Genomic DNA, 144,179 nt, shown 5'->3' on the forward strand with positions numbered 1-144,179 from the left:
AAAAATCACCACGACATTCAGAGCTATACAGATGATTTCTGGAAACAAAATTCCCCTCGTTCTTCCCGAACTTGTTCCACAAACTCTTCAGGAGAAAGTGACACCTGACAGAGATGATAGGAAAGTGCAAAGAATGATGGATTTAATGATTTGCTCTTTTTGGCTTAACATTTACATTTACCTCTTTCCTGAGCAATTTTTTTGATTCTTTGACCAAAGTTAAGTTCTGTTGAATAAGAAGTTCAGGAGTAGTTCCTGGTCTGATGTTCAATCAAAAACGCAACCAGCTGTTACAGCGGGGTTTGTGGGAGTACCCAGGCGCAAAGAGGAGGAGGGCAGGAGTTCAATGGGGTAAGGAGCTTTAATAACTAAACAAACTATAAAAAAAAAAAAAAAAAAAAAAAAAAAAAAAAAAAACACTGCCATGCAGGAAGTCCAAAACTTGAAACACTGGAAACAGGGGAAGAGCAGAATATGGACCAGCACAGGAGGATGGGAAAGACAAGACTTAAATACATACAAGGCAACAAGACACAGGTGGAAACACTCAGGACTGATGGGGAAAGGTAAAACTCGAAACCAACAACAAAACAGGAAACACTACAAAATAAAAGAGGAAGTAACTCAAACCTATACAGGAAATAAAGGAACCAAACACAAAGAAACTGAAACCGTTACAGCAGCTGCTTTTTTTTAAGATTTAGTAAAGAAATTTGACAGACTTGAGTCATATTTGCCTCTGATCCCAATGCAAGAGTAGAATAGATACATGAAAAAATGTCAGGTTTTAGTTAGTCTGCCTATAAGACAAACAATAATTAATTACGTTTCATTTTGACAGCAACCTGTTGAAGACTTAGGCCAACCCTGGTCCTCAAGAGCCACAATCCTGGCTGGTTTCCGGCTCTCCTTGACCCTCTTTCTGCTGATTGGCTAAGTCAAGCGATTCCACATCCTGATTGACTGAACATACCTGGTTTTGGTTGTCAGTATCAAGCGATCCAGGGAGAGCTGGAAAACAGGAAGGGTTGAGGCCCCTGAGGACCAGGGTCTTAGGTCTTAGTCACAACTGCCCTTTCGGCTAACTACGGGTCATCACACTAAACATCGAGGTCGCAGATAGCTTGATGAGCCCGTGGAGCAAAATTATTCATGCACATCTTTCTTCCTCTTGCACGCTGCATGCGACAGGTTGCAGCAAACACTTACCTAAGGGCAAATTAGGTTAGATGACGGCGTGTCATACAGATTTCTTAAATTTCAACCTTCCCAAATCCTTCCGACTGTGCAAGGAGCCTGTAAGTTACATTACCCTTACGAATACTTTATGACGCAGTCACTCCACACACGACAATGGTACGCTCCATTTTCAAAGATCCTCAAAGGAACTGCAAGACACACCTGTGCCTTGAACCAGCCGCTCGCGTCTACGACCATCCTCAGGAAAATCCAAAAACCTGCAGCACCCGTCCTGGTGCACGTGACTAAAATTTCAAGCTTCTGACCCAAAAGGTTGGCAAAAATATTTACAGAGAAGTGTGGGACTGTCTTGTTAGGGTTCTGGTGATGAATAAAACCAAAAAGTTGACAGCAAGTTGCATTTAAACAAAAAAATCTTAGCATAAACAAACGCCAAACTTTTTGCTCCAACTTGAGTATTTTTGTGATGGTGAATTGGACTATTTTGGCTCAAGTACTTATATTGCACAATAATAAAAGCCTAATGTTTGCAAAAAAGACTTTAAACTATTAAGATTTTCATCGAATGTCTTTAAATTTTCAATGACATTTGGAAATAAAAAAAAACTTAAATTCCTTCATTTTATTTTCTAGAATGAAAACAAGGCGTTCCCAGGCAAGTGTCTTTGATTGACAGTTGGGTGGATATGGGTCCTGTATCTCCTGTTGACTTGAGTAGAGAGAACTAAAATTAAAAACTTGACTTTCTTCCCTAAAATTAAAGCTTTCAGTATTTTCTTTCCTCTAACATTAACATTAAGGGTATTCTTTTTTCTTTCACTTTTTCTTAAATGTGGAGAAATAATAAGGGTAATATATGTAAACTTTGATTGTAACTGAGTGATTTCAAACCAAAGGTTTAGTCTTGATGATTCTTCAAATTGTAACATAAAAGTTCTTGAAAATGATCTCCGGATTTTGTTGGTATGCAACGCTGCAATTATGATCAGATTAGAGTGCGGTGTGAACGCTGCGGTGCAGTCTGGTCCTGCCCAGGTGGGAATAACAGGAGAAGCAGTTCATCTTTTGGCTGTCAGGACTGAGATCTGAGCTGGGAAGAGGAATTTCCTGGAGGATTCTTTCTGGAATCAGGTATTTGACTTCCAGCTAAAAATCTTCGTAAACGTCTGTTTGCTTTACTGTTAGTGGAAAGTTAAAGCTTCATCTCTCTTTTAACCCTTGTGCTGTCCTAGGCACTTTGACATTGGGAGTTGGGTCATATAGACCCACTAGATGGTGCGCTGAACTTCTTCAATGATTTGTGATCTTCACTGGTTTCCATGGATTACATGAAATCCTCTCCACCTTTATCCACCTTTGTCATGGTAGGGAGAACATGTCAGGGGTCATCTTGACCCCATAGGATAGCACAAGGGTTAATGTAAATGTTTGATATCTGTGTTTTTTCAACGAGGGTCTACACTGTTTTGAGGCATTTTATCCCAAATCCTTAATTGTTCCATCACCAGTACGGCGTCTGTTCAAAAAGGGTATAAATACCACAACCAATCATGTTATCATTTCTTTTATTCTTTTTTTATGAGCAGTTCTGGGGGATTTTGTTCCCAGATTCATATCTAATATCACAACCAAACTTTGTAATAAATCATGGCTGTTCTTTTCCTCAATGTACAGGAACTCGGATAGGCGGCAGGGGGAGATTTGTAAACCAACAAAAAACGTCCCTTTGAGATCCCTACAAGCATGTGTACAGAAGAGTTCGTCCAGCATGGCGATTAAAGAACATCGAAATGCTGTAAAGCTTTTTCTTTTTTTTTTCTTATTCATATAAATAGTCATAGTTTTCACTGAGGAGGAATTTCACTTGATAAAACGACTTTTGTGAAAATAAAGAGAAGAATGGACTTTGTTTAGAAAAAATTAGGCTTCCATGAGACATCACTGTAAACATTTTCATTGGTCAAGTCTTTTTCATCAGGGTTTTGAGGTTTTGCATTGATATTGGTGTTTGCCCTGCAGGTCAATTTGGAGCCCAAGGGGGCTGTCTAGTCATCTGGACATCTTGAAGGCTGGGATGCGTTCAACCACACGCCATTTGGTTCCCTTCTTTTCAATTTATATTGCATTTGATCTATTCAGCTTTTCCACTTATCAGTCCCTCTACAAATCTGTATTTTTTATAATTCAGTTTATTCATTTTTTTTAAAGCTAATGATAATCTGTTTCTCCATGAAATAATCTATGGAATGTACTGGATGTATGTAGCTGATGTGTTTGCCTCCGTGCTGTGACTTTGTTGTGCTGGAAATTTTGTTTTTGTTAATTTTTGTGTGTGTGTTACTATTTGTTTATGTCAAAATAACAATAAAAAATGTTAAAACCTAAAAGAAGGCCTTTTTCAAAGTTTATGGAGTCAAACTTCAGTGAATCCTACCTTGACTATTAGAAACTGTGAGTGCAGGAGTGAGAAGTCATTTAAAAATAGCTGTCCCTCCAGGCTAAATCTATACTCTTATTTCAACATTTTGTTGTTCTCTCTTTCTGCTCCTTTGATATCTGATCCACGATCAAACGGCTTTTTTTTTTTTTGCTCACCTGAAGTAGTATGACATGTACAGTCATCCGTGCGCGTGCAAGGAGAGCGTGCGCACGGAGGGTGGAGTCGCTGCTCTTGTGAGGAGATTATGCGCTTGAACGATTCGAGGAGTGGTGGAACCCAGCAGCATCTGGTTCCTTTTTTGTTGTCGTTTTTGCAGCTGTTGGGATTTAAAAACGGTTGGAAGAGAGTTGTGACTCCAGACACCCATGGAGCGCACCGCGCTGGCCGCTGCGCGCATCCACACCGCACCCAGACCTGCGCGTAAAAGCGAGTGGCTCCGGAGCGCGCTGGCCCACCATCACTGCCCCAACAAAGGCGTAGACAATGAAATAGTGGTCCTGGCCACCGGGATAGACCAGTACCTGCAGGAGGTCTTCCACCACCTGGCCTTTCCCAGACAGGAGGACTCGGTATCGGCAGAGGACTTCGCTGCTCTCTGCGCGGTGCTGGGACTCCGCGGCACGGAGGACGCAACAAGAACACTCAAAGATGAAGAGTTCAGGGACGTTTGCGCTGCGCTGCCAGAACAGATACCCTTCAAGGAGTTTCACTCGCGACTCTGCGGCTTTTTCCGTGCGCGCTCTTCCGCGCACAGTGCGTGGCGCTTGCCGGTCTCTGAGGACACGGAGCTGGTGGAGAGGCAGATCCGGCTCCGCTGGCCCCGATACAGACGGAGAAAGTGCGTCAGCTTCGATCTGACGACGAGGGACCAGAGGGGAGCCGTAAACAGATCCACGAAGCCTCGAACCCACGAGCAAGTCCACGAAGCAGGTACTGCGCAGCTCCCTGAACCTACTATCCTAGAAGAAGGAGAGGGGAGGTTTAGCCACTATTTAAAGCAGGTCAAAAACAGTTCAAATAAACTAAAACACAGATTACAAAATATATTTTGTTATATTAAAAACGTGTTTATTAAACATCAACGGTAAATATTTGTATATGCTGTAACACAAAAGACCCACTCTGATTACAATTATGGTTTTAACTTGTTCTTGTGGCGTTTTTTTTAATGATGGAGGACATGTACCAAGAAAACTAATCTTAACTGCAGTTCTGAGCATTTCTGCATTAAAATCATCGTGAATCAGGAGCAGACAAAGAAATGCAGTGTGGACCACAATCTACTTGCTGTGCTTCATTCTGAAGCATCCACTTGCACACAAATAAATCCATGTACGTCTTTGTTTTCCTCTCTGAGCTGACATCTGGCCCAGAGCTGTACGGCTGGATAGCTCCAATAGTGCCCGCCATTTTTGGTTCAGCGGTAATGTCAGGTTGGGTGTGTGAGAAAACGTGTAAGCTAGGAGAGCATGTAAACAGAGAGCTCTCAGCAGCTGGACGGGAAGGGGGGGTCAGCTTGAAGTCTCGCCTACAGCTAAGAGGCAAATTTCTAAAGGAACTTCTGCTGATGTGTGGATTTAGCCTTAAAACGGTACAATCCTAATTAAAAGAGCAATGGGCTTTTACAGTTGATTAAAAGATCCTCGGAGTGATTCTTTAAAGAGTTTTAATCCAAATTTGCTTGTTTAAAATTTTTTGTTTTACTTAAAAACTCGCCTCTTTGCAGATGATCCCCTCATTATGAAAGCCCTCCAGCTCCTTCAATAAATGTCTTTGTGGTTAGACACTCATTACGTAATCCCAGCAATTATAGCTTTTCATCCACTGATGTTTTCCTTCCTTTCAAGTCTCACTTTCATCATTGTTTGCCATTAATTAAATAAGACTTGAGTATTTAAATTGCTTTACTTTGAGCATGGTGGTGAGAGGTTGGCACTCCTGTCGACAGTGAGAACGTTCAATTGGGACTTTTCTGCGTGAAGTTCGTATGTTCTCCCCATGCTTCTTCAGTTTCCTCCCACATTCTCAAAATATGCATTGTAGGTCAGTCGCTCACTCTAAATTTGTCCTTAGGTGTAAATGTGATTGATTGTGTGATGGACTGGCAACCCGCCTGACAGTGGGTGGGATAGGGTCCAGCAACCCCCTGACCCCAAAAGGGATTACATTTGTTTACTTGGAAATTCCAAAAACAAAACCAGAGTAAAAGCATAAGAGACTTTGATCTGCACGTCTTTAAAAGTCACAAAGGACCAGTGATGGTACAACGCAAGTTTGGTGACTTCAACATTCATAAAAACAAGTTTGTAAACTTTGCTGCAAATGTCAGGAACTCACAAACTCCATGAGATTTGGCTTGGTGGCAAGAACTTAAACATTTAAGAAATAAACCCAAACATGACCGCAAAAAAAAACCCTAAGAAGCAACAACAAACAAACAAATAAAAGTGACAAAGCAGATGACCTGACAGTGAAGAACTCTGAGCCAGAGACTTAAATAGACTGAGGGCAATTAACTTAAATAAGTTAGCTGTGTGGCATGATAAACCTGAAACTGGTGTGACAGACAAAGGAACAAACAGAACCCGACCAATACCATGACATAACTGACAGAAACCAAACCACAGTTCTCAATCCTCATTCATTTACACACAACTTCCCTTCCCTCCAGTCGCTCCTTGCACACCAGTTAGCCATAAATCGGAACATTAGCTAATTTTGAAGGGACAAATAAACCAGATTTTTGGAGGGATATTTGACATATTAGTTAAAAAATAGACGGTTAAATGTTGAGTTTGTGCATATTTGAATGAAGTCACAGGCGTCATCGATGAGTCACTCATGCAGCCTGTAACGTCTTTTTGTTGTTTTATTGTGATGTGTACATTTCACCACTTGTTTTCTCCTTCAGTTAGGTCTTTACGATTTTAACAGAATTTAATTAAACATTTGTAAATCCTCAAAGAGCATTTCCTTGATCAGAGAACATAAGATAAAGATACTTTAATGATCCCAGCCTGGGAAAATTGATTATTGATTGACATTTGATTGATGTTAAAAAATGTGGCTCATCACAAAGTTAGGCGTCTGTCACTCAGCTGATCCCTGGGACATTAGACTGCAACTTTTTGGTTAGTTTGGTTCTCCAATTGGAAGCAGGTTATGTAAGAACAGATTTCGTTTTAATTTCTTTAAATATGAACTGCTGTTTCAGCCTATTTTTTCACGACGCCTTTGTGAAACCTGCAGTAGTTTTACATTTGTTTATTGATGTTTGTTTTGGAAGCAAAATAGTCAATTAATGTTTTTTTTTCTTCATTTCAACTGTTGACTGTATATGAAAACTGGACTAAATGACCCCTCCCCTTGGATTTCAAACAAGAAGTACCTGTTGGCTCCAAGAAGTCAAAATCACACAGACTTCTATAGAGAAATAAACAGTTATTACTATCTCATTCTATGTCAGACTAACCATTCCTGATCTGATACATATGTTTAACATGTTCTTAATCATTTTAATAGTAATTTAAAGTTAATCAAGTTATAAACTGGCCAATCGGATGCAGGAATAAAAGTAGGTTGAGCCTACTGGCCTTCACGTCTAACGTTTAAAACATTTGATTGACAGACAGTGGACCAATCACTGTTTACTGACGTCGTCTGGATCTGTATCGTGAAAAAAATGACCAAAAAACATGACCTTTCAAGTGTTCTTCAGGTGTGGAGTGGCCAATCATATTATAGAGTGCAGGCTTGGGAGATGGTGGCCACCATCCTGAGACAACCATTTAGTAAATAATACAACGACATAAAGCAAAACAGTCCATTTTAAGACCAGTTTTGGGTCCAATCAGTAAATTCAAGCGAACAAATCAGATTAAAAATAATCCTCACCTATAATATTGATGTTACAATGAGTCACTCGTGAAGAGAGATTAAAAAAATTTCAATATTTTCCCAGAAGAGGTTGCAGCTCTCAGGGAGCTGGTGGAGGACCTCCGCTCTGCTCTTCAAGGGAGTGACGCTCGCTGCCTGGCTCTGGAGGTGGCCCTCAGGCGGGAGAGGAGCAGCAGGACGACTTTTCCATCGGGCTGCAAAGCCGTTGCTCTTGAATCGTCTGACGCCTCGGAAAAACTGAACCCAGCTCCTGATGGGGCTCAAAGGGATGGAGCAAAAGAAGTGGAACGCAGATGGGACGTCAGGGACCCCAGAGACCCTGTTCTTCGAGAGCTGAAGCTAATTCGATCCTCCCGCGATGGGCAGCTGGAGGAGGCCATCAAATTCAACCAGCGTTTGGAGGAGGAGCTTCACTGGGCGTATCAAGAGGTGCGCAAGCTGCAGAGAATGGAGTCTTCATTGAGGAAGGAAAACATTCAGATCAGGTTCCTTTATTTTAAAAGTCTGAACGGAAAGTTTTAAAAGTTGATCTAAATAGAATTGTGAGATAATCTGTCTGCTTTTAGGAGGCGCGCAGAGGAGGCCAGGGAGGCGCTGAGGGTCGGCCTGCAGAGGGTTCGGCTGATCCAGGAACAGGCCAAATCTGTGCCGCAGCTGCAGTCCAGGATCAGCCAGCTGGAGACAGAGCTGCAGCAATATAGGTGCTTGTGCCGCGTGCATGTATGGTTTTCCACGGTACCGTGCTTTAAACATCATTTGACTGAACGCTGATGTGACTCACAGTCTTCATTCTCTGCAGATGAGCCAATTCAGTCTAAAGCATGTGGAGATCTTCATCACAAACCTGAAACAGGAGTTTTTAACACTCCTCTGTCGCTCAAAATCTCAAAGTGTGACAGCTTGAGCAGCTCTCTTCAGCTCTGTGACAACTGCTATTTTCACTTTCCTTCATCCAAAAACGTCTTGAAGAAATCAGATAACCACAGGAAATAACTTTTTTTTTTAAAAATGATAGCAACAGCTGCCAAAACATAAATAGGTTGTGTGAAGAAAGTGAAAACAGATACAAATGTCAGTTTTGGAAAATGACACAAATTCTTTTGATTTTTGGTTAAAAAGGAAATAATCAGAAAGAAAGACGACTGACTGAGAACGATTTGAAAATAGGTCAAAACATGATTTGAGTAGGACATCAAGCATCAGCATGACACCCTTATGACCAGGAAAACAATAAGATTTAATCACAGAAAGAACAGCATCATCAGCATACATCTGCAATTCAGCAAAAAAGTCAGAATCTCTGCTGGATGGAGTCCTTTCACCAGCCAGGAAGTGAGACCTGATGGAGGAAATGCAACACTTTACATTAATTACTAAACCAGTGATAAAGTCAACAATCATTCTCTATAAGGCTTCTCTAAGAGGCAAATACATCCACGTAAGATCCTCCACCACAGCAGAATCACCCCATTTTTACTCTTTTCTTGGTTTTCTAAGATTTTCTCTTGTATAATATGCATTTCGCTTTTTTTGTTGTTGCTTATTTTCTGCTGCCTGAGCAAAATATCAAGCAAAAAAAAAAGAAGTTTTGTATGTAAATTGTTGTTGTGACCAACAGAGGGCACAACACCTGCGACGCCCCGGTTCACTCTGAAGACTCCTGCAGCCAGACAGGTGAGTACTTTGCGATGAAGCTTTGGGAAACATCAAATTAAAGTCTGCCTCTCACTTGTTGCAAATCTGTATTTGTTTTTTGCAGTGAAGCATCCATCAGTCCTGCCCCCAGAAGCCGAGTGTCTGCAGCGCGCCGTGGAAGGACGAGCTGCGTCTGATGAAGAGGAGGACGACAGGGGCGTGAAGGAGGTGAAGAGGCATGCCTGCCGCCTGCTTGGCTGTGGAAAAGGGTCAGCTAACATCTCACACCCAGGCCTCGTTGTCAAAATTCATGTTGTCTGCTGTTAAGATCCACCTTCTACCTTGTAGATCGAGCAGTGATTGATTGGCGTGTACTCATTTAGTGCTTTTCAGTCATGGTCCCAGACACACACACATTCACACACTGATGACGGCTCCACTACAAACACTATAACCACCAAGTGGGGTTCACAATCTCACCCCAAGGAAACTCCAAAACTTGGCAGGAACCGGACCTATAAAGTTCCGATCAGAGGTTAACCGGATCTACCTCTGCGTCATTTTGTAAACATTTTTTGTGAACTCCTCACTACTTCAAGAATTAATGTGCATTAAGACACATTTGGTTCGCTCAAAATGAACCAGAGTTCATTTCCAGAACAAACTTTCAAGCTGTTCCTGGTCCGAGACCACCTCCATAGATTGGGTCAGAGAGCTGTTCCTGGTCCGAGACCACCTCCAAAGATGGGTCAAAGGGCGGTTCAGGCGGTCAAACAGCTCTCTGACCCAACTTTGGAGGTGAACTTGGTTCGTTTCCAATCGGACTGAGCTTCGGTTCGCTCTAAGATTCCTCAGCCTGAATACAATCCATCCTTAGAGCAGAGCAACTGAACCAAAACGGCCACCGTAGCCGGGCATTATGGGATGTAAAGAATGGTGGAAGGAAACAACTGTGACCATGAGACACGGCAACTCATTGAAATTTGGTCGGATGATGTACCTGACGTTGATACAGACATTCAAACTTGGAAATATAAAGTTTGAATACGTGAACTATCCCAACAAGGATTACAAAGCTAAGGACTTCCAATTTTCTTTCTCTCGTTGCTTTGCCCCGCCCTCGTAATTCCTGGCCAATCACAAATGACAAGCTGGGCTCATGTGAAGACTAAAACTTGACTTGGACATGTCTCTACAAACCTGAAACTTGATGAGAGCGTTTGGACCGTTTACCATCAACCATGTGCAAGAATATCAGAGTTCTCTTCTGAAGCCTTAGTCACAACTGGGTGGATATGGAATATCTGTGAGTGAAAAATGGGCGTGGCACCCACAAAATATCAAGATCGTAGATCGCTCGGTGAACTCACCCTGACCCACCGGTCAATCAAAAAAAAAAGAAACACCTAAAAATGGATCAATTTCGTATTACAGAAGTGTTTTGTTTTTTTCTTTTCAATGTATTCATGTGTCCAACAACAGTTGTCATGAAAAAGATGTAAAACAACTTAAATCTAATAGGGTTTTCTTGAAACCAGAATCATGAAATTGTTTCTTTGTGCTGTAAATTAGACTTTTTAAAAATGAGAATCCATGGGAAAAGAAACTGCTCCCTTCTTCACTTCTCATTTGTTTTCTCCTGATCTGCACCAAACCTGTGAACAGAAGGCGGGGGGGTTAGGTTGTCATCAGCCCCCAGCCTACGATGATGGTGAGGAGATTATGTTCAGTGAAGATGTTGGGCTTAAATAGACCCTCACTCTATAAGTTCAGAACTAGGTTGGACATGAAGTAAAATGGAAAATTGAAATCCTACATTGACCTTTATGGGAACACGTGTTGTAGTTTTCTGGGCGAGGTCATGGGACGGCGTTTTCCAAGATCTTCATGTCTTCTCTATCGGAACATAATGCAGTTCAAAGGTCTGTGAAACCCCTCGGTGTGTTTGTTTGTCAGGTGTTCTCAGCCGTCTTCAGACGGCAGAACGGTGTTCTTGGGATCTTTCAGCTGCTTCCCTTTGATCCGGTTGAGGATGAATCCCATCTGGGATGAGTTTCCCAGAATCTTGATAAGGTTAAGACACGCTGCGCTGTCTGACACTGCAGATCTCAGATATCGGCCCACATGCAGCAACAATAGCAGCATTGTTTTGCACGTTTAGGACGAAGCTAACAGAAGATGAGCTGTTGAATAAGACTTTGATCGTCTGTGCTGAGCAACTCTTTAAGTTCTGGGTCTAAGTTTCATGCTGCATTTTTTCCTTTTTATTTTTTTAGATGTCAGAACAGCGCTGCTCATCAAAGTCATCTTCAGGAGGAAAACAGTGACCATCCTCAAAAGGACAGCACAAGCTGCTGCAGGCAGATAGAGCTACTCAAGAAGAAACCTGACGTCAGCTTTGACAAAGAAAAGGTGAGAAAAAAACAAGTTTGACACCTTAGCCAATGAGTGTGTAGCGACTTTAATGTAATTGCTTAATTTATCTTTTTCACACGCCTCCATAGCAGACCTCTCACTCATCCTTCTTTTATAAGCCACGTTGCGCGTGATCCTCTATCCACAGATCTAACTGCGCTGCTTACGGAGCACGACAGACTCAGCATGACAGACTTAGCATGACAGAGCCATGTTTAATTCACTACCAGTCAAACTTTTTAATCATCCAAACCTCACAGTCACCGTTTCGTCTTTCATCAAACAGGAAATCAGACTTTTGCTGAGTCGGGTTTTGTCCGTGGCTTCTGAGTGCTTACCTCGGCTTGTTTAGTGGTGGTACCTGTGACTTGTTTGCCGTTTTATCTCTTGTGGCGTTTAGATTACTTGATGGTTTTTTTGTTGTTGACAAAATTGTAGCTTTTAATGCTTCACCAGACGCAGGTTCATTGTTAGTAACATGCAAAAGTAACCAAAATAACCCCTGCCTGACAAAGTTCTTGAATTTATTCTAGAGCATGAAAAATACATTAAAAATGGAGAATTTTCAAGGTTTTTAAAAAAGAAAATAAATGTAATCTGTCATATGATGGGTTTCCCTAAAATAGCAGTACCTGCCCACCCTCTCCATGCACAAACAACCACAAAAGACCCAACACGCAGGTGAACAGGCGCACTATATCCAGATTCACTATGTTGTGACGTAGTGACAACAAATGGCGGTTATAGAGTGTTTAACCCACACTTTTTCCACATGAAAGTCTGGAGCAGGAGAGCTGCTTTGAAGATTTAGGCGTGTAACTACTGCCCTCTAGTGGATTAAGAGTGCAGCACACAGCAAGTTCTGGTTTTTACGCTATCATAATGAGACTGTTAGTGTTGGAAATGCGTACAATATATAGGCCCATGTATGCTTCAAGGCTGTATTAACAAAATGTGTTAATAAATAATGACACAGCATGAGACTCCACTCTGCTGGTGTACTTTTTTTTGCTTTTATCCATTATATTATTTTACTGTGTCACTTATTTTATAATTTTTCACTATTTTACATTCTGTTCAAAACTTTTTTGTTGTTGCTGTTTTTAATGTTTTTACTTGTAAGGTACCTTGTGCACCTTGTTTGACTGCGGTCATGCTAAGAAGCCATAAAGTTAAAATTAATTTGATTTGAAATTTAATCTTAACTAAGTTAAAAAAAATTAATTTGAAAATTGCTGAACTAAACAATGCTAAAAAAGGAGAATAAATTGCCACAAATAAAATGGCAGATGTGGAAAATTACTATCATATGAAAATATTTGAATTACCATTACATTTTAAAAATATAAGATTAAACAATTTAACATAAAAAATGTTATGTTATTATTTTATGTTTGATATTCAAAAAGTAGCTAAATAAAAGAAAAAATTCTTAATTTGCTGTACAAAAATGTAAAAAATAAAGTTATTCAAATAAACTGTACTAAAATAATACCAGTGTTACTATTTCCTTAACCCTGTTTACTGCCTTTTGCTCACAACATTGTTAGTTTAATATGCAAAAATATTGACACGAATGTTCAGTAAAAAAGCATCTTGGTCCACACATTTTCAACAATGTGCAACTGTACTGTAAAGAATTAATCCTCAAAAACTTTTATAGTCTTTTAATACAGCAATAATCATCAAAAAAGAATAATGGATGAACTACTCTTACCATAACACTAAGCAAAACACTTCTCGCCAAAAGTGTTTTTGAGATTTCATGGAGGTAGCCATTTTGACACGGGCAAAGAAAAGCCCTTGTACTGCCCCCAGTGGAATGATGATAAACTACAGGGCAGAGATCATGGACTAAGTTATTTATAATGGGTTCACAAGGAAAGTTTGGATCATTAATGAGATAGTGGTCTCAGAAATGTGTATTAAATATGATATGAATGGTTACAAAGGGTTAAGCCAACTTTTTCTTTCCTCAGAGGTCTGACAGGCTGCAGGAGAAAGAGAAAACACGACTGGAGGACAAATTCAGGGATTCACTGTCTCTGCTGCTGCAGCTTCACAACAAGGCAAGCACAAACATTTAACTTAAAGATATGTTCTTAAAACATCCGCTTTGTGTTGCTTTCCTTCTATTTCAAAGCTTTCTTTGTGTTTGCCTCCAGAAAGCGTCCTGCAGAGTCCTGGAGAAGCTTGTGACGGACAGCCTGGAGGTGTGCAGCAGAAGTGCAGGTGCACGCTCTGATGCCTGTCCCTGTTTGCGCCAATTTATCCGTATTTGTCTTAATCCTTGTTCCCCCTCCTCCACGACTGCGTGTAGGACCCTGACAGCTCACGCAGGCAGCCGACGGCCTCTACACCCACCTGACCTGCAGCAACTGGACACAGGAGGGGGCAAAGACAGGAGAACATAACCTACATTTAAACCTCCAACCTTCAACTCTGCTTAAATCTGCTAACTAACACATTTTTAAGATTCTGTCCAATTTCTTTTACTACTCTCTACTTAATGCACTATATATGGCGTTTGCCATTTTTTCGGGGTGTCGGAATCCGCAGTTCAAGTCTGTGCCAAAATCTCTCTCTCTCTCTCTTTATATATATAAAATATGTATTTTTTCCTTTATATTATTTGAAATCTATTAATGTGATGTTATTTATTGCACTTCGACTTTATGAGAACTGGACTGAGTGCGTGCGACGTCACCCATAAAAAACGTATACTTCCGGTTCCAACAAAACAATTTTTTTTATGTGGACTTCGCCATGTTGGAACCAGAAATCCTCATATCGGTCTGACTCAGTATTTTCATGGCAACCACTCTCTCCGATCAGGATGGAGCTTTCTGGAAGGCCATACACCTACCACTAGAAAGTGAGCGACACGAAATCTGTCAAACGTGTCGAACATTTAAGATTTTCCATGGAGGAGCTGGTAGACACCGCATCATTATACTGAAGTATCTGATTAGCTAGTTAAAAACTTGCAATAAAGAAAAAAATAGCAAGAACATGTTAAAAAAAGGTATCAGAGCAAGAATGGTTATTCTGAGTATTAGATGTTTATTACTCTATAGAAGTCTATGGGATTTTGGCTTCTTGGAGCCAACGGATACTTCCTGTTTGGAACACCAGGGGGAAGGGGGTCCCAATATACAGTCAGTGAATGTACTTTAGATTTTTCAAGTATGTCTGGGCTCCTACTTGGTTTGAACCGGAATCTGAGACATGACTACCACTAGCATAAACCAGCTTGGGAGAATGTTTTATGCCAATTTAATTGAACAGAAACATCGTTGCAAAGACTTTTGTTACAGGATGAAAGAGCAACAATTTCAACAAAAGCTAGACTAAAACAGAGGAACTGTATGAAATAATATAGTCATTTATTTCCAGCAAATTACAGATACAGAAAGTGCCCCCCCCCGAACAATTCCTCTTCCTCTGAGAGGTTATACAGAGCGACATCTCCAGAGCCGGAACATTTGACATCAGCTTTCTTCAAAGGAATTAGAGCTGACAAGCAAACAATAGAGGTTTGATCTTGATGTTAGCAAACTGAAGTTGAGCGCGGCTCCCCGTGAGGGTTCCAAGGTTAACAAGGCAGCGGCAGCTGGGAACAAGCTCAGAAGGCTGGGAATGGGGGCGGAGCTTCAGCCCTCACATGGTCAAAAACATTGACAAAAACCAGCACACTTTTCCACTGCCAAAGTATTATCGCATCACAAGTAATCAACAGACTGTACATCCTTTATTAAACGAATTAAAGAGGCAAACCTAACTCCTGATGGGTTACTCTGAGTCGAACTTGGCTCTGTTATTGTTAAGGCCGTTTTGTGTTTCTGCAAAAGAGTAGTGGCTCGAAATGAAGAAGAAAAAAAAGTCTGACATGGTGCCAAACTGAGCCAAAATGGCAACATAAAACAACCTTATATATAGAATAAATACCATATGTACAATTTGCCTTATGTGCTTTTCAAATAAATAGACATAGCATCACATGCCCCATTGAAGAAGTATTCACACCTTTCTGCTGATGTGGAGACAGTAAGCCGGCACATGGATGGTAAAAAATGAAAATAATGTCGAGCCAAAATGGAAAGATGCCACTTTTCTGCATCAAATACATCCAGAAGACACTAAACAGCCTGCAGTGCCCTCTGCTGGTAGTGTGCAGACTACAGTACTCTGTCTCTTGCATTAGTTGAAGTGGTTGATGAACTTTATGACACACACACACACAAAAAGATGTTTTACAGTTAATTCAAAGATTAGAAAGAAAGACAAAACATTTCAACATATTTAAAATAAACTCTTTAAGACCAAGATTTTTTTTAAACAAACAAAAGGATCAAGTTCTGCACATTAGCACTATGTGTCCCGCACATGCATTCTGCTGGCCCCTATTTTAAAAGAGACAAGGGTGGATGAATTGTGGGTAATTTTTACATTAGCAGAAAGAGATGAACAGCCTTATATTTACAGAGTTTTGCTAAACTTTCCTCAAAACTTCCTGTGACAAAAAAGTCAGATTTCTGAATATGAAGCCAAATATGAATAAAAAATGAACAAAAACCTCAAGAAATGAGCACTGGAAGCTTTGGAGCAGTTAAAATGAACAAATTATTTTATCTCCTCTTCTTCTACCTGTTTTACTTGCCCTACTTGTTTGTTTAATTGGCACATTTCAAATGTTCTGGTGTAAATAAGATAAAAACAAAACGTGCATTAAATTTTTTTTTTTTTTTAAAGCATAGAAAGAAATCCCAAAGTTTTTGTTTTCTAGTTAAAAGTTTCTCCATTTTTATGTTTTTTTAATTACTTCGCTTTTCATTCCATAAATTATTAAACTTCATTTTAATAAGACTTATACCAGAATTACAAAAAAAAAAAAAACGTAACCTGGCGGACTCACCCAACTTTCTACAGCTGTTGGCTAACTGCTAAGCTAAAAGGTTAGCAGACTCAACCACCCGCTGCATTGCTAGATAGCTAACCGATTAGAGTTGTCAGCTAGCTGATGAGCTACATGATTAGCGGTCAATAATTATTTAGTAAGCTGAAAGGTAAGAAATAAATCATTTTTTAGCATTTGATTAGTGAGCTAATTGTACTTTTCATTCTGCTGATTAGCTTTTTGGTTAACTAGCATTGGCATGTATTAGCATCCTAATTAGCCACAACTAAATTTGTTACTCATTTTCATTCTTTTTTTTTATTCCCACAAAGGTTTGATAGTCGCAGTTAATATTATGTTTATTATGGAATATTTAATCAGTTTAAAGCACATAAGGCCGCTTTACAAACAGCTTGAATTAGGGTGACGTGGATCTAAAATTGATAAACTGAAAATCTCACATTTTAGAGGTGAAAATTTAGCTTTACTTAACAACTTTTAGTTGAGTTTAATCTTTTATCCTATTTTATAGAACAAAATAAATAGTTGACTCAAATTATTAACTTTTAAATGGATTTAAAAGAAGTGTCTTTCGTTTTTGGGAGGATCTTAAAATGGTTAAAAACAATTCTGCTCTGTTTGGCTGGTGATTTCAAACAAAAGGACTGGCAATGTTTCCTCCTGGAGCAATCTCCAACAATAAATTATATTCGTATTCTTGATTCTTTAAATATTTTGTTTGATTTGTTTTTCTCACAACATCCTAATTTGTAAATCTGGTAGCCAAGCTATCTTTGAATTTTAATCAATCAGCAGAAACTAATGAGTTAATCATTTACAAAAAACAGGCGCCCTAGAGTGCTGTGCTGCATCGACCTCAATTTGATGCTTCTTTTCTTCAATTCTAAAAGACAGAAGCATTAAAAAATAAAAATCACAGCCCATATTTGTGCTCAAATGAAGCTACGAGAAAAGGCTACAAAAGAATTTAGGTCCAGTCCCCTGTGGTGAGACCACAGCCTTCTCTCATACCATAACAAGGCCAAAAGAATTAATTTTGATATTTACTAAAGCGCTAAATTACACCAGACTTTGTGTAATATTCATTCTGTACATAGCACTTTGTGATAAAACATTCTTGTTTTGAGACATACACAAATATATATGTATATATATATTCTCTTTCATCACTGTGGCTTCAAGTGTTAAAAGCTTTAAAAAAAAAAGAGGGCTAACATCCCCATTGAAAATAATGAGGACTCGCTGTGCATGTTGAACAAGGAGCAATTCAGATTCATAATCAACCAACAGTAAAAATCACGGTCAACAAAAATAAAAAAAATGGATGGGTATTAATTCAAATACAGAAGGGGTAGTAGAGTCTGGGGGTTTGCTGGGTGGTTAGCAAGAGATATCCTTGTTTCCATAGTGACGGAAAGGCAATGTCTAGATTTTCTGGGCCCTAAAGTGAGAAGGTAAGCCACATCCTGATATCCACTGTGGGATATCATGGCTCAGGGATCATCCTGAGCCATGACGACAATTAGCCCTTAAGTTTGTCCACTCAGACAGATTGCTCAGACACACAGACCAAGTCGTCCATCCATGCACGCTTACAGTACGTCCGAGGGGTTTTCTTTGAATGTTTCTGCAGCTCAATCGCCCACATTCATGTCTCTGTCCCCAATGAACCAGCGCATGTGAAAGCAGAGGGCGAGGAAGCCCGTCCCCAGGAGGTCGCCCAGGGCGGTCAGGTACGGGATGGAGAAGTTGTCTGGATCCATGCCCCTCCCCCACATCCAGTTAACCATCCAGTCTGCCAGGTAGAGGAGGATCATAACCTTTGGTGGGTCGAAAAGAAATAAGTTAATGTTCGAGTGGTCATGCGTTCACCATTTACAGGCACAACAGTTCTGTCTTCAGTAATACACCTGGTGCATTCTTGTTCTGCTGGAACATAATTTCTCCAATATGTCACGGGTCTGCTATGGCACCGCCTACCAGGTGGATGTAACCTTAAAATCCGACCCCTGCTTTAGGACTCTAGAGGACGTAAAGGCCCGTTGTAGTGGAATACAACCCCAAACCCTCAACCAGGCAGCTTTGCCTTGATGACTTTCTATACTTGAGTGTGCTTACCTGCAGTAGTGCAGCTGCCAGATAAAAGGTGATGAAGATGGGTGTCAGGGTGGTGTGCCCTCCCCTCAGAGAGTTGATGGTATAGAGGAAGACGAGGTGACCAGGAGCAACCAAGAGGAAGAGCACACGGGCCGAACGAGAGTTAACCGCTGAAACCAAGGAGAAGAGAAAAAAAATAAAAATAAATCTGCACTTCTTCAATTTGCTCGTGGCTCCAGTTCACAGGAACTTACTGGAGCTGAAGAAAGCCATGCAGGGTGTTGGGCACTTCCTGGGGGAGGGGCTAGGTTCTCCCATGGGAAGACCACTCATGTGGAGATAGGTGGAAATTCGACTGGCCTGAACTGCCACCAGATTACCCCCAACACCTTCAGTGAAAACACAACAATTATAAAACGCCAAATGAGCCAAACAACAACAACAAAAACTCAAAGGAGATAGTTTAAAACGACTTCTGTTTAAAAACTGTTTTTGCATGTGGTCTCTGATCGAAATGCCATTATGGTAACCACTTCCTACTGGAGTCTATTTCTGCTGGAAAATCACAATACAACTACAATTATACCTTGTTAATCGCTGGAGTTACGTTGTACAAATAACCCGCAATAGGTGAAATCCACAAGGTAGTTAGCTTTATTTTTTACGATTATTCTAAATGTTTCAGCACTCAAACTCCTCACTACACACTTGATACACTTTTTCTCAGACTGACGTGATCACACTTTCTCCCTTGTTCAGATTCAGCAGGATCAAAAGAAAGGCTTAAAAATACTAAGTCTATCAAAGAGTTTTATTATCGTTACTGTTATTAAAATGAAAACAGCAGTTCTTTTAGCTGAGGTGCATTTCCTAATGCTTAAATGAGTTTGTATTAAACAATTTCTTAATCTTTGTCAAAAATGACACTAATATTGACTCAAAAATTGTCTTATAGCCCCCTATAGCTCAGCCCATGGCCCCAATACTGTTGTGAAAATGACAGCAGCTACTTCTGTGTTGCAGATCCAGTTCTCAGCTGCTCACCGTTGATGACTGGTGTGAAGACGGCAATTCCAGCAAAGTTGGGGTTGGTGACAGTTTTGTCGAGGATCAAACCTCCCACACTGAAAAAAGAGAAGCACCCTTCATGAAACAGCTCTTCGTCTACTCTTTTATCATCATCACTTACACAGTTCCAGCCATGAACGCACCACCACTTATACAAAAACGATTTACTTTTGTTTTTAATTGCTTGTTGCCCATTTTCCATCACCCGTTGGGCCCACTTTAATGAAACGTACCTACTGATCGCCATTGCGATAATGACCGGCTCCCAGCCAGAATAGAGGACCTCCCTGGTGGAGGGGGTCTTCCTGGCGATCAGCACCCACAGAGGGCACATTGCCACGAACGCTGCACACACCAGCGGGTTGGCGTAGTCGTTGTACTCTGAGTCGGAAGACAAGGAAAGCATAGAAAAGTCACATTAATTTGAAAAAAAAAACCAAAAATTTAAAAAGGGAGCAATTGTAATTCTAAAAAATCTGATAAAATCAGAATGGAACTAAAAAGGATTAGAAAATCTGAGCAAACATGCTCTCCTCCTGCAGGAGGCAGTGTTGCAGCTCGGCTCACACTGCGGGAGATGGATCACTTTCAAGCCCCAGACACCAGCTGTGTTTTCGCAGCCAAAATATCCCAAATATTCTGAATTTAGCAGCCCAGCGTGACGTTCAAAGAAGCACCGTAAAGGCTCGGTCCGACTGAGGCAGGACTCACATGATGGCTGCTTTCCTATGTCTGTCTGCGGCTGGAGATGACGGAGCTGCGGGGAGCTCGGGTGTGTCGCCGGTGAAGACACCGACAAAGACCTAACAATAGAGCCAAAATAACTGGAGGCTGGGCCCTGAAGCACAGCGAGAAGAGGCGTGGGAGGCTTTTTATCCTTATTTATCGCACACAGCCAGAAGCAGCGCAGCGTTTCACACATTTTACGTTTCCTACTCCCCTTTTGATACTTCAAAGGCTTTTTGAAGCAGAGTCAAAAATATAGCAACCTGAGTGATTCCATCACTGAGATTATCGTTGCAACTTTAAACAAAAAAAAGTTTCTTTGATTGTCATCTGGGAGCTGTCAGCAATCTCCATCTTCTCAAGAAGCTTTAGGGACTTTTGCCCCCAAAAACACCGCATTCAGGACAAGTTTATACTAAAATCTCTAGTCAGATATGATGAAAGTTAGAGAAAGTTTTGATGTCACACAGAGATTGAACATCAGGAAGATGTAAACCAGTACAATCCTTTTAGAAGACAAGATCATTTTCTGAGCTAAAAAGTTATAAGAAGCTTTTTTCATCTTCTTTTTTAATCTTAGAGTTGTTCCACCCACAACTCTAGTAAACTCCTGCCGCTCAGCAGAAACTATGTCCTAGAGAGTGACACTGATTTTTTAATTGTGGCAAAAACCACCATAATCATAATTAAAAGACCACTGGAAATGCTTTGAAAACAGATCAATAGATGATCGTAGTGAGACTTTAAAGACATAAAATAACAGCCCACTGAACGCAGCAACCAAACACAACAATTGCTGAATTGTTGTCCTCAGCAAAGTCAATTCAATGCTTGCTTTTTGGTGTCCCTAAAATGACTGTACTATCATCACAAATAGATGTTTTAGGTGCCTCTAGAACAATAGATTTAATCCACAACTCGTTCCTTCGGTTTCCCCGAGAAGACCAAACTAATATATATCTGAGCTAAGATGACCAAAACTGGACCCAAGATGTTTTTTAGAAAGTCCGAGGTCATTAAAGTAGCTTTCATGTCTTGATGACTTTAGAACTAAATCATGGTTTCTATTGTATAACTGTGCAAGGGGTAGAAGCACTAAAGAGTAATTCTCAACTGGTCTGAGATGTGTGTGTAAATCTGTCAAGTTTCTAGTACCAAATAAACTTCCAAATGATCTAAACTTGAAAAACCAATGTGTGAAAAACTTGATCCTGTTCTGCCAACTTTAAAAAGTCTTAAAACTTCAATAAATGTTTTTAGCAATAAGTTATCTATTATGACTGTGTTAAATTTTTAAATTATTTCTGCAAAGAATCTTCCAAAGCAATTTAAAATCCTGAAAAGTCCTTTGTTTGAGTAGCAGCTCTCCAATACGACGTTTCTGAAATTGAAATATATTCAACAACATCCTTGAGAAAAAATCTTAAAGAAGATGGTGTCACAAATTTCTCTAGTAGAAACAGTCTTATAACAGTCGTAAATAATCTTAGAATAATATCAAAACTATCCCAAATCTGTCTAAGAACTGTCACAACATTGTCTCAAATTGTTCTTAGTTTAGTTTCTGTAAATCAAACCGTTTGAGAGGGGTTGGCAACGTATGAAAAATAATCTGCAACTGATGGGAGACAGAAATTAGAATCTGACTTTTAAGACGTGTCACTCGACTAATTTTAACCCACATTGCGTGGATGTTACGTCGTATTCATGCAATATTTATTCAGTTTGACATAACGTGAAACTCTTCAATTTTACAAATGTCACAAATTATTTGCGGCCCGGCTAAAAAGAAAAAAACTAATTTATGCTTGATTCACAGAGCTGTCATTTGACCTCACCATTAAACCTCTTGCTTGACTTCTAGTAAAAGGTCTCTTTGGCCCAAATTGCCATTGTACAGACCCAATAGCCGCGGTTACATGGGCAGAATATCTTGATCGGATCAATTGTCGGGTTACAATTCCCCCGTGCACATGGGCACAGAAAACCTTTTTCCGATTAGAAGAAACGTTCACATGGGTCAAACTTTCGGTCAGAATAAATCATTTGGGCATGCACAGTAGTGTCGAAAAACCGGAAGGGAAATGTGTCCCGTTGTAAACAAACCTTTGCTGTCACATATATTTATGCAGCAGCTCGGTTATATATGAGGGGCGATCTTCTTCCAAACGGGCTTTCATTAATGTTATGAATATTATGAAGCACCTGTTCGCTCATCATTTTATATTTAATCCGCGTGGTCAGTGCTTTTTTTGTGGAAGAAGTACGGAGCTGGAAGAACCCGGTGTTACAACACGGGCTAACAACATTAGGATGGACACAAAATCCAGGACTAACCATGCGGGAAACGCTGCAATCTGCAGCTTGGCTGCACGTAAATGTGTGGGAATGACATCAGCCTTTATTTTGTCGGGGCACAACTGGAAACACAATTCCATGTGATATTTTGAAAAGTTTCTAAGGATTGAGACGGCTGTGTAAGCTGGCGGCTCGAGCTCTGCTCTGTTCTCGTTAGTCCGGCAGCCGCTAACCCAGAGCGGCGGTTCGGCTCGCAGTCCGAATTCTCACACATGACAAAACAACAAAACGGACATTTAACAAAGCACCCTCCCCTCAAACACATTAATAAATCCAGCTGCTTTGCTCAGAGAGGTTCACTCGGTCCACTGGCACTGGAGCCCGAATGCAGAGCTCTGGTGCCGGGTCCAGACGTCAGTGAGCACGCATCCCCCCCGCATCTCCCTCGTGAGGGGTGAAAGAAATGGGAGAGCCAGCGGGGCGAGAGCGGAGCAGCGCTTTACGCGGGGCTGACGCTTGTAATTTTTTATGCTCCAAAAATGGGCCCCTTACGACTTTAGAGCCCCTGACCTAAATCCGCCTCTCGGTATTAGGTCAACTAACACTTGTTTGCTCCATGAAATTGCATTTCTTTTGTCAAACTCTTCATCTAATAGAGCTCCTCATAATGGACCCTGGGGTAAAATTCAAGTACAGGTCACTTTCTAAGAGAAAAGCAGAATAAAATGTTGTTAGTACTGGACCATTGTGTGGGGCAATTAAGGAAACTTGTGTTACCTAGCTCCTTGTAGAGCCCAGTGGAGATGCCTGCCAGTAGGGAAAGGGTGATTAGGTCCCCGAGGCTTGCAGCGATGGGTGTGGCCACATTGTCAGGGTTGATGCCAACTTTCCTGGATGCGATGATAACGCCAATCATGATGAGACCTACAAGGGTTGGAATAGAGTTTTTTTTTGTCACTTGATTTTCCCTAAAATATTTACCATTCTGCTATAAGGCAAGGAGAAACAAAAGGTCACATGTTACAGACAGTGCAATGAGAGTACCGAGGATGAGGGAAGCAATGAAGGCGGTGGCAACGCTGGAGGCGCACAGCAGCACGGCGTGACCCAGCCTGATGTGTCCCTCTGGGATCCAGCCAAAGATCACAGCAGCTATGGAAGCCAGGAACCCCACCACTGTCGCCTGGACCTACACAAACACACACGCTTTAAAATGCTTCATCTTCCAGTGCAGCCAACGTGTGCTTATAGGACACAGAGAGCCTCCCAATATCTCAGCCTGCACACACTTAATGGTCTTCTTAAATACACACTACACAAAGAAGTACAACACTAATGTTTGTTGTTGTCACAATTCCATATTTATCTCTTCAAGTAATAAAGAGAGTCATTAGTTCTGAGTAAACCACAGCACATGTCTGTCCCCGTGAGAGTTACCCTTACCTAAAATAGGAGAAGGTTATATGTTACATGTATTCTAGGAAGTACAGTCCTCTTGGTTATATGATACACTCACACTAAATCAGAACTGTCTCACAACAGGTAACATAAGTATGTAGAATACATATATAACATTTTTTGGATAAAACTTAAAAAGGTTATGTTAAGCACAGCGGTTATAGACAAACCATAATCTTGTTCTAGCTCACTATATCTTTACTCTAGAGACAAAAAATTTGAGACCACCTGAGTTGCAGCTGAAGCTTGCTTCAGCTTAGATTAGGAAAAAGGGTTGGTGATGCCCATGTTTCATTATTTTACCTAGGATTCATCTCTGTTAACTAAGAACTGGTACAGAAAGTGAAGTATAAAAGTTGGTATTTTTGATGGGTACCTCTGTCTTTGCTGATGACATTATCATAAGCATGCCAAAGAAGTTGTATTGTCAAGTCATAAACAAACTGTATTTGTTTGACCATTTTACAATGCAGAAAACTTCCAAGAAGCTGTAAAACACTAGCTATGCTAATACTATTTTATGTTCTTACAATGGGAAAATAAATATTAAATACTAATAATTTATAAAAGTTAGCACTGGGATATAAATCCAGCTATACAATGTTGGATATTAAGTGGGAAAAACCTAACTAGAACCATACCTCAAGAGGTAAAAATATATTTTTTAAAATGGATGTCCCATCATTTTATCCCAAAGTGCAGAATCTGTACCCAGGTTTTGTCTATTTTAATTTAAAATCATCCACCAGTGATCTGAATATTTGATTTGAGTCAAAACAAACCATTTATCCAGCTTTGGTATGTAAGGTGGATTTGAGATCAGTCAGTTTCCCACAAAAAAGAGATATAAACAATTTACTTGTATTTTTTTTGCATTGGTGTACCTGGATTAGGGCCAAGTTTCCCATAACCATTTTCCACATGTCCTTGGCTGTATCCATTTGACCAATATTAGCCTGAAAAACAAAGCAAAGCACATCATCATTTCCCCTGTTTGCGTGTTGTTCAGTGCAAACACATGCTTTGGTATCTTGATCCCTTCAGAACAATTGGATTTCAGTTCTCTGGACAAAGACACTCTGATCTGACCCTCCAGCCTGCGGCCGACTCCACTTATGTCATCTCTCCTCTTCTGACACACACACTAATGGTCTACAGAGTCAAGAGGCTATGGTCGCAGTGGCTTACTGTGTGTCCAAAGCCATTATCCAATCCCCCATCCTTTTCTGATGGGTGATTTATTCACAGTTGCAGAGTAAATGTGAATTCTGACATATTTTAATTTGAAACTTATTATATCCATTTCTCCAGATAGGAATTTTTCATTTTTTCCAGATAGTTATAATTATTTAATAAAACATATAATAAAAAAGTAACTTGGGGGGTTAAAAAGAAATGTTATAATGCTGTCTCTTGTGGTGGCACATCCACTGTATGAAGGACATACTGAACATGAAACTTGCTCTGTGTGCATTCACTAATACAACAAATTGATCCATAACACTATTAAAAAGCCAAAAATGAATAACAATCATAGTTACTCCATGTAAATGTGAGGAAAAGAGCAAAGTGGTGGCTGGGTAGCATCAGCACCACAACCAACCCGATATCAGAACTGACTTAGTTTGTCATGACCGTTGTCATTCAGATACTTTCCACCAAACATAAGACTTGTTAAGACACTTAACTTGTAGTTACTTTTTCTTATTTACTTATTTGCTGATTTTCTGAAACCTTTCATACAGTTATAACAACTTTACAACTCAAGACTTGACTTAGACTCATGACTAGATTTGACTTGAAAAAAATGAGCTGATAATGAGCATCTCTACTAACATATTCCAGCACAGCTTATGATGCAACATCCAGGTGATTGTTACAGGACATTTTTAACCAAACCGACCATTTAATTGAGTGTTTAATGACTCATAATAACTATATAAAGGGAATTTAGGATTATCGAGTTATGAGCGAGGAACTGAAAAAAAAAAGCCTTTGCAACATAAAAAACATCCTACTCAACATGGCTTTTAGTTTATTTTTTTAAATTAATAAAGTACATATGAATGTTGTTAAACGTTAATGCAACCACCAGGGGGTGCGATACAGTGCTTTGGTGTGCAGGTCCCATGTTCGGCTAAAATGCAGACGATTGTGTCCGGCATCAGAAGTAAAGCTAAATCTGTTGTGAATGACGAACATACTTAACACTTTTATACTACAGATGTTGCCAGAGACATGAAATAAAATGCTCTCTTCTGTAACTTCGCGTCTTTACGTTATTAGCCTAAATTTCAACAGATTCTGAAGCTCAGAACAGCAGTTTTCTGCCAATGCGGTAATAAAGTGTTGCATTTCTGTGAAAAGTGGCTTTTCTCTGCGTAGAGACAGTTGGGTTGGTTTACGTCAATTGTCTTAACATTATATATATATATATATATATATATATATATATATATATATATATATTTAATATAATTGCGTAAACAGTGGATGTGTTGCAGTAATTCAATGAACAGCAGTACATAGACTAAAGCTCCGGTGTTAAAAGGGTCAAACATACTTAACAACCACCAGTTTCGGTGCTGTAACAAGACTACTGTTGGTCAAAGATGGAGAAGAAGATGTGTTTTTCAGCAGAAAGGGAAGAGGAAAGGCAGAAGTGCAGGATATGGGGGGGGGGGGGGGGATGCTATGAATATGCAAGTGAGGAGGATGCAGAGAAGAAGGTTAGGTGGGGGTAGATGATTCGCTGGGGTGAGCCAGAGAAGGAGCAGCCGAAAGACAAAGATGGAGAAGATACCAAGAGGGAAGGTTGAACATTAGAGACTTTTGAAGCACAGCTGAGGGGTGTTTGTTAATTCTAACACCTTCACATCCTCTCAGATGATCACTTGTTTCTTTGACTGCAGGGTTCTAAACTGATGTGGTTGGGGAAGACAAATGCTTTCAAAATAATTGTTCCCTATTGAAAAGTAGGTTAGTCCTTAACCCTTTAAAGACATTCTCGGGTTTAGTCACAAATGGAGGGAAAATAAATCTGTATCAGAGCAATCAGGATGATTTGAAACAACCAGTCCTGACTCCTAACTCCTATAAAACCTGCTCTGGTTCCTCCACTGGATATCTGAGCAATAATGAGTGAAGACTTTTTCCTCCCCTCACATTTCAAACCACATGCCACCATCCAGTCCATGGAGTGGCACAAAATACCAGACTTACGAGGAGAGAACCAGACGTGTGAATCTACCAGATGAACCCGGAACCACCACCAAGAATGTGCTCCTTGTCAGATCCTGTTATGTAACCTTATACCTACTGCTTCTACTATCACCTAACAAAAAAAGACCCAAGCAAACATCCGTTGCCAGACCATGAAAAATATGTCTTAGGTGGGTGGAAACCATTGACTGTATATGAGAACTGGACAGAATGAGAAGAAAATGGTTTTCTTCCAGCTCCGGCAAAAAGAGGTCAATTCTGTCGCAATGAGGACACTGCCATGTTTGAGCCAGAAGACGTCAATAAGCAGCAATTAGTCCAAATCGGTCCGAGTCAATGCTTCTATGGCACTCTTGGAAGTGCACACCTGTACCACTTAAAAGCGCTCCATGGCTATGTCCCAATTCCCTCCCTAGTCCCTAACTACTAAAAAAAATTATCCACTGCTGGACTTTCTAGTTCCCCGGATTTTAAAAGCAATTCGGACACCATGCTCACTCCTTTTTAATTTTTTTTTAAACAGCAAATATGAAGTCACCAATTTCACAAAGTGAAAATCTAATCAATACGAGTATTTATGCCAACTATTTATGAATCCACTGTGTTCTGAAAATGAAAATGTTGATGGTTTATTTAAAAAAATACATTTAAATACATTTTTTTCTCAAAAATTGTTCAAATGCAATGGATTGTGGTCTATAGTTGTCATTCTAGTGAGCATCAATGCACATTGGTTTTTCTGCAGAGTTCTGGGAAATTTCTAGGGCACTTGATTTTGAGATTTTAGATTCGGACACTATGTAGTGAGTAGTGAAGGAATTCGGATATAGCGAAAGATGTTGACTGAGTAATAGCTGTTTATTTCTTAATAGAAGTTTATGGGAGTTTAGCGTCTCGGAGCCAGCGGGTACTTCCTGTTTGGAATGCCAGGGGGGAGGGGTCACTCAGTTAAGTTCTCATATAGTCAATGGTGTAAACTCATAGAAAACGTGCAGTTTTGTGAAAAAGTTCAAAGAAAGCAGAAAATATAGAAACATTGGGGTCACACAACCGTGACCTGGTGTTCTGTGAAGATCACGGATGACAACAGTGAGTTTCATCAGGTTTACAGTAGACACTCAGAAACCTGACAAGTCCTCCATTTTTCGGGGGAGCCTGCCAACAGTGATTACATTTCGAGCTGTTCAAACAGGGATTACAATTTTTTTTCTTTTGCAATCATATAAGCGCATTAGGAAACTTGCAGTGGACTTAATCTGCTCATTATTACTAACAGCGTGGAGGGAAACGTGGTCCTGCTGGGGTCAGCCCAGCAGCAATGTACCAGGACGGCCGCTGGATTGCGGCCAGCTGGAGATGGATGCGAGTTGGCCTGCGCAGGAATATATATCTCTTATTGGTAGCTCTATAAAAGGTCCTCGGCTGGTCCTCTGTGAAAGTCAACCTTACCTCTTGATGTGTTTCTTGACAGGAACTCCGGCTCAGGTTACAAACCTCAACTCCTTTCCACACAGACAAGTTTTCAGAAACAAAAATTGTTCATAACTTGATTATTAGTTAAAACAATGAATGTCTTTCAGGTTTAGACTCAGCGGTTAAGGTGTGCTACGTCAGAGTGATATTTCTCCCAGCAGCCCTCTGTTACCCAGCAACGGTTTCCAAGTATTCACCTGTTGTTTACTGTCCACTGATACAGAGTCCCGACTTTAACATTTACTAATGTGGAAAAAGCTCTTCAGGCGCTGACTTCCTTTATGACTTCATTACTGTGTGATTAATGCTGGTCTAAACCCCATAGGTGCTAGGATATGCTCTCTTTTGACTGATGTTTAAAACATAAATACACAAAGTAATTTAGTGCACATATTTTTTTAAAAAATTTATGTCATTTCACTTTTTCCTTCAGCTGATCAACTTTTACAGATTTTAAAGGCAATTACACAGTGGGCCTCCTATTGGCGTTCTTCAGCATTTAACCTTTTATTTCTGGTTTAAGCTAATTTTCTGAATTGCTGTGACACTTCTGTCAGCTACTCATATAATTTTAAATTTTCAACCAAACTATCAATCAACAAACATAATTTTTTAGCATCATTACCATTTTTGTGCATGTTTGGTTGGTAATTTAGGATGCAACATAGATTTTTTGTTATTAATCTGCCTACTTTTACACTTAGTTTTTCTCTCTCTTTTTATAGTAAAGCATGTTGGTACCCTGAGGGAGTTGGAAAGTGCTTTATAAATAAAGCTTCATTCGTTTTTTTAACTCTTTGACGCCCATTGAATTACCGTAACTCATCGACCTTTTACGTAATCAACGCGATTCCAACAGATTCTGAGGCGGGGAAAAGCAGCTTTGGGTTGATTTACAAAAGTGATAATGGCCGGCGAAGTGAGCATTATCGAAGTTAACGCACCGTGGAAGCCTGAACTGTCTGACGCATTGCTTCCGCAAAGTCTCTACTTAAGCTAACAGCTACCAGATTCACACCTGACTAGGAAATACATAATATTGCAAATCCTCAAATGACCACTAGAGGCTGGTTGCAAAAGGGAACAATTGCCCGTTGATCTCCATGTTCAAAATATAAAATATATCGTTTTATTAGGGCTAACATTTGTAAATTATTACAGCTGTCGTTTCTGCTTGGCAGTTGGATTACCAAATTGGTTCACTGCTGCACTTAGTCCCGCCTATTTGCCCATTTTTGGAATATTATTGAGGTGGGCAGAGTCACTTTCTGTCAATGTGCCTGTCCCCCTTCAGTTTTGATTTTTTAATTTAAAGAGATGAATTCTCAATTATATATGTGTCTACGGTGGTCAGTTTCCTTTTAAAAAAATGAACCGTTTCTGTTTAAATCCTTTGATGTAAGGATTTGACCACCAACCTGATATGAACCACCTATAAATGATTTATCAAAATAGGCGATCAAGTTATTTCTCAGTCTTTGAATTGAGTGGTGTAACATAGAATCTGATTATAAAAGCGGAGAACAGTTTCTATTGTTTTTTGTTTTTTTTTGTCTGTCTGTAAGAAGTGATGATGGTGCGATTCCCAAACAGGAAACATGGTGTGTCTTACCGCTGTGGAAAGCCTGGAGGCCAGTGTCATCTCCAAGTTGCCTTTGAGCCCCAACAATGCAGGAACCAGAATGAACACCTCCGACACCTCAATAAACACCGTCCAGTGCTGTAATGACACAATCGGATGGAAATCATTAGATATGTTCACACCGTGTTCAAATGAGAACAGAACAGTTAATGAACTTTTGAAGGAGGGTGCATGAAGGATTTAGCCCAAAACTGTGAATGGTAGACCTAAATTTAACAGATTCTAATTTATTTTTTTTTATAATTGCACAACATTTTGAAATCTTTAAAACCCAAGCTCGTACCTTACGCAGATCTTATCCATACGTTCCTTGACTTGGTAGTTGAAGAACATTTATAGACATCATGAGACTGAATCGCCTTACTTCCGGGTAGGAAAATCAACTCGCGAAAACAACTCATATTTAATTTTTAAAAAATCGCTGTTTAGTGTGCCAAAGTTAATATATCATCATATATATGGATATAGTTTACTCTGAAAGGCTGAGGAGAAGAATGAACACCAATACTTGAGCCCTTTAAATTCATAACACTAGTGTGAGACAACGGCTCCTTTTTGAAGACTTTAATGAATCTTCTGTCTGACATTATTGGACGTGACCCACGATAACCTTGAGTGTGGCAGCTGGCCAGCTCCCGGAGAGCTGTTTTTATGACGACTCCCTCTGTGCCTGCAGTTATAGCAAAGAGCTTCCTCTATTAGGCATCCTGCAGTGAAAGCAGGTTCCTGCAATCAAGAGGGGAGCGATTGCTGAGGCAATTGATCTATCTCCAGCAAAAGTGCTTATCTTTGAGTTGCTCCCTTTAGGCCTTCCACAGAAAAACAACAAAAAAAGTTCCCTCTTGCCTGAGCTGAATCAATATTCTGCAAGCTCACACAGAGGAAAGACCCGCTGGAGAAACTAAAGTGTGTGTGAGGGGGGGGGGTAGTGATACTGTGGATACTGCTTTAGCGTCTTCTCTTAGTGTCACTGGGTTGTTCTCACCAGATGTTCAAGAGCGATAAGAAATGTTGTCCACACATCAGTATGCTCTGAAGGTGTGGCGCAGAATCTTCAATCTTCCTTTTGCCTGCCTCTTACGCTGCCTTAGAGTCTTTATCCAATAACCAGTCCTCTGGCCTTGGCTCCCTGCCTCCTGCCAACCCAGCGGCCCTGTGAGCACCTCTGTGAGCACTCCTCTTTCACAGCCACATGCTTTCAAGCTTTCTCCCTTCTTACTTCTTCCTCAACTGTCTATCTCCCTCTTTGACTCCCCCGCCGTGATATATGTTGTTGTGTCCATGGAACCCTGGCTCGCAGCCAAAAGCCCGCCTCCTCGCTTCCAGGAAATCTACTGGACAACTCTGAGTGCAGACCTATAGGAGCTCTGGTATGCAAGCCTCACGACGGTCGAGCTGCCCAATTGAGTAACCTGGCCCCATTTTTATTTGTGATCGCTGTACTGGCTGTACTAAAGCTGCACTGGGGCTTGGAGCGCAATGTCACGGCGACGTCCAGCGGCGTCACAGAAATGACGGCCAGTGGGGTCGACGTCGTCTTCCTGATCCTACGGCATTGGATGGTGAAGTCTGGCTTCATGCGTGAACACATGAGGATCCCAGATGCCAATAGCAAATACGAGGCAACTTGCAGCAGCAAAGAAAGGCCAAACTGACAAAAATATTAGGTCTATAGTAAAACAAATCTGAAAGACCTACTCAGATAAATTCTTATTGGTGTTTTAACATGTTCTTGTGGCATTTTTCTGATGATGGAGGACAAATAAAGAAAAATTAGGCGGAAAAAAAATGCATTTCTGAGGAATTATTCAAATCAGTGTGACTCGGGAGGAAAAACAGCAGTTTGAAAAAGATCATATTTGTTGGATAGAAAATAGGCTGGGCGGGCCACAAGCTCCTTGCTCTGCTCCATTCTGATGCGCTCACTTATAGACAACTGACCATCTTAGTTTTCCTCTAAGTTGGCATCTGGCTCAAAACTGTGCAGCTGGATAGCTCTGATATTGCTCGCCATTTTTGTTGCACCGCTAATGTTAGGTTGGGGGTGTGAGGGGCTGTAAGCTAGCAGGAGAACAGTTACTTATAACAAAGAGCTCTCAGCAATGGGGAGGGGCTTGCTCCATGCCAACGGTTCCGTCCACAACGCAGAGGTAAATTTCTGATAAAATACTGCCAATCTGGAGAAAATATGTCCTAGAAAAAGTTATAGGTTTTACATTTTTTGTCTAAAAACGACATAAGCTTAACTAAAAGACCACTTAGAAGGCTAATAAAATAGTTTAAAAGATAATAGAAATAAATCTTTTCTAGGTACACTTGTGCAACATAAGGGCATGAGTTATTAAAATTCTAGAAAATGTGGCTCAAATTTCCTTGTAGGTTTGAATGAAATGAATTATCTGCTCGCGGCTCAAGTGCAATTAATGTTTTAAAATATTTTTAAAATATTAATAAAATAGGCAAGGTACATGGGTTGGGAGGCGCAACACAACGTGAAGTGGACCATTTTAAGGTAATTACGCAGGAAGAATGAAAGAATTCACCAAAAAAACCCAAACTGAATGAAACACAGGAGAGAAAGCAAACAATCGGCACAACCTTAGCAAAATATGTATTTGTGAAGCTACTGGCTCTTCTTGGCCTGACAGCCTCATGCTGTGACTCAAGCATTTCCACACATGATTCAGTTTGGTGGAATCAAGCCCACAATGTTGTTTCCCAGTGGCTTCGGTGTGAAAACCAAGCGGGTGGATGTGGCTGGAGCAAAATACCATGTGGCGGGCAGAAAGGAACTGTCTGTGGTCAAACCTTTGTCTCAACTTGAACTTCCTGCTAACCGTGGTCTGTATTTTTAGATGTTTTGTTTTTGAGGCCGAAATGGTGTCGGAACCTAAAAAAAACCGCTAGACGGCTAGACTCTGAGACAGGCACACACGCAATTATTTGTTAGATTTAGAGTTGTGACACAAACTATGGGAAGGAAAAGTGACATTTTGGGCTTCGGTGACCTTTACAGACAATATGGAGCAAAAACGAACAAACTTTTAACACTTAAACCATTAACTTATCAGTTTATATATTAGCAGATTATTTTCTGCCCCAATATTTTCAGAGCAAAAAAAAGGAATTTATAAAAGCAACTTATGCAAACTTAGTTAACCCTTTAACACTGGAGATGTCGCCGGCAACACTTAAATAACACACGCTCTTTAACCTACCGTTATTCTCTGACACGATTAATGGACTCTGCTGATTCTCACACGGAGAAAAGCGGCTTTTCAGATAGGCAACACAATACTAACGTAGAGTGATAAATATCAGCGCAAGATTGCTTTTCTCCGCTTCAGAATCCGCTGGAATGACATCAGTTGAGTGAACAGGTTCAATGAATCACAGTAGTCCAAAACATGTCAACACTGGAGCTAAAGCTCCAGTCTTAAAGGGTTAAAGACCGTCTAGCTTAACCATATTTCTTTGGTAGTTGCCCTAATTGGTTCACTACAAACCTACAACTAAATCTGAGCAACATTTTTCTTTAAATGATGTTCAAATGTTGCTCAAGTCCGCCCCCTTTCATTTCAAATTCTCTCTTTTTTTTGCCCATCAGTCTCAATTTTCTCACCAACTCTTCTCAAAGTTGTCTCACATTTGTTCCACTTTCTTACTAGATGGTACAAGACAGATTTTTGAAAGTTGAACTTTTTTGCAAACTTTTAAAATTGTTTAAAATGTCAATGATAAGAGATGCAAAATGCAAAAAATAAAAAAGGGACAGGAGACATTTTGAGACATTTTGGAGACTTCTCTGCAAACGCGAATATTTTGTTACAGTCACCAGTTATAAACGAGTTCGGCAAAAAGCAGCATCAATCAGCCGTTGCATCCAACCGTTTGAGCCAGCTAGCCTCTGTTAGCTGATTTATGAGGAACAAACAGGATTAGCTATTATCTGGTATCCTGTTGTTCCCCCTCACACCACCAGTTTATCTTCTTCTGATAATCAATCTCATCCTCATCTCGTCTCACATTCATCAACCTCCCGCTTAAAAAAATTACTGTAAAAAAAACCTTCATAGGTTATTTACATCCAGCCTGCTTTTCTTCTCTTGGGTTGTTAACATTTAAGTCCAGCTGAGCTTGTCACCCTTGGTGTGCAAAAATATCTGAGTTTCAAGTGATTCTCCTGCCAAGCCTCAGAGCACAACTATGCAGATGACTCTCTGCTCTATATCAGCCTGGACAGTCCTGTTTCAAGCCAACTCTGTGTGGGAATAAGGCCAAACAGAGGCTTTTTGTGCATGTCACAGTGTTTTTTTAAGTGACCAAAAGTTCAGGACCCACATTTCAAAGAAACTCCATTGGAGCATCCAGGTCAAAGCTGGGACTCTTGAACTGCCATGCTGCAGCTCTCAGGTTCCCTTTTAGCAGAGAACCTGCAACGTTTTGACCAAACTAATGAGAGAGACAGAGAGACTGAGTCGAACGATTACCCTCCTGCAAGGACGGGGCAGGGGGATTAGCTGAGTTGGCTTTCCACTGTCAAGGAGGGGGGAGATTTAGGCAGCGAGGCGCCGTCTTAGATGTTCAGCCGAACTGTCCGAGACAGTCCTTTTCGGTAGAGTCTCACCTGGCCTCCCACCATCTTTTTTATTTTATTTATTCAGCTGCCGAAAGGCGACAAAGTCCTCTACCTTGGTGGAGTTGTGAGCGTTTAGTTCTCCCTCTGAGTATCACTCTCACTCGGCTGCAGTGTGCTGCCGTTTCAGGTGCTCAAAGAAAGAAAACTAACCCCCACCCCCAACCCTCCTCTCTGTGCCCAGTTTGTGAGGGTCCACCATGTTGGCATCAGTATGCATGAACACAATGTACCAGTCCACTAAAAGTCTCACACATCCAGTTTGATCTGCATTACCAGCTGACTTCGTCAAAATATGACACAGAAACTTCATCTACAGGCAATTTTAACATCAAACACACGGAGTCACCGGTAAAAAAGAAAAAAAGAAAGGAAGAACTAAATCAAGACATGTTTGTTGTTGTTCGGAGGCTCCGGGGGAATCCAGTTGCTTCTTGTTGTAACAATAAATATCATCATCCAAGTGTGTCACGTTTTAAATTGGGCTAGTGCGCAATGGGTCATTGCAAGTCAGACGCAATGGGGGGTCGGGTTGTGCCAACACTGCAAGCAGACAGGCATGTTGTGCAGCAGGAAAAACAGATCACATGGATCTGCCGCGCTGCCCTTCAGCTCCAAAAGCAGAGTAACAGACGCATGCCAAGGTGGTTGGGGGGGGGGGGGGGGGGGGGGGGGGGGTCCCACAGAACCCATTCATTCACACCTTACAGGGGGTTTCCGACGGTACGATTCCCCGCACTCAGGATTAGCAGTATTCATCAAACATTAAATTTGGTTGTTTTCCATCATGGCAACAGAAATGATATCAAATGTATGAAGCAAGAGAGGAATAAACCCTTATTTGCTCAACGTTTGGAATAACAAATATTCAGACATTGGTTTCTATTTTTTCCATTCACTGAGTTTGTTTTCTCTTGAGGGTTCTAAAAAACAGAATAAAATTCCTCCTTCTTTAAAATCTTCTGGATTCTGTAAGAATTTGATTGATTCTGCAGTTAGTTTAAATCTGTCAAACAATGTTTTTGATTGACCATGAGTTGTTTATCACTAAAGCTGATGGGCATGTTTTAGGGTTGTTCTGGCCCGTGGAGGGTCGTAGAGAGGAGCGACCACACTTTAAGGGGACTGCAGGTGTACTGTATCTTAGAGTTCATTTAAGGCTTGTTGAAAATTGTGTGTTCCATTGTTGTGCCAGTGGTAAGAATATCGTGAAGTATTCCTAAAGTTAATGTAAGTTTCATGCACTTATGACATGCGAGTGACGCTGCTGTACGGTGCCCTTACGCCATACTAGTCGTTAATAAATCTTTAGGCACGACTGCTCCTATGGCTAGATATTAACTGTCTTCGGGCGAAAAATGGGCAAATCTGTACGCAAAGAGCACGCACCTACCGCTTAAACAGCACTTGGAAGCTGTCTATGGCTAATAAGTATTTGTCTGGATTTTTGTGTCTCTACCTCAAAATGAGTTTCCTCTTCTGCTTAGCAACCGACTCTATGCTACCGACATCCGCATGGTAGCACACTAACATTCAAATACAACTCTTTGTAATATTTTCTACCTTTTCGACTTCCATCTTAGGGAGTTTTTCACTGAGGTCAGTTTGTTTCCAAATAAATTCTAAACGACTCATGTAAGAGTTTTCCAGATGTTGTCAAATGGTAAACAGGCTTCGACATGTCTCAAACTGTTCTCACTTCAGTTGCTGCAAAACCTTTGAAACTCAAATTGGGTATAAAACGAAGAATTCAATATTCCAATAAAATGTTTCACAAATTTAGCTGAAATTGTGACAGAATTTCAGCAGGATCATGCAAGACTAAAGGTTTTGTTACTTTAAGTAAAACAGTGATAATTTGCTACCTTTTTCTTTATAAATCAAGATCACCTACCTGGACGATGTCCAACACCATTCCCGCAGCTACTGTCCCGAACCCGGCCAGCAGGAAGGGAAAAACCACTTGCAGACCGATGGAGAAGGAGCTCTCCTTGAAGGGTGCCGGTGGTTCAGGGCTCCGATTGGTGCTGGTGTCGTCACTCTCATTGCTCTGACTCGCATTCTCCAGGAGCGCATCCTCCTCTCGCTGACCTTTGACGTTGTCTAGACAGTCTATTGCTACTACACTCTCCGACCTCTCCTCGTCCACCGTCTCGCAGGCTCTCTCCGTTAACGAGGAGACCTCCGTGAGCTCAAACTCGCCCCCCGTTCCTGGGCTCACTTCTTCCGGGCCGTTGGAGAGGATGAGTGGGTGGACAGTGCAGTTGGAGTTGAGAAAGGCCGGGGTGAGGGGGCCTCCCTCTTTCTTTATCTCAATGGCCCCCGAGGACATGTCGATGTCGGGGACTTTTTCTTGTTCTTTCGACCAAAGCACCATGCGGAGGCCTTTGAAAGACAGTAGACTTGACAAGAAAAGGTCAGCTCACCTTGGCCCAATGGTTCTGGGGCAGTCAGAAGGGAAACGGTCACCTGCTCTGGTCTTGAACCTGCTCAGCCCAGGTTTTATTTATCCCATTAAAGAAGCAGGCAGGTAGTTAGAACCCACGCTAAAGGGGAGAAAAGCACTTTGCGGGAATAGACGTCCAGAAAGGCGGCGGCAGTGCGTCTGCAGAGCCCGTGTTCCTGTCGGTGCTTTGGCAGCAGAACCAGTAGGTCCTCCATTCAATGCAAGGTGCTCAGAGTGGGCCGGCAAAAAAAAGACATACTAGTCAAAACGTTAAAAAGAATATGTTCTTCAGGGCAATGGCAACCTTTCCCCGCGGTCGGTCCTAAATAGTCGCTTAAAGGGTGTAGAAGGAGGCAGACTCAAGTACGGACTGGTCCGTTCACTGGCTAGTGAGGGAGGGGGGGTTTCGCCTTACACTGTGTGGCCACAGGGAGGTTTCCAACGAAGATATTTAAAGATCTGCTGGGGATTGAATTACCTGCTGCCCAAAAGGACAGGCAGACACCTGAAAAGAGAGGACATTCACAAGGGATTTAGTTTTGAAAGAGAACAAGACGACTTCCAGGATAACATGAGACACTTTCCTGAATGAATGCAACAAAAAAATCAGAAATGCTCAGAAAGTTCTAATGAGTGTCAAAGACTTTACCCCCTTCCTACATGACATAGTGGAGCAAACAAAAGTTTCTAACATTCGACACATCGAAACATTTAAAAATAAGTCCTTAGGGACTGGAAATGACAATGCCTTAAAACTTTTGAAAACGCGTGCCAACTTGGAGACAATAACAGATATAATGGTAAAGAAAGAAAAGAGAAGTTTTTATTTTATGAGCCACATATGGAGAAATGCTCAGTTGTATGCTAACTAACGGGTCATATCAGAAAGGCAACTTTGACTAATGGGGAAAAAATTGACATTTTTACTATCACCTGGAGACATGAAAAAAATCAATAGAATTTTTATTTATTTATCAAAATCATAAATTCTAAATACTACAGTTGCTATGGACCAATTGCCTTCAGAAAAATCAAGATTATGAAGAATGGACACAATCTATCAGGCATACCCAACCTACCATGTTGTCAGTATATTATAGACGCATAAAGATTTTTAATGATTCGGGTTGTGGGCTCGCCAAGACGCTAGCTTTACCGTAAGAAAATCTTTAAATTGCAGATACTTAACGTTTGTTCAACTTGTTGTGAACTCAACCTAAATCATTTAATCCAAATACATGTGGCTTTTCACAAAGCTAAAGACTAGTTGCTATAAAGACTTTCAATTTAACTTTAACGTATGACATTTAAAAAATGATGACCCGGTTAAAGAGAAAAAATTATAACTTTTTGGGCACTTTGGATTTTTTAATCTAAAGATGTAAGAAATTAAAACTCAAATAGTGGCATAGTATTTGAAACTTTCTAAACTTTGAACTGATTGGCACAAAAACGTGTTTGAAGGCTTCAGCAAGCCAAATTCAACTATATGAGGGTGATCCAGTGTTTTCAAATTAACAGCATCCTGTAAGCAGAAGGTTCGCTATGGCGACCCCTTAAGCTGGAAGGCAAAAGCAAAGAAGAACATCTTTTTTGCAAATGAACAAGTTGGTTGCTAGGCAGGTTTTAAACATTGGCTTTGGTAAATGTACCTTTATTCATCAGCGCCAGACATCGGCCCTGTTGCATTATAAAACTCCAGACCCCTTTTTCATAAAAAGAAAATGGTGTGATCCAATCAACCAAGTGGTCCTCAGAACACATAAATGTTGCTCTTCTAATACACTGATGTCACCAAGGGTTCTTATGGGTTAACAAGAGCTCTTATTTTGAATTAAAGTGTCCCTTTACCCCAGGGGTCCCCAAACTTAAGGCCGGACCAGGTCCGCCCACCCATTTGACCCGGCCCCCCTGAACGATACCAGAGAGAGAGAGAGAGAGACCCTTTTTTTTGCATTATTATTTTATTTTTAGCCTGGCCACGTGATCGAGATTCATGAAAGCATAGAAAACGGAATCCCTGGTATTGTTTACTCACATCAATAAAGCTTTTTTGAATTGAAACGTCATCTAAGCTAAAAATGTTGCTACTGCAACCTAACTTTGCCCCAGTCATAGAACTTGAACGTGACACCCCCATCAAAACAAAAAATGATAAAAAGGTTAGGTAGGAAAAACACTGATCCAGAATGCAGGGTATTTAACCTAGGGAGTTGATCAGAGAGAGCAAAGAGTGGTGTCTACTATAGGCTAGCCTCCTGAAAACCTCCAAAACTATTAGCAAAGAACACAAAAACCTTATGCGACCACTCATATAAGTCGTTTAAGAGATTCTGCTCTAACAAGTGAAGTTGAGCATTTACCTAAGATTGTGCATGGACAACAGAAACTTTATTTCTGTTAACAACCCACAAATATTTATTTGGTTATTGATTTTCTGAAATCTAAAATACTGTTACTAAATATTTCCTGACTTTTTATGTAAAGACCCCAAAGATGGTTTTTTGTTTTAATTTCATAAATAGTATTATTATATGTTTGCTGATTATTGTAACTTTTTTTTTTGGTGAAGAACCCAAAGAGGAGTATTTAATATCAGATTGGGTTATTAATATTTGGTTATGTGTGGCTTTCAGTTTACATTTTGGCACCCATGCGACTGTCACACTTTCTCTGTTTCAAACTGACCCTGGCCCCTGATCAGAGAATGGAAACGTCAAGTGGCCCTTGCTGGAAAATATTTGGGGACCCCTGCTTTACCCTTTAAAAGTCCTGTACATAATTTCCTTCCTGTTGTTCAGGTTTCCCAGAGTGACTTTAATAAGAACTTTTACAGCTTCCACCTTTACCTGGACTTCCTCATGTAGTCTGATTTCTACCAAAACCTCCAAAGCATCACTTTAAACCTGTTAACAGCAGTATTCATGCCATTATTGTAAGAGGTAAGTTTGTCCCTCCTCAGCAGATAAACACCAATAAAATGATAAAACATCTTTAGAAAGTGTAAATAATTACTTAACCAATGTTTCAGCATAGGGAAAGTATTATTATTATAATCATTTGTCAGACCCCCACCTGAGGGATGATCAGTGGTATCAACCTGATCAGAGTCCACATCTGAACACCTGATGGGTCCGTGAAAGTTCTGCTTTTATTCTGAAGGCCAGTGTTCGGGCCCGCGCGCCTCGCTTCTGCTCCGGCTGGATGTTACGACATCCGCGCTCAGACTTTCTCCGGCTGAAACAATCCTCTGCTTAGTAGTCAGGACCAACACCACCCGAACCCAACATGGCCAAGGCGTAAATTAGTGCTCCCCTGCTCAGGGCTGAATAGACGAGCCCTCCTGTTCTGTTCTGCTGCTCATTTAAACAAGTGCGGGGTCTGGAGCGTCAGGGAGTCGCCGGGATGAACGCAGAAATCTCCTTCATCGTCGCGGGAGCGTGCGGGGCAGACTGCAACCTTTTATCGTATGATGAAGAAAAGTAAAAAAAAAAAAGAAAAGACAGTGGATGAAGTTTTTGAAAAGTTACCTAAGTGTGGAGAGATGGTCGTGGCGCGCTGTCCTCACGTCTCCTGGCGTGGACGCAGATGCGCACGCGATGTGACCGGCACGAGCTCTGCGCAGCCCGTCTTAATGCGTGCTCGTGGCTAATGGTTAAACCCTTCCTCCCGCCTGTCCCAGGCTCTCGCGACCTCGTCACATTTGCACCGTGGCCCCCACCGCGCGCGTTCCGCTCGGACTCGCATCTCTCTAAGCCCGTGCGACTCTAGGGGGGCGGGGGGCGGGGTCAACTCTTCTCCGCACGCGCGCCTACGGCTGGAGGATCGCTTGCGCACGAGCGCGTGCCCTCTGAACCGACGTGCGATTTTTTTTTTTTAAAAAGAAAAAAGTATTTTGCTTATTTACAAACTAGCCGCTGGGAGGGAGGTTTTAATTTAACAACAGATTTATGAATGAACTCCAGCCGCACGTTTCTAGTCATTTATCCACGAACAAGCGGAAGAAATGAGTTCAAGGCGTTTAAATAACACCTGAACGTCCCGAAAACGAGGCCACTGCACACTGTTTAAATAAAGTTTTAGTCTTTAAATAAAGTACACTCAAACTCAATTTAAAAATAACAAATTCATTAAAAAAGGACACATACATTCTAATGAAAAAGGTACAAATGTGCAAATAAATGTCAGGAACTGGTCGTGGAGGACCCAAAATGCAGGAGACCAGGCTTGGTGACAGGAAATAAAACATTTAATAAACTGAAACATGACAAAATTATGGGGCAAAGCAAAAATATGATACAACAGAGCAGATGACCTGACAAGGATGACCAGAAACCAAGACCCTTAAATAGGTTGAGGGGAATTAACTGAACTGACGACAGCTGTGGATCATGAACCTGAAAACTGGACTGACTGACAAAATGAAAATCAAAAACATCACCAAGAACAAAACCACAGAATCCTTACAATAAACACATTAGATTTGGTTATTAAAAATATTATTACTTCCTATCGGCTGATTTTTGTGTTGAAAAATCTTCATTGGCTTATACCAGAGGTGTTTCAAGGTTCCAATAGTATAGCCCAAAACCTAACAATTTTTCAAGTATGAATTGCATTATTTTTTTGCACTAAAGCTACGTACATTTGACGTGCTTTTAAAAACGTGTTAAACGCTTTTGAACGTGCGTTTAGCCCTTGGTGTTCACACTGGAGGAGCAGAGAGGGGCTTCTTCTTTTTCTACTGTTTACCAGAGTATGTCCACCATACTCACCATAATCTAACGAATCTTGCTCCAGGCTTTTTCTTTTACAGCTCTATTCCTCTATGTGAAAGACTTGGTGTCATAGAATCCCAGCCGGCACAAACCACAATTATCAATTTCTCTTACACGATCCAATTTCAAACAGTTGGAACTTCTGTGAGTCCCTGATTAGTCAAAGTTCGACCTGGTTTAATTTTATCGCGCATTCAATGGTCCCGCATTTTGTACATAGATTCCAAAAACTGAAACTTGTTTCTGTATGTAAGTATGACAATAAACACCTTTGAATCTTTGGAATCCCCTGACAACACAGAAGAAGCACCACTCAGTCTTATGATTGACTTTGAGGAGTTGCTCTAAAGCAACATGGATAAAGAATTCAGTGGATTTGGAATAATTCCTCATATTCCTAATATATTAGAGTCCTCCTATGATTCATAAAGGCTAAATAAGCATCAATGTGTTACGGTAATGAAGCTTGCAGATATTAAGTCTTTTATTGTTATCTTTTTTGTTGTTATAAATTGCGTTTCAAGATGAAATGTTTATTCTAATTCCCATATTTTGTTAAATACATTTCTCCCAAAAGCGCGGCTCATACATGATTTTTTTCTTCTTTTTTATGCTGCTGCAACTTTTACTCGATTGCACCTATTGGAATTTATACCATGGTCTGTCTGGGTGAATACTCGATTCTGATTGGCTGCTGGATGTGCATTAAAAAGTGATATACCACAGGATAACCGAATCTTGACTGAAGCGGTGGTGTGGCGCGTCGCATGCCGCACCACGTAACAAATAGTCCACTTTTTGTAAGAAAAGCGATCCAAATAGGAAAAAAAAAAACAAGAATTAAGGACTAGAAAACTGGTTAATATTCATTGCTTTTGTAAGTGACCATGGTATAAGTGGGTTAATGGCCTTCGAAGTGTACATTATCTTCGCGTCAGACGGTTCAGGCTTCCACGGCTTGCGTTAAAAAATGATAATGCACACTTTGTCAGCCATTAACCCTTACTTAAAAAATATTAGGAATTTTTTGGCTGCTACGACTTCTAGTCCAAAAACTACAGGTAAAGAGTTTTTAACCTTTAATTTTAGACTGAATATACAAAATATAATTGTAGAAAACAACAATAAAAAAATACATAGAAAACGCCTTCAACTCACTTCTAACCTGTAAAACCATACGTTAGCTGAGTACTATCGTGCAGTGTTTTTCAACCTTTTTTGAGCCACGGCACACTTTACCCTTGACAAAAATCCCGCGGCACGCTGGCATCCAAAAAAAAAAAAAAAAAAAAAGGAGAAACTCATAGTCTATTGATCTACAGCCCCTCCGCAATCTCACATGCATTTTTGTGATAATTGTGGAAGAAAAAGCTGGAAGACGCAACTGTTTTTTCTAAAAGATGTAATAAAAGTCATGTGAAAAGGTTTAAAAACTGTTTGATGTGTGTTCATTGTGGTTTCAAGACGTTTAACAAAGAAAGGCTCATTGTGCACTGAGATGCTTTCACTTTTACCCAATGCATCATGGGAGATGCATTCATTGTTTTGTTCACGTGTTCCACGGTCTGACACAGGATTCTGTGGAAAGCTGCACCGCTAAAGACGAGCTTTAGCTGGTATTTTTGTTGGAACTGAGCGACTTTATGAGCAGAATCAGAATAAGGAAATGAAGACTTTAACCACTTCTGATTGGTCAGACTGATGACGTATGATTAAGCCTCCAAGAATGATTGGTGGAGACAGTTAAAGGGGCGGGACTTTTCAGAAAACACTTATAGCTGCAGCTAAATCGCAGTACTGTAATTCTTGTCAAAATGTCTTTTATAGAATTAAATAAACACAAAGAAAAAGTATTTTATGATCTTTCATATCCCTAACTACTCAGTGTTTTATCAGGGCCTGTTTGGATGAACAAAGAGCTAATATCCTGGAGATGGTAAATGTTTTTAGATCAGTTAATGAGGGCAATTTCCCACGGCACACTGGTTGAAAAACACTACTAGAGTGAACAACTGCACAGAATAAAGTATTTAGGACAAACTCATTTTGAAACTAAAGACTTTGAACCTCATTTAACTGTATTCCTGTTTATTCCATTTTTTTGTTTTAATTGCTATTTTTAGACAAATAAAATATGTAAAAAGAAAAAAAATTCGGGAAAGGTTTACTCAGTTTCCGGTTTCGAAATTTGTAAAAAAAAAAAAAAAACACAAGTTCTACGCTGTTATTTATAGAATAAAACACAATAGCTTATATTTCTCTGTCTGTCAGATCTGTACTCTCTTTGGATTTGTTTAGTGTCAGCATCCTCGAGCTGTTCTCAGGCGATCAGCAGCACTTTCTTATTTTTTGTGGGACCTGCAGCATGAGCAGCAAAGGCTGTGACAATTAGCAAATCCTAGAGCCTATCATAGCAAAGATGGATGTGCTTGAATGAGTCTTCTTCTGTCACTTTTGGCTTCTCCCATCAGGGGTTGCCACAGCGAAACAACCCTCCCACGAGGATGAGTCGCACGGCACCCTTGGCAATGTTTTTACGCTGGATGCCCTTCCTGACGCAACCCTTTCAATCCAACCGGGCTTGGGACCGGCACAGCAACAGAGAAGGGACTAGGGAGCAGCCTGGATTCGAACCCTGGTGTCACGGACGTAAGGCGCCACGAACCAGTACGAGCTAAACCGGCCCCCGATGTGCTTGAATGAGTAAGGGATGGAAATCCTTCTCCATTAATTATCCGTGTCATTCATAGATGAACTCACTGTGTAAAATGTGTGATTTGTTAAAGATCTCCTGCAGAACATTCCAAAGTAATAAATACTGCATTTTTCGCTCATTAGGGCTTACCGGATTATATGAATGAAGGGTATATTTTTGGGTATTTCTTTGAACGTAGGCGCATAGAACTGTAACGCCCATAGAGGGAGACAAAAGAGCAGAAAGTGCTGACTGAGAGTGCATCAGTCAGACTTTGTGTTCACAGTAACTCTGGAACTTGTTTGTAAAACGCTAGCTACACGTTAGCCGAGTTAGCAAATTCACAATACCTGTAACTCCCAACCTTATTTGCAACACGTAAAAAACTGATATCGTTAAAACGAATGTCACTGTGACGATCTAAGTCCCAACCTTTTTAGTAACACATAAAAGGACACAGTCCTGTGCTGCTACACGTTAGCAGAGTTAGCCACGTTAGGGTATTTACAGTAACACCCAACCGTTGATGCAATTCGCAAAAAAAACAGACTGACATTTGGACAGAGTGCTGTGTACCTCTCAGACATCGCTTTGACATCAGTAAACGCAACCAGAATAAATCCATGTATAAGGCGCAGAGGATTATACGGCACACTGTCATTTTTGAGAAAAATTATGCCTTATAGTGTGAAAAATGCGGTAATTTGAAGCCAAAAAAACATTTGTCTGATTTTATTTCAAAGATTACAAGTATGTGTCCTTTTCTACAGGTTGTAAGATTCAATCTTGTTATCCTCGACTTTCAATGACCACCAACTACTATCATGTTATTTTTCTCTATGACCCACTTTTTCACACCAGTGACCACATACGCACGGAAGACTGTGAGTTTCGGAGGGTTTGTTTTCCCCAGAAAAATGTTGACAAGCTCTTCCAAGAAGTGAAACCTCTATTGAGATAAGAAACTTGGCAAGCGGTTTCAGATAACAGTGCAACACTGCTGGGAAAAAAACCCTGCTGTTAATGACTTGCTTTTCTTGTTGCTTTTAATAACAGTTGACTAGTCCTAATGTGTTTTTTTTTTCCTTAGTAAATGTTGCTTAAGGCAACTGCATCGAATTATTAGAAAAGAAGAGGATTTAGAACAGATCCTGGTGGGACTCCAGATGTAATTACAAATCGTTTTTATTATTCAGTGCTTTTACACTTTAATAGTTTTACAGACTTGGTTGAAACAAGCTGGGAAATATTGACAAAGTTTTATTTGGTTTAGTTTGCGTTCACACTTAGGAGAGAACCCAAAGACTTAAAGGAACCGAACCATGAAAATCGTGACGCAGTTCCAACAGCTGCTTATCTGTTGGCAATATTTTGTGAAAAAATCTCTGACCAGGATAGAAAAAAATCAGGGGCAATTGACCGCTTTGTCCTCTGGCGATCACTTCTTAAGTTCATATAACTGCGTAATACATCACTTTCACATTTTAGAACTTTTCTAAGACTTGAGCGTCGACAGGTTCAGGGGGGTATTCCAGAAAGCATGTTTAAACTACCCTGACTTTAAGCCTGAACTCTGGCTGAAATCCGCCTGAACTTGCTTACTCTGGGTATGTCAGTTCCAAAAGACTGGATATGAGTTAGTGTAATCATGCTCGACTTGGTAACCCTGGGTTAATGCACGTGCACAGCAAGTACATAAAGACATTCTCAATGGATCGCCGATTTCCAGAGTCACCATAGAAACGCTTGGAGAAAAAAGAGAGCGCTACACTTCAGTGAGATGGAGTCGGAGATTTTAATGACGCCGTATGAAGATTATACGTCCATCAAAAAAGTAACACGGCTGCATCAGCAAAAGAAAGAGTTTCTGCTTGGAGAGAAAGAACGGATAAAGTAAACGCAAGAGTTTCTGATCTTACTTACATTGTGACGCATATATATATATATATATAACTTATCCAACTTAAATTAATTCAATTGGTAAGAAGTTATTGAGTTAAATTTATTCAACCTAATTTCTTACGTCTATTCAACTCAATATTTTTTTACAACTCAAATTTACATATTTATCTAACTAAATGTCATATTACTCCAATTCAATTAAAGTTTTTCCATCTTAATTTATTGTAATTCTTGAACTCACATATATGTCTAAATTTGAGCCTGCAGATATTCTCATTTTATAACAAAAAAATGAACAAAACAGATTTGAATCATGTAACCATGTACCACATCTCTGAATTTATCATTACACATTTACACAGTAGTGGTACAAAATAAACTCATCATCCTCTCCCTCTCTCTCACTCATGGTACAGAAAGAATTAAATATGACAGTACAAATAACTCGGCAAAACACAGAAAAACAGCTAAACAACTAAACACATTTGTTCAAAAACCCACACTTAAATCCAAATCCGTCCAGACAGGCAAAGGGAACGGTATCCCACAATTCCTTGCGGTGCCGATCTAACAGCAGCACCGAAGTTACACCTACCTTACGTAATTGAATTAATTTAAATGAAATTAAAATAACTGTCTGAAAACTACGTGTTTCTTTAAGCTGACTTAACTAAAAATAATTGATTACTTTTAACTAAAGCAAATAATTAAGTTGGATCAAAGTAAAAAGGTTTATCTTTCCAACATCCATACGTGGTCTTATCACCCTCTCACGGTGGAAAAAAGTATTATCTGAGCTTCTTCATCCACTAAATCATCTTCAAATGGACACGCCATGCTGCTTCACCTCTCTGAAAACAAACTAACCTTCAACTAAACCTGCTCCAGACCAGGTTATGTTCAGAGCATGAGTTGCCAGGGGAACTAAGCATACCCTGAAACATACCTCTATTTTTGGAACCGAAAGCGGTGGTTGTACACTTATTTAGCCTGTGTGCATTCACACTGACACATACCAGACCAGAGATCTTTAGCAAGTTAAGCAAAATTATGCTAAAGGAGGAAGCCATCAAAGGAAACAAACTCTTGTTGAGACCAATGTATAAATGCACTTCTATTATTTGTTATAAAAGTTCAACAACATCAATGCAATTCATTTAGTTCCTTTTTATTTGTAATTGCTTGTGATTGTTAATTGCTGAAATCATTAAGTGCTAAAGAATAACAACAAAAATAAAAGTGTAATTTCTTGAGAGTTTTGGGAAACTTATATGATTTACATTGAAATAAATGTGAAAAACTGGCAGGAGAAAAAAACAACAAAATAGACTATTAATTGACACAAAAAATATTTTAAAAACAAAAAATGTATTTAAAAAAAAAGAGTATCTAGATTCGACCCCTGCAGAACCTCCAATGTAGTTTACATAATAAGCATTTTAAAATTCTGTTAATTTAACAAACTGGCTAATGCCTTGTTGTAACATAATTCAAATTGAGAACATAAATGTCCTTGTTCCGCGCTCAATTAAGTTAAGTTTAGGCTTTTGTATCATTCCCAGAGGGCAGTCTGATCCTGCATCCAACGGGTCACTGACACCTTGTAAATTTGTCATGCAACACCGCTCTGATGAAAATCATTGAGGCCTCTATAAGAGCTATGTCAAAGTCCAGGCTTTAAAAGAAGCGAGAGACTTATTTCCTCCCTTTTTTCTCAGAAAAGCTGAATGAACGTGTACTTTGGAAAATGTCCAGAGGGAGGAGAGCAGTTCTGTTTCTGCTCTGACTGGATTCATTCAAAAAGTATCTTCACTCCATTGTTGACTGGGTGTCAAAATGGTAGGAATGTCAAAGTGAGTCAACAATTCCTGTTGAAAGATTAGATAAAGTATGAAGAATATTAATTATGTTTAACCTCATCCTGGGAGATTATCTAAAATGATGTTGTTCTTATCTTTAGAGTTTGATCTGTAAATAGGGCCTCAAACCTTTCCGCCCATGAATGAGAAGCTACTGTGGTGAAAAATTAATCAGAAGTCATCTGATTTGAGAAAAAGCTAAACAAATAATACACTATTAATGAGATTTAGCAACAACTGCTACACTTAGTAAGACTTTACTTATTTACCACTTCCTGTTGAGTACTGCAGAGTCCTCCATCATAGCATTTTCTGATGCCAATAATGATTCAGATTTGCCTCATGAATGACTCACACATTTCCGCTTTAGACCTCATCCTGTGCAAAATAAAAAAAAAACTTGATTGCCATCATGAGTGGGCAGCTACTTGTTTGTGACTGCTCTCTGTGGCCGCTCCATTGCTCTCTGTGCTTTTTCCACATTAAGGCAGTGAAAGTAACTGCCTCTGCAAAGCAGTGCAGAGACACAAGTGGGGCACTTCATTAGGCTGGACTAGTGACACTCTTAAATATTCAGGTAGGATTAACAGTACATGACTTTTCAAGAAAATAAATGAAAACCATGCACACTCACTTCCAAAGCCTATTTTAAATCACCCATTAACTTAACATGCTCTTTTCTGGACTGTAGGAGAGCTGAAGCGCCGGGGTCAATCCTACACAGGTATGTTTTAAATCAGGAAGAGAAGAGTCTGTCAAAGTAAGCAAAAATTTAAAGGCGGAAAAAAAGGGTGCAAGAATGATGTAGAGAATTTTTAAATATTATTCTTCGAGTAAAACAGTTAATTAAAATATCAATTAAAAATAATTTTACTACTGGAAATGCAAAAAAAAGAAGCAACTAACATACTAGAGTAGAAAAATGTTAAGTCGGCAAACTTTATTTAATTTTAGCATTTTTCTTCTAAAGTAAAAGAAATAAATATTAGTGATTAATTGTTGATTAGTTTTGGAAAAGTAAGACTTTAAAATTACAAATATTGAAAATACTTTTAAGGGTGTTACACATATTTCACCAAAATTTAATAATTTCAACATTAAAAATGTTGACATGATGCCAATTCTGATCAATATTCTACATTTTTTAAATTCTTTAAAACGCATTCCAAATTTAAAATGAGTTTAGAGTTAGGTGAGAATGCTACAAAATGTTATTTCTAATATTTAATTATAAGGTTACATTAAAGAGCAGTGGATATGATTGTTTCAAAAACTGTTCCAACAAATCCTGTTATGTTTATTTTAGGTATATCCGTCAAATCCCAAGTTTACTAAAAGCGAACAAATTGTGATTGACAGATGTTTTTTTACAAGCAAAAGAATCATTGCAATGTTTTGGAAGAAAACCTGTAGGCCCAAGTTAAGTCAATGGGTGAAACAGATGCTCATAGTTTTCCCATTAGAAAGGATGACATGTATTTTACGATTTATTTGTATTTGAAAAATGTATCAAAGGATGGCTTTCCTTTAATTTCCTGACTAGTAGAGGTTGATCTGTTTTTTTCTTGTTTTTTCTCAGCATTTTTTTGTTTTTTTCATGTAAAAATTGGGTGCAAAGCTTGTAATTATATTTGATAAAGTACCAAAAAAATTTAAATAAAAACATTACAAAAAAATAAAAAATAAAAAACGTTACATTAGCCATAAAAAAGGCTAAAAAAATAAAAGAAGTTTAAAGATGATAAACCTAAAGAAGTGTTTAGTAGAAATGTTAGTTTTTAAGGCAAAATGTTGGATTAGCCAAGAAAGTATTGAATGAATAGGACAATAACAAAGCCTAACAATGCTAATACTACATAAGATTTTACGCTAAATTAAAACCTAAAAAAAGGAATTGAAACAAGAATAATAAATAGTCATGACAAGCAAAATGAAATATTCAAAATGCTAAATGATAATATAAATGTTTTATAGAAAACTCATCCGTCAGATGGCTGAAAATACTAAATTTGCTTAAGGAAAAATACAAGCTTTAATGCAAATTTAGCCAAACAGTAGGCAATCTGAAACAGCTGTAACAATGACGTAAAAAAAGATTTAAAAAAAAAGCTAAAATTTAAATTTTAATGACGCACAACTTAACTAAAACTGACACATTCATACCCACTGTTTGAGTCAGTAGCATTGATTTAGATGTCAAACTGTGCTTTACTAAATAGGTCTTTTGTGTCAGTATAGAAGCTAAAAAATAAAATAGTGATCAACAATTTCTAGTGAGCCAAATGAGTTATGGCCAAAATGTGATGGTTAATCACGGTTACTAGGTCAAGTACAATGGAAAGTACCAATTACAGGCAACTTATTGTGTTCTTAAGCGTGAAGATTCTGCGTACATTTTTGTAAGGCAACTAAATAGTTGCCTCAATGCCCCTCTATTAACCTTGAGCACATGCTGACATCTGCGTTGGCCCATAAGTCATTCTGCACGACTGTAACTTTGTCTGTACACGAGTTCTGTTTGATCTGGACACAAGGTTACCAAACTGGTTGCATCATTTTGGGGAAAAAGGTGTCTTTACATAATCCAATGCTTCTTTAGCACCACAGTCAATGCCCATGTCACTGAGTTCACATGTGTGGAAAAAAACATTTAATGATTTTCTGCAGTTTCAAAAGACAAAACTGCAATTTTTTTAAATAGAATAGCTCAGACTTTTGTTTCAGTTTATATTTTAACTGCTTTAAATAAAACCAGAACACACGTACATGCTTTAATTTTAAACAGTGGACATACACATATGATTGTCCAGATACTTTAACTTTACCCATAAACAGTTAAATATTATGAAGTAGTTACTTATGAAGTTAGATTAAACTTTAAATCATCCAGGAAGGAAAAGACGGTTACTGACCGTACAACTCGTTCCAGTTTGGGCCGAATTGTGACAGTTGTTGAGTCGCGGAACCGACAGGAACCACATGTTCTCGTGTCACAGTGACTTTATTTGTTAGTATGAGTACATTTGGTTTGCGATGCTAAAAACATGATGAAACGTTTTTTCAAACATGAAACAATTGGCAACAGATTTTTGTTTGGGTTTTCTTTCAAATCTAAACTTTAATTCAGGACTTCTTACAACAGAACAACAGGCGGAGTCCGGCTGATTCGCCCATCGGGTGATAGGAGCATCTGTCACGTCAACACGTCACTCAAAGTGCTGTGCATAAAAACAATAAAATTTAAAAACAAGATGTCAAGACGAACCCCCCCCCCCACCCCCCCCCCCCCCCACACACACACACAAAAACACACACAGACACACACCATGATAAAAAAGTGATAAAATGATGGAATGTAGAGACCTGGCTTCCTCCTGAAGTGGGGGAACAATATTTTGGGGACATGTCCACATCACTGACCCCCCACCCAAGTTCACGGAGAACACTACCACAGGACCCCCCCCAGATCCAATCAAAAGAGTCATACCTGGGACATCCCATTACAATGACCCCGTTCACCGAGAAGGGTCAGTCACCGATGTGTAGGATCCCTCAGAGGAGAACACTGGAGTCACAAATAAAATGTAAAAGGAATAAAATTAAAATTGAAATATATTTGAAACATGAACAAGAAACAAATAATTACATAAACCCTAATAGACATATAAAATGGTAAGTGTGACTAAAAAAATTAAAAATAAATACAAATAAATAAATAAATGAATGTATGTACATACACACATGAAACTAGTAAAAAGAGAAAATAAATAATTTAAATATCAAATAAATTCCTAAAATACAACTCAAAGCTATATTAAAAAGGTAGGTCTTAAGCCTTCCTTTAAAAACATGAATAGTCTCTGCGGCCCTGAGGCTCTCTGGGAGGCTGTTCCACAGGCGAGGTCCGTAAAAACTGAATGAGGCCTCGCCGTATGTTTTCGTTTTAACTTTTGGGATACCCAAAAGGCCGGTTTTAGAGGACCTTAGGGTTCGCGAGGGCTCATATTTTAAAATCATGTAAGATAAATATGAAGGCCCGAGACCATAAAAACATTTGTAAACCAATAAAAGAACTTTAAAATCAATTCTGAATTACACAGGGAGCCAATGCAATGATTTCAAAATGGGTGTAATATGTTCCCGCCCACTGGTCCTCGTCAGAGCGCGTGCTGCTGAATTTTGCAGCAGTTGAAGATTTGCTATCCTTGTACTGGGAAGACCAGCGAGCAGGGCATTACAGTAATCTAATCCGCTGGTAATAAAAGCATGCATTAGCACCTCTGTGCTGGCAAGACAGAGAAATGGGCGGACTCTGGCTATATTTTTTAGATGATAAAATCCTGTTTTCGTGATATTTTTAATCTGTGGGATGAAATTCATCTCAGAGTCAAAAATGACACCCAGGTTTCTCACACACTGAGAAGTTTTGTAATTGTTTAGTTTAGATAAAACAATCTCTCTCTTGTCCTCAGAACCGATCAGTAAAGTTGTTAGTAGAAAGCTGGGGCACGAGTAACCTAGGGTACCCATGACGCTTCACGCAGTCCAAAGCATGTAAATACGCTCTAGTTAAAGGTATGATGACATGCATCTGTAAAGGCACAGCAGGTTTTGGGGTTGTCCAGACCCATGGAGGCTTGTAGAAAGGAATGGTGGTGTGTATTGGAGTGTATTGTTCTCATTGAAAATGGAACGTAGCATTCCCATGTGTGTGATAAGTGTATCATGAAGTATTTGAAAGGCTTAAGACTGATTTCCACTTGCACGTACGCGGTGTGTCTCTGTTGTGTTGACACAACAAAGTAGAACATTTGCGTCGGAACTCCGTCCTTCTGTCCTTCCGAGTTCTTTTTCCGGTCTGGCAATTTCATGGTAGAAAGCCGGAAAAAGCGAAAATAGGTCCGGGTTTCAAAATAAAAAGTTCCGTTGTACTTTCAAAAAACAAATCTTATTTCATATTTACGGCGGCGTGCCCATGCGGTTTTATGCACGTTAACACCAGAGACAACACCGGCAACTATCTTTGCTATTGACACTCAAAAGTTTTTTTTTGAAAGCACAAAGACATAACATCATTGATGATACAAAACATGCATTTTACACAGACTGAATGAGGAAGGAGACGGCATGGGACCTGATTGCTAAAGTTTTGGATGTTGATGACATGGGGATAGCAGGACAAATTACTCCTCCGAGTGCCAGGGGGGAGCAGAGACTCCAGACGGACTGGAGACGCAACTGAGACAATGAAAACTAACAGAAGGTCTTGAGACGGACTCCTAACACAACGCAACGGATACGCACCGCAGAACGCAGATGGACCACAGACGGACCAGTGTAAATTTAGGGTGACACTGTAGTTGTTAGTGAAACATTAGTCACAACTGCCCTCATGGAAAGATACCGGCTACCTGAAGGAGAAAAATGGGCAAACCTGAACGGGGCACACACGCATCATGAGAACATCATGTGAACTACCCCCTTCCTCAATCCTGGGGATTTGAGGTGGCGTAGAAAAAAGGAAAAACTGGTACAACACGCTGCGTCCCACCCACTTCACCCTTCCACCCTCTGTGGGTTGAATGAGCGTTCGCGGTGACCTGTTGCTCAAAGCATATCAAAAAAGTGCGCATGAACATTTTCCCTCTACGATCTCACCGAGCGATCTACCACCTCGATATTTTGTGCACGACATTAGAGTGACCCGTACAGGTTTGCCCCTTTTTTCACCCACCGACAGCTTGTAGAGCAGTTGAGACTAAGCCCAACTAAACAGGAAAAATAAAAACTTCGAATTTGTGGCATCTTAAAAAAACCTGGAAATCACATCTCCTACCTGTTAAAATTAGTTAAATGCCATTCAGTCTTGAAAGTAAGATAAATTTCCAGCGCTGTTTTGAATGAAGAATGTTTAGATGTGTGGTGCATCTCCACAGTGTTGCATGGCGACATGTTCTTTCCATGTCTGTTTCATGATTGTGTAAGTTAGTTTCCATCGTCTCTGTTGCGTCTCTGGTCTGCCCCTCTCTGCCCTGGCTCCCAGAGGAAGTGGTTTATCCTGTCCAGTATTTCGTCCCCCTCTCTTCGCTCATCCAATACTGAAGCAATCAGGCCCCACGTCCTCTCCTTCCTCCATGAGTCCTTGTAAAATGCATGTTTTGTGTCAGAAATATAATTTTTTACTTCCAAAAATAAACTTGACAGTATTATCCGCAGTGTGAACGTCCGTTATCGCGTGGGCATATTACCTCTAAAAATTTTGCATTTTGTTTTTATGTTTTATTTTGAAAGTCCAAAGGAAGTTTTTATTTTGAATTTCGGATCCATTTCTTGTTCTTTGGCTTTTGGCACGGACATTGACGCGTCAGCGGACTAGAAATAGAACTCCTGCGTAAAGCTAGAGTTGCGTTGAGGAGGGTCGAACCTCAGAGGCGGACGTGACGGAAGCGATGTAAACATTCTGCTTGATTAATGGACGTTCTGTTTTTTTGTGTCAACGCAACAGAGACCAGTGGAAATTCTCCTTGAGAAGCCTAAGATAGTGTTCCTTTCGAATAAAACAATGTTATCCATCCAATTTGGATAAAACTAAAAGCACATTGAGGAGTTGTTAAGCATGGAGGTGGAGTGATGATGGTTTGGGCTTTTTTTTTTTTTTTTCAAAGTCGTTATAACTCGGCAATTCTTTGCATAGAGCTTTTTTTTTTTAAATCCCTTTAAAGGCGACTTTGGTTGGAGTTAAGTGGACACATCTCAAACGTGAACTCAAACCAGCAAAATATGACAAAGGTAGTCGCTCTTTTTTTAAGTTTGCCTGATTTTTAAGGATATGTTTGAGGATTGCAACAAAGCTTGTGTCTCCTCAGTTTGGTAAAACCTTGGAAACACGTGTTTTTCTATAAGATCAGGCCGCTACCTCCTCTCACTGCTTTGATGACCCAAAAGAATGGTCTTTATGGAGCCTCCAGCCCCCCTGTGACAGGCCAGAGGTGTCTGTTTTGTTTAATGGATGAACAACGTGATGTTAGCGGGAGGTTACTCTTCACACACCCATCCAAACACAGTCTTCTCCGGGCACGAACAAGTGAAACCCAGTTAAAGGGTACGGCCCGGTGTTACTCTCTGACACATTACTTTCCTTTTCCAGCAAACCTCGTTGCTTAAATGATCTGTTCTTTCCATGTTAGATATGGATTTTGACATTCTGTGTTTCATTTCCTTGCTCGTTAAGCATTGTGGAAAGTTGGGAAATGGATTACAGAAACCACAGGGCAGATCAGGGTTTAAAATTTCCAATTACCTTATAGTTTTATAGAGATGTTTTTTTCTTTTTTGTATTGTTGTAATTGAAATTGGTGTCTGTGGTTCCAGCTGCTTTGAGATCATTTACCAACTCCTGCCCTGTTGTCTTGGGCCGATTTCTCACTCATGATCATGGAAAACCCATCAGGTCAGATCTGGTTTGGAGCCCCAGACCTATAGGTGGATTGATGGTCCTGTTCTTGCACCAAGAGCTGTCACCTTCACCCCCCAGCTTTAGTAGTCCACTCCGATATCGTGCAGGTCTGAGATCTTCTCCCTTAAATCCACTGAAAGCTCTTTAGTCTTTTCCATGTTGGAGAGTTTAGAGTCTGATTCTGAGAGTCCAACTGATCTGTGTCAACCAGAGCTTCCAGTGGTTACTAGGGGAACCATGACTTATTTACCAAGATGAAATGCAAGTATAAATTCTTTAAAGGCATGTTCTTGAGTTTTGATCTTTCACTGTTAGGATGACAGGCTTTCAATTTCTTTTGGATGAGAAAACCTTCAAAATCAGCAAGGGAGCAAATGCTTATTTCCTCCTCTGTAGCTCCTCCTCATCCATGATGTCAAACAAGCCCCGCCCCCTTTTAAGATCTGAATCATTCTGTGGGATCACCTGGATGGTCCAGATCAGGTAAGCTGACCTAAGGTGACTATTGATGACACAATTAAACCCGACTCTGCGTTTAAATGTATTTGTTTATTTGTGACTCTCCATGCCGCCCCGGGTGATTACCCACAATGCCCGTGTAAAAGGAAAACAAGTTTTGCGGGTTTCCCAGGTTTTCAGCTGCTGACCTGTGTGTCTGGGAGGAAGCTCGGAGGAGATCTGGGTGATTGTGGAGAAAACCAATTCTCCTGAGCTCAGGGAAAGGCTCCAAATCTCTCCCCTCCTGACATTCTTCTGGGCTCAAAAGACCCCTGAGACAGAAGTGACCCAGCTCTGGCGCAGACCTCGTTGGTCCTGCCAAGAGTGGCTGCTCTGCCAAGGCGTTGCTGGGGCTTGGCGCGGTTTTGTGTTCTGTTCTCGTCTCACTTCCTGGTTTGGAACAGTAACCATCAGAAGCGTTTACCTCTGCATTCAGACCCTCTCCCATCATCTTTGGAACCAACATTTAAAAACCTGTGTCGTTTTCTAGGACATAGTTTCTGCAGAGCGGCAGGAGTTTCGTGAAAATTCACCTCCAAGTTGGTCCATCAGCGTACAGCAGTGCTTCTCAATTATTTTTTGCCAGGCCCCCCCGAGGAAAAAGAAAATGTTTCGTGCCCCCCATGACCCCTCCCATAAACCCACCCCACACACACACACTCGCGCGGTGACAATAAATGAGGTTAAAGTCTATAAAAATTATGTAAGTATACCTAGAATTGTATCTTTTAACATTAACAAAAGAAAAAAGCAAAATAAATCCACTTTCAACAAATACTAACTTTATTTTGCCACACAGAAACCCTGTTCTAGTCTATAACAGAAAAAAAGCTTAAAGTGCCTGAAATAAAAAATATCTGTCAGTCCTGATTTAAACTAGAAACATTTTGACCAACTGAACCATTTGATGCTGAAAAAAATAATTCAATCAATACATAATATTAAATGTAAATTGATCTGAAACATTAACACAGCAGCACCAATATATTTAAAGTTTTTAGTCTGAAGAAATAGATAAAAACATTGTGCAGATTTTTTTTTCTAAATGATGGATTGTTTATTTATGATGTCATAAAGTGCAGCTGTTTTCCTGCATTACCTGCTGTCTTTATGTCAAATACTGACACCAATTGAACAACAGGCAGACAAAGAATACATTTATGAAAAATAAAGACCCGTCATCAAAATGTCTACAATAGTTCATAAAGAAAATTTTTAGCATGAGCTGAGGAATCTAAAGGCACGCCATGATCCTGGTGTTGGGCAACAGGCAGTGCTTGCAGCGCTCCGCGTGCCCCGTTTCACCTGGCAGCCTGAGCCCACACTACCCCTAGCCGCCAGCCTAGCAGGAGACGGGATGGGGATTCCCAGGTTTCAGGCTGTTATAAACTCTGTGATTTAACAGACAATAGGAATCGAATAGTGGCGCAGATTATTTTTCCAAGCACTAACCCGCTGTCACCATCGCCCCCACGTTAAATTTGCGCACCGGACAATTGCCCCTATTACCTGTGCCTAAAACCGCCACTACTGCATGCCCCCCCTGGCATCGCATCGGGCGCTCCCCACTATTTGAGTAGCACTGGCGTAGAGCAACCCCGCCCCCATTCCCATTGCTGAGAGCTCTCTGTTTACACAATTTCCCGCTAGCTTACAGCCCCTTGCACCCCCAACCTGACATTACTGGTAAATTTACAAGGATGTACAAAAATCTAGTCATCTACAGGCGAATGCATCAGAATGGGGCGGAGCAGAGAGCTTATAGCCCGCCCACTGAATTTTCTACACCATAAATAGGATCCTTCTCAAACGGCATATTTGCGTCTGCACCGAATTCACAACGATTTGAGGAAGGCTACTCAACTGGAAACTCGTTGGAATGGTCATGAATGTTGACGGCGGCCTTCAGGCGACGGTCAGTCAGGCAGGGATGATGTCATTCTGCAGCAGCTCTGTTTGGAGCAGATTGGATGTATAAAAGTCTTGGGGGTACATATAAAGGTGGCCATTCTGCCTGCCACTGGACTGCCACCGCATGACTTTGACATGTACGCGGGCGGCCACTGACTAATGTAAAAAAATAATCCTCTGGTTGCCGTAAAATTGACATTTTTTCTTAAAACCTGTGTGTAAAAATGCGACTACCGCCTCTTGATCACAAATGTCGCCAAGCGACCACCTGGCGAATTTGCTAAACAACATGCATTTAGGTCTCAGCCCAGTGGCATTTTGGGATATGTCACTGTAGCATAAAGAAATACTCAGAAATGTAATTTTAAGCTGAATTTTCTTAATACATGTCATCCAACATGCAGAAAACGTGTTAAAAACCCCAAAACACAATTTTCATCGGCGTGGGTCTTTATCTCATATTCGTTTTTAAACAGACATCATGTCAGAGGATCCGTTTCTGTCCTTGGTGACAAACGTAACACGACTGGCATCATGTCCTCTCAGAGTGGATCATGTGTGAAAGAAATCCTCTTAGCGTCTGAGTCCTCTTAAGGTCAACTCATGAGTTTCTTTGAGCCCGCATTCCTGCAGAAGTGCAGTCAAGGTTTGTCCTCACGCATGCATGCAGCAGCTCCTGCATGCATGCGTGAGGACCAAATGACTGATGGCACTTACCCGCCATCAGTCATTTGGGCGCCAACCGCAGAATTCCGCCCGCAGAAGCAGTCCGCATGCTGAAACACTCTGCACGAGTGACTTCCTGAAGGACCAGAAGACGTTTGACCATAATTTCAAAATACACAAAATAGAATTTACCATCTGATTTCCATTTGACCAACTTTAACATTTGAATCGGCCCCCTTTTGAACTAACCGATTCATTTTCACACAGTTGGACTGAGTGGCTGACTGGAAAACAGGGGATAATAGTTAGACTTTAAATCACTGCTGTCCATTCATTGCTGTTTAATTTGTGGTAAAACATTGGAGTTTCAGACTAAATGACATCCTGTCTTTGGTCAATGAGTGATGGTGGGTCATTGTGTTACTTTATATTAAATAACTTTAGTTTTCTTTGGAGAAAGTCCTAGAAAATGGAGAAGAAATTCCTGTTTGATGTATAACTGTGTTTAGGTTAAAAAACAGATTTATTTAAGGATTTTTTAGACCAAACTGGAGTTAAGTTTGACATGGATCACCCTAAGCCATGCCTTCAAAAATCCACTTCAATGTTTTTGGTGTTTTTTACATGTTCTTCTGACACTTTCTTAATGATGGAGGACATAGATAAAGAAAATGAAGCTTAAACTTGGATTTCCGTCACATACTCAAAAGTGACCCAAAAAACGATGACATCACAGCGGCAGGTGTAAAAATAATGAATGAGGCCCAAAAAAAATATTAGAAAAACAAACGAGACCAAAACTCACATGTCGAGGATATCCAAAGGAAGTTTTGAAGTTATTATGGGATGGCCACAGGACCTACAGCTTGGTGGCCATCTTGTGGCAAATTTGGGGTTTGTCACATTTTTCGACAATTTGGGAAAGTTTGAGTTTAGTTTGAGTGATTTTCATGAAATTTCACAAAAGTGCTGCTAGATTAAGCCCAGAATCACAAACAGTGTCATTGACCTTTGACCTTTGGAAGAGGCCGTCATCTTGAATTTTGGGGAAAAAAAGTATTCTTTACACAAGGGCCCATATCTGGTGAAATGAAGGAAAACCAACAACAACATCCTAAAAGAGTTTAATTGTTTACATTTATGTTTTATTTTAGATTGTTTTATACTTTAGACACCAATCTAATGTAAAAACTTCAAATCTCTATTTTTTGTGTTTCTTTTTTAGCACCCGTCCCTTAATCTCACTGTGGTTGACAGACAGTAGCCTTATTCAATAAATAGGTTTTATTCATATTTTCACTATGTTAAGTGAAACATTAAAATAAAACATGCAAAATATTCACTTTCAGCAAAAAAAAAGAGCTAAATGGATTTTATACTTTCATCTGCTTGACCTACATTATTTCTCTAGAAATATCTTAAACATTCGGAATAAACATGCAGGAGAATGTCTGATCTAGTAGAATTTCTCCATGGAGAACCTGAGTGTCAGCTGTGGATTCTGTGCATCGGCGCTGCCCTCTAGTGGAACACAAGGGAAGTGCAACAACCATTTAGCTGTGAGGATGCAGATGAAAGAGCAGCTACTTCTCATCACAATAACAGGATTATGTCATCACAGGGAATTATTCAGACACTAAATTGTTTATTTTAAATAATGCAATAACTGCTCAACTTCCGAAACCCAACAAACACAAAAAAATGGTAAATGTGAACCTCAAAAAACGGATTTCTGTTACATTTTTGTCTACAGTTCTAGACATAGTGATTATAAAATAGTTCCTTCTCCAAGTATGCACTACAACGTACAACGCAGAAGAGTTACACAGTAGAAGTATCCGCCATAGTACTAAAACAAAACAGTTCCTCCACAGAAGTCTTTGTGAACAGTTGTGTCCGTTGTGTCCAGCAGGGGGCAGTGTTATCTGTTGCATTGCAGAGGGACGTCTGTTCTCCGGTGTTTTCCTGGCTTTTCTAACTACTGCATTCTTCTAGAGGCTCCATCACAGCAGCTCCTCTTCCTTGACGTAGAGGATCTCGTGAGCCGAGCTGGGGACCTGACGGAGGCACAAATGAGGAAGAAGAGGATGAAGATATTTGCCGCTGACGCGCCCAGCTCCTGTCAACAGCTCAGGACGACGTCAAAGTCACTGATTACTCAAAATTGAGGCTCACAGTCAGGGAGGAGACAAAACATTCACGAACAATGTTTTCATTTTGAATATTTTAAATTAAATGTATTAGTCTTGATTATTAGGTAAATTGCTGAACTCTATTGTCATAACACTGCAGTTAATCCCTGGACAGTAAATATAAATGCACAAATACATCAATAAATGCAGAAAATAGGACCTTTGGCATAAAATGTGCTTCTTTTCTTTGTGATTATGTTTTGTGTACTTGTGCTTTCTCAGTGTCACGTCACATTTATGACTCTGCTCTGCAGCATCACTGGGGGAGTGAAGGAGTGGGGGATAGAAGCCAGTAATGATCATGAAATGTCATAATTTGTATTAAAAACCTGCAGTAAAGAAACTTCCACGGTGCAGAAATGCTAAGGAGTCCCTGCTGTTATGGTTGAAATGAAATGGAACTATTTTATTTTGAATAAAGCGGCGATGAGACAAGAAAAAGAAAAGAGTTTTTACTTTAAGAAATCTAACAGGAAGAAAAGGAAAACCAATTAGTTGTTTGATCGATGAACAAAGATAAAAACGAAGAAAAAACAAACAAACTTTCTTTATGAGGCCAATTCATTATTTGTCTTTTGTTGTTTTCTTCCTCTGGACTCTTCCGCTTTACTGAGGAGCTGAGATACCTCAATGTCGGGATCGTTGCCTCAACGCTGCTGCTGCTGGATCTGAGGTCTGCTGCTCGATCTGAACTCTGCTGCTGCTGCTGCATCTGAGCTCTGCTGCTGCTGCATCTAAACTCTGCTGCTGCTGGATCTGAGCTCTGCTGCTGCTGCATCTAAACTCTGCTGCTGCATCTGAGCTCTGCTGCTGCTGCATCTGAGCTCTGCTGCTGCTGCATCTGAGCTCTGCTGCTGCTGGATCTGAGCTCTGCTGCTGCTGCATCTAAACTCTGCTGCTGCATCTGAGCTCTGCTGCTGCTGCATCTGAGCTCTGCTGCTGCTGCATCTAAACTCTGCTGCTGCATCTGAGCTCTGCTGCTGCTGCATCTGAGCTCTGCTGCTGCTGGATCTGAGCTCTGCTGCTGCTGCATCTAAACTCTGCTGCTGCATCTGAGCTCTGCTGCTGCTGCATCTGAGCTCTGCTGCTGCTGCATCTGAGCTCTGCTGCTGCTGCATCTGAGCTCTGCTGCTGCTGGATCTGAGCTCTGCTGCTGCTGCATCTGAGCTCTGCTGCTGCTGCATCTGAGCTCTGCTGCTGCTGCATCTGAGCTCTGCTGCTGCTGCATCTGAGCTCTGCTGCTGCTGCATCTGAGCTCTGCTGCTGCTGGATCTGAGCTCTGCTGCTACATCTATTTCAATTTGAATTTTATTTGTATAGCCCAAATTCACAACAACAGTCGTCTCGATGGGCTTCGTATTGGTAATTGAAAAGGTGGAACATAAAATCAAAAGGATTATGAACACATAGAATTCAATAGGAAAATCATAAAATGAAATAACAAACTGACTAAGCTAAACTGGCATCCCTTCCCTTAGACCCCCCCTTTGCGGTCCCTGAGCTCTGCTGCTGCTTCATCTGAACTCTGCTGCTGCTGCATCTGAACTCTGCTGCTGCCCGTCTCAAGGCTTTTGCTGCATCTGGAAATACTGCTGCTGAATTTCTGTGTTTTTCTGACTCCAGATGTAAATTCTTGGCGTGTTCTTGGTCATGTCAGCCGGTTTTCCATGTGTAGGTGATGGCTCCCACTTTGTTCTCTGGAGTCCTGAAAGTCTTTGAAACAGTTTTGGACTGAACCATTTCAGGTCCTGGACCACTACTGGATCCCTTTCAGCAGCAGCTCCATGGCTTTGTGTCTGAGATCTTTCAGCAGCCTCAGCAGGACTTTGATTTTCTGCTAGAGAGGCGTCTTCACTCACCAGCCGACAGATTGATGAGAGGAGCTGAGCTGATTCTGAAGAGTCGTGTTTGACCAAAGTTTACAATGGATTTCACTAAAAGGCCAAGAGCTTTTCTCACTCAGACTACGTTTTTTGTTTTGCTAAAAAAGCAGATTTTGAATTGAGGTTAAAGTTTGTTTGAATCATTTAACAATGTTCTCAGGACAGCATGAAAACATCTAAGCTCCTCCGTCTGGCAAGCTTTTAACTTCGTTTGTAAAGTTGAGGCGCTAACATTTTTACCTGGTTGACTCCTCCCACCACCAAGAAGCGGTCTCGAATAACAATGGAGGAGGCGGAGCATCTGGGAAAATTCATAGGTGCCAGTTTCTCCCACTTCTTCTTCTGTGGATGAAAAGCCTCCACAGTGTCGAGAGCCGACGGCTCGTGTCCTGAAAAGACACACAAAAACCCCGAAACGCCACACAAGGTATCAACGGATCGTTATCCTTCAGATGATCTGATGTTTGTTAGAGTCCAGTCTAAATGCACGGACTGCAATCTCTCACCGAGGCCGCCTGCGACCACCATGCGGCCACGAAGGAACGCGGCTGCAAAGTCCGCCCTCTTGCTCTTCATGGACACAATGTCGTCCGACTTCAGCCAAGACCCTGAGAGAGATGAGGACGTGTGAGGTTAGAGGTCAAACAGTCACCAGGCCTGCCTGGAGGACGCTGCCAAGTCTCCAGTGATGCCGGATCAAACCAAACAGAAAAATAGGTAAGCCCGTCAGGGTACGAGGACGACCCTCACAAAATAAAGATCATAGACCACTCGGTGAGCTCTTAGAACAAAAATGTCCTTTTTTTCTACCAGCAATAGGTCCCAGCGAACACTTATCCAACCCACACAAGAAGGATGTGTCGTATAGATTGTTGATTTTCCTGCAGACTGCAAAGAGCCCATCAGGTTTGACCTCTACTCTCTACTGGTTAAGACCGCTGAACAGGGGGCTAATGCCTCGCTTCCACTGAGCGGTACGGTTCAGTCCAGACCAGTCTGGTATTTTGACTGTTTCCATTGTACAATAGACCCATTAAGCCAGACCGAATCGGACCATTCTTGGGCAGCTGTATTCTGCTTCGCCATCCACAACCTTCTCTCAAATAACATTCAGTGACTTGTATGCAAAGAAGCAAAAACCAAGTGAAAAAAAAATGAGAGCGGTTGCTATAGAAACATTGACTCAGACTGACTTGGACCAATCCCAGCTTACTGGTGACCCCTGGTTCCATCATGGAGGCGGCCATCTCACCAAGAAATGACGACTAAAATGACTTAATTTGGTTGAAGCCAGAAGTAAACATTTTAAATAATTGAATAAAACTTTTGTGGGGAAAAAATAAAATTGACCCCCCCCATCCAACAGCTTCCTGTCTGTTTCCATGAAACCTTCCTGATAGGACTTTAGCGCAGGTGCAGAGATCTCTAATTTTGTCCCACCTCCCAACAGCCTCTGGAATCCCACAATGCCGCTGGTGACCCCATTAAAAATGAAGGTGAGCGGAGCCACAGGTGCAGGAATTCAGCTTTTTAACTTAATCTCCTGATTGGGTCCACATCGATCAGGGCTCTCTGCATTAACCGTGGCAGCAGAAAGGGAAACAGCCGTCAACATCTCCTCTCACCAAAAATTCAGCCAAACAACAGCCTGTCCCCTTCACGCTTTGTTGTGAAGATGGTAGAATGCTTCAATCAGGGAAAGGGAGGCCAGAGCAGAATTACGAGTGAAAAATAAGATTAAGAGACAAACAAATGAAGAAAAGGTAAGAGAGGAAGCCAGATGGGGCCAGCATACAGCTGTAATGAATAGAAATTCTTTTCTTTTCCAGACTGCTTTAGTTACACTCAAACTAAGAGACTGGAGATCACAGCTGGCCGTCCGCTCTGGTTTGTTCTGTACTGCAGACAAATCTCCACCTCTGTTGGATGTGTCGTTTTTCTTCAGTTCTTTACAATCGGCCATAGTTTTTAATGAGGAGTATAGATCACTAAAAAAATAACAAAACTACAACTAGTAATTTCTTTTGTGAGGGATATCCTGTCCACTAAAAGCCCACAGAGGACGGGGTCTGTTATGCTACGTTTACGTCGGCCTAAGGAAACGCGTGTTCAAGCAACCACTTCAAAGGAAAAGTCTTTGCGCGTTTCGAGTTTCCACGTACAAAACTGTCACAGTCATGCTTCACTACGAGAGTTTTTATGCCGTATTCAGGCTCTACATGCAAAACACACGACCATCGAACGCGTGTTGCAAGTTTGACCAGACTGAGCTTTGACCAGTGAGAGACTTGGATTTGGCAGTGACGTGTGGACGGCGTCTCTTTTATTTCACGGAAGTGCCAACTGTTTGAAAAGCGTTCACGGAGGAGAAATTAATTATTACGGTTTGTGAATTCTATGACACCATGTCTTTCATGGTGCGGAATAGAGCTGTGAAAGAAAACGCCTGGAGCCAGAGTCACCAGATCTGCGCCGCTCTGACATTTTGCATCAACTCTCTTCCAACTGTAGGTACATGAACGTATCGGGTCGCCAAAGTCCAGAGTAAACATCAAGAACCTGCGTTCAATGCATTCTTGAACACCTGTAGGCGTAGCATGACATTAACCGTTGTCATTTTTTGTTTGTTTGACATGACAGAGATGAGGCTGCACCAGGGTGTAGCGGTTAGCACTCGCTACCAGCTCAGTGGTCTTATGGTAAAGTGTCCATCCTGAGACTGGAAATCGTGCACCAACCTGATCCAGCGGGGAGCTGATTTGGAAGAATTTCTGACCAATCAGCATCACCCTCCATGTCCATGTCTGACTGGCTGGTTTTTGTGGCACATTTGTAACGCGGTTCCCTGCCCTGTTTCGAGCGCAGAAGAGAGAGAATTTCTCTTGAGTAAAAATTGTTTTGTTTGCACTTATCTCTGAGTTTAAAGAGCAATATAAGTTTTTGAGCACATAAATCTCTCCAACTGTGTTGACCTGCAATGGACTGGCAAACAATCCAGATTTTACCCCACATTCACCCTTCAGTAGCTGGGACAGGCTCCAGCAACCTTGTGACCCCAAACGGTATGGAAGTGGGTTCAGAAAATGGATGGATGGATAAAAAAGATTGTTGTTTGCTGGCAGAAGTTTTTCTTTGCTTTGTAGAAAGTGAAACAGGTCTCTGATGAGATGAGAGGAGATGTTTCTTTAAGGAGTCTCACCTTGACCTGGAACAGTCGCAGCAAATTGTCCACGTTCTCATTGCTGGGGGATTGAGCCAGCCCTTGGGGGCCCCCTACTGGGCTGTTGATACATGGCACTTCAGGGGCTAAGAACCCCCCCAAATCAAATGACTAACATTATTTGACTTTTCACCTTCGATTCCAATGAGTTTTTCCTGTTTGTCCTAGTGTGAAAGCGTCCCACCCTCCTCTTGCTGTCCAGATGCCTCCCAGAGTCTCTCACATATTAACCACAGGTTGTGGTTTGGGGTAAATTTATGACACCAGCAGAAGCCAAAACAATTTTATATTTCTCAGAAAAGAACCGTCCCATGATCCATTTTTTACATCCTTGCATTTCACGGAGATGCCGTCGCCTCCTCTCCACGCACGACTTCCAAACCGTCCTCAAAGGGTGAAATGATTTTTCGCCATAACCTTCTGGCTCCAATCCTCTTTGACTGAGCTGCATTTGCAAGCTAGATTCCCTCGTTTTTTCCCCCTTTTTTGCCTCAGAGGGATTATAGGAGTCTTCGTGTCAAGCTTTCCTTTGTGGAAGCCGGCAGCCGTGTTCTCTGACAGGAGACGGCAGAGCAGAAAAGACACAAAAAACATGAAGAGAGGGGCAAAACAATGCAAAGAGGGAGATGAGTTGATTCTCTGAAGACTGGGCTTTGTAGTCGGCGTGATGGTAATTTCACTCGCAGCGCTTTCTCCTCGGTAATTGTCCCCCGTGATTAAAAACTAGAGAGGGACGGTGATTAGTTTGGGGCCTTTGATGGATTGTGTCTGTCACATGTGAAGTTGCAGATACTGCTGACCGCCGACATGATCCTCCCAGAAAGAAACCCCCTTCAGAAGTACTTTTTCTTTATTAATCTGCAGAGAAGTGCAATGCTTTTTTTTATTCTTCTCTATTTTCCTTTGTGTTTTAGTCCTGGAGTCATAAATCAATTATGCAACATGGGAGCCCTTATTGTTGGGAGAGCGGGCTGCATCGTTTGTGGAAATCATTTGTGTTGCTGGGCTGCGCCTGCTCCAGCAGGACCAATAAAGGTGCAGCTTTGTTACAGAAGCGGTAGTAAAAAGCAGCCAAGGTCATTACTGCTGGAGTGTTCACGAGAAACAACAGCAAAAAACAGCAACCGACTCAGATTAGCAACATTCATCTGAGACTTTTGTTCTCAGACAAGCTGCAGCTTTTATTTTGAAATCCTTCCTGCACATCAGTTTTATTACTAAGCTGTTTTAGGGATAAATTTAATGTTTAGTGAACACAGAAAAACTGCTGAGGACAAAGAAATCCACAAGCTTTTCTGCTATAAAAGGCCGGTGGTGGCTGTGTCCTTCAGAGCAAATATCCGGTGCTTGTGGACTTGTAACCTGTGTTTATGGAGGACGAGAGCTAAGGAGCTCCTCTGCAGGGAAAACATCTGATGAAGAACTTTACACAAATCTGAAAACATCAACTAACAAAAAACAGCTCAAGGCATGACCTGAGGAATAAAGTACTGCTTCTAGCCCTGGAATGAGGGAAAGTAAAGAAATCTGAAAGGTGCAGTTTCTCAAATGACCACTAGAGGCTGTTTGTAGAAGTGAGCCAAAAGATTCTGATTTAAAATGAACCAACATTTACGTCAAAAATGACACGAAACCAAACCTCATACCTATTTCTTATATTAAACACCCAATCTGAGTAAAATTGTGTTTTTAAAATGTTCTTGTTCATTTTTCTGGAGGACACATATAAAGAAAAATTAACATCAAAACTGCATTTTTGAGCATTTCTTTATTCAAATCGTTGTGAATCAGGAGCAGACTGACAAATGCGGTGTGAAAAGAGCTTATTTGCAACATAAAAAATCTGATGCACAAGCTGAGCTCTCCGTGAGGATAAAGGAAAGGGGAAACGGGGGGCGGGGCTGCTCTGCACCAACAGTCCCGCCCACAACTCATAGGCGAATCCTATTGACCTACTGCCGCTCTGCAGAAACTGTCCTAGAAAATGACACCGTTTTTTTAAATTTAGCCTAAAAACAGCGTCATCATAAATGAAAGACCACTAGGTACTCTTTGAAAATAAATAAAAAGATGATCGGAGTGGGTCTTAACAGACAAAAATGAGCTTTAAAAGAGGCTCAGTCTTTAGACTGAAGACTTTCCAAGGGGTTCTCAATTTTTTTAAAGAATTTTTATCAGGATGCAATTCTCTTGTTTAAAGATAATCGTGTTGTCATTTATTTATAGTAAACTTATTTTAAGGTAATTCTCAGAGGTGTATTATTTCAAAAGTCTTAAACATTGAATTTTGTAAATATTTAATCAACAAGGTGAAAGTTCCAAACTTTAAGGATTCAAAAGTGTTTTGCAGCTGACAGAAATGTTCCAAAAATGCATTTCTGAAACTTAAACTAGCACAAATTGAAAGATGGTGACAGCAGAAACTGGGAAAAGTGCCCCATGCAGACTCGTCTTTGCAGAGTCGAGATGGTGAAATGCATGAGTTGGTTTTTCCGGAGAGGATTGTGAGTTTTTCAAGGCGGAGTTGTCTCGTTCTGCTGAGACAGATGTGAGCAGCAGGTGGAACAGAGGCGGCTGACGTCTGTCTGCTGCCTTCCAGGCCGCTCAGGTGAGGATGGCCTGACATCTGCCCCCTGGGTGCCCATGACTCTGCTGAACGTGGAGACTCCTGCACCTGCAGTCAAACAGCTGCAGCCACAGCTTTCTGCTCCGGCGTCGCAGCGTCTCACATGTCTGCTTTCAGAGGTTTCTTCATTCTGGTTTCTCCTCAGTGGAGCTTTACTTCCATCATAATGAAGGTTTTCATTTTGTTTCTTCTTTTCACTCAAGAGCGGCTGGGTAGCTCGGTTGGTAAGGTGGGAAGCTACCATGCAGGAAACCAGGGTTCAATTCCCGGAGGGGAATGAGCAATGGTACTGGGGGCAATTACCATATCAATGGCGAGCAGTTAACATCACCCAGTGAGGGTCCTTAGGCAAGACCCTTAACACTACTGCCTCCCGAGCGCAGTTTCGGCTGCAGCTCACCGCTCCCCAAGGGGATGGGTCAAATGCGGAGAAAGAATTTCCCTTCGTGGGATAAAATACAGTGTATAAAAAAAAAAAAAAAACAAAAAAAAAAAACACATAGTATAGCTTCTTCATTTGTCCATTTTTATTTCGTCTTATCTGCACAAAACACTTAACATTACATAAAAAATATGCTAAAAGATCAATTTAATAATAATGATTAAATTAAACAGGGGCTGCACAGTGGGTGTAGTGGTTAGCACTCTCACATCAGTGAGGAGGCGTTGGTTCAAATCCCTGCTATGTGACGTTTGCATGTTCTCCCCGTGCATGCGTGGGTTTTTTCCTCCCAACGTCCAAAAACATGCTTCATAGGTTAGATGATTCCAAATTGTCCCTAGGTGTACCTGTGCTAAGATAGGCTCCAGCAACCCTTTCTCCCCAAAAAGGATACAGCGGGTTCAGAAAATGCATAAACAAAATATTCATTATCTGGGCGGTATTCCAGAAAGCATGTCTAAACTATCCTGACTTTAAGCCTGAACTCTGGCTGAAATCCGCCTGAACTTGCTTACTCTGAGTATGTCGGTTCCAAAAGACTGGATATGAGTTAGTCTAATCATGCTCGACTTGGTAACCCTGGGTTAATGCACGTGCACAGCAGGTACATAAAGACATTCTCAATGGATCGCCGATTTCCGGAGTCACCATGGAAACGCGTGGAGAACAAAAGAGAGCGCTATTCTTCAGTGAGATGGAGTCGGAGATTTTAATAACGGCGTAAGAAGATTATAAGACCATCAAAAAAGTAACACGGCTGCATCAGCAAAAGAAAGAGTTTCTGCTTGGAGAACGGACAGAAAAAGAACGGACAAAGGAAACGCAGGAGTTTCTATCTCATTTCTATTTTCATTGTGCACTTCTTGAACTCTCATATGTCTTTGAGCCTGCAGATATATAATCATTTTTATAACTATAAAATGAATGAAACAAAACAGATTTTCATCATGAAACCAGATACCATATCACAGAATTTATCGTTATACTAATGCACAGTAGGGGTGCTATATAAACTCATCATCCTCTCCCTCCCTCTCACTCATGGTGCAGAAAGAGTTAAACATAACAGGATAAAATAATGCGGCAAAACATAGGAAAACAGCGACAACTAAACACATTTAGTCAAAAACCCACACTTAAATCCAAATCCGTCCAGACAGGCAAAGGGAATGGTATCCCACAATCCCTTGCGGTGCCGATCTAACAGCAGCACCAAAGTTACACCTACTTAATTTAATTAATTTGAATGAAAGTAAAATAACTGTCTGATAACTACGTGTTATTTTTAAGTTGACTTAACTAAAAAGAATTGATTTATCTTAACTAAAGCAATTAATTAAGTTGGATCAAAGTAAAAAGTTTATCTTTCCAACATCCATACGTGGTCTTATCACCCTCTCATGGTGGAAAAAGTATTATCTGAGCTTCTTCATCCATTAAATCATCTTCAAATGGACACGCCATGCTGCTTCACCTCTCTGAAAACAAACTAACCTTCAACTAAACCTGCTCCAGACCAGGTTATGTTCAGAGCATGAGTTGCTATGGCAACTTGACCTACCCTGAAAGATACCTCCATTTCTGGAACCGAAAGCTGAGGTTGTCAACTTCCTTAGCCTCAAACTTACCGTGGGAGCTAGCATAACCTGCTTTCTGGAATACCCCCTTGCTTTGCTCGCACTGAAACTGATCATCTTTTGATCTATGGTACAAGTGTTCCCAGTCGTCTTTTGATTATTATTCTGCAGTTTTTAGCCAAAACTCAAAAAGCCTGCGTCGTTTTCTAGGACATAGTTTCTGCAGAGCAGCAGGAGTTTGTTAAAACTTCACCTCTGAGTTTTGGGCGTGACAGTTGGCATGAAGCGACCCCTCCACGTTGGTGAGAGCTCTCTGTTTACATGCTCCCAAGCCTCACAAAACAAAATCTGGTGTGGACGGCTGGTGTGCAGCCCCTCACACTCCCAACCTAACATTACCAGTACAACAAAAACGGTGAGCAACATCTGAGTTATCCAGACGTTCAGTTCTGAGCCAGATGCCAACTTAGACGAGGAAAGCGAGGACGTACATTTGTCTGCAAGTGGATGGATAGAAATGGAGCTTGTGGCCCGCCAGGTATATATTCCAATATTTTTCCAATTTAATTTTTTTGTTGGTTCCTGATTCACAATTATTTGCATAAAGAAATACTCAGAAATTTAATTTTGAACTTATTTTCTTTATGCATGCCCTCCATCATGAGAAAAATGTCACAAGAACACGTTAAAAACAGAAAAACATAATTTTCATAGGAGTGGGTCTCATCAGCTCTAGTTAACTGTCCTTAAAGCAAACTGGACACATCTTCCTCTATCCAGTGTGTTGGGCTTTCCCTGCGCTCGCCGCATCCAGTCTACGATATGACATCCGTCGGCGCGCGTGAATCTTATCGCTGGCAAAGTGAATGGATGAGTAACACGACGCCAGCGTGTGATAGCAAACCGCACGACTGTGTGCAGAGATATTGCTGCAGATTGAAAATAAAACAATCTGTTTCTGGATCTTGTAATTTGAAGCGCTCCTCATCCGCAGCCTGCCTCCCCAACAGCTCATCCACCATCTCATCTCAGCCAAAATTAGATTGGAAAAACGGCGTGTGTGTCTGCGCGCATCACGCAGGTGTGTGTTGGCAGCCGTCCTGTCCTCGTCTTCCTTTTGCTCTCACACCCAAGTCAAAGCCTCTCCCCATTATCATAAATTAGTGCTATCGCTCCCCTGTTCTGCTTTATTTGGCTTGCTTTGGAGTGTGACTGCTTGCCCAGCTGTCGAGAATGACTTATTGATTTTTGCTTCCCCATTCCGCCTTCCGCTCCCTCCTCAATTTGTTCACCTGTTACTCCGGGCCGTCTCTGCCAGATGGAGGTGTGAGGGATCTGGCTGCACTGGTGGGCACCAACTGTGCTCACAAAACACCCGAGGAATAAGCCTCTTTCAGTAGATAAAACGCTTTTTTTACACAGAAATCTACGTTTGACATTTAGAAACCTTCAAAGAAAGATAATAGAAAATTAGAAGTTGAAAAGATAAGGTGAAGCGAGTTTGTTTCAGAAAATTGTTCTTGGAGAAGGTCCCATTAAAAATCATTGTCAGATTAAAAAAAAGGCTCTTTTTCAGAGGCGATCCGGTCATAACAGCAATATTAAGCATGTGTGGAGCAGACACACACTAATACAATGGCACTACTTTATAGTTTTTATTTAGTAATTTTCCCCAGTAACATCTGTCTACACTCATCACTCCCATAACCTCACTGTGGCCAAATGAAATCTTGATGTGTTTTGTGTCCATCTAGCAAAGCATATGAAAGTCAGAGTTTTTGCTAACTTGACCATTTAACGCCAGAGCTTTTGCTCCAGTGTTTCCATTCTTTTGACCACCGTAACCCTTCAATCGTTTACACAATTAACGCCAGTCCATCAGATTCTGAAGCATCAAAAAGCAGCCGAAGTGCAACACTTTCCAGTAGGGAATTGTTTACGCAATCCATCTAGATCAGCGATTTTGCAGTTGTTTGAAGTTTGAAGTTGTTGTTAATTGATTTTGTTTTTTAAATAAATAAATAAAAAGTTTTTTTTGTAGATATGCCCTTAATTACATTTCTAATATCTAAATTAGACAGAAGAAAACACATTGTTAGCAACAAATTGAGAGCTGTGAAGTTGCTATGGCAACATTTTACAGGGCAGCATCAAACATTTTTTGGGGTAAACGAAATGGAAACCTTTTTAGATGATTATCCAAAAATTTGATTGATTATGCATTTCTGCCGTTACGTCAAACCATTTTTTTAATTTTGGCAGTTATATTGTTGGAAAAATGAAATTTAAGGAGTATATGACTCCTTTAAAATTATATATACATTTTATTTGTATGAGAATTTTTACTTGACTTTTTCAAGTAAGCGTTGATTTCATAGAAGGAGCTGCGTTATGCGACGTGTGGCGTCCGTTTCTGTACCTTGGTTGGTATCGAAAACATTGATGTTCTTGGTGAACTTGGAGCTCTGGTGTCCTCCTCCCTGCCGCAGTCCTCCGAGCAAACACAGCCTCCCGTCTGGATCCCACAGCACACCTGCATAGGTGCGTTTACACGGAAGAGCAGGGAGTGAAGTCCAAGAGCGGGTCTCTGTGTCGTACGCCTCAAAAGCCTTCACTGGACGCTTACACTGACGGCCCCCTTCAAGAAGAACACCCCCGTGAGAGCTGGTTTGAAAAAAAGCCCAAACAGAAACTCTTGGTAGGGTTCCTACCTGCAACGTAGAGCTTGCTACCAATCAGGTGTGTGATGGCATCGTAGCGTGGCGTGGTCATTGGAGGAAGCAGCCCCCACACATCCTTCCTGAGGTCGTACTGCTGAAGGATGCTGCGAGGGAGGAGGTCCGCACCCATCCCACCCACAGCCAGGGCCCGGCCATCTTCAGGGGAAAAATTTAAAAATGGCATAATATTTACATAATAACCCAAAGTTTTTAACAGCTCAAAACCAAAGTCACGTAAAGACCAGTCGGCCAAAACCCTCGAGGGACATCTGCACACATGCAAACGCACTTATGGATATCACGCATGCATCACAAAAGACCGAAATTTCAAACGTGTAAAATGTACACAGTGCCTGTGTGACACCACCTTAAGTCAGTGTTTCTTTAAAAACCGTATTTAGTTGTTGCAGAAAAAAACATACAGGCATCTGAATCATTAAAAAGTGTTTTTCCTCTGCAGCTTAAATGTTTGTATTTTTCCCTATAGTCGATAGTTGTATGAAAACAAAATGTTTGGTCAAATTGAAATTATTCAGAATGTTGAAATGGCTCCTAAAGATTTTTTTTTAAAAGGTTCTTATACTTTTAGTGTGAAAATACTTTCAACTCTGCGACGAGCCACAAGGCTGTGACCGACGCAGGAGCGGCGGGAGTTCAGCAGCAGAGCACAAAAGCAAAAGAGCATGTCTGGCACTTCGGAATGACACCTCTGGAGCAACAATGGAGAGTCTTCAGGCATTGAAAGGTGGTGGAAATAAATCCCTGCATTGAATATGAAACAAGCTGCTGTGTGTGAGATATGACTTTTTCAACTGTTTTTGTTTTTCAATGGATCTTTTGATGAGCTTTTGTGAGCTCATTTCCAAAATCAATCCGTAATCAGTTAAAACTCATTCCAAAAAAAAAACCCAACTCCTTTCAAAAAAACTTTGAGGCAAACAATGGCTCATTAGCTAAAGTTCATTATCTATAATTTAGAACAGAATGATTTGAAAAAGTATCAATAAAATAAAGTATTTGAGTCCATTTATTAACTGGCTATCCTTTTGGAAGTATATTTGTTTTTATTTGGCTCTACTGATCGTTTGTCACACTGTTTGCCCATTTCTCAGCAGCTGGGGATGAGTTTGGGGGGGATAGGACGGCGATAAAAGACCAGAAGATGGAAAACTGATGAAAGTGTTGGAGAGACCAGATGAAGCCAGAGAGAGAGAAACGTGCTGCACAAGTCAGAGAGAGAGTTTCTGCAGAGCCCGAAGCGTGGAAACAAACCAAACACAACCTTCTGGACTTTCATTTTGTTATAACTTTTAGCACAAACTTAAAGATTTCTGCATTTTTTTCCCTTCCAAATAAATCACTGATTCTGCTTCAGTAGAGGTGCTGATTCACTTTTTTTAAGGTACTTTGAGGTTTCTGGTATAAAAAGGCGTCATTTTTGTGAATGTGTGTTTGTTAAGCTAATTTCCATTTATTTCAAAACTGTTTCAAGTTCCACTTCAATTATTTTTGAACCATTTTAAAAGCGTTCCCAGTGGTCTTTTAGCCATGATTATGCAGTTTTTAGCTCCACAAAATCTGTCATTTTCTAGGACAGTCCTGCTGTCTTATTTAGTGCAACTTCACTAGCTTTTTTTTAATATAGCCTATTGTGTTCTATGCCCTGATTGGCTGTTGACATTTTACTGAATGTGTTCAGTTTCCAAGCCTACATAAATCTTGGCTTTTACTATACAATACTGGATTTATTTTTCTGTGGAGGTTTGAACTTTAAGAGCTAAAATAAGAGAGAAAAGTGTGAAAATGTTCATGTTTGTCTGAGAAAAGAGTATAAATTATGGTGAGTGAGTTTTACAGCCTTAAACATCTAAGATCCCACTTTGTGGACCCATCACGGTTATTTTTAGATAAACGAGGGGTTAATTTTATATTAAAAATGTAAAAATATATTTAAGTTAAGTGGAGTTCTCCAAATAAAACAATGAAAAAGTGCATTTTGATCTGTATATTTACCTTAATCCTACAGAAAAAAAAAAGAGGGAAAATCTGTTAGAAACACACATTGATGTGCGAGCTTTCTCCTTTAAGTTTATCCACAGATGTTCTGACATAATCTGAGCTTTGGCTGCAGATGAATGGATGATGGAGGCTGACGAAGCCTGAAATCCAGTAAGACTGAGCTCAGGAGGCTCTGCTGGAAAGAATGGGATAAACCACCTAAAGGGGAGCAAAGCCTCGAGAAACACCTGAAGCTGTGACTGCCGCTGCATTCCACCTCCCAACAGCTCCCAACAATGCAGCTGCACTTCTGCTCTGCAGCTTTGCTGCATGTTTTTACAGACAGATGGACAACAAAACACTCTTCTACCCCAAACCAAGAGAAGAAGCTGACGATCCATGACGATTTCCATGTTTGGGTTTGACATGGTTAAAACACTTTAATGCAATTAGAGGATCAGATTGCTGGTGCAACCTTTATCATCTCTCCTAAACCGCTGTGCAGCAGAATTAAGACATATTAGGAGGTTAAGAGTCAGTCTGTGGTAATCCATACCTTTCACTGTGATGGATATACCCATCAGAGCTTCCCGCAGAGCACTCCGCTTCCTCCACCTCCCCTCCTCTGTGTTGTACATTTCCACCGCCTTTAGGGGGTTCTGGTTCTCTCCCACTCCTCCCACTACCAGGACCTGCTTCCCAAGCACTGCCACGGCAGCTCCAGCTCGAGAGGTGGGCATCGGGGGCAAGCTGATCCACCGGTCCCCCTGCAAACGGGGCACAGATGGAGCTTTAGAGGCGGGCTGACGTTGATACTTCTCTGATTGTAAGTTCCGAATAAAAGTTAAGAATCTCATAGTTGGTGCACTTCTTCACACAGCTTTAAAGACCAACTTAAATAAAACCCAGGTTTTTGGTGTTTTCAATATGTACTGTTGGCATAGAGGACATATAAAAACATTTAAGCTTAAAATTGTGTTTCTAACTATTTCTTTATTCAAGTTGAAGTAAATTAGGACCAGTTGAAAAAAAACTGTTCGAAAAAGACTGTAGCTGGATGCATTCTGATGCATCCACTTGTATTTCTTTGTTTTCCTTATGCAAGGAAACTCAAAACTGTACGACTGGATAGCTTAAACATTGCTCGCCATTTTTATAGTGTTAAAGTGAGGGCTATGAGTGGCTGTAAACTAGCGGGAGAGAATGTAAAAAGATTTTAAATTATTTAATCTTTTTTTTATCCATCCATTCGATGGAAGTGGGGGCAGGCTTACTCTGTGGCAAGGTCCCGCCAACAACTCAGAGGTGAATTTCAAATGAACAACTGCTGCAGAAAGAAGTCCTAGAAAATGACCCCTTTTTTATTTTGGCTAAAGATTTAGATAATCATACTTAAAGGCTCCCCAAAATGCTTTTAAACTACATCACAAGATGATCAGAGTGCATCTTTAACGTGCTGATCATCCAAAACCATCTGATCTACAGGGCTTTTGCGTCACAGAATTTACTGTAAAACTCCTAAAGAAAAGCAGAATTAAACATGTTGAAAAAGTGACAATTCCTTTAATGTAGTAACACTAGATGAAGCTTTGCTAAAATTTCAATGAGGAAGACCTCCTCACTGCCAGATTGTTGCATGACTCTACAAACCATTATCCATTAAGGCTTTACTCTGAACGAATAGCTAAAAAGCCCGCCTTTCCTCTCAGGCAATCAATCTTTTTTGTCTTTAAATGCATGACTGGCTGTCTTTCTGCATTCTAGATGGTTCATCTGCCGTCCACCCTGTCCTCCACCTGGAGTGAAGCTTTGGAATGGTCTGGTCTCTAACCACCATCAGTGCTTTGGCTCTAGGGTTTATAGTTCATCCCAACCATGCAAGACGCCATCGAGCCAGACCCTAACCCCCATAATGAATGGCTTTTATCACATTTTTCTGTAACAAATACATTTTTACTTAAATTTCCACTTATTGACTTTGTTTTGGGATTGCTTGAGTCAGGTTTTTTTCTTTACCTAGTAACCACCATCTTGGCAGGATATGATGTCACTAAACGCAAGTCTGGCAGCTACTTCGAAACAAAACCAGCAACCATTTTTGTGTTATGATCCATGTTTAACCATTTAGCGTTAAAACGATTGGAGAATTACCTTTTGAAAAAAAAAAAAAAGCCCCAAGTAGTTACTTGGTGAACTGGTATTTAGGTATATAGCAGTCCCTCGCTATATTACTGTTTACCTTTCCGGTCTCGCTGTTTTTTTTCAGTGCAATTCTGGATTTTTAGTTTTTAAACAATGCAGTGTATTCTACATCCCGCTTATCTCCGCTCTAGAATCTGCTGGAAATACATGACCATCAAAGAGTTCCAGTTTTTGAAAGAATGTAAGTACTGGAACTAAAGCTCTGTTGGTAAAGGGTTAACACATAATTGACTATCAGAACGTTGCTAAATTTACGAGTCCTAGCACTTTGTGAGTAAATTGTTACACAATGGGTGTAACACTTTCCATACCTCAGGAGAGTAGAGGTCCAAAGCCGGGCATGGTCGCCCTGCAGCATCACAACCTCCGAGCATGTACATCTGCCCCCCCACCTCAAACAGTGAGTGGTAGACACGCCCGCTCGGCAAGCGTGCCAGGCTCTGCCAATGAAACTCATTGGCACTTGGGACAGCCATGACCGCCACACCTTTAGGAAGGCTCTGAGATGAGGAGGAGGCCCACAGATTAGGAATAGACGGCGTGGGAAAGATGAAGGCGGAGGACCCCAAGGACAGGAAGGGCCTGTGTACTGTCAAGGTGAAGTGGAAGAAAAGCGGTCAAACTGGATCTAGACTGGGATCGGGTCTAGTCTATTCTGGATGTTTGCCCCCACTGGGTCAGTCCTGCAGAAACACATCATAAAGCTTAATGTAAGATGACTCATCATTTCCAATGAAACGTGGGTTTCTCTCATTATGTCTATGACACCCAGCAAGATCTGAAAAACACAAGATTCCTGCAGGAAATGATTACAACGTTTTGTCATAACTGCTATCATGCAATTACACTAAGAACCTTTCCCCAATGTGGGACTAATAAAGGTTTTATGATTACATGTTACCAAAAAAGAAAAAAAACACTAGAGCCAAAGAACCAAAAAAAGTGAAAATAAAAGAATTGAAAGATGCAAAGTACTATACTATTTAACAAGAAAATGAATTAATAATTAATAGTGGAGAATTTAGAGAAAATTGAAGTTCCTAAAGGAAACAGTACATTTAACGGCACCTGGGCCGATTTGCTTATTTTCAAGACTTTGCCAGTATGATTAATGTGTAGCGTGGAATCAACAAAGTCTCAAATGTGGAGAGACATCCAGGAATACACACACAGCTTTTGCCCAAAAGTGTCCCGATTGAGATGAGAAAAATAGTTGTTTGACAAAAATCTATTGGAGAAGCGTATTAACTGCTGGTCAATTACGACATATTTGCTCGTTTTGTGGCCTCTTGGAAAATAGTTCTCATCGGAACCTATTAAATGAAAGAGGATACAAAAAAAGAGAATATCTCTTTATGAACTTTCAAATTAAAAAGGCGAAACTGATCCAAATTGCTCTTTGAGTGGTAAAGGTTTCCGACCCCTGTCCTAGAATATAGTTGGACATTTTCACATGGAAGTCAACTCTTTATGGAAAGACCAACATGTAATGTTGTCAGTGTGTTTCATTTTCAAGTAAAAAAAAAGTGAAACTTAGAAATATGCTTTTATAACAACCACATGCATAAAAAAGTCAGAGTATGTGATCACTTGATGGGTATTAAAGAGTTAACGTCATTATGAGATTCATTGCAGTTCTTAATGTCCTGCTGGTTTTCCACTTAATCCTGGGTTTATATTCAGTTTACTGCACAACAGACACGTTCATCCCACAGATAACCACACTTTTCATGTTTGTTTCTCTTTCCCTCTAATTTCAGGCCTTAACTTGATGGATGACAGTGGACTTAATAAAGAAATTATGGGATGACGGTCTTGGTAACAGCATGCAGAAAAGGTCTCCTCTGAAATTATGTGTGTGCTACCCATTTCCTAAACCCGATCACATCTCATGACCCCAATTAACCTGATCAGATGAGAATATCAGAGCCCAGAATAATAATGAAGCAGAGTTTGATTTTAACCAAACAAGTACTCGTTCTCTCTAAAATACCTTTGGAATTTGTCCTTGATACTTTTTTCTTTTTTAACCAGCTAGGTAAAAGTCTTACATTTTGTCCAGATATACATTATTGGCAGAACAACATTACTGGAGGAAAATGTTTGACGATTTCTGGTTAAAAAAAGAAATGAGAAACTGGTAGGGATGGCCCGTTTGACACGGATGTTCCCGCGCTTGTTTCACCTTCATGAAGCAGAGTGGTTCGGCACAATGTTTCGGGGCGTGTGTCAACTAGCGCAGATCACAGCACCAAATCCATTGTTTGGTCAAACCACGGTTTAGATGTCACTTGTGTTTGAACAGGTAGGCGCACTATTCTCTATAAATACAAATGAATCCCGAACGTTTCTCGACCAGTTCTATTGTTTCCCCTGTATTGGAATCAGCGTCAGGTCATTGCACTTTACCATGGCCCTGAATGGTTGGTTCATTTTTCCGACACAATTAAATGAACCCCGTGAAAGCTTCATGGGGCCTCTACGCCCATCCCTAGAAACTGGTGATGTGGGAACCACAACTTAAATGCTTTCATAAACATGACAAAACCATGAACAAAGGAACCAACAAAAGAGGTGACAAAGGCAGATGACTTGACAAGCTGACAATTAAATAAACTGAGGATGATCAACTTAAATTACTACAGCTGTGGATGATTAGAGACTTGAACCAGGTGTGACAGTGAAACCCAACATTACAAGAAAAGTGAAACCAAACTATGTAAAGCAATGAACACAGTTCTCAAAGAAGGAAATACAAAAAAAAAAACATACAATTAGGCACTTTTAATGTTACAGAAGTTGAAAGCTAATGTGACTCAAATTTGAAAAAAGATACTTCTCTTTTTTAGCGCAAACTCACACTACACAATGACTTTTAGATATAGATGTATGAAAACACTCTAAAACTGAGTAGTTACCATGGTTTGCATGGAATCTGTCATAAACTAACAAGTATATTTACATATATAAGTAATTTGGCTTACTTTTTAATTATGTATATAGTTATGTACAATTTATGTGGACAACTTTTGCATTTGTCCTTGATAAAAAAATGACATATAATGCAAGTTTCTCTTATCTGTCTTAAGCAGCCATATAACTCTTCCTTTCCCCCTAAAAAAAAACAAGGTTGCATCCGAATTCCTTCACTACATAGTGCACTATACAGTGCGTTTGCCATTTTGTAGTGCTGTCTGAAGCTACAAATGAAAATCCAGTACCCAAAATTCCCAGGAGTCTCTGCGATAAACCAATTAGCATCGATGCTCACTAGATTGTTTAAAAATGGACCACAATGCCTTGCTTTTGAACAATTTAATTTAAAAACATTTATTCAAGTATTTTTTTAAATAAACAAAGTTTTTATCATCAGAACACATCGTATGATGTTCATATTTCTTAGGTTTTCACTTCGTAAAATCAGTGACGTCATATTTGCAGAGTAAAAATGTTATTAGTAGTAAACATTATGTTCAAATTGCATTTAAAATCCAGGACACTAGATATATCGTTTCTCTGACTTGGACCTCCCAACATAAGGAGACTGTAGGACATGTAGGAGACTAAAGACACCCTCAATATACAACTAGAAAAACACGGCAAACCTCTAATGTTGGTAATGGTGTAGATCTTCTTCTTCCACTTTCGGCTTCTCCCATCAGGGGTCGCCACAGCGAACGAGTCGCATGGTAAATTTGGCAATGTTTTACGCCGGATGCCCTTCCTGACGCAACCTTCTCAAACCGGACTTGGAACCGGCAGAGGTAGAGAAGGGAACAGGGAGCAGCCCGGAGTCGAACCCGGGTTTCACGGACGGAAGGCGCCGCAAACCAGCACGAGCTAAACTGGCTCGGTAATGGTGTAGATAATCAAATATATCAATTCATAATATATATACAATATCTGCATATACTCTATATTAAGCAATAAAAACCTGGAGTCATAACTTGAAGCACTACATCATTTCTTAGTAGTTAGAGGGTAGGGTGGGAATTCAGACATAGCATGGCAACATCTGAAAAAAAAATAAAATAAAAAAAAACAAAAAAAATAAAAACCCATCACAGCTGAACACAAAGCCCGTCTAAACATATCAATGGCTCTTGTAGCTTTATAGGCATTACCGCGGTATTTACCTTTACAAGACATGTTTGTGTGTTTTTTCATCAACCCGCTGATAAAATTCACATATCTGGCATTTAATGCACATATTTCATGGTCTAATACAGAGTCAGTGCAATCTTTGATTGGTTTATGTTGGAGTGTGTTGTGCTTCAGTTGTGTCATGCGAAGCATCTGCGGCTAAGGGGCTTCATGTTTACGTCATCCAGCTGTTACTCTGTTTTCTTATGCTATCCCTGAGGACCTTTACACTTCCTACTTCCTCATGGCTCAGAGGAGAAGGTTTGCCATTTCTGAGTTGAAGCTTCTGGAATAAACCCACAATCCCAAGCAAGGGTATCAACATCGGACTTGATGAGCTCGAAGGAATGCTGAGATCATCTATTAAATGTGACTCCTGTGATTTAACTCAACGTCTCAGTAGTTTATCCTCTTTATCTGTTCCTTTTTTTTTTTTGTTTGTTTGTTTGTTTTTCCACACGGCCCCCTCCTTTCAAAATCCTGCCCTCCCCATTGTGTGTCAGTTTTATTGTTCAGGTTTATCTACCTGTCAAACCTTTGGTTAGAGGAATAAAGGATGGAGGGACGAAGATAAGGAGGCCTGTCTTTCAAAAGAAAAAAAAAAACCTCCACCATCCATCCTTTACTTTTAGTGTGAGTGAGGAACAGTTTCCATAGCAACAGTAGACCGCGCTTTTCTCAAGAGGCACAGCTTTTGTTTTTATTATTATTTATTTTTGTGCATCTTTTTCAAATGTTTGCTTATTGCCTGGTTTGCTGTTAATAATTAAAAAAAAAAAGGAAGGAAAAACAAGGCAGACTCGCTCCTATAGGCTGACCCCAGCAGGCGTGCGCTCGCTAACGAGGCGGGGTGGGTCTCGCCCGCGGCCCGGCTCGCGCAGTGCATTAATTGCAATCTGTAACCAATTTTGTTTGTTTTTTTCCCGTCTTTTTTTTAATTAACTGCTTGAGCAGCTTGAGATCAACACTAAGCCCACCAGAATCTTCTGAAGTCATTTCCAATCAGCATGCCTCTAACTTGAAACTTTTAATTAGGTTGCGCAGTTACCCTCCCGATGGTGGCGCCATGCAGGCAACATCTCTAAACCTAAAGCCACCTAGAGCCCCCTTCAGTAAATGAAGCATAATGAAGTGTGCGTTAATGTCAGATCATGCTTTATTGTTAAGCCTTTCAATCAGCCGTCTGCGTCTGAATGACAATAAACATTCATCATCGTAAACAGCTTGCAAGAACATCTAAAGTCATTATGCAGGTTGTTCTGCTTGTCGCAGACACATGAATATGGAGATGCAAAGATTGCAGAAGCCGACCTGGAGCCAAAGCTCAAATCCTGATGGTAATAACATTTGATACAACAAATTGGAATATTTGAGACGACTAAACTGCATCCATCTGCAGTTCCGTTTGAGTTTATCCCTCGTAATCAAACCTGCAGGGAGGAAATCCAACGTTTGCCTCCTTTGGAAAAAACGTAACAGGGAAAATCTACTCACTTTTAGTCTTGCACTGCTCATCTGACTCCATATGGTATAAAACCACAGTTAATGACATTTTGTGCGCAAATTTTCTTTGGCAAAAAAGTCCAAATAAGTTATTAAAAACGGGTTGGATGTAAACGTGCACATTAGTTTTTCTCCTTTGACTCCTTCACAGAGGCTTTGATGAATCTCGAGGTTTGTTGACTAATGACTTTGACCCTACCAGCATAAGGAGACTGTAGGACATGTAGGAGACTAAAGACATACTCAATATGCAACAAGAATAACACAGAAAACCTCTAATATTGGTAATGGTAATTATCCAACATTCTTAGTCAAATTTTTAATCATATATATATATATATATATATATATATATATATATATATATATATATATATATATATATATATATATATATATATATATATATATATATATATATATATATATATATATATAGCAAGCCTTGAGCACCAGAGCAATAGAGGCTCAGATCTACCACACCAGACAAGACCCAAGGTGTAGGCTGTGCAAAGAGGCGCCTGAAACAATCCAGCACATAACTGCAGGATGTAAGATGCTGGCAGGGAAAGCATACATGGAGCGCCACAATCAAGTGGCTGGAATAATAATATACAGGAATATGTGTGCAGAATATGAACTGGAAACCCCAAGGTCAAAATGGGAAACACCTCCGAAGGTGGTAGAGAATGAGAGGGCAAAGATCCTGTGGGACTTCCAGATCCAGACTGATAGAATGGTAATGGCGAACCAACCAGACATTGTCGTGGTGAATAAAGAACAGAGGAAAGCCGTTAGGGCTGCACGATATGAGGAAAACTTGCGATATGCGATATTAGTGATCAATATTGCGATAACGATAAATTTGCGGTAAATAAACAAATAGAAAAATAAACAAAAACATCATTCCCATTTCATTGCAACAGTTTAAAAATTATACTCCAAATGACCCTCATCGACATGGGGGACAAACGTCAGGGTGGCTAACCCTGGTCCTCAAGAGCCTCAACCCTGTCTGTTTTCCAATTCTCCCTAGACTGCTCGATAATGATAACCAAAATCAGGTGTGTTCAGTCAATCAGGATGTGAAATCACTTGAGTCAGCCAATCAACAGCAAGCTGGTTAAGGAGAGCTGGAAAACAGGCAGGGTTGAGGCTCTTCAGGACCAGGGTTAACATAATAGGCCTCCATCTGATTGGTCAACAATGGGAAGGCGTCCATCTGATTGGTCAAAGCATAAAGGGATTTATTTGATTTGTTAAATCCTTCAAGCTGCTAGAAGATTGTTTTAACACATTTTGGGTTTGCGATTTATTGCGATATTCGCCGTCTTTTGCGATATGCATATTGCAGAGCTGGATATTGCGATAACGATAAATTTGCGGTATATTGTGCAGGCCTAAAAGCCGTTGTGGTGGATGTGGCAGTGCCAAGCGATGGGAACATCAGGAAGAAGGAACATGAGAAACTGGAGAAATACCAGGGACTCAGAGAAGAACTGGAGAAAGCCTGGAAAGTGAAGGTGACAGTGGTGCCTGTGGTAATTGGAGCACTCGGGGCAGTAACCCCCAAGCTGGAGGAGTGGCTACAACAGATACCTGGAAAGACCTCAGACCTCTCAGTCCAGAAAAGCGCAGTGCTAGGAACAGCTAAGATACTGCGCAGGACCCTCAAGCTCCCAGGCCTCTGGTAGAGGACCCGAGCTTGGAGGAGAAACCACCCGCGGAGGGTGAGAGGGGCGTTTTTTTTTTTTTATATATATATATACAGAATATATGTACAATATCTGCATATTCTTTTATATACAAATATATATATACATATATGTATATATATGTATATATGTGTGTGTATATGTATATATACATATACACACACACACACACACACCCACACATATATATATATACACACACATATATACATATATACATCCCCCGGAGCTAGGATGAAACGGGCCCCCAGTGTCCTAGAAAAGGTTATGTCAAACTGGGGCCCTGTGATCGACAGCTTCCTTTTGGTGCTATACCTGTAGTTGCACCACGTAGAATGCAAAATAGGGCAGTTAGATTGTCCAATCAAAGAAATCTAGTTCATATCCCTTGCAAGAAGGTTCTGACCAGTCCCAAGGAAACTAATCTCAAACTTGCTGCACTCAATGTCAGATCTTTATGCAACAAATTATTTTTAATCAATAATCTTATCTCTTCTTTTAATCTTGATTTTATGTTATTAACTGAAACATGGCTTGACAAAAACACAGGAAACATAGTTCCAGTTGAATCAACTCCCCCCAACTACAAACATGAATCGGAAATACGAGAAAATAAAAAGGGTGGAGGCGTTACTGCGCAGTATATTGCAACCCACAGAATATCATTTGGTGTGTTTTCATCATTTGAGTATGTGTCCTTTAAGATTGAGTTAAAACAAACTCCTCCCTTACTCTGCATAATTATGTACAAACCTCTTCAGCACAGGCAAAGTTTCATTGATGATTTCACTGAAATGCTCTCAATTGTGTGCACAGACTTTGATGGTCTAATCATTACAGGTGATTTTAATGTTCATGTTGATAATGTCAATGACAGAAATGCAAAAGAGCTCAATGCTGTCCTTGAAACCTTTGATCTAATTCAGCATGTGAGTTGCCCCACCCACAGCAGAGGGCACACTCTGGACCTGCTCATCACAAAGGGGGTTATTATTTACAATGTCAGTGTGGTTGATGTCGCCCTCTCTGATCATTTCTGTGTATTCTTTGACCTGTCTGTTGCTCCTAAACCACCGCCTGGCCCTGTAGTTGTCCAAAGGAGACAAATAAATGAGAGCACTAGGGCACAGTTTGTAGAAATGATAAACCCTGAAAACGCCTCTGGTGCCAATGTTGAAGAAATGCTGAATTCTGTTACTTCTAGCATCTTGAATGTTCTGGATGCCATTGCCCCTATGAAGGTTAAATTGAGAAAACATAGACAGAAAACTGCCTGGAGGAATGATGATCTAGTCAGGGCACAGAAACAACAGTGCAGCAGAGCTGAGCGAAAGTGGCGCAAGTCAAAACTGCAGGTTCATTATGGAATATATAAGGGGGAGTTGTACGCTTACAACCAGATCTTATGCAGAACAAGGGAAAGGTACTTCTCTGAAATCAGTGGAAGTTGCAGCAGCAACTCTCGTATCCTGTTCACAACAGTAAACAGATTAACTAACCCTCCAACCCAGCTACCAATAGAACTGGTTTGCACACCTAAATGTAATGAGTTTGCTGTATTTTTTAATGAAAAGGTTCAGGGCATTAAAAAAGCCAACAACTCCACAACACATATAACTATCCAACGGCCACTTACTCACTCTAAGCTGACTCACTTTGTACCTGTCACTGACCAAACTGTCCAAGAGACCATCACCTGTCTGAGCTCGTCTACATGCTGTCTTGATGTGTTACCCACTAGATTTCTAAAGTTTGTCCTGAACAGTGGGTTGCCACCAATAACTCAAATAGTTAACATGTCTCTTCAATCTGGAATATTTCCTGAGGCCTTAAAAACTGCAGTCATTAAACCCCTCCTGAAGAAAAGCGGTCTTGATCCCACTGTACTGAATAATTACAGACCTATCTCTTATCTGCCATTTTTAGGAAAAGTCCTTGAAAAAGTTTTCTACCAACAGCTCACTGACTTTCTCTTATTAAACAATTCATTTGATGTTTTCCAGTCAGGTTTTAGACCCCATCATAGCGCAGAAACTGCTCTTATCAAGGTAACCAACGACTTCCACCTGAACACTGATGATGGCAAAGTCTCTGTCTTAATCCTGCTAGACCTAAGCGCTGCCTTTGATACTGCTGATCATGGGATCCTTTTGCACAGACTCCAAGACTGGGTTGGCATCTCTGAATCTGCCCTAAGTTGGCTCAAGTCTTATCTAGAAGACAGGAAATACTTTGTTGAAATTGGGAGTTGTGTTTCAGACTACATGGCCTTGACTTGTGGTGTGCCCCAGGGATCAATCCTGGGACCCCTTCTGTTCAACCTCTACATGCTGCCACCAGGGCAGTTAATACGCAGTAATAACATATCTTATCACAACTATGCAGATGATACTCAGATTTATGTGTCACTGACAACAGGTGAATATGGGCCGGTGGATTCACTCAGCCACTGCCTTCAACAGATCAGTGCGTGGATGCAGAACAACTTTCTCCAGCTAAGCGCAAATAAGACCGAAGTTATTATTTTTGGCCCACAGAAACAAAGAGAAAGTGTCAGCAGCTACCTTCATTCTCTGTCTCTTAAACCCTCAAATCAAGTCAGAAATCTAGGGGTAATCATGGACTCTGACCTGAACTTTAACAGCCATATCAAGTCAGTAACATCAGCGGCATTTTACCATCTGAAAAACATTGCCAAAATCAAAAACATAATGTCAAAGCCAGACCTGGAGATACTTATTCATGCATTTGTGTCATGGTTTGGGTTTCTTTGTATTGGTTTTTGCTTTCTGTCTTCTTCTGTCATGTTTGAGTTCTGTTTCCTGTTTTATTTTGAAAGGTTTCCTTTTTTGTCATGCTTTTGAGTTTTACTTCCTTGGTCCCAATCTGCCCTGATCATGTTCACCTGTGTCTTGTCAGTCCTGTCTGTATATAAGTCTTGCCTCTGCTTTCCTCTTGTGCTGGTCCATTAATGTCTCTCATGTCTCCTGTCTCCTGTCATGTCCATGTCTTCATGGTATGCCCACAGTGAGTTTTAGTTTTGTTTCCCTGCTTGGCAGGGCCTTTTGTTAGTTGATTAAATCCCTTGCCCTTGAACCGTGTGCCTCCGTCTCTGCATTTTGGGTCCTTCCTGCTCACCAGTCCCCCCAACCTGACAATTTGTCTCCAGTAGGTTAGAATACTGTAATGGCCTGCTCACCGGCCTCTCCAAACGAGCCGTAAAACAGCTTTAGTACATCCAGAATGCTGCTGCTCGAGTCCTGACCAAAACCAGGAAGTATGGTCACATTAACCCTGTTCTCAGGTCTCTGCACTGGCTCCCTGTACCTCAAAGAATAGACTTCAAAGCAGCTCTGCTTGTGTACAAGTCTCTCCATGGCCGCGCACCAAAGTACATCTCTGACACGTTAGTGCCATATGAACCATCTCGTACTCTGAGGACCACAGGGACCCGCCTCCTGTTGATTCCCAGAGTCAGAACTAAACAAGGCGAATCAGCGTTTCAATATTCTGCAGCTAAAATCTGGAACAGCCTCCCTGAAGTCGTAAGACAGGCCTCTTCTGTGTTCATGTTCAAATCTAGACTTAAAACATTTCTGTTTAGCCGTGTATATGACTGAAAGGTCCTATCTGCACTTTTCTTTCATTTCCTTCCTTTCTTTTTAAATCAATTTTCAAAATTTTTCTTTTCTTTTAAAGTAAATTTTACGTTGATTATTTCTATGATGTATTGTGATTTTAATGCATTTTTCTGTTTTGTGAAGCACCTTGAATTACTTTGTGTACGAATTGTGCTATACAAATAAACTCACCTTGCCTATATATATATATATATATATATATATATATATATATATATATATATATATATATATATATTTATATTTATATTTATATATATTTATATATATAAATAAATATAAATAAATATATAAATTTATATATATATAAATATATATTTATATTTTATATTTATATATATATATATATATATATATATATATATATATATATATATATATATATTCGCATATTTTGCAACTAACAACTAGAGTTGACCGACTCCGATGGATGTTTGTAACATGTTCTTGGGGCATTTTTCTGATGATGGCCATACATAAAGAAAACTAAGCTTAAAATTTTGTTTCCGAGTACCGTAATTTCCGGACTACAAGCCGCTACTTTTTTCCTGCGCTTACAGCCCTGCGGCTTTTTCAGTGACGCGGCTAATTTATGGATTTAATTGGCGGCCGCCATGTACGTATTTTCGAACTCAGTGAATAGTTTGAATTCTCTATCTAACACCAAGCACGAGGCATTTTTATTCAACACACCTCTTAGCAGCCAAACAGCATGGACTTGACTTCAGGTCTTAGACACTTCAGTCATGGTTCAACAAAACGAAACACGCATGCCCGGCCGCATCCCAGAATCCTTTGGGGCCATTAGACCCAACGTGCACGTGATCGCCGCTACATTATGATGAAGCTTTCAAGTTAAAAGCAATCGTTAAAAGCAGCGTAAAAAAGTCCACCGTCACCAACGGGTTTGGAAAAGCCGGTTTGCTGCGTGACGGAGAGAACAGCGCATGGAGTGAATGTACACTCCATTTACGGTTTCTAAGGAAACCGTAAAAGCGGAATTTTGCTTTGAAAAACTCACAGCCTCCGTGTGAGCTGGAGACATCTTCTCCTGCTGATTGAGCTGCGGGGCCGATGGCAGTCTGATGGCTCCCATAGTAACAACGCACCCGCCCCTCATACACAAAACGTACAGTTTTAAGTCCGATTGCTCTGCACAGAAACGATTTGCTCCATCCACCGGCGCAACGGGGACGAAGTGCTCCTCCTTGAAGCCGCGCTGGCCAGAGGTGTCGGAGTAGATAGGAAGGGGAGACAAGGAGCGCGCGGGGCGGGATCGGAGCGCAGAGGCGTCCGCGGAGTGCAGAGGCTTCTGAATTCTGACGCACGCGCCGCACTGAGGCGCGCGTATCGCGCTGAGGCGCGCGCTTTTCAGTCGCCGCTGCTTTATTTTACCGTTGTGTTTTCTAACCAGTCCTGTTACTCCCATAACGCTGCTGCGACACAAGCGGAAGGAGAGCTTTTCCCGTTCACCCCTCCATGCACTGCTGCTACTTGCTAATTCTTAAACACGTACAACAGAATGGCGAGCCGGGCGTTGGCCCCGCCTTTAGCCCCTAAGACTCATGGGAAATGTAGAATCGCGGATGTAAATTTCTTCATTATAACTGAGGGATGTAATGTTGATTATATGGTTACTGTTTGTAATTTTATGTTGGATACCTAGATTGTCAATAAGTAAAAAAAAAAATGAAATAAAAACACCATAACTGAGGGACTTGTGAACAGAATATAGATCCATGCTGTTTGTCAGATGTCGATACACTCAAATACGTGACCCAGAGGCAAAATTGGCACCACCCACAATGTGCTAATGAATTGCACTTACTCTGGGATGCTGGGCGTGATCTGTCAGGATGACAATATCGGCTAACACATGCGCGGCTTGTACTCTGACGCGGCTTGTGTATGTATAAAAGCAGTCAAACACGTGAATATGGGTGGGTGCGGCTTGTAATCGGGTGCGCTTTGTAGTCCGGAATTTACGGTATTTCTTTATTCAAATTGCTGTAAATTAGGAGCAGATAAAAAAATACGTTTGGAAATAGCTTATACCTTGTGACATGTCGAAATAGCTCAGCTCATCAATTAACTCGATTAATTGTCACAGCCCTACACTTTAGTCATAGAAGTGTTTATTTCACAATGTAAAAATGTTTTTTTTAGATGTATGTTACTGACTTTTTAACAAGGAAATTATTGGGAAATTCCTCAAGTCTTGGCACCAGCAACCAGTGGTCTTTTAAGAAATTGCATTATTTAATAGTACTTGGTTTCCTTTGAATCTGAGAACAAAAGGTTTGGTGGATGCATGATCCATTCAGTTTCAGTTATGAAACAGTCACATAAACACAGAACTGTTGATGGTGGAAAAGTCATGTAATCAATCAATACAAAGAAGATTTGTTACGGCCAGCATATCCCCTGACCTCTGATACAGTAAAGTAATGGTCAAGTGCCCCCCTGGCACTAAAAAAAGAATTCTGTACCACGTCTTCATGTAAAAAAGGTTTATCTGCATCGACCCCGCTAAAGGGAAAAAAAAAACCAACATAATCTGAAAGCTGCTCTATCAACTGTTAACTCTTGAAGTATTTTATTTTTATTCCAGATGTAATGGTCCTTCTAATTTTATAACATACTCAGATTGTAAAAAATACGCATAAAAGCTAAAACTAGCATGTCATTTACATAGACCTTAAGGTTAAATTTCAATACATTGGGAGTGAAAAGTCTATTTTCATACATAAAATTCACTGGATAAGGGGCGCTATAAGCAAAACAACAGTCAGATAATGTGGTATGACACTACACAGAATGCCTAAAGGGGCCAAGAGGCAGGCAAACACATCCTAATATTGTGTTGAAGCACAGAACGTATCACTCCACAATGCTGCTGAATACAATAGTCGTCCTGCTCCGACACCCCATCAAGCAGTGCAGCTTCGTTGTTCCCCGAAGTTGACCTAAAACCTTTTGACAGAGTTTTGAGTGCTGCGACCCACAGAGAATCAGTAAACACAACCAGAGTTCATACATTAGGTGCACCTGGTTATGAAGCGCACTCTGGATTTTTGAGAAACTAAAGGATTTTGAGTGGGCCTTATGGTTTGATTAATAAAGTATGTTATGGAATTTTCATACAGTATTTGTTGTTAATATTTTGATTATTTTATTATTTCTATTCTATTTCAAATTCTATTATATTTTATATATATTTTCTTCCATTTTATAAGTTCTTATGTCATGGTCTAACTCAGTTTCTTAGCAATGTAATGTCAAACCCTTTGGGAATTAAACAGTTTATTTTCAAGATTAAAAACTTTTTCATTTTTAATTGTCATGACTCATGTCTACAGAAAAATGTGGGGTCCAGGGTTAGAATTGATTGATTGTTCAATTGTTGATAGTTGATGTGGCTTAGGTTCAGTTGGTAAAAGATTAACCCGGAAACCAAAAAAAGGACAGAGGAAAAGCACACCAGTGAGTGTTATCTCCTGAAATTTATGACATAACTTTGCTTCTTCCCTGGGGGATCCACAGGATCATCTGAGAGCGCAGCACACTTCTGCTGTTTGTTGATTGGCACATTCAGAGCGTTCAGTTCTATATTCATCTCCTCACGTTTCCCTTTTTGTCTTCCTCACAGATGCATCCTTCTCTCTGGCAACACAAAAACTGCTTATAAATCAGGACCCCCCTCCATCTGCTGACAGCTTAACGGTGTGATAGAAGTTTGACAGCACTGCGTGGTATCGTCTGTACTACCCTGAGCGGTGAGTTGGACCCGGCAGCAAGCGCAGAGGATCTTGCATTCAGACCAAGACGTGAGCAGATTGTTGGCGTTATGGTCAAGGTCTAATGACGCAAGGTCAAGAAGAAACAGACGCTATAAGCGCACACTGTAAATTTAAAAAAGGAAATGCATGACCCTGCACAGTTTATCTAAGGTAAATTCGACTGGCATATGAGGTCAGTGGTCACCACCAGCTCAGTGGCGTTGTGGTAGAGTGTCGGCCCTGGTCCTGGAAGGTCGTGAGCTCAGAACCAGGCCGAATCATATCAAAGATTTTAATGGGACCCAATGCTTCCCTGTTTGACACTCAGCATAAAGGGGTTGGATTGGGGGGTTAAACCACCAAATGGTTCCCGAAGCACAGCTGTTTCTGCAGCTCACCGTTCCCCCAGGGGATGGGTCAAATGCGGAGAAAAAACTTCACACAACTAGGTGTGTGACGGATAATGGGACTTTAACTTTGACTTTAACTTTATAAGCCCAAACATTCATGTATGCTTGCTTATTGACACCCAAGTTATCCAATTGAGGGCTGATAGTCAAATTGTTTAAAATTGACCCTTTAATGATTCTAAATTTGTCCCCTTTGCTATTAACGTAGATTTTTTGGGTTGACAAAAGAATATTCTTGAACTGAATCAAATCCAAATCGCACGATGTGACAACACAGGTTTTTCAAAAACAGAGATTGATTGCTAACGTAAACTGACATATTTCCCTAAAAAAAAAAACAAAAAAAAACACAAAAATCCCAGAATACATTTATTTGTCACAGATATTAAAACATTTTGTTTGCTTTGGGCATCACTTCCCATCTGGACCAGAAGCAAGTTATTTGATGCCGTTTTAGCTTTCTTTAACAAAATGTTGTGTTTTATTTTTGCTAGCCCATAACAACAAAATAAACGTCTAAAACAAATATTTGAAGAAATCCCCTGATCTCAAGCATGTTGGGAAAAGTGTTTTAGGAGCCCAATGAACCACTCCCATCTCAACAGGATTTAAAGGCTGTGTCTCACAGCCACTACATACATTTTGCACATATTGCACGGATGAACATTGGTCATACGTGAATATACGTGAACAAGGTGAGAAAAGCTGTGGTCTGTTCGTGAAACTTTTGTAGATGTATCATGAATGAACCACCATAAATCCGCAGAAAAAGAACGAATAAACCACGCATAGAACACGTTAATCAACGTAGAACATAAACCGTGCCTGATTATTGAACTATTATAGGTAGTTTAATAGTAATTATTGCGGCAATTAATAATTTTAGCATATGTGATATACAAGTTATCAGAAAGTGGTACATGAATGAAAAGTCCATTAGACATACATTGAATGGTCATGGAAAGCCACAAATTAGCGTATGCATCTCGCAAAAATTATGCACAATGCGTAAGATTTACGTAATAATAGTGTATAAACTATGCTAAATACGCGTAAACTGCGTAATTCTCAACCAATACCAAAAATTTTGAACGGCTCAGAACCAAATTAAAGCAAAGACCCATTGGCCGAGTCCCTCAACGGACATCTGCGCACACCGCTGAATGACGAACGCAAGAAACACAAATTAATTTCATGCATGTATCACGAAAGACCAAACTTTTATACGTGGAAAATGTGAAAAATGTGGATAATGTATGTAGTGACTGCGTGACACAGGCTTAAAATTATAAGTTCTCTTTGCCTGACAGTGGGAAAAAAACTTTTTGGACTCTTAAAACTGTGTTAATAAAATTAAAAGAAGCATTTCTCTACATTGTGCACTACCTAAAAGAATTGCGCTAGCATCAAAGCAGTCACATATTGACTGCTTTGGAAAAACTTAAGTAGAATATATTAAATTGGTGTCTGAAAGAAAGTTTGTCTTTGTAGCGTCATCCTTGAAAAGATTGCACAGCACCCCTGGGTAATAAAAAACAAAGCTCAAAGTTTGAGCGCGGAAGTCTAAGGCTTTAAAATTCCACGTTAGAAAGAGCTCAGCTTTGGTGCACCAACAGTTTGAAATGCATTTCTATCCTGCTGTGGTCCTAAAGCCTCAAAAACCGCCAGCTCCGAGGCTCCATTAATCCTCTGTCAGGTCTGCCTTACAGGTCGGCCTGTGATTTGTGAGAAGTAAGTTCCTGCAACACTTTCTTTCGAGCACAATGACCCAGTTTTTGGTATTCAGAGGTCAGATAAAACACCTGGTATGCTTTATTCTGCTCTGCTAACAACTCTGTGTGTGTGCGTTCACCAAGGGAGCGTTTATTGACTCGTATTTAATTAGTCTGCGGTATTCAAATTACACATCTGTGCAGCAGTCTGTGCTTGACATTAGTGCACAGATAAAGTTGCCAAAACCTGTTAGAGTGTGTACATGTCTGCACTTGAATGGAGTAGCTTTATCACTTTGGCCTGGTTTTCACTCCAATAAATGACAAAACTGGTCTGGACCTATTATGGTTCACCAAAGCTTCTGGGGGAACTTCGGCACTCAGTCGATGTTTTTCTTTTTGACTGGGAACCAAAGGGCGGTCGAGATGCACAGAAATTACATGATTCCCATTGGCTGCTTCAGGCTAGATAAAAAAATCTTGGATATTTTTGTGTGAAAATAATGTGTTTTGCCATTTGTCTTATTTATTTTTTGGAGTAACTGGGACTCCTCTCTCATAGGACTAATAGTTAAACCCAACAGGTAGACGGCCAATTTTAGTATTAAGTCCCAAACATGCTGTCAAATCAAAAGTTCCCTTTCTTCGTTGATGAACAAACTCTTCATATCCCAGAACGGTGTCCCCCAGAAGAACTCATTTATTGCTACAACAAGATCAAATTAAAACATTAAGAACTCCAAACAAACATGAAAATGGTGTGTTTGTGAAGACAGAAGAAAAAGTTCTAAACTCTAAGAATTTCCTTGTCAAAACAACAGCCTGGTGTTTTCGAAGAGTTACGATTTCAACAGACTCAGAAGGTAAGTCCTGAATAAGCCTCGCTCTGAGGGCTTAAAGGGTTTTACAACCCACATGCTCCCCTCTGTATAGACATTACAAAAGCACCTATTATTGAAAAGGGAAATAAACAAGCTTTCCAATTCCTTAAGATAAACTTTTGAAATAGCCTATAAATGGAATTGCTTACATTTAAGTTCCTATTTATCTAAAACCCACAAAACAGATTTTATACAGTATTCCCCCCATATTTACGTAGGTTAGGGACCGGAGACACCCCGAATAGGCAGAATCCGCAAATATAGTTTCAGATTTTTTTTTTCCTTCATTAGGCTAATGTGGGATAGCAAATTGTTAAACTTGGTCATAGAGAGCCAGAAATACCACTCCTACAGCACAGTAGCCTTCTATGCAAAACATTAGAACATCCCTGTTCTGAACGATCTCATTAGAAAACCTTTGAGCTAAGTGCTAAGGGCTTGGTCCATATGTGTTTACAGCCTATGAATTAGGATTCAAACAGTACAGGTGAAGCAGATGGTGACTTAACAAGAGCAGCAACCTAATATCCTGTTTTTCTGCTACGGCGTCTGACTTCATCAAGCAAACAGGATTGAAATTCATGACACACATTCCGCAGGATCTGCTGTGACAACAGGGGAGTCCTTATGATAGTCATTAATTCCAGTTTACTTTCATATTGATTACTGCTGCAGCCTCTTCCTTCATCTCAACACCTCTTTCTTCACCTCCTCTCACAGATAAATGTGTGGATTTGTTGCAGCTTTCTCCTGGTTTTCAGTCATTCAATAACAAATGTTGATGTCTTTGTTTCTTCTTTCAGGCAGCCAAAGCAACACCTTGTTAGTATGTTGGAGAGCCTCTGGGTTACCTGGCACCTCAAACTGATCAAACGATTTCTGCTTTAAGGCAGAAGACTAAAATCTTCACGGTTTGGATCACTCAACCAAGACAATCGTCTAAATTGGAGCTGACCTCAAGAGGAGGCCGAGAAGAACTGTTATTGTTTTTCCAAAGATGTAGAGAAAAACAGCTTATATAAATGCAGAAATGAGTAAATTGGACATATTTTATAGTAAAAATAGCTAACTCAGAAGCACAGCTGTTCTGCTGACTGATGAAGAGCACTGACAGACTTGATTTGGCATTGACGGGTCGATGTGTAGAGCAGTTGCTGTTATCTGCCTTTAAAAGGCAAACAGAGCTCCACGTCTCTTCATCCTCCTGCAGCAACCCTTCTGCTTTCTGTGTCTTTTACTGTGAGTGTGTCACTTCATCCGTGTATGAGGCAGATGCTGTAAAAGTGAGGACACTGTCACCGTGGCAACTTAAGTACGCTGACAAGCTAAGTCTGAGCTAGAGAGGATATTCAATTGTTTTTCTCCTGCTTTAGTTTTCATGTAAAAAGGTGTATCATGGAAGATACAGGAGTTACCATCCAGAGGTGATGGAGACACATCCACAGCATTTCCCAACACCTGCACTACTAGTGTGAGACAAAGAAAAAAAGATCATTCTTATAGATATACCAGAGTCCAAAAAATGTCATATTTTAAATAAGGTATTATTCTGATTATTTTTGTTTACATTTGTTGCAGAGAGAGAGCATTGCTGTGTATTTCTTTATGAACATATTTTAAGTTATAAAAGGACCAGCAGTCGATGATTTTATGGCACTTTTTCTTTTCTTGCAACCCCTTTTATTGTGGTTGTAGTGACTTTACATCATAAATGAAAAACCAACTCCTGCTAGAAAAGGGATGCAACACTATCCATTCTCAAATTACCAAAAAAATAGAATTTAGTGAATTAATCTGCTTATGGAAGCAATTGTGAAACCATTAATACTTAGAATAAACAAATCCAAAGATGTATTTATCTATTTATAGGGTGGTCCCTAATTTGTTGCAGAAGTCAAGTTTTAAAATTAGCTTGTAATAGGCAAAATCAGTAAAATAGTCATAGAGCATAGACATAAAGACATAAATTGAGCTTTTGGTCACCTTAGTTGAGCTTGTGGAGAAGAGACTTGGGACCTGAGTTAAACTTGTGACCAAGGACTTAAGACCGTAGCTGAGCTTGTCGCCAAAGACTTGAGACCTGAATTAAGCTTGTGGTCAGGGCATTGAGACCTGAGTTAGGCTTTAAAAGAGCCTGTGGCCAAAGACAAAAAAATAAGTAAAATTGCACTGCCACGAAAGGTACCGGTATATGTATCTCTTTATCAATGTATTGCATAGAAGAAATCTGATGTCAATGTAACAAACGTATTGACATTAGAGCTGTGACGGAGTGGGATTTTTGATCACCGCGGTGATGAAGCAGCAGGAGTCGCAGTGTCGCAGCTAATCGCACCCAGCACCATAGGACCTGGGATTTGGATTTGGGACCTAAGTTGAGCTTGTGGCCGAGGACTTGGGACCTGAGCTGAGCCTTTGGCCAAGGACTTGAGGCCTGGATTAAGCTTGTGGCCAGCACATTGAGACATGATTATGTTTGTGGCCAAAATACTCAAGACTTTAGTTGAGCTTGTTGCCAAAGACTTAAGACCTCGGTTTAGGTTGTGGGCCAAAGACTTGGGCCTTAGTTGAGCTTGCAACCAGAGACTTCAGGCCTCAATGGAGTTTAAAACGTAAGTAAAAGGCCAAAGCAAAATTAGTTTTCTATAATTTCACCTTATTGGCAACGTTTATAAGTCAGTTCAGTGTGACAGAGCCTTGCCTAACAAGGTACATGCTAAATTATTTGTGAGCAGTGCAAGCGCTAGAGACCTGCATGTCTAGTGATTATGGCGTTATGCTTTAAGCTGCCTGGCCGTTATACATTAGTAGGACAGGTAGATGAAAGCCAGCTTCATTGTTGTGTTAAAAGGTTTGGAAAACACTGTCCAGACTTCCCGTTGTTTTACGATCCACATGAACAGGAATGCTGTGAAAATGGCCCTCAGCACGCACAAACGGTCTCACTTCAGCAGACAAACACACATTCAAGCACATAAAGGCACAGATCCGTCTGGGAGTTAATTCCAATTCTGCTGACAGCAGATACGTTTTACATTAACTCTCACATCACATAGTAATTACTTATAAGGCCACAGGGATTATGATGTCCCAAACTCCCTTCTGTAATAGAGCTCCACACAGCCCTTTAGCTTTGCTACCCTGTCTTTATCACCCCCGCCTAATTGAGCCGTCCCTCCCTCATTATCCCTCCATGTAATATCCTCCATCCATTAACCCAGCCCCCTTTTTTCCTGCAACTCCACATTTTTCCCCACTCCTCATTCCTTTTCTCTGTCAGGCCTTCACAGCAGTTCCACAAATATGACTCCTCCACCAATGTGAAGAACAAAAGGAGTGTTGTAACTAAAGCACAAGTGTGTTTGAGCTATAAACCACGGCAGGGGTAACAGAATGAGTCTTACGTAATCAGACATGTCCTTTGCACACGCTCGCCATTTCTATGTACACATTATTACACTCTCTTGGCTCTATCTTTGTTTGCTGTGAGTGTGCATGTCTATTTCTGTCTTGTTTCCATGGCTCCTGCAGCATCGACATGCAATGTTCACCCATGTCCTCCAATTAAAGACTGAATGCAGCTGAAGACAGAAGCTGATTAAAACATCAAGGGGTAAGACTTTGTACTTGGGTAGCTTCATAGCATCCAGTAGGTGCAGTTTTCAAAATGTAGCTGACCTACTCTCAGGGATCACCATGAGGTCTTCTAAAAAGTTTAACTTTTATCACTTCAGTCATTATTTAGTGCTGGCCGTGGTGAAAAAGTTCCACGTGAGTAGCTTGATCTGAAGTGCAAGGAAAAGTGGCTCAGTGGATGTTACAAGCCAGGTGCACTCGAGTTTTTTAATGGTAGACCCAGTAAATGTCCGGAGGGATCATGTTGGAGAATCTTCAAGCCTTCAGGCTTACTCATCTGCCTCTGCTGTTCTGTGGCCCAACTTATATCCCTCCTTATGATCTACAACCATGGGATGACTGTTGGGCTGCATAGGAAATAGCTTTGATATATTCCTGTCAGAACTGATCCCTATCACCAGTTTGGTGGTCGAGCTGAGTGGAGTTTAACTTCACAGCTATGCTGTTCTGTGTACTATAGACTTTTGTGTTTATTGGCCTCTTCTACTGAGTCCTCCCAGGACGGCAGGTTTCACCATTAAAAACTATGCAAATGAATGCAAACCATATTATGAGATTGGATGTAACATTTGTTATTTTATATTGTAATGGATGTATCCTAATGGAGTACTGTTGGATGACATAGGAAAAGAGGTAAAGAGGAAAATTACCAGTGGACGTTTGCTTCATTTTTTGTTATGTCTGAACGCAAGTGTGTTTTATTTTCTTAACTGGATGAACTATTATCCTTAAAGGTGAAGGTTATGTATTGGTAGTATGTCGTTAAATACAGTAATATAGAGCATTTAATCACTAGTTCTTCCTAGGTGTATTTTAAGGCAGAGCCTTTTTGCATGCATCTTGTTTTCGTTTGGTGATCTAGTTATATCAACCCAACTGTTACCACTTGTGGTTCACAAACCCAACAAGATCTGAAATCTAAAGGGAGCAATCAATTGGTAGAACCAAGAGACAGAAATCAAGAAAATAAAGCTGCTTGACGTTACTATGCTGCAGAGAGTTAGAATGAGCTTTCTGATGCGCTCAGATGCTCTCCAACTGTCATAAGACACACTTAAAATATCCTTTTTGAAACACCAACAGTGCAATTTATAATCTGGCATGAATGTCTGCATTCTGGCTGTGCTTATTGAGCTTGATTCATTATCTGTGGTACATCCCCCTCAGAAATCTGTCAAAAATATTTTAGTACAACTTTGGTAAACTACGACGCTTCACTGCTTGATGGATTGTCAAAGAATTACAACTGTCAGGAGCCTCGCAGAGTGATATGTACTGTACTTGAACATAATTAATTATAAAAGGGTTTTGCTTTGTCTTGTTTTGTATGTGTTAAACACTATACAAGGGCTGTGTTTCCACGGACAAAAGTAATCTGAATAAACACCTGTTTAACAGTGGTTTTGTTTCTTCTTCTTGAGTTACTCAAGATGTTTCTTTTTTATTCTTTGTGTGTTTTACTTTGTAAACTTACTTTGTAACTTATAATGCCCTAATGCCCAAACACAGACCTTTGTGGACTAAAAGAAACTGAACTCAACTTTTCTTTAAAAAATGGTTTTTAAAGCTTGTCTATGATTCAATAAAACGGAAGCCAATTCCTGCAGTATTCAGACAACTTTGGACAAATATGATGCAGAAGAAAGTTGTCCCTGTGTCATTTACTGCCAGAAAATCAAATGATAAGTGATGGTTCATATGAATACTAACATAAGCATATGGTTCCAGATTATTAATACCTTGAAACTTGCAGCCTATTTAAGCCAAAAAGAATAACATCTACATAGATGCCATAAAAACAAAATAAATGTAAAATAAACTTTATCATTGAAGTTCCAAAAAGATGTAAAAGATTGCACCTGGAAGCAACTATGGTTTAATTTCCCTTGAGGAGACTGGCAAAAAACTAGAAGTTGTTGGCATTATGCTCTTTAAAGCATTTTATATTCCTTTTTTTACAATATTGATATTATTGTAGTGGTATTACATTTTATGGGTTGCTCAAGTTTAAACCCTGTGTGTTTCACAGCTGTGACAAAATAGCTTGTTTGTTATTGGAGTTGGGTAACAGTTGGTTGCATTAACAGCTTACCAAAACCCAAAATGGACTGAGACTAAGCTCCAAAGTTTGATAGTCAGACCAAATCTATGGAGGCACTGTTTATTAGGGTTAGGTTATGATTGGGACATGGTAGACATGGGTCTACTCCATGTCAAGCGAAATATGAAAAACAAATGTCTCCTTCGAACTGAGAGGGAATGTGTTGGTGAAGATTGTCCTTCTCAGTCTGCCTGACATGATGCCAATTTTTAGCATTTCTTGTGAATACAAGCTGCATTTACAAATTAAATTAGGAGAAACATCACAAAAACTGAGTTTAACATGAAACGTAAACAGTAACACAAAGATGTAATTTTCTGTTTGCTGATTACACAAAAGTCTGTCAACAGCTGTCAAACAAACTATTCTGAAACCACAGATCCTGATTTTTCAACAGTCTGGTGCCTTAGGAAGAGTTTGACAGAGCAGCTTGGCAGGGAGAAGTGTCTCACTCCATTTTATGAGCTAATATTAGCGATAATGCTGGAAAAAAAGAAAATAATGTGGAAACATGTGGTGGATATGAGGTGAAAGGGGAGTGGGAAAGGAAAGTAGAACAGGCAGAGGTGATATTGCTAAAGCAGAATAAAAAAATAATGGCACAACTTTACCTTGGGATGGACGATACTTTTTCCAACCTTACCTGTAAAATCAACAAATGATACTATTAAATCAGTAAAAAGTAAAAAAAATTAAATAAATATTTTTAAGGTTATTGGCACAATTCTATCACAAAGATAAATCTATATTTAGGGTAACTCATCTGCATTTAATCTATGTAGACAATTGAAAAGACATTTATGTTTTACTTCAGATTTCAGTAAATATTGCACTAAAGTAACAACTTTTTCGTAAATGTTGCCACTTAGTTTAAATAATATGTTGCACTGTTATTATTTTTTTACATATTTCGCTGCATGCGGTTTATTCAGTTGTAGCTTTTTTGGCTCAATAAGTTTTTAATTTGCTTTACCAACTTGAGTATTTAAGTGATTTTACAAGGGATATTAAAGAATGTTCAACAATATTTAATTTAAACTTTTTTAATTTGCTTTTTTTATGTAGAATAACATGTATTAAGACATTTAAAATGTCTTAAGGTTTATTCCAATTTGGTTCAATTCTGTTTATGTAGAATTAACTTTTTTGTCAAAGCGCTACACAAAAAGCTAAATGTATCAGTGCAGAGAAAATTTTCTCTTAATGGAAGATTAGGAAGAAACATCCAGCAAAACTAGATTCTGTTACATACGACTCAAAAATATTCAATAATTTTTTTAAAGTCTTCATAATTTTGTCATTTAATCAAAAATTAAAATAAGTTCTTCAATAAAATCCCTGGACATATATTGAACAAATGCCTTTATGTCTGTGTCTGGAGTTTCTAATCTTTCTACAGCTTTCTATTAGGTTCAGATAAAGCGAGTTATCTGGACAATCAAGCGCAGTAACACCATGGTCATGGCTTTTGGTAGCTCTGGCAGTGTGGGCAGGTGCCAAGTCCTGCTGGAAAATAAAACCAGGATCTACATACACCAAACAGCTTGAAATGCTCACAGTGTCATAGTAGATGGCTGCATTAAGAGTGAATTTCAAAAAACATAGTGAACCAACACCAACTGATGACATTTCACAAATCCTCACTGATTCTGGAAACATCAACACTGGACTAAAACCTTATTGGAATCAATATTACACCTGGAATCCTTAATAACCCTTCTAAGAACTGTCTTTGTATTTTTGTTATCCTAAAAGCAGACTGACATTTCTCTGAAATATACAGCTTATTGGGAAATAAAAAGTTTCGCTAGGATTTATAAAAGGTCTATAAAAGGTAACATGGACACAGGCCTATAATTATCTAAAACACCAGGGTCCAAATAGCTCTTTTTCATGATGAGAAAAACCAAATCTAAGGAGAATAATTAACAATATTTAAAGAGTTATTGTCAAAGGTTCCATAAAATCCGTTTTCCTTTTAGAAAGGATTGAAGATGGTTGTTGTTCCATGGGAGAAACCCCTATTGAGAGTAGGAGTATCTTTCAAAACAAAAGTCTCTGGTGAGTCCAAAGGTAAAAATAAGTTACGGCAGAGTTATGATATAAAACACCACTCTTATAACATCAATTTTATTTATAAAATGGATTGCAACTTCCCCACACGGAATGTTGGTCAGGATTTGTTAAATACTAACTTGTCTATGACTTAAGGCTTTTTTGTGTGAGTCATGTTTTACATTGTTTATATATATGTATTCAATTTTTCCTTTAATATTTTTCAATAAATACCTAAACTTGAAATTGTCCATTTACTTTCAGCCCTCCTGTATTGCCTTTTGCCTTGTTTCATTGATTCCTGTCCTACTTTTTATGGTCTCAGTTTTCAGTGGAGCTCCCACTTCCAGGCTTGATTTTAATGTCCTTTCAGAAATGTCAACTTTAATATCACAGAATGCAGTTCAAATGACGGCAGGAATGTGTGTTTTTTTCTTTTGCAAGATCTCATTAAAATGTGCAGCCATTCGAAGGGTTAGGTTCCTCACTGTTCGCGCAAAGGTCTCCTGCTGCATAAAACGAGTGATGTGCAAAAAACACACAGCTAAGTCCACAACAGAGTGGTAGATAAGCCATGAGTAATGACCAAGTCTAGTGTGTGTCATCTGCTTTGAGTTTGCTGTGTAACATGCTGTGTAAAACTACTATTAAGCAGGTCAGGGAACTCTTTAGTAAAGCACTCTGTCTGCTTCTCTCTGTGCCATTAACATCACCACATATAGGAGACATTTTAGTAGATGTATAAATAATAGATAAAAACTCACTGGTAAAAGCAGCAGCGTGACCTTTAGATGGACTATAAACCGTGGCACTTAAAACAGAGGGGGTACTCAAAACAAAGGTGGGGAGCTCAAAGGTTGTGTACCGATCTGAAGAAATCTGTTTGATGCCAAGTGAACCAGTGATAACTTATGCAGTACCACACCAACCCTAATCTGTCCTGATGAAATTCAAGTTTGGTGGGGGGGGGACTCTGACAATGTACTTGTTTGACTGTGGTCATGTTAAGGCGCCATATGAATGATTAAACTTGTAATTTTGCCTATCAATGTTTTAATAAAAAAAGGAAAAAAGTCAATTCCTTGACAAATTGGATAATGATCATTATTTTTTTAAGAGGCATACTGAGGGTTATTACATATCAAACCAAAACAAAACTGTGACCCAAAAATTGAGGTTTGTGCCGAATTGTAGGGAAAGTAAATTGTTGCATCCCTAGTGGACAGAGCAGAAAATGTGGGGGGATGAAGGAACCAGTCACAGATTTGCAGCGGTCTGAACAGTGTGGAGAATGTCAGTGGTTAAAATAGGTGAGCCCAACAAGCTGGGATGGATTCCACCAAAAGTATTTAAAATGATGACTGGTTTCAGAACAAGTTAAGATTGTTAATATTGTGGTCCCTCGCTATAATAGGGGGTTTTAACGGTACTACTACTCTTGTTGATACTGCTTGTCGATCCGGTATTTTAACGATACTCTTATCGATACTTTTTGAGAACGAAATATAAATAAATTACAAATTAAGAACATAAAGTATTTTTATTTCTCCATAATGCAACATTGTTTTTTTTAACACAACATTTTACTTTACACATTTTTCCAACTAGAAAAGTAAAATACATAAAAAAGAAGTTATTTAATTAAAATAAACAGCAATGTTTTGACATATTGCTGTCATGATCTAAATATGTGCAACAAATTAAATAAATGTTTGAGTTCATAAGATCATCCCAGAGAAAGTCTCTGCTTCAACTCCGGCAGTGAAAGCTGTGTCTTAATCTGACGCCTGTAATTCCATCTGACAGAGTTTGAGGCCAAAGCCCCTCCCCTGCCTCTCTACCTGCTTTTCCTCTCTACCTGTTCACCTGTTCATATCCTCTGCAGCAGCGAGTTGTTTTTTCCTGCGCCCCTCCGGTGCGTTCTACACCAGTGTTTTTCAACCAGAGATGGTCAAGTGTGCCGTGGGAAATTGCCCTCATTAACTGATCTAAAAACATTTGCCATCTCCAGGATATCAGCTCTGTGTTAATCCAAACAGGCCCTGATAAAACACAGAGTAGTTAACAATATGAAAGATCGCTAAATATTTTTTTCTTTGTGTTTATTTGATTCTATTAAAGAAATTTTGATAAGAATGACGGTACCGCGATTTAGCCGTAGCGTCAGCTGTTTTGGGAAAAGTCTCGCCCCTTTAACTGTCTCCACCAATCATTCTTGAAAGCTTAATCACATGTCAGCAGTCTGACCAGAAGTGGTTAAAGTCTTCACTTCCTTGTTCCGATTTAGCTCGTGAAGTCTCTCAGTTCCAACAAAATTACAAGCCAAAGCTCGTCTTTAGCGATGTAGCTTTCCGCAGAATCCGGTGTCAGACCGTGGGACAAGTGAACAAAACCATGAAGCTCAGAGAAACGATCTCAGGCTGTTTTCACACTACATCTCCCACGATGCACTGGGTTAAAGTGACAGCGTCTCAGCGCACAATGAGTCTTCGTGTTAAACGTCTTGAAACAACAACAAACACACATCAAACAGTTTTTAAATCTTCTAACAACTTTTATTACTTCTTTTAGAAAAAAACAGCTGCAACTTCCAGCTTTTTCTGCCACAATTATAACAAAAATGCATGTGAGATTGCGGAGGGGCTGTAGATCAATCCAGACTATGAGTTTCTCCTTTTTTTTTCATTTTCGGATGCTAGTGTGCCACGGGATTTTTGTCAGGGTTAAAGTGTGCCGTGGCTCAAAAAAGGTTGAAAAACACTGTTCTACACAGAGAGCGAAAAATACAGTCATCATAGCAGCAGGTTGACATGATCGTCGGGCCGCTCTGGCACAGATTTAATTAATTTTACACGCGCGCGCCACGTGCTGTCTGAACAACAGCCCCGCCCTCTGTGTACACAAATAGCCAGACAGACCTCCTCTTCAGTGAGAATAGTGAAAATAATATCATCATTAATTAACGGAAAATTAACTGACTTGGTGAGTTAAATATGGCAGATAACGTTTATATCTTGTGGGATACACAAAGAAAAGCGACTTCTCCAGTACCGATAGCAGAACCGTGGAGGTCAGATCTTAACGATACTGTGGTCTTGAATAATGTTGTCCCGGGGCTCGTTCAATACCGGGGCACAGTATCCATCCCTAGCTATTACGCAGTCCACCTCTTGGTCTTGCTGTTTCGTGGATTTTGCATTCGTTTATTAAAGCACATTGAGTTCTGTGTCCTGATAGGCTTGTCCATTAATCAATCTCTTCAGTGCTGTCTCTGCTGTACAGAATACATCCAGCTTGTCAAATTTACATGAATTTTTGATTGCCAGTAAATTTTTAGCTTCATTCTGTAATACTGGAATTATTTTTCAAAGATCTAAACTTCGAGTATTTAAATAAGAGAGAAAAGTGTAAAAGATTTGTCTGTCGGAGAAAAGTATTTTAAGTGTGTAGTGTGGGCTTTTTACAGCCCAAAAACATGTATAATTATTGTAAAAAATAACTATGTAGATTTTACATAACACTGCTTATTTTTTGAATGTATCTCCTGCAATAAACAAGGGACAACTGGAAAATCAAGATTATGATGTGCACAGGTGGTATATAGCCAAGAATTCCCACTAAGATACTAAAGTGTTCTACATGCCAGAGAGGAAAGGGGGACAGACATGAAAATAGACTTTCCACAGTCTAGAAAGTTAGTTATTTAAAACGAATTTTGTTTGTTTCCCCTCTGACTCTCTATTGGACATATCTATATGCTAAACTATCCACCAACATACGATTTGGAGTTAGTTTAATTGGCTTCTTGAAAACTGATCAACAATTTACCCAATACATAGAAACATTGGAAAGCACCCTCAAGTGGTTGCAATAACTTTTAGTACCCGGTAGTAGACATACTACCACCCAAGGTTTAAACAAGCCCAACCATGTTGAGCTTTCAAAAAAGAAGAAGAAAAAATAGCTTCATCAATCCCGAAGGCAATAAAATATAGAGATTAGATAAAAGCTGATATGTCAGATTTAAATAATAATTTACAAGTTATTTTTAAATGTATAACACAAACTGTTAAATCATTTTTATATATTTAAACTATATTTGATGTACCTGTAAAATCTTCAGTATTATTTTGTGTCTCTCTGCTGTATTAGAGTTTGTATAATTAGCATTTGTCTTTTCATTTACTTATGATTTAAATTAAACTCTGGTGGCATTTTTTTCTTAAAGTTGCTTAAAAATTTGACATGTTCTTTTGGAAGTCATAATTTTTATATGAGAAATTATTTAGCATTTAGCTGGTAATACACATCTTTAGAAAAATGTTTCAGCAGTAAGCATTAATGCTTAAAACAAGAAACACCAATGTTTTCCTGCTCTCCCTATAGAGCAGTGTTTCCTGTATTTAAGTAATTATGTTTCAGCGAGGCTGGTTATTTCCTCTTATTTTCACCTTCCATGTTTCAGTTGGTCTCATAAAGTCATTTTTACTTAGTTGTGTAGTTTGACCTTCCTCTGTCTCTCTGATCTTTGATTCTTGCACCTGTGTCTCATCAGCGCAATGTGTATAGTCATGTCTTTACTTCTCTTGTCTTATTGTCCTGCTCTTGCTGTGTGTTTAAACATCGTTTCTACCCTGTCTGACCTTTGTGACCTGCCTCGGTAAATTCTGCCTTTACCTTCGTAGAGCTTGTATTATTTTCTGAGAATCAACTCCTAGATGTATGCTTTCTTATCAGCAAACAACTCCACTTAACCTTATATGTAAGGCATCTTGAAGCAATCTCAGTTGGACAAGCTCTACTTGTGTGTCAGTGTTATGCTGCCTTCACGTCGAAAGTAATTTGCGTGTCAAATTTGCACTCGCCGCCTTTCTTTTGACGTGTGTCGAATTTCCTGCTTGACGCTTGCCCAAAGATGTGTCTATAAACCTGACACTCAAGCCACGCATGTGGGAAGCTACTGGCAAAGCTTTTTAGCCGTGTTGCTACATGGAAGAGTTGACTGTACATCTCATTTACAATGCATGGAATACTTGCTCTACAAAAGCATCAGTAATAATGTCTCCGTGTCTGGGTTCAGAGATCATTCAGAGATTTTCTTGTTACGGTGAGTTTCTCCAACTACTGCAAGAGCTGAGTCTGATTAACGGCTGCATTCAGCGGTACTTCCATCTCTCTGAGACATAGTTTGACAACTTGCTGTCCCGCATTAGTCTAAGGAGGATCTAATGTGGAGGGACTAAAGTAAGAGTAAAATTAGAGGACCTTTTTATTATTGTCTCAATACAAATAAGAAAAAGATGACGTAGGAGGAGAATGAACGGCAACTATTAGATTCTCCTTCATGTTGGTTTTGGACTCCAACCTCTAATCACATCATCATCTCGCAGGCCAAAGCTGAGTTCCTGATTTGTCGATGTTAGGCCTACACAATAAATCGCAAATTAATCATTTAATCTCGATACCGAGCTGTGCAATACGAATATCGCAAAAGTCGGCGAAAATTGCAATAAATGGTAACCTTAAATCTGCTAAAACAATCTTATGGCAGCTTGAAGTATTTAACGAATCAAATCTCTTTATGCATTTGACCAATCAGATGGACTCCTTTATATCATTGACCAATCAGATGGAGCCCTTTTATGTTAGATGCTTACATCCTATGTAGACGAGGGTCATTTGGAGTGTGATTTAAGTCATGTTGACTCTTATTAAAATTAAACTGTTGCAGTAAAATAGGAATTATGTATTTAGTTGTTTTGCTATTTTTTCATGTATTGCAAATCATCTCGTCATCGCAAAATTGATCACTAATGTCACAAATCACAAGTTTTCCTCATATTGTGCAGCCCTAGTTGACGCCAAAGATTAGATATTTAAACTCTGAAAACATTGCGCATGCTGCATAAAGCTGTGCTGCACCATGCCACAATGCGTCACGACGCCCGAAACACACTACCGCCAGACCACCACACTGCGCTCAAAACGAACTGCAGGACTTCACAACGTGCCTGAACATTGACTTAACGTTGAAACTGGACTCCTCTGCCATGTGAATCATCTTCAAAGTGAACGTAGCTTTAGTGTGATTAAAGTTGACACTTGTGCCCTAGTTTTGCATCTACTTGTTCTAGGTTTCTCTTTGATACAGGCTCAAACACCTGACTGCTTCATAGTAGCAAAACAACGTTAATCAAGACGCCCACATTTGCAGATGATCAATTAATTATGTCAATAGACAGCATTTAGTTTCTTTGTTTTAGGTTCTACAAGCTCTTATGACTTAAAACTTTGGCTTCTGTGCACCACAGACTTTCAATTAACACTGCAGTGATCTACCATGTTGATTTTGTCCATTTGCCTTTGCTCATCCTTCAGTTTTCTTAGGTACTCACGTTTGGCTTCAGCACCCTACTGTTGAATTGAGACTTGCAAGAACCGACTTAGTTCTGTTTTGATGCTTAAATTCAACAGTAGAAATCAAAGCAGTGAATATTGAGGTGAAGTCCTCTCGAAAGGAAATATAAGGGGTTTCTTTTATGCATCTGTGGGAGCCTTGGCATCAAAAAGACCAGTGTGCTGCATATTGATCAAGTGACCTTTCAGATAAAGCAGTTTTAATATTTACAGTCTTCGCTGTCAGGAAGGACTGCTACAATAAATCCATCATCATCAATCATCTTTTCATAAGCTCAGGCAGGAGCTTCTGCACTTGGACAACTATGACAGCTGAAATTATGCAATCTAATGATGGCTATCTTTATGAAATATGCCAAATGAAAAGAAAATACAGATAAGATTTTGAAATCTTCTCATGATGCACAAGTGACAGTTGTAGAGAAAAGTGGAATTAAACACTGATGAGTTCTTCTTTCGCACCTCTTTGTTTTCTCACTTCTGCAAACTTTCAGCACTGTTCCAGTGATAAGTATTCTACTGACCAGGGACTTTTCTGCTCAGGCTGTTGGTTTCTCAGGCTAGAACATAAAGATCAAATAGAAAATAATGGGGAAAGCCTTAAATCTGAGAAAATACATCATGTTGTTCAACAACTTGCTACTTCCTGATGCTTTCTTCAGCAACACGGGTCTCTAAAACTCCTTTCTGACCAAACCACTCCGCATAAACTCCAGAGATAAAGTGCATGGCCTCATTGACCACACGGGTATTTGCTTTTACTTCATGTTTTCATCAGCGTAGCAGTTTCATCTCAAATCAACCTCTACTTAAAATGACTCTTATTTATTTTTGAAGTATTCTGCACTTGTAAACATTGGTCTAGAAAAAAGTTAAGACCTTGACCATTTCTGTGTCACAAGTTCTTTTGTAAAGAAAAAAGTGAAGTTTTTTCTGCAGACACTGAAAAGAAAGACCTGAAACTGCCTTTCTCTGTAGGTGGAGTGGATGACTAAAAGTAAAACGTTCCATCGTCTGAAAAAAGTGTTATATAAAAAAACTAACAAAATAAAAACATTACAAAAAATTACAATTACCTGCTAAATAACCTAAAAGGAAGCGAAAAAATAAAATAAAAAATTAAGGCTAAATAATGATTAAATTTCTTTCTACATGTGTTATTAATATGAATACATTTAGAAATAATTTTAAAATAAATAAAATCCACTTTTCTTTCACTTGTTAATTCTTCGTAGTTATTTTTTTTTTACATTTTCCAGTTAGCTTTTAGCTGTCTAGGTCTTTGTACGGCTAACTAGCATTAGCATGCCAAACATTATTTAGCAAAATAATTAGTATTTGTTTCTATATTTACGTTTTGCTCTGCACAAAACCAGTCAAATTATATACGTGTTTTACTTTTTTATCTAAATATCACGAATTAGAACCATAATTGATTTTTTTTTTACTTTATTTTTTTGCACTTTACTTCACTGTCATCTCACCACACAATGATGTAAATAGTTTGTTTTTTCTGTAATTGTGCGTGGTTATACCGTTTAGTGCAGTTTATCTAGATAACTAAAGACGCATCTAAATCTGAAGATGTTATATTATAACAAGCAAACAACAAGGTGGTCAGCTTCACTGCTTCGTTGGATTATACGGCAGCAGCAGTTCGTCTAACTTCAGAGCAGCTCTGTGGGGAGAAGCGGGAGTCGTATCCTCACAGGAAGAGCGATAACATTTGCATTTATTTCCGCTCTGGAGATACTTACTTTTTTCCCCGTTTCCCGGGCTCCTTCTCTCGGCGTAAGGCGCCTCCGCTTCTCCCTCCTCTCCTGCCTCGGAAAGAGCGAGAGATATTTGGGGGAGGGGGAGGAGATGCGAGCCGCTGAAGCGTCCCGCCGCACCGCCGAGGAGGAGAGCTCAACGAGCCCGAGATCTCGCCATTTATGTGGGTCAGACTCAGAGATGAAGAAATTCATCTCCGGCTCCCATCGCACAAGTTCACGCTCATTCCCTGCAATGGTACGATCCGGGAGAGGGGAGCCAAGCGGAGATAACCTATATTTGGAGAAGAGGATCCCACTGACACTATTTTAGGAGCTGGAAGAGATCAGATATGTTATGAAATGCAGCGGATGTTTACTGTTCTCCATAAATATTTAAAACTCACTATGTAAATCCAAGGAGGGGCTGATGAGACTCAACTGTCTTTCAAATGAGACAATGTGCAAAATTTGGAGAAATATTGAGAAAGCTTGATCCATTTACTTGTGTACTCACAACAATAGCTGTATTGACAAATAGTAAACAAATAAAGCTTATTACATAATCAGAATCCTATTTAAAGTAAGCTCCAGGTGCACATAAATGTGAGAAACAAGCTTGTATTTCTTATTCTATGAGGTATTATATTATTCCAAGTATAACACTCCCTATTTTGAATGGAAAACTTTAAAAATTTGTGTGCTCACAAAATTGTAATTGAATTTTATGACCAATCAGCATCAACCATTTTGTCCATGTCTGTGATTGGCTGGCTTTTGTGGCACATTTGTAAGTTTGTGCTCTGTTTTGAGCTCAGAAGAAAAAGAAAATGGTTTTCATTGTACATATTTTTAGATTACAAAAGTAAAATTGTGTTATTTTGCACATACTTTTGAGTTTCTAATGCATTTTCTGTTTCAAGTGTAAAAGGATTTTTGAACACACACACTTTTTAAAGTTTTACACTCAAAACAGTGAGATTTTGCGCTTGGAATAATTTTGCTTTTTACATTTTATGGTAGCATTTTTCTCATGATAGAGAACATATCTAAAAATTAAGATAAAAACTACACTTCTGAGTATTTCTTTATTTAAATAATTGTTATGTTATTTTTATTTAAATCGTGTTAGTCACAGTAGAAGCATTAGCCACATTGGCATTTTCACAATACGTGTAACTCACAACCAGCCTGATACAGCTAAAATAAATATTACTGAGAATATGCTAACTCCTAAACTTAATAGTAAGATGTAAAAACAAAAAAACAGTCCAACACTACTACACGTAAGCCGCGTCAGATTATTCACAATAACACCCAACCTGGCTTGCAATTTGTAAATAAAAATAGAATGACATTTAGAAAGAGCGCCGTGTACCTCTCAAAATCGCTTCAACATCAGTAAAAACAACCAGAATTAATCCATATGTAGAATGGAGAAGAAATGTATTTGGTCAGTACTTGCCTATTGTAAAGCATGGGGGTCGAAACATCATGGTTAGGGACTGTGTTTCAACAAAGGGACTATGGACGACTGATCCGTGGAAAGGCAAGAATGAATGTGGCCATGTATTGTCAGATTTTTGAGTGTTAACAGAATGGTACATTGCCTGTCCGTCCTGGGGGAGGATCCCTCCTTCATGTGGGCACCCCTGAGATTTCTTCTTTTTTGTCCAGATTCCGTTTTTTTTTCTAGGAGTTTTTCCGTACCGTGAAGGAGGGTCTAAGTTGGATGTGGGGGGGCCAGTGGGCACCACATGCTTTTATTGAGGCGTCTGATTGGTTAGTGTATGACTAAATTTGCCATAAAGAAAAAAATATGAAAAAAATTAGGATTAGCAGATACACGCTGCTCATCTTGGCATGTCTGTACCGCTTTTGAAGTTGTTCGTCTCTCCTCCAGCGCAGAATTGTGGCGTCGGTGTAGTAATAATGATGCAACAGTCAGACGGCTCCGGGGTGGACTTAACCTTTGACATTCAAAAGACACAGGAGCACATAAGGCACAGAGAAATCCACTCTCTGGGTTGAGTCAGTGTGACATCAGACTATCTGTAACTTCTTCAAAAATGTTGAATCTGACAGTGATGAAGATAATTATGTTGCACATGGAGAACAATAAGTTATAGTTTCTTTGATCCCCTCTGAAAAAAAATCTGATTTTGAATATTCCTTACTGAAATATTTCACCACAATAATAGCAATAATTTTTTTATTTATTGACAATATTCCTCTTGACTACCCGCAATGCAAATGTATCCTCTGTAGAAGGCATTTCTAAACCTGAATATCTCCCATCCACTGCATCCTACTGAATTAACTCACTAAAGGACAATTTGGGCTTTTAAATGATTCCTAATGTAAAGTGGGGCTTTGGAACTTGTAGTTTTTGTTGGATTTAGATTATGGCCTATATCATGAGAAATCATTTATCCATCTTCTTCCGTTTGTTCCCTTTCGGAGTCACGGGGCTGCCAGAGCCTATCCCTGCCACTTGTGGGTGAAGGCAGGGGTCACCCTGGACAAGTCGCCAGTCTGTCACAGGGTTCATCATGCAAAATCAATCTTTAAAAATCCTTTACGTGTATTATAATGTCCATTCTTCACTATTAACAACCCCAAAGTGGTATTTTGAGCCATTCAAATATCTCTGAGCATTTGTCTATAGCTCTGCTCTCTGAGCACCAACCCCTCCTAATCCATGAAATCAAGTGGGTTCTCACATTGTGACATCACAAAGGGAGCAACAGCCCCTTACAGGAAGACTCTGCACTGACAGCACCCCCCACCCCCAGGCTAACACACCCACTTTCTCTGTAGAACTACTAAACACACAAAGCGAAAATAACTCAAATTTAATTGAAAAAAATCGATCTTTAGTGTGCCAAAGGTAATATATTATCACATATATGGATATAGTTTACTCTGAAAGGCTCAGAAAAAGCATGATATAGGCCCTTTAAACAATATAGGGATTTTTTACCGTTTTTTTCCCCATTCCTAAGTTCTTGTCTGTCAACTTTTTTATTTTCTTATTTGTATTTCTGTTGGGCAAATTAAATCCCCACCCAGTAAGAGAACATTTTTAGAGCAGAACTGTGGGATCAACACAAAGTTTCTTTCTTTCCAGCAAATCTTTAATTGATCCACTGACTGTTTGTCACTGGGTGAATGGAAGTATCTCCTGTTTGCCAATTGTGACGACATTAAGTCTTATTCCTGGTTCAGTTGATTACATTTACTGTTTTTATGGCTGTCATTGAGTTTCTTGCAGTTATTATTTCTGAAAAAAAACAAAAATATATATATTTTAGACAAACCCCTTTACCGTTAGTTTATTATACTAGAATAATTTTCTAGGCTCTGACTACATCTCTTCTTCTCTTTTTCTACTGCAGGAAATATGGTTTTGTTAAATTTTCATGAAGTTCATGACATCCTCTTTGTCAGGGTTCTACAAAAGCTAAAGTTCCACAAAAGTTTAAACCCACTCTTCACAGAAATCCAAGTTTCCTATGAGCGCTGCTGGGAAAAGCCGGGCCCCTCCCTCTAATGCTCCAAGTTTCCCCAAGTTCCAGAAATATTCTACTTTGTTCACGCTGAAAGAAAAGAGAAATACCTCAAAAGGTCAAACCCCACAGTAACACAATGAATGCACATTATATTTTGTTATTCAATATTTGATTGTAGGTTTTAACTGAAATCAATAATATCAGGGATGTACAAAGTGAGTATTTTTAGTTTCCATTAACTGATAGAGTTTGATTTTAAAAAAGGAAATCTTTATGGTTTGAGGAGAGTGAAGCCCTGGGAGCATGAGTAACATCCTTCATGGCATTTAAATGCTATTTATAGATTATCTTAGGCTTTTTCCTGTTCGGGTAAGAAGGAATTTGACCCATTTTCTTTCTTCAAAACAGCTTTGTTAAATATTTGTTTTAATTTGCAGGCTTTTCTTAATATAGCCCATCTGATAATTATTTAGTCAGGGATGATATGTGGCTTAGGGGCTGTATGGCGCTCAGTTCTGTCTTTGTGTGCTTCAGGTCAGAAGCCATGATCTGTAAAGGTAGACTTTTTGAACTATTGTATTAAGCTATTGTTAACCTTTAGCTTAGCTATGCGTCCACCTATTTAGAGTCATGACTACACTGCTAAGCATCTCTTCTGAATCCATGTATGGACCAATAGGCAAAACTGACTTCCTGTTTGAAACACATACAAAAATGAAAGAAACTTAAGTTGATTTGATTCATTAAACAGCAAAGATTAACAAATGTTCTGGTCTGATTCTGTTTAGAAACTGCATTTCAGCAGGTTCCCACTCACAAAATGACAGATACATGAAAAATAAAAATCTGACGATCAAAACAGTACAAAGGAAGCAGTATAAAGGGGACTTGAAATGCCGGTTCAGTGGTAGCACTTGCATTTGTCAGTTAGGTGTAAAAAGTAGGTAAAGACGTAAAAGAAGGATTTCTGTCCATAGGAGTTTTTGAAGGCGAGTAACGGTAACAGTCTATTTGTGGCAGATCTGGTGGAACATGCAGAAATTAAGCTGCGTTTTGAAACCAAGGTAGTAAGTGGTGTTAAAGGGTAACCGCTCAAGATTTGATAATTTAGCTTAATGCATAGGCTTATTGTGAAGTTCTGAAATGGCAGGGCATTTGATAAAGCAGAGCAGTGGTGAGTCCAACCCGGAAGCATGTTGTGGATCTTGTTAGCTCTATTGTAGAGTCTTCAATGGTGAGTTGATTATATTCAATGTGAACCAGTGTACCTGTAAAAGTAAGAAAAAAAACGAAGAAAAAAAAAAAACTACATTAAATTCTAGAAAACAAAACATAATAAAAAAAAATGAAACAAATGTAATTTCCAGAAATCCTAAAATGAAATGTTAAAACATTGAACAAAGTACAATAAAATTTCTACAAAAATTACATTTTTTCTAAAATGCAATGTTTTTTTATTATTTGGTTTGCTCTTTTTATTGTCTTTGAGATCTTTAATATTTTTCTGCACTGAGTGATTTGTGATTTACACTTCAGGGTCACACTGTACAAATGGGTAAAACAGACACACTATAGTAAACACACCTCTAAGTGTGTGGAATTTTTGTACATTTTGTTTTGCATCTTTATTTTTCTCTGTTTTCTACATAACTATATTGATGTTGATGTCACTTTTATCAGTCCTTGTGTAAACACTGCGTTTTAGTCTGAACTGAAAATAATTAGGTTTTTTGTGCCAAGTCAATTAATATCTCAATTGATGAAAAATACCATTTATTTTGAGTTTAAAAAAAAGTAACAAGAAGCCTAATTATTTTCTTTCTAATCTGTCAACATGTTTGGATAAAGAATTCCCCTTTTATTAATTCACAGTCTGCTGTCAGTCCCTGATTTAGTTAAGAACAATGAAGGCTTTAGAATTCTGTCCATGCTCAGTGAAAAAATGGAGAGATAAATATGCCATACTCTACTCTCCTGGCTCTCTCTTTTTTTTTCAAAGCCAGGCAGAGGGAATGTGGCCCAGAAATCCAGGAGCAAAACTGGCTACCAATTTGCTGTCAGCACTTCTGTCGTACCTCCTGGGACCTGATTACAGCACCATCATTTGCTTTCTCTCAGTTTTGGACACAAAAAGATGTGCCATCGGTATCTTTCTGCTCAACTGCAGTCTGCGGTTCATCACTTATTCCGTTTCAACCGCATTATGACTTTCTAAGCGCCTCGGATTTGTATGTTCTTCTGTCAGTCTCTGAGCATGAGAACTGTCTGTAGAGGTACTACTGCTGATGACAGCTGGCTGGGCCTGTAATTGGCTTGTTGACATGTCAGTCTTCATCTCTGATGTTTCTGTTGGAGCAGAAGAGAGGTCTGGAGGGGGCAACGAGAGGAATCTGCTGCATCTATAATTCAGCTGGGACTCCAGCTGTCTTCAGGCAGCACTTTCTACATGCAGCCCATCATAGTTGGCACCATTTCTGCGGGATTTATTCCATCTAAGGTCAGTCGGAGACTGAATTAGGTTTTCTCCAGAAAACAAAAGAAAAAAACAAACAGTGTTTGTAAATCCCTATTCAATGTCAGTCTTAGTGAAACTGGCAGCACTGGTAAGCTTTTTTTTACAAGACAATAAAAAGAAAATTCAGGGATAAAATCTCATCCAACTAGTGTGTAAAGCAGGTTGGTTTACAACCAAATGTGTTCTGTAAGCTACATGAACTTCGGCATGTAAGAAGAACAAAAACGGTCAGAATAATTCTAAATTCAAATGGAAAACAGAGCGTTGTGTAACTCAAAATGGATCAAAGAACCAATTTAAAGAAATACTCTCACTGGCCACAGTATTGGGCACACCTGACCTACTGCTTATTTACACTAATTTCTAATCAGCCATTCATAATGCAGCAACTCAATGCATTTAGGAATGTAGACATGGTCAAGACGATCTGCTGCAGTTCAAACTGAGCATTAGAACAGGGAAAGAAAGGGGATTTAAGTGACTTTGAACATGGCATGGTTGTTGGCAGATGGCAATAAAGTGGGTCCACTTTATTTAATAAAGGCATGTTGCATGTTTTTTGGGGGGATTTTTTCCAATGTGGAAGGAGCGACTGGGAAATTATTGTGCCAGTTTATGTAAGTATATAAATATGAATGGCAAATGAATGATCAAAAAACATTATTATCTAACAAAAATATAGACAATTGGATGATGCCAAACTTTAAAGTTGGAATGTCAGGAGTAAATGACCTAGATCATGTTTTACTTAGGCCCTTGAGAGTAAACCATATCCATATGTATGATAATATATTGTGTTTGGCACACTAAAGAACACATTTTTAATGAAATATTAGTCCATTTCATGACATCCACTTAGAGCCGGCTTCAGCAGCGCATCTGCGTTTCTCCCACAAACAAACAACATCCAAACGTTTGCAGAGATGGATGTGAATATTGTGCGTATATAAGGAAAGATTTTGCCGATCACCGCCGGCTTCATGGAAAAAGTAGGTGTGGTCGTTAGCCTGGGGCCAGTGCTGGCAGCGCAGAGTCTTCCTGGAAGGGGCTGTTCCTCCCTTTGTGACATCACAATGTGAAAATCCACTCATTTTCATTGATGGGGGGGGGGCTGGTGCACAGGGCGCAGGGTTTTAGAGGAAAACCCAGAAATGTGTGAAGAAATAGAAGTATAAAATAGAAGAAATATTAAAATGCTTAAAAATAGACTTTCTTGACCTTTCACCTTTCTGGAAACCGGATAGTAAGATACTGAGTTTTTTCTGATTATATTTAGTTTAGACTCATTTATGTTTCCAATATTCATTAACATTTGTAAAAGAGCTATGCAATGATTCTGCTTTACAACTTTTACAGAGGAGTGAGCTTTGCTGCGTCTAAACCTTTAAAACTGGTGGTTTAGGACCCAAAAAGGAAACCAGGCTTGGTGACATGAACTGAAATATTCATTAAATAAACTAAAACATGACAAAACCATGACCGAATGATGCAACAGAAGGGTGACAAAACAGATGACCTAAAGGTCAGACACTTAAATAAAATGAGGATAATTAAGTGAAATGATGACTGGATTATTATCAATCTGGACCTTTGACTGACAGGGAGAAGACACAAAACAAGAAAAAGCAAGGAAACGTAAAAGATTATGGGGACAATCCTCCCAGCAAAGTGGAGGGACTATTTTTCCTTCATGCGTGAGCCTGAGGCTCTGCTTCAATTATGAGGCCTTCTTCCTAACTGACTGCCTTCAACCACTTTGATCAAGGCAGCGAGCTGAGGACATTTAAAAAAAAATAGCTCAACTTTAATCATCCTGCCGAGCTCTGTTTGTGAAGCGATTCAGTGTAGTGTTGCATTGAATGCTGGGAGACTTTTGTGTGGTAATTTGTCATGGCGACTGAAGTGGTGTGGGTTCAAAGAGCCTCTTTGAAGTTTTCTTGAAGTGTACATGGATGAATGACAAAGATTAGAATACATTGAAGTGTTGCTCCGACCCAGACAGATATGAAACAATGAATACATTTCCCAGACATGACCTTCGTGTCAGAGTTGAATGGTTTTTGTGCAACGTTAAAAAGCAATTTGAAAGATTGACAAGCTGGCAACCTGAGCAGAATCCGAGGTTCTTCTTGCAACAACTCCTATGGTCTTAAACACCAGACAAATCTATAATACTCATAGGGGCCTCTACAGGCTGTAAACTTAGCAGCCACAATGTTGGTCAAATCAGACTAAGTATGGGGCGGAGCTAGAACAATTTATATGGGGGGTGGGCAGGGGGTAAAAGACTTTGGAAGGGAGGCAAATGAAAAGATCAAAAATAAGTATTTCTTAGTGTTATCATTATTATTGCTTTCATTTAAAATGTTGCTTTTGTTATTTTTACTATGTTTAAAGAAGCCTGTTTTGATTATTTTTCAGTCTTTGTAATGAAACTACTACTAACTCAACAATTGAGGGGTGAAATGAGGGGGGCGAAGCGCCGCCACTGGTGCCACCATGTCACAATAAAAGTGACACTCAGACGAGGCAGCGTTTCGTTAACTTTGTGAACATAAACACATGCCTAAACAAAAAGTAAAAAAAAAAAAACAATTCTCCATCTGCCTTCCAAGTTTTGAATGAAGTTTTGATTATTTTGCAGAGTGGATAAAGTTCAAATCAAACATCTCTCACTTTTTGAAGCTGACTGCTACAGTCTTATGACTGTGATCCACAATGGAAACTGCACTGATGAAAAAAACAAGCTCTGCAACACTCCCTGCAGGACACTCGATGTCAGCAGCCATATTGGTGGGGACTAAAATATTCTAAAGGACCCCTTTGTCTGCAGTCTACCACCCACAGGGGTTGGTGTACAGCATGGATTTTGTTACCTGCTGTGTAAAAACCTATGACACTATTCTTACATGTTGTACCATGTTTTTGTTTTATTTAATTTACTCAGACTTTATTTTTTCCAGCCTCTTTTGAGGTGAATTGGAATTCCCGTTTTGTCATTGTTTGAGTTTTAGGAAGTTTGAATTGATTTCAGAAAGTAAAAATAAGAAAACAGGAGGGTTAGGATGTTGTGGATATAGTTTTGCTGAATTGGTAGAGCTCAATGTCATTCTTTTTGCTTTTTTAAATGTTATTCTGTTTTTAAATTTTTGTTCTTAATTTACCAAATTTTAAACTTTCTTTTTGTTATTTATTGAAAAACACTTTGGTACCAGGAAAGAGTTGAAAAGTGCTATTTAAATAAAGCTTAGTTCATTCATTCATTCATTCATTCATTCATTCATTCATTCATTCATTCATTCATTCATTCATTCATTCATTCAGAAAAAATTGCACAAGAAATGAATCCTATATCAATAGATCACATTGACAAGGTGCAAGTAATAGGTTAAAAATAGCAAAGACCCCATAACAGAACCTTGAGGCACACCAGAAGACACAAGGGATGGTTCGGATCTGAACATTGGGTTTAAAGCAATGATTGCAGAACGAGAAAAAGATTAAAACCAAATTAGAGGTTTAGTCACGTGCACCTGGTGCTGCAGGTATATGTGGGTTGTAGAGAAGAGCAGCCGTATCTTAAGGATATAATTTAACTTAATTTACGGAAGTGTGAACACTTTGAAAATTGATCTTGAAGTAGAAATTCGAAGTTTATTTGTGTCCGTCCAGAATTATATGAAACCAAGTCTTTCGTATATCAGAATAGAGCTAAGTTAGCGAGATTTGCACTGCTTCAACATTTAGCAAAAGTGTAGGTACTTGTGCTGGTGTTCAGTAATGACAGTCCAGTGTGAACACCATGGGCCAAACGCGTGTATAACGCGTTCTTTATCGCACTACACATGCCTGGTGTGAACGTCGCATAAGAAGTTGGATAATGCAGGTTGCAGTCCCATTCAACAGTCTATTGGCTGAAAGAATCACAGCTACAAGGAGAAAACCCTTTTACTGGGAGCTGCAAGTCCAGCCACTTTTGCAGTCATGCAGAAAGCGATGGAACCAGAAAGAATCCTCAAGGAGAACGTTGTCCATCAGGTTCTGCAGTGCTCAATACTAACCAGTTTGGGAGGCTATTTTATGACATTAGATCAAAGTTCATGCTGTATAGTCCATCAATTTTACAACATTTGATTGTGAGGAAGAGTGGGACAACATCTTCCCCACACACAGAAAACCAAAAAGACTTTGAGCTGTTGAGGGTGAAGGGCCCAGGTAGTACGTTTAGGTGGAACTACACTTTTCTCATGGGACCAGGCTGGTACGACAGATTTGTTCTCCAAATAAGAAAACAATAAGAAACCCCTATATACTTAAACAGCTTTCCTTTGTCTGATAATAAAGTAAATGAATCACGAAAAAGAGCAAATACTCTTGTGCAGCATTGCAGGGATGACCACGATTCGTTGTTCTGCTGATAAAATAAAGCATTAAGCTGTGGTGCCTTCAGATTCAACAGGAATTTCTTGAAGTTAAACAGTAAACAAGCCTCGCTGTTGGGTTTGGGTTTTGTTTCCTTAAATTTCGCAGATGGTACGCTGCCTCGTTTGTTCCTGCAAACTTTCTATTAGGATCAATTTACAATTCCAGTCTTCACAGCACATCACCATCCATCACTGATGAGTGAGCCTACGGGCTGTAATCCGTGCGCTGCATCGATCACTGCAGTGCACATCGCTGGCAATCAGTTGCAGCCTCACCAGGCTCCTGAATGTTTGAGTCGAAGCAGAAATAATCAGAATGCTGTGAAATAACCATAATCCTGCAGCCTGCATCCTAATCAGACCCCAGGCTGCGAGCGCGCACTCAGCTCCATGAAGGATAGTTGGCTGTGATCTATTCTCCTTATAGGATTTTGACCTGAAATTCAATAAACATTTTTCTTTTTTCCATCTAATCCAATGCTTGGCATGTATCTCGCTTTCTGTTAGGAAGAAAAGGATGCTTCTCTTCTTGTTAAAATGTTTCCAGGCACCAAAAGTCTCCAGTCTTTGAGTTTAGTGTGGGATTTGACCCTGTAACCATTTGTATCATCCTTGATACACACATTTCTGAGATCCCTATCTCATTAACATGATCAAAACCTTCCTTAAATTAATCATATATAACATGGTCTATGTTTTCTGCCCTGTAGTGCATTATCATTCCACTAGGGGCATTAGAAGGGCTTTCCCTGCTCACTTCAAAATGGCTGCTTCCGTGAAATCTAAAAAAACAGGAAACAGGAAAAGTTTAGCTAATTTTCATTTCTCAACGTTAGGTCTGTTAGAACGTGGTTAAAAGGGTAAACAACTACCATATTTTCCACTTTTTAGGGCACACCATCAATAAAAGGTTTATTTACAAACTTATGTCATATTTAAGGCGCACCGAAAAACAAGGCGCATTAAGGGAGACAAAAGAGTCAGAGATAAGGCAGTGAGTGAAACTTTATTAACTGCGTTTACAGCAACCTTAGAACATCTCTGTGACACGCTACATGTTTACAAATAAAAACAGAGTAATATAGCTGAACAAACGTTACTGTGACCACGCCCGGCACGGCTACAGGTTAGCCAGTAACACCTAACCTTGTTTTCAAAAACAACAGACCGGCATTACTGCAGAGCGCTATGTATCTCTCAAAATCACTTCAAAATCAATAAGCACAACCAGAATTATTCCTTAAATAAAACCATCCGGATTATAAAGAGCACCGTAGTTTTTTGAACAAATTAAGATTTATGGTTAGTGTGCCAAATAGTGTGGAAAGTATCACTGTTTTATCGATGCCTCTTGTCTTTGACTTCTTTTATTGTTTATTCCATTACATTTTTTGGTCAAACAAAAAACGGAGAAACTTGAACAAAATTGAGAGCAAATAGAAGAAATGACTGGAAGATAATCTGAGAGTTCTGGACCTCTCTAGGTCCCTCTGTGGGTGTGTGTGTGTGTGTGTGTGGGGGGGGGGGGGGTTCACCTCCTGTCGCGTCTGCTCAGACACAGCGAGTCCAGTCCCAGTCAGCCACAGTGACAGGAACAGTGTTGTTTCTGTTTGTGTCGACACATTTACCAGGATCTGCACAGTTTCACGGTGACATAATCCACAAGCAGACTGGGAATGATGAAATGCTTCTGCCGTTGGTCCATCCGGCCTTTTTTTCCCTCAGTTTTGATTTTATTTCTTAGAAATATATTGCTTGTTTCAAGAAAAAAAGCAGGAAAAACAAACTAAAGATTGTTTTTTTCCACGAGCCATCAGGCTGCTAACCTTTTATTTTATTGCTTCAGAATTTCTTTATGCAACATCATAACCATTCCTGCTAGTTTTTATTACTTACATTTTCTACTTTCTATCTTATCATAAAGATATTTATTTATATTCCACCATCTTCTAACAATTTAAAGTATTCAGAGGTTTTAGCATAAAAGTGCTTTGAATTTACTCTCTTTACAATAAATATAAAATCTTTTTTCAGAGAAATTCTTTTTTAATGCAATCAAAAGTTTACCAAAAGGCTGCTTGCTAAAAAAAAGTTTAAACAGTAAAAATTTGTGGACAATGAATTAATCTTGACAAAGCTTGATGCCAATTGTTGATAGTGTTTTTATGTTTTCTTTAAAAAAAATATGAGTTTAAAAGATCTGTAGCAACTATAATGCTGCTGATTTTAATTTTTCCCTGCAGCTTAACATTGTACCTTTCATTTTTGAGAAGCTGCAGTCACAATAAACTGTTCTGGTGGCCCAAGAGTTTTCACCATTAATTATTACGCCCACACCAGAATATTAACCTGACCTGATAACAAGTGATAGTCAAACACAGCCACTACAAACATTTTGCACATATTGGACGGATGAAAATTGATCATATGTGAAAATACATGGAAAAAGTGAATAAAGTTGTGGTCTGTGCGTGAAATTTTCTCAGATGTTTCATAAATGAACCACATTGAAACCAATGAAAAAGTATGAACAAAACACTCAAAGATCTTGTGAATCAACTGACAACATAAAGAGTGCGGGACGATTGCGCTGATTTATGCAGGAATGGCGAGCAATATTAAAGCTATCCAGCCGTACAGTTTTGAGCCAGATGCCAGCTCAGACGAGGAAAACAAAGACGTCCATACTTGTCTGCAAGTGGATGGAGTGAAGCAGGGAGCTTGTGTCTCACCCAGCATATTTTCGATGTTACACACAAGATCTTTTTCAAATGGCTTTTTTTTAAATCTGATACTGATTTACAACAATTTGTATAAAGAAATACTAAGAAATGCACTTTTGAACAGTGGCACGTAGGAGGCAACCTGCTCGTGTCTCCTGAGCTTTATGATATTTTTCTTATTTTTACCTGGACAACAATATAAAAGATCCGCTAACTGTATTCTAATTGTTATTTTTCTCAGGTTAATGCAGGAAAGCAAGTCTGGTTAATTTGTTAAATATTTCATTTATTTACACCCAGACAACACAAACATTTGTACAAATTTATAAATGAAGACGAAGAGAGAGAAAAAAATTATTTTATCTGGCACTGTGATTTAATTCTTTAAAACAATAAGTGAAAAGCTAAAGTAATAAAAGTAATCTTAACCAAAGAACTAGCATGCCAACTTTGGATGATTATGGTAAAAATGATAGACCACAAAAAAAAACACATCATACTTGACACACAAACAATGCTGGAGGATTTGAAGCTTTTTTTATATTCATTAAAACGAGAATGAAGGATTTCCTGTTATTTGAAGTAAAAGATAGCTAAAGATTTTAGGATATTTTTGAAAGATTTCATTTTCATCTCAATCAGTAAAGATATTTTTGAGAAACTGTTTGCATTTCAAAAGTTTAAAGATGTGTTTTTAACATGTTCTTGTGGCTTTTTTTCTGATGATGGAGGGCATCTATTAAATAAATTAAGCTCAAAGTTGCATTTCTGCGTATTTCTTTATTGAAATTATTGTGAATTAGGAAAATATGTTGTCAGGAAAACGTATTTGTGATGGCTTGCTCCACACCAACAGTCCCGCCCACAACTCAGAGGTGAATTTCTACTGAACTACTGCTGTTCTGCAGAAACTTTGTCCTAAAATATGACAGGTTTATTGATTTAGGCTAAAAGCGGCATGAAAAAACTACTGGGAAAGCTTTGAAAAGCTTTTTTAATGTTAGAAACACAAAATATTGGAGGTAAATTGCTCTAAAAGAGATGAAGGTGTTACACGCCACAGTCTTCTGTTTTCTTTGCCGTGCTGGATGCTTCACTCTGAATGTGCTCTCCGGGGAACGCTGCCTTCCACTGGTTTCTACTGCCGTAATCTTCTGGATGCTGAGAGGAGCCCATCACGGAATTTCACGCGCCCTTCCCTTCGCCGTCTTCCTCCTTCACCCTCTCCTTTTTCATCATCCCAGAACTTCCTACCCGCTGGAGAGCAGGCGCGAGGCGCTCCAACCCGCTGAAACTAATCACGGAAACAAGCAAACAAGTGGAAGTGCGAGCTGAGAGCCGCGCAAATCAATAGCGTGCTTGATTGGTGTGTATGTGTTGGCAGATGCACACAAGAATGGCAAACAAGACAAGGTCACAGCGAGGAAGGCGGCGTGGAGCCGGCTGCGGTCCTAAATGGATGTTACTTGACGTTAACAAACGAAGGAGCCTTTCTCCAAGTAGGTCGGCACCTCCTGTGACATCAATTTCCCTGCCAGGACTCAACCGCCACGTGTGCACACACCATCACAGACCAGCATGCACCAGGACATGGTTAATGGCAGTTTCTCGCCATCAGGGAGTACATCTGCTGCTGTCGCGCATTTCAGCTACTTTACTTGATCAGTTAATGGTGATAATTTCCCAGAGAGAGCCTCCACCTGGCTTCATGCCGCTCCGTCAGCTGCTGATTAAAGCTGAGTGTTTTGGAGCGTTTGCTGTGAAGAAAAAAAGAAAAAAATTCTATTATTTTTGGAGATTGTCACAGAGACCGTTCAGGATTATCTCGGGAATATTTTCGGCAAAGTTAAAAAAATAAGGCGAAACCGAGTAACTAAGGCCTGCCACTGGTTACACACTCCAAAAATCTTTTACAAGGTGACCTCGCAGCGATTCAGAGCATCTCCAATGCTTCTGCGGGCCCTTAGCTGTTACCATAGCAACCCCCACTGAGCTGACAGATAAGAGGCACAGCCTCCCACGTACACACATGCATTAAAACAAACGTGTTTGCTGAAACTGGGAAAGCATATGCTGCATTCTTTGAAATAAACCGAGCATCAGAGGCAAGGTGTTGGAAATGCCAATACGCCATTGTGGTAAAAATGGAACATGAGGAAACTCCAGGCTGTGAAGACAGAGCGTTCCCCTCCACTAGTTCTTGCAGTGGGAAGGCGGTCCGCATCTCTGCACTGCTTATCAGAACAAACAGAGATGAGGCTGGAAGAGCAGGATGCACATCGTGTACCGGGGAGGAGGATGAAAGCCGTAAGAACAAGAGGAGGTCTAACAGCCAGACACTGGGGGTAACTCCAGGGAGCCCTTCGGTACGGCACGAACCGGCTTCCACTGGGAACGCTTCCATTTCAACACATCACGCCAACACAAGGATGAGTCAAAAAAACAAAAAGATTACCTCTGATTCCACCCTAAACCTGACGCACGCTTCCCAAAGATACGGGAGAGCATCTGGAGCCTCCAACAGGCTTGTAATGAAGAAGACAAAGAAGGAAATCTAGAAGACATGAAAATCTCCTTCCTGCTTGCTCTCTGTGAGACAAAGGCTGCAGCCAATCATTCCCGCCACATCCTTTTCATGTCTTTGGAATCCACAGCGTGACGAGCGCTAAAACCTTTTAATAAATGCGCCAGACACTGTTCAGAGAGAATCTGCCGCGCCGTCCTCCGGTGCAGGAATTACTGAGGGTGTGTCTTCATGGCATTCAGCAAAACAATCATGCATGCGCCTCAAACTGCAAAAGAATATGCAAATGATGGAATTCAGGTATACAGGTAGGACAGAGGAATGGCAGGAAGTCTTCAGTTTTTCAGAGCAGCTTTGTAAGGGACCGGGAATGTTTCTCAGAGTAGATTTTTACTCTCAATGGTCCAAAATTTGAAGTTTCATTGGACTTACCGCAAAGAAGGGTCTAAGGGCAGGGATGCACCGTTTAGTTTAGTTCGTTTAGTTAGTTCAGTTTACAAATTTCTAATTGAATAATAAATAATACAATAATAAATACAATTGAATTGAATTGACTCAAACACTAGGCAAGTTAAAAGGTTCCTAAACACCAGCCACACTTGGTGCGTCCAAGAGTGACTTTTACGCGGTTTCATGAACACGCATGCAGCCGGTGATGTTCACATAACGGACAAGCTGGTGGCAGCAGGGAGGGGCTTTTTTTCTTATTTTGTTTTTTTAAACGTTTACTAGCAAATGTCCGCCACCTAGAGTGGGAAGAGGATTCATGTGAAAAGTCGAGGTGGTGCAAATCCCGCAAATCTTGCTCCCAGATTTTGTCTTTCCACGACCATGCAACACATGACTTTTCACGCATGTACCACCAATGTATAACTCTAATATCGCTTATACGACGCACATATTACGCTCAAATTACGTACTTGATGGATGAATCAGTAATAATTTGCACATATACAGCGGGATAATCACGCACGGTTCATGTTTTGTGTTGATTGACGTGTTGTTTGCGTGGTTTATTTGCACTTCTTCCGTAGTTTCAAAGTGGTTCATTCGTGATGAATCTGTGAAAATTCCACATAAAGACCACAACTTTTCTCACTTTTCCCACGCATATTCACATATGACCAATTTTCATCCGTGCAATATGCGCAAAATGTACATAGTGTGACACAACCTTTACAACGGTTGGCAACGTGACGACACCCATAGAAAATGATTTCTTTTTTCCAAGTCCAGCAAATTTAAGTCAATTTAGTTGCCGTTGTTTTGTTTTTTGTTTTTTTTGTGGCATGGATGCCGCCATGTTAGAGCCAGACAATGTCAGTACGCAACGATTATTTCGGGTTTGTCCACCCTCACTAGTTACAAGGGAGCTTGTTGGAAGGCCACACCCCTACTTCTTGAAACAGGGCTACACAAAATCTGTCAAAGGTTTAAAACACGAGACCGCCTACTTTTTTTGAGGCATCTGTTTGGTCAGTTTATAACTTGAATATTTTTCACAACAGAAAACATAATGAAAAAAAATAGGATTAATAAGAATACATTGAAAAAAAGTAGGTTATTATGACAAATCGAATGACTAGCTGTTGGCTGTTTTTTTCTCAAAAGAAATCTTTTGGCTTCTTGGTACTTCCTGTTTGGAACGTGAAGGGGGAGGGGTCACTCAGTCCAGTTCTCATTTACAATCAAAGGGTTATAATGAGGTGAAATCAAAGTCTATTCAGTTTTTAGCCATTTGGCTAAGAAGAACTCTGCTGTGGAGCAATTTGAAACACTTAACCATGAGCAGAATATTCTTTGTTTGTTCTGCTGTGTATCACAGATGCTTTTGTCAACAAAGCTGCTTTGACTTTCACCTTTGAAAAACAGCCTCAGTCATCTCTGGAACCCAACCAAGGCAAGTGAAGACAGGTGAACATCAGCTGCTCTGACACCCCTCTGAAGATGGGAAACTGCACCATGCCTTATGGTTCCCTCAAGGGCTTGATGTTTGGTGATGACCCTTCTCCGAACAGGTTCTGGGGGGGGGGTCATTCTTCTCCTTAAGGTGGAGGAGACTCGGTGGAGGTTGTGTGAAAAGGCGACACATTATGTTTAGTTGAGTTTGTCAAAACTGCATCAGAGCGTTGTTTTGTCAGCTTGATGTTGAATTTATACATCTGTTGTGGTAGAAACAGAATTTGATCTGAATCGTCAAAAACGCTCTCATGACAGAGCAGCACATTTCCCTCTCCCGACCGTTATTTCCCCCTTTTTTGGGGGGTAAACTCAGGCACTCTTTGTCTCCTTTTCTGCCTGATCCAAACATGCATCTTTGAAAAAGACTTGGATCCATCATTGGCAGCGTGCAAACCCCGGTTTGTGTTTGACTGACAGGTCTCCAGTTAATCTTAAAAGTGGATCGACAGCAGTAGACGAAAAACCCATTTCAGTTATTGTCTTAAAATGGTTTTAGCATAAAAACATTCATACTTACTCTGTTAAGTTAAAGCAAAAAGACAAAATTAAAGGAGACTCGAGTAGAAACAGCCCGAGGCTGATCACTGATGCCACTCACACTGCGCTTCCCGTCCTCATATTTATATACATGAGTCTCCTGTCACTTTAAATGCTGCAAGAAGCTGCAGGACAAAATCCTCTCCCTATTTTTCCAAAACGAACACTCCACTGTGTCATGGGCTAACACAGTTAAAGGAGGGAGCATCAAAGCTCCTTTCCTTGATACCGCAGAGACTTGAACCTCTTTATTTCATGGCTTTTAGCCAGTTTGTAGAAAATCTACCGTCATAGCTGCAGCCCAGCGGAAGACACAGCTGTGAATTCTGGGAAATGGGGGATCTGAGGGTCTCTCAGGTTAACAAGCTGTGAGGAATGATTACAAAAACAAAGAAAAAGAAACAGGATGTTTCAATTTTGTGCAGTGAAATTATATTTTTGGGCAATTTCTGTTCATGAGTTTAGCCTTAGTCACAGGTTTTTGGGCTGTCCTGGCCCGTGGAGGGTTGTAGGGGAGTGCAAATGTGTATTGCAGTCTCCTTGAGGATCGTACGGCCAACTCGAGGGAGATCATAAAAATGGAACATACCATTTTTGTGCACATGGTAAGTGTATCGTGAAGCATTTGTAAGGATTATGGAAGTTGGACGCCCCTCTGACGTATCTGTGATGATGTTGTATGGAGTCCTTAAGCCACATCGTAGTTGTTAAGATGCATGTGCTGGCTCCTACCTGACATCACACAAATGCCGCATGTGTGATACGCAAGTGCCTGTAGGACCATTGTAAGACGCCAACACAATCTACACTGTGATTGTCTAATTTCCTAATTTCGAACAGTCAGGGAGCGCACACTCAAGGGATCAGCACTGACAGGCTGCTCCATTTTTGTTGCACTGGTAATGTTAGGTTGGGGGTGTGAGGGGCTGTAAGCTAGAGGGAGAGCGCGTAAGCAGAAAGCTCTCAGTAGTGGGAAGGGGGAGCGAGGTTGCTGCACACTCCTGCCGCTCTGCAGACACTATGTCAGAAAATGACTTTTTTTCATTTTGTCTAAAAATGACCTAATCAAGATGAAAAGACCACTGGGAGGTCAAAAGATGACTGCAGTGGGGCTTTAAAAAATTAACACAACACAACAAATGTTATCCTAAAAAAAGCCAACACTGGTATCAAGACTCGTTTGTGGTTCTAGGGGCGGAAGCATCGACACACAGAGAGTTTGACAAACTTGCAAATTAGGATTTGCACATGATTTATGTCGGTAAAATGCAAAGATTCTGCTAAACTGAATGATTCCAGTTTATTCATTCACATATTTTCCTAAAAATGGTGCAATGGTTGGCGCTCATAGCTTACTGTAAGAAGGCCCTGGTTTCTAAGCCCGGGTGGGATCTTTCTGGTTGAAATTAGCATGTTCTCCTCATGCATGTGTGGGGTCCAAAAACATTCTATATAGGTTAATTGGTTACTCTAAAAAGTATCTCTAAGTGTGCATGGGGACCTGTGCAGAGTGGGTTGCAACCTTCGCCCAACATAGCCGGAACTGGCTGCGGCAACCCCATGACCCCAAAAGGGATATGGCAGGTTAACAGATGGATGAATGGATAAACTTGTTAATAACTTTGCTATTGAGATGCTAGCATAACCACAGATAATGTATACGAAAAACAACTTAGTTTCAGTATCAAAAGAAGCTGCAGAGTCAGTTTTCCTCATATTTTTCTTTACAAAAACACCATGAATTAACTTTATAAAAACTTTTTTTTTGCCACACACATATGTGTTCCATCCATTCTTCTTCAGAACCCACTAAAGGCCTTTTGGGGTCAATGGGTTGCTGGAGCCTATCCCAGCTGGTGTTGGACAAAGGCGGGGTACACCCTGAACAGGTTGCTAGTCTGTTGCAGGACTCAAATGCATTAATTTATTACAATATTGACTGATCAGTGGAATCACCCTTTTTTTTTTTTACTTACAGTACTCAGGAGTGTATAGGATTTACCTAAGCAAAAATTCAGAATCTTTGTTTTTCGTTTCCGAAAACGACATGTCTTTCTCTTTTCCTCCAAGAACCTCTCATTTGTGCATATAAGACATGTGATTTAATCTCCCCCCTTGTGGGGCCAGACAACTTTACTTTCTGACCTTCAACTTTGCAGATGAAGAACGATTTGCAGCTCAGCGTCTTATCCTCGGCTGGAGACGGGCCCCTGCCACGCTGAAAAAGAGTTGGCCATCAAGCTTCCTTATCTCCCGAGGGAGCGCTCCGTGCACTGATGTCTGGATATCTTCTGAGTGGAGCTGTCTGCCCCAAAATCCCAAGCGGCCACCGGCTTAGAGAAAACAGACCTCCTGGGCTGAATTCACTTTTTGATATCAGTCAAAGAGGCTTTTATCGCAGTCGAACAATGAAACGAGACAACTGATCAAGAGTCTGATGAAAACAGGTCGTGTCAAAATAAAAACGGGAAGATTTTGGTTTAAAGCTCGAATGATTTGACCTCAATCAAAAAGAATTTAGAGCAGCTTAAACACTTTCCTGGGGAATCTGACTGAAGCAGCTGCAGTACCCTGAGCTGCCACAGGGTGTCTCTGCTGCTCCAGTAACATCAAAGCAGTTTCTGTGGACTCTGGTAATGAGGTTTTGTCCTTCCTGCTCCCAGTGCGTCTGGTGAACAGGTGAATGGACCGACGCCTAAATGAGATCCAGCTGCTCTTGGCATGATTTATTTCTCTCTCCGCTCTCTGTGTGCAAATTAGTAAAAAGTGTTTGGTAATATTCTTGATTAGATTCTTGTACCGTACACCTCACTATCAGGGAGACATCTGTTCACAGATTCTATCCTTGCCTTATGCTGATAATGGGCTTCGTTTTTTTTTTCTTAACCTTTCAGGATTTTATGTTTCGTATATTTTGTCTTCATTTATTTGTTTAAATTCCTTTAGATGGAGTAACTCTGACAAGAACGCAGAGCTGTCGACTGCAACACCAAACAAATAAAACAGTCATTTAGATGTATAAAAACCTCAATAACAAGTATTTGTTAGGAAATAAAACTGAAAACTACACTCTCTTGACAACAGAACACAACTATAGATTTTAAAGCAACAGTAATCCAGTTGATTTATCTGAGCAAACCCAAACTTCTTCATTTTGTTCCTGAATTGATCTTTTTTCAAGTTAATTGGTTTCTTTTCTATTCATGACATCTTTAAGAGAGTGGGGAAAGTTTAAAAGAAAATTTGGAGGGGTTAAAACTCCTGCATTGTTAGAAACAGGTTATTTTTGCTTGGCCGACGGTTGAACCCAACAGAACTTAAAGGTTTGTCTATGGTCCAGCCTAGTAGGTTGTGTTTGACCAACAGATAAGCTCTGTAGTGAAGTTAAGCTTTTTAAGCCTTCGTCAACTTGCTAAGGTAAAACCTTTTTTAACACCTGCACAATTTGAAACAGTAATCCATGCTTTCGTCACGTCCCGGCTGGATTACTGCAACTCTCTTTATCTTGGACTCAGCCAGTCGTCTCTCTTGCGTCTCCAACGTGTTCAAAATACAGCTGCTCGTCTTATGGTTGGAGCACGCAAGAAAGACCACATCACGCCGATCCTAGCATCGCTTCACTGGCTGCCTGTGCATTTTAGAATTCATTTTAAGATTCTTCTGCTTGTTTTTAAATCTCTACACGGTCTTGCCCCGCTGTACCTCTCTGAGCTTCTCTCTCCCTATTCGCTGGCACGGTGCCTCAGATCAGCTGATCAGATGCTTCTGGAGGTACCGAGGTCCAGACGGAAGCTCAGAGGGGACAGAGCTTTTGCTGTAGCCGCTCCGAAGCTGTGGAATACTTTGCCGCTGGCCATTAGAGAAGCCCCTTCACTGTCCATTTTTAAAACCCGTTTAAAAACCCATTTTTATGCCTTGGCTTTTGGCCAAATATGAGACCACTGTTTTTCTAACTGTTTACTGTTTTCTATAGTTTTATCTCCTTCTGTGTCCCCCCCCCCCTTAACATGTTTTAATGTTTTTTACTATTGTGTTCAGCACTTTGTCTCAACTACTGTTGTATGAAAGTGCTATATAAATAAAGTTGAGTTGAGTTGAGTTGAGTTGAGTTGAGTTGAGTTGAATCGACAGAGTTTTAGTCAACATGTAGCAACATTCTGAATCCAACGTTGTATAAATCGATGAGCAGGTAGGGATGTCTTCTTTCTCTTTTTCTACTATTTACTATAGCCCATGTCCGTCACCAACAGCTGGAAAAGGCTTTGTGCAAAATGTGGAAGTGGTACGACTCCCATGAATTTTTCTCCAGGCTTTTTCTTGCACAGCTCTAGTCTGACATATGAAAGAATTGGTGTCATAGAATTCCAGATGGGCAGAAAAACAAAAATATTAATTTCTTTTCCATGGTCAATTTTCAATTTTTTTTTTTTTTCATTGAGTGCTGAAGGCCTATTGTGTTGGAAATATTTTACTTTTACACAATGGGTTATGAATCTTCTGACACACCAGAGGTATGTCTGAATAAACCCCTTTTGTAATTTAGGCTAAACTTTATTCATCTTAATTATAACATTTTTGTGTTGGCCCATACGGAAAAGAAAAGGAGGGAAGGAGAGAGAGGGATGTTAGAGGGGGGGAGATAGGGGGGGGCGGGGGGGGGGGGTAAAACCATGAGGCAGCATAAGGCAGCATAAAGCAACAAGTTGCTGGATGGCTATAATTATTACAGTTATATTAAGATGTAATACAAATCTCGAAGGGGTGGGGCCTGCTCAATTTTCAAATAGTTGATACTTCTGTGAATTAGAAAAGATACAATCCATACGTCGCTTTGTAACCAGTTTGGCAGTCTGCTTCGGGTCACTGTCTATTGGGAAGATCCTTTGGCGCCCAAGCTTCAACTCTCTGGCTGATGTATTAAGATGTTGCATCAATATTTCCACATACTATTCTTTCCTCATGATATATATGTTGTGAAGTGCACCAGTCCCTCCAGCAGCAAAACAATCCCATAACATGATGCTACCACCCCCATGTTTTACAGTTGAGATGGTGTTCCGAGGTCTGCAGGCTTTCCCCTTTTTCCTCCAAACATCATGTACATTTTTGAATTTGAGAAAAGGAACAAATGCTTGTTTGAAAAAATCCTAGTCCAATTATTCTGACATTTAGCAAATAGAAACAATTTTGTTAATTGTGATTGACCTAAAAACAGGAAAAGTTTACTTTTATTTCATGCCTGACGGTGAGAAAAAAAAGCATATGTGTGTTTTCATGTGGTGTATGTAAACTTCTGGTTTCAACTGTATATCTTCATCATCACCCAAAGGGAGGTGTCCAGGAGTCATCTGAACCAGTTGCCAGAACCACCTCAATATGGTCCTCATCAAAGAGCAACTTCAGTAAAGTTTTTTTTCTCAAATTCTGTTATAGCATAATATTTTAAAGGAAAATTTAATTTTAATAATTTAAATCTAAGATGATACAAGCGTCATTCATGACTTGCTTGTGTCAGAAACTATTACGGTATAAAATACAGGAGACCAAACCTGCAGCTCAAACAGAAAATGCTAAATAAATAAACCTACAAATAAACCAACTGTAAATAATCTGTAGAACAGAGAAATAAAAAGTGTGACAAAGCAGATGGCATGACACTAGTGGTCTGGAAACCAGACTACTAAATACACTGAGGATAATTAAGTAAATAAAGACAGATGTGAAGGTTTAGCAATTTAAACCTGGTGTGATTGTGACAGAAAAATGATTAAATAAACAAACATGAAAGAACCAGGAAAACAAACCAAACTAAAGGGCACCATCCTCACAGTACTCTTCCCTAAAAGGGCAGATCCCAAATGCCCAACATGCCACTGCAGCAGGTAGGGGGCCTGGATGATGGCTAGAACAAAACAGCAAACCCAGAAAAACGTCCAGATCATTGTAGCTGAACAGGAGTGATGGTAATATGATAACCCTTCTATTCAGAGGAGCACCCCCCAACAACTCTGTTCAAGGACAAGAGACGGGAAGGGGTGCAGTCTCAAAGGCCCTCCTCAGAGACAAGTAAGATAAATCAAAAAAGGGGGAAAGACCAGCAGCCTTACTCAGGGACAGGAACAAAACAAGGAAGAGAAGCAGCTCCAGTAACTTACCAAAGTAACAAGACACAAGAAGAGGAGCAGCCCAATAACACTCTTCAGGGGCAGGAGACATAAAGAGGAGTGGCTCCAGTAACCATCCATTGTAAAAAGACGCATAAAGAGGAGCAGCTCAGTAACCCTCCTCAGAGGCAGGAGACATGACAGGGAGCAGCACCTGTAACCCTCCACTGCAACAAGACCCATGAAGAGGAGCTGCCCCAGCAAGCCTCCTCAGGGGCAGGAGACATGAAAAATGTGTGGCTCTGACAATCACCCTGAGGAACTAAGAATGACTGGAACAGGGATCCAAAGAAAAACCTTTTTCTGGCATAAAGTGGACAGCGATGACAAGAACCGTGCAACTGTATTCATAAACATTCTGCTGGATCCAAGTAGGTCAAATCAGTCTATCAGGAACTGGTCATTAAGGGTGGAAACTTTGTGATGTGACATTCAGTATCGAGGCTATATGGCATGTGCCAAGTAGGAGAGTGGGCATTCTGCAATGATCACATTGCGACTTGCTCCATTAAAGGGAGGAGTCAAAAGGATGACATTTAAAGCCCCGTTGCTGGGCTGCACGTGACGATTCATGAAGTGGTTCGGATTGTGTTGTGAGTTTTGACAGATAAATGAATCTCTAAGGCTTCATTGGAAATGTGGGTGTTTGAGAGTTGTAGTTAGTGTGAGTTTGGAGAAGGTTTGGATGGAGGTAGAGATAGTTTGGAAAATGTTTAGAGATTTGGGAGAAACTAGTTTTAAATAAACACCAATTATGTGACCTTCTAAAGAATAATCATTGCGTTGTCCATTCCCCCATTTTCCACACTGCCTGTAAATATCTACACAGTATATTCTTATCCATGTAATATTCATGTTTTATACAATTCTTTTTTTTTGCTGACAGTTTAAATCAGAGGTTTTCTGCACAATTCATACCAACTGACATTTTTGTGTCTAGTAGATGTCCTACTACAGCAAATGAATCTTCAAAAAGTTTGCTCTGAACCAACTGAATGAAAGGCATCAATGCTTCAGGAAGCTTCATCTGCCCATCACTACTGACAATGAAATACTCCAGGCTTGAAGTGGAAGTCCCCCTCCTATGGTTGCCGTATGGAGTGGGCCCCCCCTCTTTCGGTTTTATTTGCACCTTAGACATGTAGGGCCCTTGGTAGGGGGGGTGCTTGGACATCACTGCCAGCAAGCAGCAGATGTCCTCCTAGCACCCTACCCGCCAATTTTAACCGCACCTTAGACATTTAGGGCCCCTTGGTGGGGAGGGTGAGGGGACGTCACTGTGAGTAATCAGGAGATGTCCCCTTAGTGCCCTACCCGCCAATTTTAACTGCACCGCCCTTAGTACACACACCCCTCCCCCCTCAATATATACATCCCAACATAAACACACACACATGCACACACACACCCTCTCAAACACACATACACGCACGCACATTTTGCAAGGAAGGTGGGACCTAGGACCATCTGTCCCCTACCTCCTCCCTGGTGGGGGGTACGGGCCCCTTTGCAACGGCGGCCGTGTCCCCGGGGTGCCGGCTTCCTGGGCCCAGCAGTGCTCTCTCCGCGCGGTGGGGGGGTTCACATTACATCTGAGCCGGGGGTGTTTGTGTCCCTGGGGGGTGGGTTCTGGTCCCTGCTCCTGAGCGCTGGGCCCCGCCAAATTTCCAACTGTAGCCGAGCCTGGTCGGGCCATATTTACAACACCCCTTGTGGGCCCTCTTTTTTCCCCGGGGTTCCCCCTCCTGGGCGGGGGCGGCGGGCCCCTGCCTTGCTCCTCCCTGGACCAACCGTGGGCCGGGCGGATGGCTGCCTGGAGTGCGGAGCGGGTCTCCCTTGGGGGGTCCTGGCTCGTACCTGGGGTAGGGGCGGGGGGATGCCCGGAACTCCTGGGTGGTGGTGGGGTGCTCGTCTGGGGCTGTGGGCGTCCTTCTCCGGTGGGGCCCTGCGTTGGGCGCTCCCGGCGCGGCGGGGGGGCTGCTCTCCTGGTTGGGCTGGGGCGGCGCTCTCTTTCCCTCCGTGCCTCCCTGCTCTCTGGCTCTGGGGGCCTTGCGGCGGTCCTGCTGGCCCTGGCCTGGGTGGCGGGCTTGGTCGCCCGGGCGGCGGTTGTTCCCTGCCGGTTCCCGTGTGGCGTTGGGGGGGATTCCGGCTGCCGCTGCTGCTGCGGTGGGGGTCTTGGGGTGGGGATGGCTGGGCACTCTCCCTCCTTCTTGTCACGTTCCACCATCCATTTTAGAAGAACATAAACACTCACCTGAGCACAGGTGTTAGCTCACCTTTGCACTATCAGTTTGCATGATTGAAGGACTGAAATATTTCACACTAGTTGGTTTTAAGGCATAAGTATGCGTGTGAACACTATCTGTTTTGTGTACATGTCGACAGGTGGACATTTTTGCAGCTAGCAGGTGTCTTTATAACATTTGAGTGTGTGTGTGGATAGGCCCCGCCCTTTTGTACTACATTTGAACCTTACCATAATGATTAACAACCAGTAAACTTGTTGCTTTATGCTGCTTCATGGTCTTACCCCCCTTCCCCTCTTATTATCACCCTCCTACCCCCCCCCCCCTCTCTCTCTCTATCGTCCCTCTCTCTTCTTCCCCTCTTTCCTTTTCCGTCCGGTCCAACACCAAAGATTTTCAAACATGATTGAAATTAATAAAGTTTGGCCTCAATTACAAAAGGGGTTTATTCAGACATACCTTTGGTTTGTCTGAAGATTAATAACCCTTCTTGTTAAAGTAAAATATGTCCAACACAAGAGGCCCTCAGCTCTCATCTGCCTGCCTAGCTGTTGGACAGGACAAGTAAAAAAAAAAAAAAGTGGAAGTCCTTCAAACAAATGACCACAAAAGTAAAACAAACTCATGATTAAAGCAGAGAAACAAAAGGATGCCAACACAGACAACCTGGCAAGATGGAAGTGAAAAGCAGACTCTTAAATACACAGAGGACAATCAACTAAACAAAGACAGCTGTGGATAATTAGCAACTTGAACCTGGTGTGACTTTGACAGGGGGAAAAACCCAAAATCTGTAAACAAAACATGGCAAGAACCAAGAAAACATCTGAAAACAAACGTAAGGGAAGGTCACCGTCACAGTTTGGTTGTCACAACATTTATTCATCTTCTAAACCCGTTTTGTCCCTTTCGGGGTCACGGGGCTGATGGAGTCTATCCCGGCCACACAACATACTGTCACAACATTTAAATCTAAAATCACTATTTCAAAAAAACATCACAATGTTGGAAACTTTAGAGTTTCAGACCTTTAGATTTCAATTTTGTCCTATTACAAAGTATTAATAAGTAGTCTTTGTTGCCAAACTAAGCAACTCTTTCCTCCTTCCATAAAAAAACATATTTTTAACAGATTAAAATCCTTTTTTCTTCAATAACACTAAATCTGCTGGGGTTTTCTAGAAAGAGCTTTGTAGCAATTCAATTAAGCCATCTTTAACTTTCCTTTTCCTAAAATTGTTTTTCTTCCTTTGCAGACATTCCTACCTTAAAACTCCAAAAGCTAAATAATTGCTCAGTGAATTCAGAACACCAATATTTTCATCATTAACCTCCATGTGCTCTGTCTTTATGAGATTTTCTTTCCCCCCAGAATGATTTAATGGTGAAACCCTGCTGCTTTAATGTGCCTCTTGTATGCTCAGGAATCAGATAATGGTGGAGTCAGAAAGTGTAGCAGGTAAATTAATTGTTTCCTAAACAGATGGAGCCATAAGAACATGGAAAATCAGGAAAAATCTGTGAATTGGTTCAGGCTGCTTTTTGCAAGGTCATAAAAATCATCCTATGCTTTTGTCAAATGCACCCTCGTGTGGGGTTGACCTGTATGGGTGGTGTGGGTTTTAGGGTTGTCCAGGCCGATGGAAGGTCATAGACAGGAGCACCTTAAAGGGAGCACAGGTGTGTCATGCTACATTCACACCGGGTATGTAACGCGCGTTCAAGAATGCAATAAATGGGCATTCTTGAACACATGTTTAGCATACGGTGTTCACACTGGACTGTCACTACCCAATACTAGCGCATGTCTGCCACCTAGACTTAGAAGAGGCTTGTTGTGAAATGTAAAAGCGGTGGAAAACTTGTGAATCTTCCTCCAGCTTTTTCTTTCACAGCTCTATTCTGATAAATGAAAGACTTGGTTTTGTATAATTCTAGCCGGGCAAAAACTGCAATATCAGTTTCCCCTCCATGATCAATTTTCAAACTTTTGGCACTTCGGTGAATTGAAATGGACGCCATCTTCACTACCAAAGCCAAGTCTCTGATTGGTCAAAGTTGGTTTAACTCTCAACGCACGTTCAGTGACGCTGCATTTTGTATGTAGAGCTGGATAACGTTTGTAAAACCTACATACGTTAGAATGGTTGCTTCGACAATGTAGCATCCCTTCATTGTTGTGTGGCCAAAAATAACAGCATTTGTGGAGGATGAGTAAATAATCTATTGTATCAACAATTTTTTTTACTGTATAAACACTTTTTTTCTGTTTTTCAAAGAAGCTTTTCAAAGGCATTTCATTCAATGCCTCTTTTTCATTAAGTTCTTTGGAAAGAAAACCATTTTGGGGGGTAGAGAAAAAAGAAATCAAACTTTGTTTAAAGGCAAAATGCCCGCAGAGATGTTTACCAAAGAAAATGAGTGAATGGACCCCCCACTGCTGCCTGTCAACTCTGATGTTGGCTCTGCTGACGCTTTTTCTCCATTTCTAGACTTGTAAAATGTCAAAGAACTGCTGTGAGCCGCTTCCAGTCTTTTTGACGAAAGACAAAAAGGATTTCCTTTAATTGATGAAGAAGTGCCCTCACTTCTCCCTTTCTCTTCTCGTATTTTACTGGTGACTTTTAAGAGTTTTCATTACATCAGAAGGACATTTACTTTTTTATTTAAAAAAAAACCTGCAAGAAAGACCAAATCTTTTCAATAAACTGATTTATTTTATGAGGAATTCATGAAGCTTCTGTTCAGATTTCAGTAATAAATATGAATCATCAATAGGATTTACTCCAATCTAAATACACATTTAAGCAACGGAAAATAGATTTAAAAAATCTGACAGACTAAAAATAAAAATGTAAATTTAACATTTTAAAGCCTAAATTAGAGAGCTATAAATGAAAAAAAAGCAAAACAAATTAGATAGGATTAGGGAAAATAATGTTTTTTTCTTTTGGTGTGCCTGATTATAAACCAATTAAAGGCTGAATAATTGTTGCCATTAGCTGATTCATTCTCCTCTGGTAAAAGAGTAGAAATACAACTCGTGAAATTTCATTTGAATTCAAATAAAAAATGTTGTTTAATCTCTAAAAAGTCATAGCAACTAATTTTCTTAATGTATTATATGTATACAGTGTAAATATAAAAAAAAAAACACCCCTCTCACCCTCCGCGGGTGGTTTTTCCTCCAAGCTCGGGTCCTCTACCAGAGGCCTGGGAGCTTGAGGGTCCTGCGCAGTATCTTAGCTGTTCCTAGCACTGCGCTTTTCTGGACTGAGAGGTCTGAGGTCTTTCCAGGTATCTGTTGTAGCCACTCCTCCAGCTTGGGGGTTACTCCCCCAAGTGCTCCAATTACCACAGGCACCACTGTCACCTTTACTTTCCATGCTTTCTCCAGTTCTTCTCTGAGTCCCTGGTATTTCTCCAGTTTCTCATGTTCCTTCTTCCTGATGTTCCCATCGCTTGGCACTGCCACATCCACCACAACGGCTTTCCTCTGTTCTTTATCCACCACTACAATGTCTGGTTGGTTCGCCATTACCATCCTATCAGTCTGGATCTGGAAGTCCCTCAGGATCTTTGCCCTCTCATTCTCTACCACCTTCTGGGGTGTTTCTCATTTTGACCTTGGGGTTTCCAGTCCAAATTCTGCACACATGTCCCTGTATATTATTCCAGCCACTTGATTGAGACTGTATGCTCTATCTATCTATCTATCTATCTATCTATCTATCTATCTATCTATCTATCTATCTATCTATCTATCTATCTATCTATCTATCTATCTATCTATCTATCTATCTATCTATCTATCTATCTATCTATCTATCTATCTATCTATCTATCTATCTATCTATCTATCTATCTATCTATCTATCTATCTATCTATCTATCTATCTATCTATCTATCTATCTATCTATCTTTACAGAATATATATATACAAAAAACGCCCCTCTCACCCTCCGCGGGTGGTTTCTCCTCCAAGCTCGGGTCCTCTACCAGAGGCCTGGGAGCTTGAGGGTCCTGCGTAGTATCTTAGCTGTTCCTAGCACTGCGCTTTTCTGGACTGAGAGGTCTGAGGTCTTTCCAGGTATCTGTTGTAGCCACTCCTCCAGCTTGGGGGTTACTGCCCCGAGTGCTCCAATTACCACAGGCACCACTTTCACCTTCACTTTCCAGGCTTTCTCCAGCTCTTCTCTGAGTCCCTGGTATTTCTCCAGTTTCTCAGGTTCCTTCTTCCATAGGAAGAAGGAACATATATATATATATATATATATATATATATATATATATATATATATATATATATATATATATATATATATATATATATATATATATATACACATATATATACTGCTAATTATTGAGTCAATCAGAATGTGGGAGCTCCTGAGTGGGCCTGTCAGCACCAAAGAGGGGAAGGAGAGCTAGAAAACAGGCAGTTTGGTATTTAATGACCAAGTTTGGGCGGCCCTGTTGTGACCAGTTTTAACTGTTGACAGGAATGATTTCCTCTAGCCGTCAGTCCAGTAGAAACAGCTGACTTAACACAGTCTAGTCTTGGGTCAGAAGAGGATAATCAAGGTTTTACGAAGCATCTTTCTATGAACAATTAATTCTAAATGGTCCCGAGCAGAGCCCAGAACAACCAGCCCTCCTCATCTGTGTGTTCCACCTCTTTATCGTTAAGCTATGTTCGTACGGGGCATGTGTTGCTGTTCAAGAACGGACTATACGCAGTTTCATGAACGCGCATTCAGCCCATGGTGTCACATCGGACAAGTGGGAGCAGCAGGAAGGAGATTCTTCTTCTTCTGTCTTTCTGCTGTTTACTAGCATTTGTTTGCCACCTACAGTTGGAAGAGGTTTGGTGTGAACCATCAAAATCTTGTGATTTCTAACATAGAGAAGACTTGGTGTCATAGAATTTTGTCTGGGCACAAACCAAAAATATTAATTTGTCCTCCATGCTAATTTTCCAAACGACTGGCACGTTCCTGTTTCGAACTGGATGCTATCCACGCATTGCTACCATATCCCAGTCCCTGATTGGTCAAAGTCTGTTTGATGTTCAAGCAGTCAAAAGTTCAGCTGGTTGAACTGTCAGTGGATGCCTGCTTTGTACGTAGAGCTGACAACGAACGGAAAAACATGCGTAGTGATGCGTGAATACGAGGGTTTTGAATTTGGTTTTATGAACATTTTCATAGACTTTATACTGAAAGTGGCTGCTTGAACGTAAGTTGCGGGGGGCCTGGTGTGAATGTAGCATTAGGTCACAACTGCACTAATCACGATTATACCATCTTTAGCCAAACTCAAAAAAACCTGTAGTTTTCTAGGATGTAGTTTCTCCAAAGTGGCAGTAGTTAATTTAAAATTTACTTGAATTAAGAAATGATAAGAAAAGCAATTTTAAAAAAAGTACCCAGAGAACATGTTCAATTTTCATTGGAGCAGGTCTTTAAAAAGACAAGTACAGGTCAAAAAAGAGAACGAGAACTGGAAAGTTGTCATAAGGGGTCCAGACATGAGTCCCAATATGAAGCAGGAAAAATGGGACAGAAGAAATGTGCATGAAGTAGAAGCAAAAACAAAAAAGGAAAAAGCTGAGAAAAAAGACTCCAA

General features: G+C 40.2%; 3 protein-coding genes and 1 long non-coding RNA gene across 7 annotated transcripts; 2 read left to right on the forward strand and 2 right to left on the reverse strand.

Annotated features, from left to right (window-relative positions):
- Nucleotides 1–3,631: 3,631 nt before the first annotated feature.
- Nucleotides 3,632–14,601, forward strand: LOC101170836 (EF-hand and coiled-coil domain-containing protein 1). 3 transcript variants are annotated; one of them, XM_011475314.3, is made up of 9 exons: nucleotides 3,633–4,570; nucleotides 7,605–8,022; nucleotides 8,104–8,238; nucleotides 9,156–9,211; nucleotides 9,297–9,441; nucleotides 11,449–11,584; nucleotides 13,567–13,656; nucleotides 13,753–13,819; nucleotides 13,908–14,601. In XM_011475314.3, the coding sequence occupies exons 1-9, from the start codon at nucleotides 4,006–4,008 to the stop codon at nucleotides 13,913–13,915; spliced, it is 1,620 nt and encodes a 539-aa protein (XP_011473616.1). In that variant the 5' UTR covers nucleotides 3,633–4,005; the 3' UTR covers nucleotides 13,916–14,601. The 3 variants fall into 3 exon arrangements, 2 of the variants coding, with proteins under 2 accessions (XP_011473616.1, XP_004069244.1); XM_004069196.4 differs by having other exon boundaries at nucleotides 3,634–4,570; nucleotides 7,602–8,022; XR_002290272.2 differs by lacking the exons at nucleotides 13,753–13,819; nucleotides 13,908–14,601 and having other exon boundaries at nucleotides 3,632–4,570; nucleotides 7,602–8,022; nucleotides 9,297–9,400; nucleotides 13,567–13,586.
- Nucleotides 14,602–14,847: 246 nt separating this feature from the next.
- On the reverse strand, nucleotides 14,848–41,299 carry slc41a1 (solute carrier family 41 member 1). The gene is made up of 11 exons (XM_023955112.1): nucleotides 41,102–41,299; nucleotides 37,020–38,076; nucleotides 30,460–30,567; nucleotides 25,037–25,108; nucleotides 23,739–23,883; nucleotides 23,472–23,618; nucleotides 19,904–20,051; nucleotides 19,647–19,726; nucleotides 18,857–18,991; nucleotides 18,624–18,772; nucleotides 14,848–18,325 (listed from the first exon to the last, which is right to left on the reverse strand). The coding sequence occupies exons 2-11, from the start codon at nucleotides 37,500–37,502 to the stop codon at nucleotides 18,140–18,142; spliced, it is 1,653 nt and encodes a 550-aa protein (XP_023810880.1). The 5' UTR covers nucleotides 37,503–38,076; nucleotides 41,102–41,299; the 3' UTR covers nucleotides 14,848–18,139.
- A 7,946-nt stretch (nucleotides 41,300–49,245) lies between these two features.
- Nucleotides 49,246–62,187, forward strand: LOC110015152. Its single transcript, XR_002290274.2, has 3 exons — nucleotides 49,246–49,382; nucleotides 49,497–49,529; nucleotides 61,332–62,187. It is a non-coding gene; the product is annotated as an uncharacterized LOC110015152 (long non-coding RNA).
- klhdc8a (kelch domain containing 8A) lies at nucleotides 60,447–112,477 on the reverse strand. Of its 2 annotated transcripts, XM_004069045.4 has the most exons (9): nucleotides 111,947–112,477; nucleotides 102,329–102,360; nucleotides 78,508–78,879; nucleotides 76,551–76,761; nucleotides 73,988–74,152; nucleotides 73,696–73,914; nucleotides 63,918–64,019; nucleotides 63,652–63,800; nucleotides 60,447–61,393 (listed from the first exon to the last, which is right to left on the reverse strand). In XM_004069045.4, exons 3-9 carry the CDS (start codon nucleotides 78,670–78,672, stop codon nucleotides 61,340–61,342), a joined length of 1,065 nt encoding a protein of 354 aa, XP_004069093.1. In that variant the 5' UTR covers nucleotides 78,673–78,879; nucleotides 102,329–102,360; nucleotides 111,947–112,477; the 3' UTR covers nucleotides 60,447–61,339. The 2 variants fall into 2 exon arrangements, with proteins under 2 accessions (XP_004069093.1, XP_020559066.1); XM_020703407.2 differs by lacking the exon at nucleotides 102,329–102,360.
- Nucleotides 112,478–144,179: the final 31,702 nt, after the last annotated feature.

Source organism: Oryzias latipes, chromosome 5, assembly GCF_002234675.1.
Source record: "Oryzias latipes chromosome 5, ASM223467v1".
Classification (NCBI taxonomy): domain Eukaryota; kingdom Metazoa; phylum Chordata; class Actinopteri; order Beloniformes; family Adrianichthyidae; genus Oryzias; species Oryzias latipes.

Bases quoted from the DNA above. Each gene is read 5' to 3' on its own strand.
- LOC101170836 (XM_004069196.4), top strand. From the start codon at position 4,006: ATGGAGCGCACCGCGCTGGCCGCTGCGCGCATCCACACCGCACCCAGA. The intron at 4,571-7,601 runs GTACTGCGCAGC...ATATTTTCCCAG, and splicing joins CGAGCAAGTCCACGAAGCAG to AAGAGGTTGCAGCTCTCAGG. The intron at 13,657-13,752 runs GCAAGCACAAAC...GTTTGCCTCCAG, and splicing joins TGCTGCAGCTTCACAACAAG to AAAGCGTCCTGCAGAGTCCT.
- slc41a1 (XM_023955112.1), bottom strand. From the start codon at position 37,502: ATGGTGCTTTGGTCGAAAGAACAAGAAAAAGTCCCCGACATCGACATG. The intron at 20,052-23,471 runs GTAACACAAGTT...CTTCCGACTCAG, and splicing joins TGGGCTCTACAAGGAGCTAG to AGTACAACGACTACGCCAAC. The intron at 19,727-19,903 runs GTACGTTTCATT...CTCTTTTTTCAG, and splicing joins ATCGCAATGGCGATCAGTAG to TGTGGGAGGTTTGATCCTCG.
- klhdc8a (XM_020703407.2), bottom strand. From the start codon at position 78,672: ATGGCTGTCCCAAGTGCCAATGAGTTTCATTGGCAGAGCCTGGCACGC. The intron at 73,915-73,987 runs GTAGGAACCCTA...TTCTTCTTGAAG, and splicing joins TAGCAAGCTCTACGTTGCAG to GGGGCCGTCAGTGTAAGCGT. The intron at 63,801-63,917 runs GTGAGAGATTGC...GTGTCTTTTCAG, and splicing joins GGTGGTCGCAGGCGGCCTCG to GACACGAGCCGTCGGCTCTC.